Source organism: Ursus americanus, chromosome 6 (assembly GCF_024610735.1).
Source record: "Ursus americanus isolate L20-20 chromosome 6, mUrsAme1.1.p, whole genome shotgun sequence".
Taxonomy (NCBI): Eukaryota; Metazoa; Chordata; class Mammalia; order Carnivora; family Ursidae; genus Ursus; species Ursus americanus.
In genome coordinates, this window is record NC_142132.1 from 46215435 (window position 1) to 46357000 (window position 141566).

At 49.2% G+C, this 141566-nt stretch overlaps 4 protein-coding genes and 1 long non-coding RNA gene across 18 annotated transcripts in view; 2 read left to right on the forward strand and 3 right to left on the reverse strand.

Moving 5' to 3' along the window:
• Window positions 1–1728: 1728 nt before the first annotated feature.
• Window positions 1729–55383, reverse strand: TSPAN14 (tetraspanin 14). Its single transcript, XM_045783203.2, has 9 exons — window positions 55253–55383; window positions 28112–28209; window positions 13746–13796; window positions 11732–11878; window positions 10041–10211; window positions 7972–8097; window positions 6786–6830; window positions 4538–4657; window positions 1729–3535 (listed from the first exon to the last, which is right to left on the reverse strand). Exons 2-9 carry the CDS (start codon window positions 28190–28192, stop codon window positions 3464–3466), a joined length of 813 nt encoding a protein of 270 aa, XP_045639159.1. The 5' UTR covers window positions 28193–28209; window positions 55253–55383; the 3' UTR covers window positions 1729–3463.
• Window positions 55384–55786: 403 nt separating this feature from the next.
• On the forward strand, window positions 55787–66649 carry LOC123782993 (uncharacterized). Of its 9 annotated transcripts, none has more exons than XR_015724805.1 (3): window positions 55787–61479; window positions 62802–63034; window positions 63915–66649. It is a non-coding gene; the product is annotated as an uncharacterized LOC123782993 (long non-coding RNA). The 9 variants fall into 9 exon arrangements; XR_015724806.1 differs by lacking the exon at window positions 63915–66649 and having other exon boundaries at window positions 55787–60980; window positions 61436–61479; window positions 62802–63071; XR_015724809.1 differs by lacking the exon at window positions 63915–66649 and having other exon boundaries at window positions 55787–60070; window positions 60895–61479; window positions 62802–63071.
• A 10871-nt stretch (window positions 66650–77520) lies between these two features.
• On the reverse strand, window positions 77521–97753 carry PRXL2A (peroxiredoxin like 2A). 6 transcript variants are annotated; one of them, XM_087862988.1, is made up of 7 exons: window positions 97598–97753; window positions 94912–95013; window positions 87282–87444; window positions 85211–85302; window positions 82074–82214; window positions 81263–81427; window positions 77521–78271 (listed from the first exon to the last, which is right to left on the reverse strand). In XM_087862988.1, exons 3-7 carry the CDS (start codon window positions 87424–87426, stop codon window positions 78158–78160), a joined length of 657 nt encoding a protein of 218 aa, XP_087719114.1. In that variant the 5' UTR covers window positions 87427–87444; window positions 94912–95013; window positions 97598–97753; the 3' UTR covers window positions 77521–78157. The 6 variants fall into 6 exon arrangements, with proteins under 6 accessions (XP_087719114.1, XP_087719110.1, XP_087719113.1 ...); XM_087862984.1 differs by having other exon boundaries at window positions 87282–87461; XM_087862987.1 differs by having other exon boundaries at window positions 94904–95013.
• Window positions 97754–120402: 22649 nt separating this feature from the next.
• DYDC2 (DPY30 domain containing 2) lies at window positions 120403–129223 on the reverse strand. The gene is made up of 6 exons (XM_045783663.2): window positions 129022–129223; window positions 127709–127789; window positions 125269–125353; window positions 124405–124553; window positions 123947–124069; window positions 120403–120622 (listed from the first exon to the last, which is right to left on the reverse strand). The coding sequence occupies exons 3-6, from the start codon at window positions 125351–125353 to the stop codon at window positions 120488–120490; spliced, it is 492 nt and encodes a 163-aa protein (XP_045639619.1). The 5' UTR covers window positions 127709–127789; window positions 129022–129223; the 3' UTR covers window positions 120403–120487.
• Window positions 129164–141566, forward strand: part of DYDC1 (DPY30 domain containing 1) — a 12903-nt gene continuing 500 nt past the window's right edge. The window contains exons 1-5 of the mRNA XM_045783665.2: window positions 129164–129287; window positions 132135–132297; window positions 132754–132855; window positions 138046–138138; window positions 139983–140087. Coding sequence (XP_045639621.1) covers window positions 132151–132297; window positions 132754–132855; window positions 138046–138138; window positions 139983–140087 — 447 coding nt within the window. The 5' untranslated portion in view covers window positions 129164–129287; window positions 132135–132150. The remainder of the gene's footprint in view (window positions 129288–132134; window positions 132298–132753; window positions 132856–138045; window positions 138139–139982; window positions 140088–141566) is intronic.

Genomic DNA, 141566 nt, shown 5'->3' on the forward strand with positions numbered 1-141566 from the left:
AATCTTCAGAAAACTGCTTCTGCCCAGGCCTGCCCTTGATGTGGTTTTGTTCAGCAGAAGCCAGGCAGTCGGACGTCACGGCTGGCGGACACCAGACCTGTTTTAATAGGTACAGGTTCTGGGGCCAGCTTCCAGAGTTTGAGTCTAGATCTTCCAAATCCTCAACAGGAGTTCCCCTTTCTGCAAGTCTTATGTTGTGGGCACAACAATGGCTTCCTCCGAGCTGTTCTGATGACAGAGTTTAACTGCTAAGTACCTGGAGCACTTCCTATGTTCCAGGAGGTTCTGTAGCCAAGTCATTTTTATTGTTACTCATGTGGGGAAACCAAGCACAGGCTTCCCGTGCACCAGCACAGATAGTTTTCCTGCCCAGCTCACAGCCTTGCCCTTCAGGCAGGGGGCAGGAGCACGCCTGCAGACGGGTGAGCTGGGCAGTGGCAGGTGCAGCTAGAGGCGTGACAAAGATGGGCGGGCGAGGGCCAGGAACCTGGCAAGCCTGGGCCACGGAGGCAGAGGATGGTCCAGAGTGTTGGGAGCTACAGAGGCCAACGGGGCTTGGTGAGGGGGCTAGCAGCTTTCAGTGAGGGAGGAGAATGGTGGGCTGTGGCAGGGCGGGGTACAGAGAGAGAGCCCAGACAATGAGCCTCCCTGGGAAGGGAAGGAAAGTAGGCGAGGGGGCCAAGGGAAGCTTTTGGAGACAGGGAAACATGTAATGGTGTATACAGAGAGGACGTGGGAAAACAATGCAGCCAAGTCCTACAAGGAGGGGGGCAGGAGGGGCAAGGGAAGAGCCGGAAACATTACAGTGAGAGTATGTGGCAGCGAGGTGGGGACGTGCACAGGTTACACGGGCCTCCACCCGGTCTGGGAGGGCAGGGAGTGCGGGGGCTGCGCGGAGAAGGGCCGGGAGGGCTCCACCGTGGCTCCGTACAGAGGCGGGTTCACTGGAGACGGCCACATGTGCACCACTTCCGCTGGGCCTCCTCTCTATTCTCTCATCCAACCACTCAGAGTCAGAGGGGATGGCTCAAATGGCCAGAGTTTTGTAAACTAATTGAAAAAACCAACTGAACTTCGAAAAAGTCATAGTCTTTACCCGGAGCTGGGCTGTGACCTGTCAAGAGACTCACAAGGGGTCCAGCCACCAGGTTGACTTCGACAGATGGGCCAGCAGGAGCCATCCAGGAAGCTAAGCTGCTGGGTGTCCACGCACCAGCGGCGTGGGCCTGGTGCCACCATCTCCCCCAGGGCAGGATGGGTCAGAGGCACACGGCAAGGTGGGCAATGCACTAACCCTTCACAGACGGGCCAGCAGATCCAGGCACACTCCTGTAGCAGCAGTGCCCACATTCCAACCCCGGCGTTCCCAAGCTCTCTTGCCTGGATCCTACCGCCCGGGCTGGACAGAAGTAGCCTAATGCTTCTCCTCGAGGCCTACAGAGTCAAAGCCCGGCCTCGTGCTTCCAGCTGGGCATCATCAAGCCACAAGCCCGCTTGTTCCAGCTCTAACCTCCCTACAAAGGATAACAGAATCTAAAACAAAGCACCTGATGAAAGTTATTCCAGATTGTGCTGACCATGGACTGCCTTTACCCTCCACTGTCCTGTCGTGCCTGATCACACCCGGTCCCCCCAGTCCCCCTGGTTCCCCTGGCAGCCAAGTTTACCACTGCGATGCTTAATGCCATCTTGATGTCACTCAAAACAAAAACCACCAGGACAACAGCATTAATATAAAGATATATTCCATAAAAGAGTTTGGCAGTCAAAGAAAAGCATCACACTTCCTGAAAACACAAGCATTCTTCTTCCTCTAGTCTACAGAGAAAATTATAAAGAAAAAAACAACCAAAAAAACAAAATTCATAACAGCATCAACAAACACCCACCAGTATACACCACACTAGCATGTACACTTCGGCAAGTCAGTGAAGGTAGCACTCAATCCCTGAACGATGAGGACAGAACTGGTAAAGATCCAGAGAAGCATTAGAAAGGAGCCCAGCCAAAGACGTACAAACGCCCCAGCCATCCCCGGCAACGGGGGGGACAGTGGGGGAGGGAACCATTCAGTACATAAGACAAACTTCATTTCCAAGAGCAAGCCCCCTAGGATAGCCCTGCCAGGGAGGGTGGACATGGTCACCACAGATATCCTGATTGGGGACAGTGGAGGGGGGTCATCACAAAAGTCAGCAAAAAAAAAAAACCACCCCGAGCTTCTACACAGCTGCAGGCGGGGGTCTCCGGCTCGACACAGGGGCCCGGCCACAGGTCAGCTCTCCAGGGAGAGGCAAATGCCAGGCCGGCCAGCGGCCCTTAGCACGTGGCCTCGACAGGAGCCCTGGTCACAGGTTCCGGGCTGGCCATCTCTGGCTGAGGCTCCCTGGCCTTGCAGTGGGGGGGCGGGGGTCAGGATTCAAGTTCCGGGTGACGGTTTCAGTAGCACCAAGACCAGAAGACAGCGAGGCCAAGCTGGGGAGGGGAGTGGGTGCACGTGAACTGGGGGTACACAGAGGAAGGGGGAGCGTGTGTGTGCACCTGGTATGTGAGGGACGAAAAGGAGAAGTTGATGGAGTTGGTTCTTGAGACACTTGAGGGAACTGAGAGGTATGGCTTCAGTCCCAGACACGGTGTAAGGCTGCTTGGAGGGAATGCCAGAGGAAATGAAGAAATGGTGTGAGAACATTCTTATCCCTATAAATAAACTATTTACACACTTTCAGAGAGGGAGGGCCAACTCTCAGAGGAGAACCCTGCGCATGCCCCCTCCCCCCATGCCATCTGGGCACAATGCTGTTGAGACTGGAGGCAGATCTTGCCCTGGGAGGGGCAGCGGGGGAGGCACTCCGTGGCACCCGTCCACGCATGGCTCAGGCTTACTCGGACATGGCTGAGGACCCTGCAAACATCCCCCGACTTGTGCAGACACCACAGGCTCCGCTGGCATGGTCTGCTTGTGCCCCTTCCCCTCTCCCCAGTTCTAGGCAGCACCCTTCTGCTGCGGGGAGAAGCCTTGTCCGTGTCTGCCAGGCCCCCACCCAAGTCCCACTCGCAGCAGATGTGGCTGCCCTCCGGGCCCGCGCCGATGACACGAGTGCGGAGGCCAGGGTGGCCCTACAGACACCCCAAGTCTCCAGGAGAGCCAAGTCAGGCCCTTTTCACAGCCACGGGAGCCTTCTGTCCCTCAGAGTCACCACCCCCGCTTAAAGACATGTTCTCTGTCTCTGGGTAGACCCCGGGTGGCGGGGTCTCCGTCAAAAGTCTGTGCAGGTCAGAGGGGCCCCTCGGTCTTCAGCACCAGCAAACAGAAACAGAGAGGTCACGTCACGCTGATGCCGAAGACAGGGTGCGGGCTCTGGCTGGGTGTGTCCACTTCTCTCCCTCGGGATGTCGAGTTAACAACAGTGAAGGGCTCTGGCCTCCACGGTGTGGCTCAGCTCTGCTCGCTCACCTTTGTTCCTCAGAAGTGATGACCTGCCTTCACCGCCTCAATGTCCGAGATCAAGGTCTTTGCCAGGAAGATGCCAAAAATCTGAAACCGAAGCCAGGAGAGGCTGTCAGTGTTGGGGCCCGATAGGAGAGGGCAGGCGCAGAGGGCAAGGTGCACGGGGGGAGCCGCACTGCACACCAGCCCCGGGCCCGCTCTGCAGAGCCTTCGGATGCAGCGCAGAGAGAGAAACGAGACCCACCCACCAGTAAAAAGTGAGTCCTGGGGTCTGTTCACTATGTCCCTGGGGCCTAGAAGATTGGGGCAAATGGCAGGCAGCACAGAAGGCCTGCCTCCTACAGGACCATGCACGTCACATACCACGTGCTGGGACACCCTTTGTACCCAAATTAAACCAGAAATAACAGAGTCACCTGACTGGTTTCGACGCAAAATAATAAATCTTGATGTTTCCTATAAACCTGGATTCCACCATAAAAACCAGGGTCTCCCTGATTTTAGCTGTGCTGACCTTGGTGACCAGCATCGTCATGTGCGAAGACTGTTTTCCTACCAGGAACAGACTAATGTGAACGCGGAAATCTTGGAATTCTGCTTATCTCCGCTGTAAATGCCTGTTGTGGTTTCTATTCGATGAGCCAGTCCTTCTGAAGTCATTGCTTTGCCCGTTTGGCAAGTAGATTTGTTCTTTCCTTTTCTAGATGCTTCTGTGTCTAAACTGCCCTTTGAGATCACTCAACACACAACAGCGGGGTGAAGGAGGAAGGCGTGTGGATGGTCTGCAGCCCAGGGGCTGTGTCGGGCACCCTCTTCACCGCAACGTCGGAGCTGAATGATGCGCTTTCCACGCGGTGACGGCGGCCGTCCCAGAGGCTGCTTGGGCTGCCAGCTTCTCCTCCCAAGCCCTGGGCGCCCCGGAGAACTCCTGGTTTCTCTGATTCGCAGAGTTCTTGCCACCCCTCCCCCCACTGGCAGCCACCAGCCAGCCAGCTCAACGTGCGGCCACCAGTCTTCCCACGTGTGATATGGTTCAAATATGTGAGACCCGCGAGGACAAAGGAAGCCACAAAGGGCAGGGGAACGAACCTGTAGCAGGGAGATGGCGATGAAGACGCCGGCCACGATGTAAATATTGCGCGGAAGCCAGCCCTCCAGCGCCTGGATGCAGCCTTTGGTGAAGATGGACTCGTCCCACTTGCTCTTCAGCTGAAGGTAAAGAGCACAGCGGCCTGAGGCCAAGATGTGTGGGGCGTCCCCACCCCGGCTCCCCAGAGGGCTCCCGCAGCAGGCAAGGTGAAGCTCGGTGGGAGCCAGGGTGCTGGAAAGCAGGTGCCAAGGACGGACAGAACTCTCCGGGGAACCGCATCCACCTGCCTCGGTCTCTGCCCTCTTCCAGGCTGTCTGCACCTTACACTCTGCCCGCACGAAGGACCCCTGGCGGTGGTCTTTACCCACTCCCGGTAGGGCCTCCCTCCCCAGACTGAAGAGGGACTAATCTGGCACACCTCCAGAGGCCACATCTGAAGGACAGGGAGGGGCCCGGGGGGCTCTGAGAAGGAAGATGTGCCTTTAAGGAGAGAAACTAGAAGGGCCTTCAGCATCTTCTGAGTCAGAGAAGTTGGCTGGAGAAGGAGGGGACAGTGGCTTCCCAGAATGTGTCCCCCACCCAGTTAAGCTTGGCTCCAGGAGCCGGAGTCACAAGAACAGTCATAAGCCGACAGGCTCCTTCCAACCCTGACCCCTAGTGGAGGCTCAGTAGGCACACAGGAGGTGCCCTCAGCACACACAGCCCACCCTCACCCCCACCCACCCACCCGCATACAGCCTCACCCATGGCAACACTGATGAAACAGTAGTCCATTTTAGTGGGGTGAGGGGCTGAACTGTGTCCCCCTAAAATTCAGATATTGAAGTCCTAACCCTCAGTTCCTCAGAATGTGACTGCAGCTGGAGACAGGGTGTTTAATGAGGTAATATAACCCATAACCCTAACCCTAAACTGAACCCTCTGGAGAGTTCTCTGAACAGCAGGATACCAGGCACATACCCATACCCTCACCCTAGCCCCTAACCCCTAACCCTAACCCTAACTCTATAAAGTTATCCCTTCAGAGAGGTCTCTGAACTGTATGAAGGCACATACCTTCACACTGTCCCAACCCTAACCCTAACCATTATTCTGGCCCTAAACCAAACCCAAACTCTAGACCAGAGGAAAAAAAAGATGCGTTACATATATACAACAGAATATTATTCAGCCATAAAAAAAGAATAAAATCTTGCCATGTGCAACAACGTGGATGGAGCTAGAGAGTATTATGCTAAGTGAAGTAAGTCAGTCAGAGAAAGAGAAATACCGTATGAAAAAAAAAGGTAAATAAAGTAAAATGAGGTTATCAGCGTCAGCCCTAAGGCAGTATGACTGGTATCCTTATAAAGAGTGATCAGGACACTAAAGACAGAGAGGGAGGACCATGTGGGCACACACACAGGAGAAGGCAGCCACCTACAAGCCAAGGAGAGAGGCCTCAGACCAACCCTGTCAACACCCTGATGTCGGACTTCGAACCTCAAGGTCTGAGGAGAGAGGTTTCCGTTGTTTCAGCCCCAGTCTGTGGTATTTGGTTACGACAGCCCTAGAATCTAATGCAAGTAGCAATGAAAGGACAATGCTGGTACAGGCCCATCCCCGTGTAACGGGCGGAGGTCCCTGCGGAAGGGCTTTGAGTCTCCCAAACCGAAGGCACACGCCCCTGGTGTCCACAGCCAACAGGAGGGGTGCCTGTCGACTCCCCAAGATCCCTCCTTCAGAACAGCAGTTACTCAAACCACCAAAGGCCACCGAGCAGTGCCTGGAGGGCGGGGGGACACTTCTCTCCACCCCCACACCCCCCGCAGCCTGAAGAAAGCCCTGGAGGACTGAGCCTTGCTCCTGCCCCAAGACCATCTCCCTCCTTATTGTCACTCCCCCCAAGTGGCAGCTACACCAAGCCATGCACTCCTGCAGCTTCATCGTGAACTCCGACAGAACAGACACCTCCTCGGACTCCAAGGAGCCATTAAAAATAGAGCCTTTGTTCCCAAAACTTTCACCTGACCTCTTTCCGCTAATGCAGCAACTGCCAGGTTTTGTGACTGTGGTTCCCAGGGCTGGGGATCACCCCCATCACTGTTCCCGGAGTCTTGCCACCAGCAGCTCCTACCCAGCTCGCTCCCAGCTTAGATGGCACCTTCCTGAGTCTCACCCACTCCAGTCTGCACTTGTGCTAAATCAGGAAGCTGGACCATAGGGAATAAACCCGATGAACTCAAAGTTGCATGATCGCGCACTCACCTGGGTCCTGACATCATATCCACACTGTGTGTTCACAACTTTTTGCTGTAAGAAAAGTATAAAAAAATTGGTTATTTTTGTTCTCTTGGGAAGCCAGTGGTAGAAGGTTCTAGAAAAGTCCTAACCAAATGTCAGCAAGCACCTGTACAAATTCCATTAGAGCTCACATCCTTTAATCCCGATGCCAACTAATCTTTCATACTAGAACAAAAAGGTTGGCCAACCGTGTGTGTGAGGAAGACCTGTCTATGCAGCAACTATTCAACTCTGCTCTTGGAGCATGAAAGAAGACATGGGCGATATATAAACGAATGTGCATGGCCATATTTCAGTAAAACTTCATTTATGGGCACTGAAATTAAATTTCATATCATTTTCACCTATCACAGAATATTATCCCTCCTTTCACTTACTGTCAACCATTTAAAAATGGCTGAAACTATTCTTGGCTCGCAGATCATACGAAAACAGAGAGGAGGCTGGATCCGGCCCATGGGTCATAGTTTGCCAGTGCCTGCACTGGGAGATGAAAGTTCCGCTCGCTCAATATTTCAGGGTCACAGTGGGGATCTCAGGCGCTGGCTGTGTGGCCGCAGCAAACCCGAGCCTCTCCTGGGCTGGGGAGTGGGCCGTGTGACAGTGACCCTGCCCTGCCTGCTCGGAGCCCCGGGGCCCAGGACTAGGCACCCATGAGCACATCAAGAGGTGTAAAGGGCTCAGTTCTGGCAAACATGCAGTGCTCCTTCGCAGGTCACCCCAAGAGCCCCATTTCTGGAACCCGGGGAGCCGGGCCGTGGGCTGGGAACGAGAACAGGTGAAGAAGACAGGCGAGAATCCTAAACCGCCCCCAGATGGTGAGTACCTCCCCTCCCCTGAGGGCTTCTATGCACCGGGCATTTTCTCCAGAGAACAGTGAAGAGGACGGCCCAGGGCTCACCACATTTCTAGCATTTCGTCCAGGCACCCTGAGTGAGAACCCCTCAAGGAAGGGACATGACTGGCTTTTCACCTGCCTCCCTCAAAACACTAGAGCAAGGGGAGGTCATGCAAAAATATCCCTGGGATTTACACATAAAGGATTTCGGAGCTGCAGGAGCCCTACGGTGCTGGGCGGAGGGAGCGCAGCAGCAGCCCAGAGCCCTCAGAGCCAGGAACTGCTCCACGTCCTGGGGGCAGGCTGACTCACCGCGGGGTCCGGCACGCAGCAGGAGAAGGGCACCCCACACTTCTCACGGCTGTAGCTGGCACCACTGCAGTTGAAGTAGACGTTGAGGTCCCAGTCTTCAGGCCCATAGGCCCCGCAGCACTGGTTCTGGGATCACAAAAGCCGAGAGCGGTCAGGGGGTCTGGCTCTGAGCCAGGGCTGTGACCACCCACAGGGGATCGGGGACACGAGGGGAAGCGTTGCTCCATGTACACACAGAGAAATCAAGGCCCCCCACTGACCTCCTGCATGCACAGAGATGCTGAGCGTGGTGACCTAGGGAGCCTTTTAAGAAGGAAACCAGGAGACCTCGGCCATGACCCCTCTGGGTCCAACATGCAGGACTGGCTCTGCAGTGTCCCCTGGTTTCCGCTGGGACACGGCACTCGGGTCCAGACCCTCGTCCCCCTGGAGCTTCCCCTTCCTCCCCTCCCCTCAGCCCAGAGCAGATTCTTCACTCTCCTCTGAGGCCACTCAGTACCTCTGATACGGTTCTCTCGTGCCCCCCAAGAGAACCCCTTCTTGTGGGCAGTGACTGTGTCTTCCTCCCAGGGAAATTTCCAAGCTGGCCTTAGTTCCCTTAGGTGCCTCTTTGCAAAAAACAGCTGCTGGACGTCTACTCCCAAAGCCAGAATTGTGACTGGGGTGAACAGTAACACAATCGTAGCTCTGCCCCCCTAACCTGGGGTCTTTGCACCCCCCATTACCTGGTGTAGTTGCAAAGAGAATCGCCACTCATCTAAATACTTGTAAAACCAAACACTGAAAATAGCAAGGTGATGTCAAGGGCATCCCAGACCAGCAGCGACTCCGTTTTTACACTTGTCCTGACGCGGACACGGCTGTGGCCGTGATCATAGCAAATTCATGACCAGGATTCCTGGTTGTCTTTTTTTATTTCTAAGATAAAAGATGTCCCATGTCCCCCCCTTTACCCTGCCATGGTTCCAGCCACCTTCATGATTCCCGAATATTTCAGCGTGAGCAATCTCCATAATTTAATGCCTCTGGAGAATGTATTTTCAAGGGGAAAGGACGGCACTGGAGAAGAGCTCGCTGTCTTCAAGGCTAGTGCGGGGCAGGAGCGCCCGGGCACGCCCGAAGCTCTGGGACAACGGGAAACCACGGGAAGGTTCAATGAGGGGTGGGAGGAAATGGCTGCGATGGGATTTTCACAGAAGATGTCCATCACTATTAAGACACAGGAAGGGTCTCCGGTCACATAAGTGGGTTTTGCCAGATCCCGGGATACACAACATAAGGATAAACAAGTTTTAGTGAACATGAGAGTGGACCAGAGTTATTTTTACTGCTTGCTTGATGCTTGATTATTTTCTTCTCAGAACCCAAGTGTTCCACATGAAGTCCCTGAGGAAGCGAGGTTTTCCGGCAGCGCACAGACGAATCACAGACAGCCTTGCCCCAGCCGGTGGCGGGGAGTGGGCCCCCCCAGGGCGGGGACGGCTGTGGTCCAAGCCTCCAGGTGCAGCCACACACAGGGGAGACGGAGGCCAGATGGAGTCAAGGCCAAAGCCTGGGACAGCTTAGACAGTCCCCTGGGGACATATTCCGGGGAGGTCACATTCCTCCCCATCTGGGGAAACTTCCTCCAGGCAGCTCTGCCCTCTGGAACAGGAAGGGGAAAAGGTCCCAGGGAGGAAGGGGACAGGAATAGCCTCAGACGGTGAGTCACGCGCAGGGGGAGGAGACGCTCCGCCCCTGGGTACCCACAGTGCCTGGGGACCTGCGGCTGCCTGCGTGGCTGGGACTGGAGAGATCTGGGCCCCTGGGGGAGGGTGGCCACAGGGGCAGCTAGACTGCCTGCCCCATGCAAATAGGGGAGGACACACTGTGAACACGCCGACACAGCCAGGCAACCATGAGCGGGCAAAGCTAAACTGACCAGAGGCGGGAGCAGCACCTCCCGCGGCCCCCCGCTACTTGCTGTGCTGAGGAGGGACGCCCCAGATTCCCCGCTAGCCACGGCCCGAGCAGCATGCACGGCCAGGGAAGCCCATGCTCTACCCAGGAGGCCAGCAGGTGATGCTTACGGCTTTCTGAAGGGAGTCAATGAGGTTCTGCAGGTCGATGTCGTCCCGGTAGGATCTGATGTTGCTCTCGAAGAACTCCCGGAACCGGTCCCTCACCCAGTCCTGGAAGAGGAAGGCCAGCACGGCCACGGCCAGCTCCAGGAAGAAGATGAGCACGATGGTACCGCAGAACTGTGTGGGGACGAGAATGGGAGCGAGAGTCACCACACCTCTGGCCTCTGGCCAGGCGCAAAGCCCCGTCTGACCCAGGGTCAACGCCTGCCACAAAGAGTATGTGGGTGCCATACCCAAGAGATCGGCGCTGCAGCCGCCGGGGATCCCATGTTACTGGCTGGCAACCCTGCCCCATCTGTAAATGGAGATGTGCATCCCCACCCACATCACAGCATCACTGGGAAGAGAAGAGCGAAAGGACGAGAAAGCTCCAAGCCACTGTGTCACCCATTTCCTGTGAGGTAGCCTCCCTCCCCAACAAGGAAGCCCCATCCCGGGAATGAACGGCTAACCTACCCCACCAGGCCATCCGCTCCTTGAGAGCACAGCCTGTGCCCCAGACACCATATCTGACCACTCCCCTCACACACACACCCAGCCACGTTGCTAGAAATCTAATCTGTCGCCCCCACATTAGGGGTAAGGAAACGGAGGCTCACTCAGGCATGGTGCTTGCTTGAGGTCACACAGCTCATGCAGGACATCTGCGTCCCTCTGTGTGTCAAGACCTCACCAGAAGCACATCGCCCCTGGCCACCACAGCGGTGGCCTTCTGCAAGGGCCCCCCTTGCAGCCGCACCCCTCCCATCTGGCAGACTTCCGGCCAGCAGTGCGTGAGTTCTCCCGGCCATTACCACCCCTGGTCACCCTACGCTCTAAGCAGAGGCCACAGCAGGCAAAGGTCTCAGAATAAAACAAGGGGAAACACCCACATACACACACAAACACATATATATGCACAGGGCCCTTCAAAACGCAGCCTCCATTCACACAGAAGGAAGATACTATATACATTTTTAAGAGGGAAAAAAAATGAGAAAAAAAAAAAAACCCACATGTTTCGCTTTTTAAATTAAACCCAGGGAAGAGAAGGCTTGATCTAATAAATTCAATAAATAATATATTGCAAAACACGATTATGTGTTTTCCCCACCAGATGCTGTTTAATTTTAACTGAATGCATTTCAACGTGAATTTGTATCTAAATAGAAAGCCAAACTCTTCCTAACTGGCAGTTCTGCCAGGAAATTAAGGATTCTGCATTGCACACCCCGACAGATCCACACACCCTGGAGGAGGGAAATGGTTTCCTAACTTTACTGGCAACCTCTTTTGATCTTAGCCAAGAGGGGCAAAGGTGAGTAGCAAACAAACAATTCCTTTAGGACTTCTGAGGGAAATAAGAGGCAAAGAAGGGGGCGAGGGGCCAGCTGCTTTGCCAACCCGTCCCTCCAGGACCTGAAAACCAGAGGGGCCCAACTTCTCCAGGGATGAGTTGCTGGCCCAGCTGACTGTTTCCTGAAATCTTACCATTCGCTCGGTGGGCAGCCTTCTCCCCACATGGCTGGGGCCGGGGGGGGGGTCGTGGCCTGTAAGAGCCACGACCCTCTCCGGCCAGATAAGAGATAAGCCTGCACAGCTGAGCCCACACCCCTCCCTCCGTCTCCCCTCCCGCCCCCATATCTGAGGCTACTCACAAACTTGAGCAGGCAGATGTTCTCCCGCAGGGCCCCCACGCAGCCAGCGAACCCCAGCGTGAACATCACCACGCCCACCATCAAGACCAGCACCACAGGGTCGATTCCATGCAGCCGGGTCACTTTGGTGAGGTCAGACAGTACCCCCTGAAAACAGCAGAGACAGCATCAGCCTCAGGGAGTCAAGGGTGCGGGGGGTGAGGGGCTAGGTTGTGTCCAGAGCTAAAATAAGGACAGGGGCCTGCCTTCTGAGGCTCAGTCCTCTCATTAACAGCCAGGCCAGAGCACAGAGCATGGCCCCTGCCCACTTGCCCTCTTAGGGGCCCCTCTGCCCACAGATCCTTGCCCACCTCAGTGCCCAGGGCCCTCGCACGCAACAATCCTGGGCTGCACCTTGGCCGTGAATCCCTCGCAGACAGACCCCCCCTTGCTCTTTTTGGAGACTGCAGGGTGCCTAATGCCAGGCCTGGAATGGAGGGGGGCCCTGGGGGACCCAGTGGCCTCCAGTCCAGGCACCTTAGGGCCAGAGCCTCACCCTGGCCTCTGGCCATGTGGCGGCTTACTCGGCACTCAGTTCGTGGAGAACGCCACTATCCTGAGCCGACAAAGCTTCAGTATGCACCCTGTTGTAGAAAACAGCCATGCAGACGAAGGCAGCACCGTCCACAAAACCTTCTGTGATGATGGGAGGCGTTCTATATATGCACTGTCCCGAATGGTAGCCACGGGCCCCATGTTCTATTGAGCACCTGAGTGCAACTGAAGAACTGAATTTTAACTCACGTTTCATTTAATTAATTTAAATACATACAGTCACATGTGGCTAGTGAGAACCAAAACCGAATGAGCAGTTCTACAGGATTCAAACGAGCAAGGAGAAAGGAGCCACCGGCTGGTACCCGGCAGCACCCAGGCTCCCGGGTAGCCAGACGTCTGCTCAGGGCTCAACCGGAGCTGCTGCTGTTCAAGAGATGGCCACATGGTGGCGATATGAGTCACGGTTTGCGAGGGCTTGCAGGGGTTTGTCTGCAGGACAAAGTGACATTGCACTTCAGCTCCTGCCCTTTAGGGGTTCACAGGCCACCTTGAAGATGCTCAAACCCCAAGGTGGGACTTATTCAGCACCTAAGGCCATGGCAAGAAAGCCCACAGATCTAAAGAGCTCCTGCCTCCTCCTGGAACCAAAGGGAGGTTCCCCTGAAGGGGTAAGAGAGGGTCCGGGGCCTGAGGCTCAAGGGGATGCTTTAGTCCCCACTGTGACCTGCCCGGCCCAGTGCGCCTTGCTCCACCTTGCTCCTTCTCTCTCCCCTCTCCCGCCCTCCCTGTAGTGAGGGTCCTCTTCAGCTCCACCTCCCTGACAGGCACCCGCCAGCAGAGCAGAAGGTGGCACTACAGCTCTCGAGTCCAGTCCCTCCTCAGAGTTTCCACTGCCCCTTGTCCTTCTGGACAGGAAGAGCCCAGTCTCCCCATGCCTCCCCTCTCCTGCACAGGCTGGGCAAGGAGGTTCACAGGTGTGTAAGGACATGCGCCTCCCCACAGGGCACCCGGGGGGCATGTAACACAGCCCTGCTCCGGATCTCAAAAGGACAAGAACTTCAGGAATAAACACAACCCTGTTCAGAGAGCCGCTGGCTCCCAGAGGCACAGACAGGAGTGGAAGATGGCCCCAGGGCCACCCAGGACAAAGCCCCCAGGCCGTCTGAGGCTTCTGTGAACAGCAGAGAGGCCACCCCATGCTCATGGAGTTCAAAAACCCCACCAGCCCAGCCCAGCCCAGCCATGGCCTCTAGCTGTGACCCCACCACGGGCAAGCAGAGCCAGTCCCAAGGCCCCAGGAGTTCTCATGACAAGCTCTGTAACTATTTCCCAGAGCGGGCTCTGTGACGACCAACGGCTACATTATGGTGTGCAAGAATGCTTGCCGGGGAGGAGTCTGGAGGAAGGAGCAATTAAAGCTGAGCACACCTGGTCTGGGCTACCTGATGCTTTCTGTCCTAGTCACAGTGACACCTACCTTTTCGCTCCATGCCCACAGTCCGACTCCAAGGAAGACAACTCCAGCCAGCTAAGCAGGGGAGGGGTGGAGGGATGGGAAGAAGTGGGGAAGGAGGGAGAGAGGGAGAGAGTTAGTTATGTCTGAAACCAGCACCACAAATGTGCTTCTTAGAGGAGTGTCCACACTGCTAGGCAAGGGACACTCCTGGGCTCCTGTCCATGCAGGCGGACCAGGGGCAAGGCAAGGCCTTGGTCCCTGCAGATGACATGAACTCTACCCCAGAGCAAAGGGATGGCCAGGCGTTCAGGATAACTCACACCTACCTCCCTGAACATCGGGACAAACTCCTTCAACCCCAATGCCCTCCCCCCGCCATGCTCCAGACAGCAGAGAGGAAGACCTCAGAGCAGAGACTGCCCCCGACACTAAGGAGTCAGAGACATCATGATGGTGGCCCTGGCCTGTTTCTTCCACGTTCCCAAAGCCCCCGAACTCACTTCAGGGCAGGATCTGGTGGAAAGAAGACACGACCCTCTGTGACGGCCCCCCAGGTGCATTCACAGGCTCCCCGTGCCGGAGAGCCTCTCTCCGGAGCCCTGAGCACTGCTGCGGGGACGCAGAGCCGTGGCGCCTTTGCTCCGCGTGGGGCACACGAGTACACCACGTTATTAACTCCTGGGCTACTAGTTACTGAATTAAAATAGGCCTGTGCTAACAACACATTCACCCCAGAAAAGGAGCACCCCCAATCCCACTGGGACCAGGCTGCCTCACCTGTACCACAACGGAAAGCCCCCCCGCCCCAATACATCACACAGGTTTCTAAACCAGAGAAGACTTTTTCCATATAAAGCGAAACACTTGGTCTCTGAAAATTAAGCTGCCTGTTTTTCTGTGTCAGTGCTTTACACCATGCTGGCATCTGGCTTTCAATCATCAGCACCTCACGATAAATAAGGGGGCTAGGTTTGCCTAGGACTCACCTCTCCAAGGCGCATTTTCACACTTTCCTTTGTTCACTACTGGCCCCGGGGGGCTGGAGTGGGAAGGGAAGGCCCTTTAAAGAAAACCCCTGGAGATGGCAACCTCTTTGGAATCACAATCACGGACTACCTTCAGAGAGCTGCTTACAGGCCAATATCTGGGATGGAATTTCAGAGGGTTCACAGACCCCTCACAGCTGGTTCCCACAGAAGCACCCCCCCCCCCCAGGTCTGCACCTGATCCGTCCATTTTATAGAGCAGAACACGGGCCCCAGAGGGCCAAGGTCAAAATACCAAGCAGTGGAGGAGAAAGGCCTAGATCCCAAGTCACTCAACAAACACTGACTGAGGCCCTCCTAAGTGCCACGCACCATCTCCGGCCCTGAGGACCCAGCCAAAGCCCCAGATGCTGCTGGAGCTTCAACTCCAGGGAACGACACGCGGTCCGGTATACGCCACACTGGTTTCGCAACTCTTCCGTCCTCCCGCTGAATTAACTAGTGGCTAAAGGCCTTGGTTTTTCTTGATGGGGGCATGAGCACTTCCTTTCCCTCCCCAAGTGTCTTATGCTGCAGGGCAGGCAAGCCTGAAGGTGGCCAATCACTGCCCACTGAATCTGGCAGGCTTCCCTCCCTGTCATTCCTCAAGGTCCCCAAGGTCAAGTCTTTTTTCTGTTTATCTGACCTGACCAGACACAGCTGGTCATTCCCTCCTGTGCTGAGGTGCTCAGCTTGGGGGACAAGTAGCACTGGTCACTCTTCAGCCTCTCCTGATGGCTCGCCCTCCTCCACGCACCTTTATACGCTGGCGAGCCTCACTGTTCCGTCCAGGACCCCTCACCCTCTCCGGGGTTCTCTAGATGAGGCCAGAATTCACATGGCTTGAAACACCATCTCTACACAGCTGACCCACAAATCCGAATCTCCATACCCAATGTCCACATGACTTGTGCACAGAAGATAGCTGACAACATTTCAGTCTTCACATGCCCCCAAATGGAGCCTTGCTCTCCCAGCCCCAACCAGCCCCTGCCAACTCTTGCCCTTCTCATTAAATAGCATCACGGCCACCTCACTCTGTTGTTTAGATCAGAAAACCTATACCTCATGCCCTCCAAATGCATTCAGAGCAAATGGGGGCCAAGCAAAAGCCCGGCCTGGCCCAGGTCCATAGTTAAGCCCTACACAGAGGCATCGGATCAGGACAGGAGGTTGTCCTGGAGGTTGTCCCTCCCTGTGCCTCATCCACTGTCCCCAACAGCACTGCAGACCCTGCCTAACCGATTTCCGCGACAGATTATATCCCACCTGGCACCGCGGCAGACGGTGAGAGAAACCTGCCCCTCCGAGACCCCGGGCTGAGTCACAGCCAGCTCTCTCCCACTGGAGCCCAGATTTCCTTCTCTCGCAACAACTGGGCACTAAGAAAAGGGTTCATGGTTTTTTCCATTCTGTTTTAAAGAAAGAACTAACGTGAACTTGCACCAGAAAGACAGGAACCAGCAGGCTGGGGGTGGGAGGGGTCACATGTCAGATCATGGGCTCGGTGAACACTGGTCCGAGGCAGGAACTTTGAGGACCGATTCTAGAGATGAGGAGACTGAGGGAGCACCAGACAGGGGAAGTGGCCTGTCTGGGAGCTCACCCAGCAGCCCCGTGAATGAGCCAGGCTGGGACACTTGCCAGCTTCACCCAGCTTCCAGTGGGGCCCCGTCCCTGGATCTCTCTGGGGCAGATGGTCCGTGTGGCTGGGCTGTTGTCCCTGGCAGCCAACCATCTGGGAGCAACAGTTCAGCTGGGTGCTTTCCAGCCTCAGAGTAACCTCCTTTGTCTCTCTTTTATGACCTGATTAAATCCCTTCCCAAAGGATGGGGCCGGCCTCCCGCAAAGCCCAAAGGGAGGACAGCCTTGGGCCATTGGGTGTATATACCACTGTGGTCACCATGGCAAGTGGTACCACTCTTTCCTGGGTGCCGAGCCCAGCATTCAACACTTCCTACATGTAAAGGGTCCCTCTCTCACACCATCACGGGTGTGGTATTATTACCCCTTTTTCAAACAGGAAAGCTCAGATGTAGAATGACTTGGTTATTTGCCCAAAGTCACACGGCTAGCTGGTGGCAGAGTTCGAACCAAACCGGGGTGTCTCTGACCCTCCTGACAGCACGTTATCCCACCGCCCACCGGGGCCAGGAAGACAGGCAGCAGCCTGAGCCCCTCACCACAAGGGGCAGGCACAGGGGCCCCACGGCACGGGAGTTCCGCAGCAGGGGCTTTGGGCTGTGCAACTCGGAAGCCCACGACCCATATCTTCAGGTGGCAAGGACGACCACTCTGTGGCCCACTCTGTGGCCAGGAAGCAAGGCCTTCCTGGGGGTCACTGTAAAGATTACTGACCCCTCCACCCAAGGCAAAGGCCCCCTTTGGAAGGTGAGGGAGCATCCTCTGGGACACTCTGGGCTAGAAGCCACACGGAATCCATGTGCCATGTGAGCAACCCTGTGGTCCTTCACCCAAGCAGGTTCCAGTGACAGTGGAAGTGCAGACACCTGGCCAGGCCCTGCTGGACGGGAAGAGGGTTCCAACACCAAGCAGCTCCAAAGCAGCGCCTCATGACCCATAATTTCGTGGCCTTGGCGTCTTGCAAGATTGCATTTCGGTGTGTGTAGAAGTCCTTGGGCAACTCTTGCAGGCCTCAGAGGCCTTTCTGCAGGGAGCTCAAGGCAAAGCACCAGCAGCCATGCACCCTCTCAGCCTCCGCCCCACTGGCCTCTGGTTCTTGCAAATCCCCTGGCTGTCAGAGGCTGACGTTCACAGGGCTGTCAACTGGAGTCCCAGAGAAAAAATCAGAAGGAGACCCAAGAGTAAGCCAAACTCAAGGCCAGAGTAGTGCTGAACACACAGCACAAGTCATCTGGTCCTGGTTCCAGTCTCCACTCTGCAACTGCCTGGTGGCAGGACTTCGTGCCAAGTCCAGGAACTCCTCTGTGCCTACGATTTCCTCTGCAGAATGGGGATGACCTTTCCTGGGTCACAGGATGGTTGCAGGGATTGAAGGAAGTGTATCACCAGTGACATGCCTACCCCAGGGCATGGAGCCGGTCCAAGGGAGCCCTGCCCTCCTGCGAGGGAGGGGAGCAGAGCAGAGGCATCAAGGGGTGTTCCAGATGCCACCAGCGTTTGCTGGCCTGAAGACTCTCTGAGCCCCAACCCCAATAAACCCCAGCTCCAGCCTTTGTCCTAAGACAACGTCTTCCTTTCCAGAGGCATCTGTTTTATTGGGTCTCAGAGACAACAGTGAAGTAGAGTTCAGGGAAACAGGGCCTCGGAAGGCTTTTTAAGTAAGGTAAGAAAGGATGATGGAAAGAAAAACAGAACAGAGTGGAAGAAGCTAGAACAGAATCTCAGCTGTGTTTCTAATTCATCCTGTGGCTTTGAGCAAACATCCCTCTCTTGGACCTCAGTTTGCCAATCTGCAAAACTGAGCAGTTGGAGGCCAATAATCTCCAAGGGCCTGCGCACCTCCCAGGCCTAAGCTCTGCCATCATAAACCATGCCAGGTGGAAACCCCATGGTCCGGGCACTCTCCGGAACAGCAAACCCTGACTCTAGACCTGGTGAGTTCAGAAAACACCAGGGATGCTTATGGCCACTTGAAATGCCAACAACGCAAATTATTGGCCAGAAAGGACTCCAGAGGGCAGAGACTCTAGACCCAACCTGACCCTGAGAGCCCAGGGGGCTGAGAGTGAGTCTCAAGATATCTGTCGGGGTTAGGAAGCCTCGCCCTTCAAGACTGCAGCCGCTCTGAACCCTACAGAGTACAGGGAATGCCACTTTCAAATAGTCCCACGTTCAAAGAGTCGAAACTAAGCCACTTCTCAGCGGGAGTTTGGAAGGTCTGGGAGCCGGAAGGGACACTGGAGCCCAGCTTCCTCATTACAGAGGGAAGCGAAGCCCAGGGCAGGATGGTGCCTTGCACAGGGTCACACAGCTATCACACACCAGCTTTTCCTCCTGCCGGAAGGGTGGTTCTGAAAATAAGAAGCATGTGTGCCCTTTCCAGCACAGGCAGCAAACACGCTAGGGGCCCCAGTGAGGAAGGGTAAGGACTACTCACTCAGAGGACTCTAGGGGCAGTTTCCACAGATGTCTCTGAGTTTCCAGATAACAGGGAGCCCACCCCCACCAAGCCCCGCCCAGGAATGACTGTGTCAAGGCCTCTGAAAGGGAGGAAGGAGGAAGGGCAGAGTCATCCAAGGGAGGTTAGAGGCAGCTCTCCAGGCAACAGAGAGAAGGAACCCCAACCCAGCCTCAGCCCCACCTTCACCCCAGTCTCTACCACTGCCGGCACAGTTCAGTGAGGAACAGTGGGGGAGAAAAACCAAAATACCAAGCCAGCACTTGACATTTCTGTAGAGGGCCGATAGTAAACATATTCAGCTTTGTGCTGGAAGATCTCCGTTTCAAGCACTCAAATCTGCTTTTATAGCAGGAAAGCAGCCATAGATAATATGTAAACGAATGGGCAGGGCTGTGTTCCAATAAAGTTGTATGTGCAAAAAACCCGGCTGAGAGCCAGGCCTGGGAGCCGCCGTCTGCCAAGTCCTACACTGAACTTTCACACTGAAACCATCTGGACCTCGAGACCAAAGACAGGATTTCCTTCAGCTCGGCCACACGAACCCCTGGACATCCCTATAATTCAGGTCTCCAACCTGGTCTTGTCTTTATAGTACCTGAACAGGTCATCATAAATAGCCTAAAACTGTAAAAAATCCCAAATGATCCATCCCCACGATGGACTATTACACGACAGTGAGAATCAATGACCCACGACGACATACAACAGCAAGAATGAATCTCACACACAACAGTTAACACAAAATGCCAGATTCAGAAGACATCATACTGTTAAGGAGGTGTTATGGATGGATGTTGTGTCCCCCAAAATCTGTATGTTGATGCCCTGTCAATGTGATGGTGTTTGGAGGTGGGCCTTTGGGAGGTAAATAGGGATGGATGAGATCATGAGGGTGGGGACCCCATGATTAGTATCCTCATTAAGAGGAATAGAGACCAGAGCTCTGGCAGCCACCCACAAGCCAGGAAGAGAGCCTCCCCAGAACCCAACTGTGCCAGCACCCCAATCTCAGACTTTCAGCCTCCATAAATGTGAGAGATTAAATTTCTGTTGTTTAAGGCAATGAGTCGATGGCATTTTGTTACAGCAGCCTGAGCTGACCAAACAAGAAGACTGCTGTATCTGGCATAATCCAAAGTTACGAGACGGGGCGCCAGGCTGGCTCAGCAGGTAGAGTGTGGGACTCTTGATCTTGGGGCTGTGAGTTCAAGCCCCATGCTGGGCGTGGAGCCTACTTAAAATTAAAAAATTACAAAAAAATATAAAAATTTACTAGATAGGTAGGAAGGGAAATAAAGGTGATCTATAACAAGGAAAAATACTCAGTAACTAGAAAAAGACAGAAACATGACAGAGAAGGTAGAAATAGCTAAGACATGAAAACAGATATTATACACATCCTTGGGGATTTAAAAGGAAATATAAACATAATGAGGAAAGAAACAGAAAACAGAAGGTCTAAATGGAACTATTAGAAATAGAAAATACAACATCGGAAATGAAGAATTCACTAGATGGGTTTAACAGCAATTAGACACCATAGAAGAAAAGATGAGCCAACTTGAAGACAAAGCAATAGAAACTATTTGAACTAAAGGGTAGGGGTGGGGGAATTGAACAGAGCCTCAGTGACCCAGGAGACAGCAAGGAGTCTGAGAAGAAACAAGGGGAGAGGTGTATATTTGAAGAAATAATGGTCAAAGCAGTCCTAAATCTGATGAAAACTATAAACCCACAAATCCCAAAAGCCCAATGAACCCCAAACAGAATAAACAAAGAAAACCACACCAGCCCATATCATAATAAAACTGCTGAAATCCAGTAATAAAGAGAAACTGTTGAAGTGAGCCAGGAGGTGGAAGAAAGGACACATTACATACAGAGTACACGTACACAAGGTATTTTAACCCCATGAAATGAAAACGTATCAAAATGTGTGGGAGGCAGAAAACACGGAGCATCAAATACCCATACTAGGAAAGATCTAAAATCAATGATCTAATCTTCTGCCTTAAACAGCTAGAAAAAAAGCAAAGTAATCCCAAAGTAGAAGTGAGGAAATAAAAATAGGAGCAGGGGTGCCTGGGTGGTTCAGTGGGTTAAGCCTCGGACTCTTGATTTCATTTCTGGTCATGATCTCAGGGTCCTGAGATTAAGCCCTGTGTCAGGCTCTGTGCTCAGTGGGGAGTCTGCCTGAGATTCTCTCTCTCCCTCTGCCCCTCCCCCCTGCTCGCACATGCTCTCCTTCTCTAAAAAAATTTTAAAAGATAATAATAATTTTTTAAAAATAGGAGCAGAAATCAATGAAACAGACTGAAGACGTATGGTGGTGATAGCTGCAGGACAAAGTGAACAGACCTAATAGCACTGAACTGTGCATCAGAAAATGACTACAATTCTAAATCGTTCTGTATGCTTTACTGCAATTTTCAAAAATAAAATTTAAAAATATTTTTTAAAGTCTTTAAAGATATCAATGAAATTAAAAACAGAAGAACAGAGAAAACATCACCTAAACTAAAAGAAATCCGATCCGAGAGTGATAGGAGGCAGATGGATGGCTTGCCTGAGGACAGGGTGGAAGGGAATGACTGCAGAGGGGCACAGGACAGTTTCTGGAGTGACAGAAAGGTTTTATATCTTCACTGGAGTGACAGTGGTTACATGGGAGTATACAGCTGTCGACTCACATCGAAGTATACACTGGAAGTGGGTAAGTATTAGTCTATCAAATGTACACCTCAATACAAGTGATATAAAGTGTTTCTGGGGAAAGAAAGAAGAAGAAGAAGGTGGGAAGATGGGAACCAAGGTAAGAATAGGGCCTCCCTGCTCAGAAGGCAAATCATTAGACTGGGCCATGCCCGCTATCTACTGGAGAAGGATACACAGTTATCACATCACCAGTTACCTAGACTTGACACTCCCCCAGGAGCGTGTAACAGTCATATGCACCGGGCAAGGACCACAGTGCCCTGTGAACAGCCCCTCGTCAGAAATCCCTGCTGATGATCCCGGCCTCGCACGTGCCCCAGTGAGATCAGGAGCTGAAGCCCTACAGGGAGTAGCATCAAGGTGTTCTAGTGGAATCCCTGATTAAGCAATCCTTGCCCTCGGCCTTGGCAAGTGCAAATGTGTAAAAACACACACACACTCACCTAGGAGATAAGGCGGTCTATTTCCTATGAATTGGGGCAGCCCTTCTAGAGAAGTAATTTTAACTGTATAAATATGTCAGCCAGGTCAAAACAACGTACACACTCTCTGACCCATTTAATCTCACTCCTGGGAATCTATTCCAGCAAATAATTTCCCTCCCTTGCCCAAAGGGAGGAAACTATACTACACCAAACTAATCACTGTCCTTATCTAGGATAGTAAAAAAACTGGAAACAACCAAAATGTCCAATATGGGAATTTCCAAAAATACAATCAAGAAGACTATGTGGCAACCCAGAATGTTCTATGCTAGGGGATGCTGACGTGAAAACGCAGACCTCGTGACTGCAAGGATGCTCCCACAAAGATGGGAACCCGTGTGCAACTGCAGACAGGATGGAGCATGGGGAGGGAACGTGGTAAAGCTGGGGTGCCTTGTGTAACCTTCTAGAATTTCCATGAAATTACAAAAGTTTGTTAAATAAAACTTGAAGAGAAAAAGGTACCATTTCTCAGCACTGAAAGTGAAAATACACTACACACATTATTAAATTCCTAGACTTTCCTTTTTGATTGCACTAATTACCCAGAGATAGAAGCAGAGAAACTGCATTTGAGACCAGGGGGTCAGGCCTTGGGGTGTGGAGTTACATAGAGTTCAGCTCAAATAAGGGCAATTCTAGATCAGTCAGTGATCCAGAGACATGAGCTCACCACAGGATGTGGGGAGTCCCCTATCAAAGGAGGCGCACCATAAAGGCCAAAGAGAATTAGACTCTCTACCCACAAAGATGCTGGGGGCAGGGGGAGAGAGCTGACCGTTCACTCCTTCCACATCAGACTTGCTTTGCCTCTCCTGGGTAGGGTGACCACATGTCCTGGTGTGCCTGGGACAGTCCTAGGATACACCTGTTGTTCAGGCAGAATTCTTAATAACCTCTCTTTCACTCTTAAAAGTTTCCCGACTCGTCATCCTACTCATGGGTGGCCTTTGTGGCTTGGAAGGAAGGGACCTGAAGCCACACTGGGCACAGAGTACAAACGCCCATGGCTCTCCTCTCACCTACAAACAGGCTGCCCACGGGGCTCCGAAGCTAATTCCTGCACTCCCCGAGCAGGGAAGCTGCAGCTCGGCTCGGACCTGCCTGCATCTCAGAAAAAGCCAGGGGCAGGGGGCTCTCCTGTCCGCGGACACAGGCTCATTGTCTGTGCCACAAGGGGCCTCAGTTCTTCACTTTTAATCCATCTGTGAAATAGATCCAGGCAAGGGCTTTATCTGAACCTTTGCAGGTTAAACTCGATGCTGGTGGCAGGAAGCGATGCTGTACTGCAGACATCACTGGAATCCTCCCCTCCAGAGGTTCGCTAGGCCAGACCGGGAGGGCTCGAATTCCTTGTGGAACCCGGCGGGGTGAGAACAAAGAACCAGGCCCTACACAGCTCTTCCTCCAGGGTATACCTCTCCCAGCTGCCCCTCCTCTGCAAGTCAAAGGGGATGGCTTTTTAATCTGAATTGTGGGAAAGCAGCCACAATATAAAACCCAGCCGTCTGAACCATTTATACGAGAGTCCAGCTCAGTGGCACTCAGGGTGGCCACGGTGTTGAGCAACACAGCCACCAAAACTGGCACTCTGTACCCGCTCAACACTGACTTCCCCTTGTCCCCTCCCCCCGCCCCGGCAACCACCCTTCTCCTGCGTGTCTCTGTGAATCGGACTACTCTCGGTACTGCCTCTAAGTGGGACCATACAGTATTTGTCCTTCTGTGACGGGCTTATTTCACTTGGCGTGATATCCTCAAAGTTCACCCGTGTTGTAGCATATGCGTCATAATTTCCTTCCTTTTTAAGGCTGAAAAAGATCCCATCGCATGTACAGAGCACATTTTGTCTATTCATCTGTCGGTAGACACTTGGGTTGCTTCTATCTTTTGGCTGTTGTGAATAACGCTGCTGTGAACACAGGTGTGCAGACATCTCTCTGAGACCCTGCTTTTTCAATCTTTTGGGTCTATGCCCAGAGTGGAATTGCTGGATCATATGGTAATTCTATTTTTTGACATTTTGAGGAACCTCCATACTGTTTTCCAGAGTGCCTACACCATTTTACATTCTCACCAACAGTGCGCGGGGGTTCCAATTTCTCCACATCCTTGTCAACATCTGTTATTTTGGTGGGGGTGTGTGTGCTTGTGTGTTTTAATAATAGCCATCCTAATGGGTGCAAAATGATATCTTCCTGTCGTTTTGATTTGCATTTTCTTTTTTTTAAGGTTTATTTATTTATTTATTTGAGAGAGAGAGAGAAAGAGAGCACAAGCAGGGAGGAGGGACAGAGGGAGAGTGAGAAGCAGACCCCCCCCCCCCCCCCGCTAAGCAGGGAGCCAGATGCGGGGCTAGATCCCAGGACCCCAGGATCATGACCTGAGCTGAAGGCAGATGCTTAACTGACTGAGCCCCTTGATTTGCATTTTCTTAAGTCAAAGTGACATTCTGCACTGGAAACAGGTCTCACTAATACAACCAAAGAATGACTATGATTAAAAGAAAAAAAAAAAAATGGTAGGGGGCGCCCAGCTGGCTCAGTCGGCGGCGGAGCAACAACTCTTGATCTCAGGGTCATGAGTTTGAGCCCCAAGTTGGGCATAGAGCCTACATCCATACATAGATAAATACATTTTTTTGAAAAAGTAGAAAGTGCTAGTGCCCTCTCCACACTATGTCGTCTAGAAGCATTATTTCCCTGACGACCCTGTGATAAGAGCCGCATGAAGCCCCGCTCCATGCTCACTCTGCACGCAGACATCAACTGCATCCCCATTTGTCACCCCAAGCGAATATTAACAGTCTCTTGGAAAAAATCTCAGCCCCGAACTGGAGGGACAGAGCTTTAAAAACCCTGTTAAGAGTGTACAGGTAGGTGTTGGCTATAAAGTATGTCAGTGTGCAAATAATTCTGAATGGGGCAAAGTGCTTAATAATAAAGCCTTGTGTTTGTTCTAGCTCCTAGCACTGGTCAAAGGAACGACAGGTCGCCTTCTGGGTATCTGAACTAGCCTGCTGAGCCCAGGTCTGCCAGCAAAGCTGCAACCCTGTCCCTCTGTTCATTGTTCATTCGTCAAAACAAAACAAATACAAAAACTCTCTGTGCAAAACAATTATCTATGCTTTGCCTCAAAATAACGGGGGGGGGGGTGCGGGGGGGATGTAAATTAAACAGTGAAAAATGTTGAAGAGAGGTGATGGGAACGTCGGGGATTGTTAGATCGTTTGATTTTGGTTATTTCTTCCATTTCAGAAAGAAAACTTCTCTGACAAGGTGAGGCTTGGCATACGACTGTGTATGTTTCCAGCGACCCTGGGGGGCAGGCGGCAGGCCTGTGACATCAACATTTCACAATGAAAACACGAAGACTCCTCAGGATCACTCAGCGTAGTGGGGGAGTCCAGCCCTGGCCCTGGGTACATGCCTCCCACTGCACCCACAATGCGCTTCCTGGAGGGCTCTGCGCCCTGCTTCTCAGACCGCACCCCGCCCTTGAGCTCCTGTGCAGATGAAGAGAGCAGTCACTGCCAGGGACCCAGCAGGGAGGTGTCTGGGTCATTTTCCCAACCAAGCTCTCTTGTGCCTCGTTTTCCTGAGTGTTCCTTTTTCTCCCTTCCTTTTTGGCCCCAGAGCCCACAAACTGAGAAAGAGACTCTCGACCCCACACACTTGACAATCCTGCTGAATGCCGAGAACTCGGCAGCACCCATTAATCAAACAGACTTCTTATGATTCCGGGTTCGGGAACTCCACTATTCGAATCTGGTGCTGCCGAGGAGTTATTATTGGGCAAGTTGGTAGAGCTTCCCGAGAGCAAAGAATCTGTTCTGAAAAGAATGTGAAGAAATGGAGATTAGCGGGCCCACAGCCACAGCAGCGGGAAATTTGCTCTCGCTGCAAAATTCAGGGTGACCTTCAGAGGACAAGGCACAAGACCAAGCAAGCACAGCCTGGGGGTGGGAGAGAACAACGCGTCACCTGGGTGTCCAAGCGTCCAAAGTGTGAGACTGCCTGCCAAGGCCAGGGGGCCCTCCACCAGACACCTGGCCGGTGGGCGGGGCCTCCAGGTGAGGTCAGGGAGGGAGCAGGGCCGGTCCGGGAAGCCATAGGCTGCTGGATGAGACAGACGCAGGCCTCTCATTAGGAGAAGCCCATAGGAACCACACCGACTGTCCTGTATGGCCTTATTTCAAGGGAAATGATGAAGTTGCTGGTAACAGGTTGTCCGGGCACAGAAAAAGAGTGGGGTGAACGGCCAAGCCACTGAATCCCACCCTGTTTCTCCAGGACAGAAACCCCCCAAAACTTTGAGATAAATCATCAGGAGATGATGCTATAAAATCAAGGGTAAAAGCTAGAAGTCTTAGTAAATCTGCCTTGTTTGCAAGAGTTGTCCAAACAGGACATGCCAACACCCACAGGAGAAGCAAAATGTGGCATCATGGCCGACCACCCTGTCCCTCTTTCTCCAAGTGCCCCCCGAAGCAGAAGCTGACAAGCAACGCTTGCTGAAGGTGCACAATCACGTCCCCTCACCCACCTGCACGGACTCAGTGTCTGCTTCTCCCTGGACTGAGCCCACTGGTGACACACATGTGCTCTGCCACCTCCTCCAATGCCCTGACCATCTCCAGCCAAAGCCTGAGTTTTCTGATCATCTTTAAGGCAAGAGTCCTTGAAAAACTGTCGTGAGTCACAGTCTCCACTGTGTCACCTCCCATTGGCTCCTCAGCCAGCTCCAGGTGCATGCCCATCCCCCCCAGAGCACACAGCAGCTCTGGTCAGGGTCACCAACAACCTCCACCTTGTCAGAGCCAATGCCAATTTTCTGTCCTCCTCCTGTGTCACCCTCTGTGGCACAGCTGACTGTTCTCTCTACCTGGAAGGCTTCTATGATACAGAATCTCCTGGCCTCCCCTCATCCCACCTACTCACAGCCAGCTCTGGAGAGGACTTTCCTCTTCAAGGTCACCTCTAGTCCCACGACTCCACATTCACACCTCTCCTCTTTTCAGTCAACACCCTCCCTCCATGATATCATCCAGCCGCCCCTCCTTTCTCTGTTGTGGCCAAGACTTTCATCTCCAGGATGGTCACAGAGCCACGAAACGAACATTTCCATGTGGCCAAGAGACCATTCTAACACTTCTGTCCCCAAACTCTCTCTCAGAACATGGTACCACCACCCATCCTTTCACTCTGCAGAATCATTCCAAAATCAGACCCAACTTGTAACCTACACCAAGAGCTACTAGAAGAACTAGAAAATAATCCTACCTACTTACTGAGCATTGTAAGGTCCTACATGACCGGGTTCCTTCATGTCTCTGTCCTCACTTGTGTCCCCTCCCCCTGTACTCACTAAGCTCCAGCCACATGGCCTTCTCTTTGTCCCCTGCACATGCCAAGTGCATGCCTGCCTCAGGGCCTTTGCAAATGCCGCTCTTCCAGCCTGCAGCTTTCTTCCCAGACCCCCACTGGCTGGCCTCTTCACTGGTACTCTGGTCTCAGCCCTTAAGTGAACCTCCTTGGAATGCCCTTCCCCGACCTCCCTAGCCAAGGAGCTTCTCCCTCCCTGCTCTGTTGCTCAGGAGGCTAATGTCATTACTGGTTAAACACAAGCACTAGAAGGAACAGGTCTTTATTGCTCTTGTCCACTCTTAGCTCCCAGAGCGCAGAAGAGGGCCTGGCCCTCAGTCAAGAGCACACAAAGCACCCTGCTGCCGAGGTCTCGTTGGGAGCACCCCCAGGGCAGGGAAGGGAGAAAACAGAGGCGCACATGGGCCAGAGCTCCGAGCGTTCCCAAACCTCCAAGGCTGGGGTAGGGGCCCATTAACCTGGTGTGCGATCACCCAGGCCATCCCTGTCACAGTACTTAACAGCCTGTGTTATAATTAACTTGTCTTTGGTTCTGCCAGGTCGGGCTTTTAGCCCCGCCCACCTTCCCTTCCAGAGCCTCGTAGGGGGGCTGGCCAATCAACAGTTCGGAAAGAATCATGATCTACTGAATAAAGGACGAAGCGAGGGACGGAGGCCGCTCTCGGTGACTCACCCAGAAGACAATGTTGTAGCTGAACAGGAGGTACTTGTACCAGCAGCTGACCTCGGCGTTAGAGTATCTGTAATAGTGCATCTTCTGAGAAGCGGGACCTGTGGACAGACATGGCGGTAATGAGATGACAGGGTCAGTGGCAAAACATCTCCCCCAAACCTGCTCCCCAAGAAAGGGCAAAGGTGAGGTTCATATAGACTCCAGAAATCTCCAAACTGTTTCCGTGCTCCTGCACGAGTCCAGGCATTGCTTTACTATCAGTGCCAGCTACAGACTGGGCAAGAATCATGTTAACAACTCTCCAAAAGCCACCAAAAGAAGAAGAGAATTTTTGAAAGAATAGAGGATACCAATTTTTATTTATTTTTTTAAGATTTTATTTATTTGAGAGACAGAGAGAGAGGGACAGAGAGCCCGAGAGAAAGCAAGCAGAAGCAGGGGGAGTGGCAGTCAGAGGGAGGGGGAGAAGCAGGGAGCCCAATGCGGGGCTCGATCCCAGGACCCGGGGATCATGACCTGAGCCGAAGGCAGATGCTTAACCGACTGAGCCACCCAGGCGCCCCTACGACTTTCCTTTTTGAATCCGATAGCAATCCTGGTGGGCCCTTAACTCCTCCAGCACGCTCTGCTGCCAAAGCAGTGGCTCAGTGGCAGGGACAGAGGTTGGGGCCTCCAGCTGACCCTCGGGGGGTCAGGCAGGACCTAGGGCTCCCAGGGAGAGGCTCACCCCCGGCCCCCCGTTCACGTCCCGCTTCCGAGGGCTGAGGAGAGGGGCAAATCATCACAGGGCTGAGGCAAAAACAGACAAGGCTACTCAGGCAATGAGGAGACAACCCACAACTGCCAGGACGAAACCAGCGGTGGCCGCCTTGCCAAGGAGTGGCTACTGCAAAATCCCTTCCTGGGAGCGGCCTCCGTGGCCTGGCCACGGGCTTGTAATGTCCGGAGAAAGTGATGCCAAGCAGGGACAGGCAAACCACAGCCCTCTGGAAATGGGTGCTGTGACCGCTCAATGTCCCGGTCACGGGGTAGCATCAACAGGCACAGCAGCCTGGATGCTGCCATTTGCTCACCTCCTCCCTCTGAGAGGGATGGGACAGTCCGGCCCGTCGTTTGGCCTCAAAACCCAGCCAGGAAGGGGACAGCGACCCAGCAGCCTCCGGCCCCACCATCAGCACAGCGCTTCCACAAAAGTCCCCTCCGAGAAGGGAGTGTGAATGCAATCCCAGGTCCCGAGGGACCCCACTGGACACGGGACACCCAGGAGGCCTGAACACAGCCTGGGCCATGCTGGCTGGCTGCGGGGAGCAGAGCTCCTTCCTTCGGCAACATGACCTGCTCCTGGGCCAGTTCCTGCCCTCTCCAGGCCTCAGCATCCTCAACTGAAACTGAGCCCTCGCATCACTGGTGTGGAGGGACCCAGCTGGCAGCACCCAACGACCCATTCCAAATACAGATAGACCTCAGGCTTCTCCCCTCTGCAGGTTCTGAGGAGTAGGTGTGGGTTGAGGCCCAGAATCTGCATTTTTGACAAATTCCCAAGTGACTCTGACGTGCCTAACGTACCAGGTATCAGCCTACGAACCACAGGCTGTGGCCCCGCTGGGGCTCCTGCAAAGGTAGAAGGACCCTGCGAGCTGCAGCCCAGCACACAGACCAGGGCTACGGTCGGGATGGCTACGGTCGGGATGGCTCGCAGTAGGCAACCAAGGGAACCAACATTCACCCATTTGTGTTCCACACATGCCAAGAACCCCAAAGCACTGGGTTTTTCTTCAACTACAGGTGACTGGCTTCACGCATACAGAAAAAAACGTTTTTTAACCTAAAACTCAGGTAAGTTTATCACAGAGAACCGTCAACTTGGCCAGAAATGCCCTAGAAGGTGGGAGTATGTTCTAAATGGTAGAAACCCTGTTCCTTTTTATGGACAAGACACTCCTGCTCCTTAGAATCGTCAAATACAGCCTCCTCTTCTTCACGGTTCCTAGAGGAGCCTGGAAGGTGGATGGCCACACCCTCTGTGGAACTGGACCCCAGAGACTGGGGAAGGCTGCACAGTACCCCAAAAGTTTAGGAGTCCTAGAGAGTACTCCTTGGGCATCATTTAACCTAACCATGGTAAAGCTCTCTCTCAAAGGCTTTGAAGCGGTAAACACAGCCAGACTCCCTTCTTCTTCCACAAAGAAACCAGCTAATTAGCACATGTCTGTCTGTTTTCCATAGTACTGGCAACCTCGTCCCTGCCCCCCTGCTTGGGGCCTTTGGGAAATGATTACCCTGAGGTGATGGGGGGACTCTCAACCTGGAGATCCCTGTTCCTCAGCTCTGGCCAGTTAACCGTGGGGAACACAGAAAGGCCACAGGAACTCCATGGGCACACAGGCTCTGGAGGGAGGATTCTCTGCAGGACACCTGGCCTCCCTCACCACAGGTTGCACCCTCTTTCAGGTGGCCCTGAAGGCCTCACCCCACAAAGACCACCCATGTAAAACTGCTTTCACAGACGTCAGCGTCCAAACCCACACCCAGAGAATCTCAACAACCAGGACAGACGCTCCCAGCCCTTACTTCCTGGAAACTCAGACATTTGGAACTACACTAGCCAGGTCCACACCGGGGAAGGGCCAGAAACACCCTAAGCATCCATGACATTGTGTACCACACTCAGACGTGTCCCCGACACACCTGCCATGCACAACCCAGGGCATTCGCACCGGGCATCACACCATTTCTGTTGAACCAAGATAACCCTCTGCGGCCTAGGGACGGGGATGTCCTAATGACCCCATTTCCCCATCCAGCTCACAAATGAGGAAACTGTTGAGGGGAAACAGTTCAGTCTTTCTTCACCCACCTGTTTATTCCTCCCCATGGGAAGACAAGGCACTCAACTAATCATGAGGTGGGGTGAGCTGGCCCACTCCCCCCCCCATCCGTGAGCCTGAGGAGCAGGGAGGAAAAACTGCCTCTCACTCTTGCACTGCTCTCTACACTGCTGGCCTGCGGGTGCAGAAGCAGACCTTGAACTTCAATGTCGCCAAAGAGCCTGTCTCCACATGGGCGCATCCCAGGTATAAACAAAAGAGGTTAACAAGGTAAGGAAGTAACCAAAGGTTTGTCTGGACCCCAGCCCAAGCCACACCCCCAACACAGGGTCCTTGGGCCCTCCGTCTGGAGGAGAACAAGGCCAGCACCGAGCTCCTGAGACTGCCTCAGGGAAGGCAAAGGGACGGATGAGCACACCTGAGCCGCCAACCTGACAGTCACCCACACTGGCAAAGAACCCCAAGAAGTGGACACAGGCACTGGTGCTGAAACTAGAACCCCGATCTGACTCAACATTCAGCCGAAACGACTCCAAAGTGACCGGGGTCCCTGACAGCTCACCTTATTTGCTAAACCCAGTCACATCAGAGGAAGGCAGAACTTGGCCCTCCGCCAACGAATGAATTCAACGAAAACCAAGGCCATTCAGGGCCGCCTGCCAGCTCAGTCGGTATGGCAGGCAAGTCTTGATCTTGGGGTTGTAGGTTCGAGCCCCATGCTGGGTGTAGAAATTACTTGAAAATAAAATCTTTTAGGGGCGCCTGGGTGGCTTAGTCTTTAAGCGTTTACCTTCAGCCCAGGGCGTGATCCCAGAGCCCTGGGCTCCAGCCCCGCATCAGGCTCCCTGCTCCCCTCCCACTCTCCCTGCTTGTGTTCCCTCTCTCGCTGGCTGTGTCTCTCTGTCAAATAAATAAATAATCTTTAAAAAAATAAAATCTTTTAAAAAAGTGAAAAAAAAACCCAACCAAGACCATCTACCTTAAAATATTCACACAAAGAATCTTATTTTAACAAAATAATAAAATATCCTAAAAGACGGCTGAACTTTTCACAAATACTAATTATCACTGCAACAGAGAAGGATCTCCAAAAGCTATTCTGTAGCTTTCGTATTCTGTAGAAATACATAGAAAACAATCATGAGGAAAATTTAATTCCAAGTCCTCAAACTGTCTCAGTTTCGGAACTTATTAAAACAGAAGAAAGCATTTACACGGCAAATAGGAGGCATGTTGTCTGTCAAAACATCAGCTTCTCAAAACAAGGGGGAAGGTTAGAATCATGTCATAGTGTTGAGAGGGCCGGCTAGCAGTCTGAGAGCTAACTAATAAGGCAAAATAAATCTAAATATTTCAGGTTGCAAGCACACACACAACACAACAGAGCATTTAGGGACATCTCCTTCGCTTTTGAGCCAACAGGAAAAAAATACAAAGTATAAAAATATCAATATGAAACTGATAGTTTTCAAATTCCCACACAATCAAAAGTAACATGAACATAAAAAGAAACACAAATGATGTTTTCCGCAGCTGCAGCAGTTCTGACAAAAGGTAAAAATCTACAATATATAAAAATCCATACTTGAAACAAGACTCCAGTGTTAGACACAAGGACAAAGGATATGGACATTATGTGACATGGAAGGACGATATAACGAACAGATGGCAAAATGTTCAACATCACTGGACGTGAAACGTAAAGACCATCCAGAGACACGATTTTATGTTACGCTTTTTAACGAAATCACCAGCACTACTGCTGGGAAGCCCATGGTGAGGGCAGCAAGTTTATACCCGGTTGCTGGCAGCAGAGTAACACTGTGACTACCCCTGGGTAAGCAATATGGTTACAGATATTCAAACCCCTCCCCCCCAAAAAAGTCATACCCTTAATCCAATAAAGTCATGACTAAGAACTTGCCTCCAGAAAATAAACCAACAGAGGAAAAAGAATACGCATTAGGTATGAAATCTGAACATCATGGTTTGCAATTACGGAACAATTTGTAAGCATGTGGTTGAAGGCCAAAATGGAATATAAAAGTATGGAACCGGCTGCATGGGGCGGTGGACTTCTAAGTGATTCTCTGAAAACATTTCCACTGTTGTGCTTACCATTACCACCTCTGCATTAGAGATGCAAAATGGCCATTGCTGGGGGGAAGGGGGTGCCCACCTCAGAGGTTACTGGCCCCCCAGTGTGATGACCTCTATCCGCATTGTAGACAGGGCTTGTCTACTTTGGGATTATTTCAACCTATAAGAGTCCGTCCTTCTCCCTCTCCCTGTGTGTGTGTGTGTTTAAAGATTTTATTGGTTTATTTGAGAGAGAGAGAAAAAATGTGGGGGCGAGGGCAGAGGGAGAGAATCCTCAAGCAGACTCCCCGCTGAGCACAGAGCCCAACAGGGGGCTGGATCCCACAACCCTGGGATCATGACCTGAGCCGAAACCAAGAGTTGGACCCTTAACTGACTGAGCCACCCAGGCGCCCCAGCTCCCTGTTTATTTTTAATTAAAAAAAAAGAAGCAGCACATGCTCAGCCGTAAAATATTTAAACAATTCAGAAGTATGAGAAGTGAAATGGCAATGAGAAACCACTAAACACTGGTCTTCACATTTTCACCATAATCCACAGTAAGAAACACACTAACAAAATCAAGCCAGCGCCCACATACTCACACAATATCTCCCCTTATTGTGTGCCATGCTTCTGGATTGGCTGTTTCCATTTTTCCCCCCCAAATCACGCCTGCACATTATCTAAGGAGCAACTACTGTAAAACTTGTGTTGAGAAAAAGAGCAGATCCTGGGCCACAGCTCCCCTCTCCAGGGGACCCTGTCAACTTCTAGCTGATCTTGGTATTTATACCCCATACAATAGCTCTTAGAAATTTCTGTATACAATATACTTGCATTACTATTCCCTAGCCTTTCAGTTCTAGGTATTACCTACCTACTTCCCACCCTAGAAGGCAAGGATGTAACTCTCTTTACTCCCATAGAAACCTCTTGTTCCCCCTGCCCCCAAGCCCCTTTCTCTTCTCCTTTCCTCTATCTCCACCCCAATTACAGTTAAGCTCTGGCAATGGCTGGACTGATTTTCAGAGTTTACATTATTAGGACCACTTCAGCCATCAGAGTGAGCCATGTAACACCACCATTACTGTTCCTACTTTTTGTTCTCTGGAATTAATCATTCTCTTATTTTTCTGTTTAATTTCCTATAAATTCATCAACATTCAACCCCGGATTCAATGCCAGTTGTCCATTTCTTCTTCCAGAAGAAAACTCTCCTGGAGCTTACGGAGTTCAATCTGGACTGGTGTGCCGAATTCCCTTTACCTCAGTTTGGGAAATAGCCCATGAGAGTCTATGGTCTCCCTGGTAGAGAAACCCTTCTGTGCAAAAGGCAAAGGTTTTGGACCCTGAACGTCTGAAAACATCTTTATACTACCCTCATTCTTGAACCAAAGTTTGTCTACAGAATTGGGACTCAATTTCACAGAGAACCACAAAGGCGCCGCTCTACCATCTTCTAGCTTCCGGCGTACCGAGAAGCCATGACACCACTCAGGCTCCTGATCTGTGTTTGATGCGTTTCTCTCAGCACAGCTGTAGGATCATCCCTTTCTCTCAGGCATACCGACATTTCAGGGTATTGGTCTGGGTTCATTTTCATCCACTTGGCTCCACATCTGATGAGCCTTTCCAATATGGAAACCAATATCCTTCTAGGAAATTTTTTTTCTTGATCATTTTTCCCACTTGAATGGCTCTCTGTTCTCTCTTTCTGCAACTCCTATTAGTGGATATGGGAACCCCGCCTGATCCTTCTGCTCTATTATCCATCTCTTGATCTTTTTTTTTATCTGTTTCCTGGAAGACTCCCTCAACTTCACCTTCTAATCACTCTGATACTTTCGTCCTGCCCTTAGTTTTTAAACTTTCAATCATTTTGTTTTCAAAATATTCTTTTTTTATAGTATCCTATTCTTACTTCACAGATATATTTCTCTTATCTCTGAGAAAATGTTTACATTTTTTTCAAAATGTTCTCCTTTCTAAATAGGATGTTTCTCTCAAGTTGCTTTATTTTTTTCTATTTATTTTGCTTCCTTTCACATTAGGCACCTTCTTCAGGTGTTAGTAATCCTTGATCATCCTCATAATTAAATAATCCTCATAAGGAAGGGTAAATGCCTAAAAACTAGCTGGAAGCGCTGAGTCCTGGGGCAGGTGAGTTTCTGTGTAGGCTGATCTGACTGCCACTTGCTAGGAAATCCTAGTTGTCGGCATCATTAACGCTTTCCTCTTTGGTCAGTCAGGTTCCCCCAGTGAAGTCTCTTTTAATCTCCTCCCTGGAAGGGAAGGGGCTGGCTGTCAGTGTTCTCAAGCCAAATGCAAGTAGAAGGCTGGGGAATGAATGTGATCTCCATATTTACCTCCAGGAATACCTGGAGTCTCCCCTTCTGGAGAAGGTTTTTCCTTCTGCAGAATAAATCTCCAATGCCCAGCTAAAGGGGAGAGGGTGTCACCAAGCAACACAGAGGAAGGAAAGTAATCTAGGTATCTAACCACATCAGCTACTCTCCAATAATTCTTATATTTAGCCACCTCGGATGCTCCCCTGCCCCTCAGCCCCAAAGTAACAATGTAGTGACACCAACTTCTCCATTTTAAACTGGGTCACTCACCCATCTACTCCAAGCTGGCAGATTTTTTCTTGTTGTTGCTTCTTCTCCCATTCCCCCCGTCCTTGGAGACTGAGTCCTTTTTAAAAATTCCCTTTTATCTTGGGGCGCCTGGGTGGCTCAGTTGGTTAAGCAGCCGACTCTTGGTTTCAGCTCAGGTCACGATCTCAGGGTCCTGGGACTGAGCCCCATGTCGGGCTCTATGCTCAGTGGGGAGTCTGCTTGAGGATTCTCCCTCTCCCTCTGCCCCTCACCCCACGCACTCGCACTGCTCTCTCCCTCTCTCAAGTAAACAAATAAATCTTAAAAAAATAAATAAAAATACAAATTCCCTCTATCTGAACTTCTGTGGGGTTCTATAATAAAGTAAAATGAGGTGTGTCCACTCGATCCACCAAATTACCCAGATCTCTAGGAAGACTTCAAAATATTTTTAGCTGTCATCTTTTTACTGGACAAAGTGAAAAACCAGGAAGCATAATGTAGCACCATATAAAAGAAAGGGCAAAAGAAACCTTGCAGACGTAATCAAGGTGACTGATCCATTGACCTTAAAATCATGAAATTATCAGAGTGAGTCCAATGTAATTTTGTGAGCCCTTACAAGCAGAGCTTTCTACCAGCTGAGGGCAGAAGCAGTCAGGTTCCCAGCATCAGAAGGACGTGGTACATCAGTGCTGGATCTGAGCTATGGGAGCCACGTGCACGGAGCAGGAGCTACGGGTGGCCCTGGCTGACAGTCAGCAAGGAAGCAGGGCCTCAGTCCTACAACAGTCAGGAATTGAATTCTGCCAACAACCGGCATGAGCTTGAAAGCAGTCCCCAGAGCATCCAGAAAGCAATGCAACCCTACCAACACCTAGATGTGGGCCCTGTGAAACCCTAGGCACAGATCCCAGCTCAACTGTGCTGTATCTGGACACCACCATCCACCCATAAGCTGGGCTAGAACCCCAACCCCCCAAGTTACCCTTGCCGTCTCCTCTCCCACTTACTCTCCAGTCAGCCATTCACCAAGACTCAACCTTTCCACGTGGCTTTCAAGGCTCCCAGCACGGGCACCTGGCCCAGTCACAGGCCCATCCCAGGGAAGGGCAGCCATACTCCCAAGGGAGCCGGGGGCCCTGCTGCCCTTCCAGGTAGCACATCTTAAGCCCTGGACATCCCTACCACCCAAGAAGGGAGTCCTCAGAGCCTACTGGGGGCTGGGGAACATTCTCAGGCCAAAGAAACAGGCAGGCCTAAGGTGACGAGTCCAGGAAGGGAGAGGTGAATATGGAAGGGAAGAGGTTCCAATGAGAGAGGGGGGTCACAAAGGCAGGCCACAGTAGAAATGAGGTAGCCTCAGCCCCAAGACACAGCCACCCACTGAGAGGGGAAGGGCTCAGATCCACAGGCTCTCAACTGCTCTCTGAGTCACGCTTAGCATCAGAAGTGTCTACGTCCCATTCTAGCCCTTTCCCCTTAGGACCCAACTCCTCCCATCCAGGGTCTGCCAGAAACAGTGCGATCTGGACATGGTGGCAGCAGCCACTCATAGGTATCCAGAAGTCTGACTCTTCCTCAGGGGAAGACACCATAAGCCACACAAGGCTGAGGGTGGGCCATCCTCCCTTATCATGGGGTCACAAGCACTGTGCCCCTGGCACACAGGTGTGGGAAGAGGGAGGTTCCCAGTGTTCAGAGACTGGAGGCGCAAGGGATGGCCTCCATGTGGAGGTTCAGGGAAGCCTAGGCTACCAGCTCTGAGCCCCAGCAGGCTCCCCAGTGGGCCTGGCGTTCTAAGTGCTTGTTTCCTGTATGAAACCCTGAACTTAGCAAACATAGCTTTAGGAGTTTCCACCACCAAAACCCACAACCCAAAACCTGCTGAGTCTAAGGCGCGCCGAGGGGCCTCCTTGTTGATCTGGTAAGAGGAGAGACCTTTGTCTACCTCAGTGCTGTCACCGGGAAAGACACAGAGGGAGGGACAGAAGTGGGTCAGAGGAGGGAAGCGGAGAGGCAAGGGCTCAGTGGGAGCAATGCCAGGCCTGGAATGGAGGTCACCTAATCCAGTGATTTTCAAACTTACTATTTTTATTACTTTGTAAGCTACAGGAGTTTTTGTTCAAAGAAACTCTGACCCAGAAACCCAGCATGAAGACAGGCAGAGCAGGGCCCTCATCTCAAGTAGGTGTCTGGGAGGAAAGGGGAGGCTCCGTGAGGTGCACACCGGAAAATGGTGGGCCTGGTCCAAAGGATCCCAAATTCCAAAGAACATCAGAATCACTCAAGGAGGCTTTTCCAAACTGCCCATGGAGACTAGTTCAACAGGACTGAGACAGACCTGGAAATTCACATTTTTAAGAGCTGTCCTTCACAGCAGTCAGCTTGAAGGGACCCTCGCTGGCCAAATCTGGAAGAATCTGAGCATCAGACTAAACAATTATAGTAATGGATTTTAACTCACTAAATAAAATAAGAGTCCGTGAGTCCACTCACATATATACAAATACATGCATACGTAAACAAATGGAGAAGAGAAAGCTCTTCTCTACCGCAGAATGCCAAATGATAAACGTAGAAGGAATTAATGGAATCAAAATATCACTGTTCAGCAACCATGACAGAAAGAACGATCAAGAATCTTCTGTCAGGAATCATCAGTGGGCTCTGTTTTGGTCCGTTACAGCTGCTACAGCAAAGCAGCACAGACTGCGTGGCTTATAAAGAACGGAAATTTATTTCGCACAATTCTGGAGGCCCAAGATCAAGGCACCTGCATGCTGGAGTCAGGGCCCTGTTCCCTGTTCAAAGCTGGTACCTTTCTGCTGTGTCCCCCCACGTGGTGGGAGGAGCAAGGGAGCTCTGTGGTGTCTCTTTTAAGGGGGCTAATCCTATTCAGGAGGTCTCCACCCTTAAGACCTAAGTACCTTCCAAAGGCTGGTGCAATCGGGCATTGGATTTCAATACGGGAATCTGGGGGACACAAACATTCAGACAGTAACAGGCTCTAAAATTAGTTGATGAAAGTTTGACGAGAAACAGCATGTTTACAACATCTCAAAGTATCTCCCCATAGGACACTTATTAATTACAGAGAACATAATAGTAACTCAGCAGTGGAGAAACCTCGCAGATACCACCTTATTAACTAAGTCATCGCTGTTTCCATCATCAGTAATGAGTCAGGCCAACGCGGGTGCCTCCTGAGGGGATGTACTGAGGACACCTCATTTCTGTGGTATTCCTGATGAAAACGCAGGACCTGAATCTAATCATAAGGAAAAAATCCAAGAAATTCAAATTCAGGGAGAATCTACAAAATAACTGGCCTCCAGTCAAAACGTAGAGCTTGTGGCCATTTTTCTTAAACAAACAAACAAACAACAACAAATGGAAATACAACATCAGGACAAAAAGCCAGCCTGGGGCCCAGAGAGAGCCCTGAGGATGATTCATGAGACAGCTCATCGACCAGCACCAGCAGCATCGACAAGGTACAGGCCCACCCAGGTGAGACAGGGCTTAGTCACCCCCAACTACTGGCCCCCAACTTCTCAGAAAGCTGGGTGAAAAGAGGCCTGGCACCTTCCTGTCTTCCCAGCTGCTATTCCCTCTGCCGTGGAAGGTGAAGTCGCTCAGGCCTGCAGGAGGACGGGGAGCCCCCTGCTGCCACGGTGCACGGAGCCCGACCATCAGGGCAGGCCCGTCTCTGACACCCTATATGCACATGAAATGTCTACACCCAGAAGCCCAGTTCACCATGACACCTTCAACCACCTTCGACGGGGACAAGATCCCAGGAGGCCAACATGCTGCAATGTCCAGACCTCAGGAGGATCTAACTGGGCCCTCGATCCAGTCCGAAATTCTCAACTAAGGGCCTGGGGTACGGGCTCCCTGGACTGAAGAAGACGTGAGGAGCAATCCATCAGTGCGCAAACTCGCTAGGCCAGTCCCTCCCAGCGAAAAGGCTTTTGTTGTGGGAGACAAACGCCTCTGACTTGACGCTACATGTCCGGACACCTGCTGCATGCAAGGCACCCAGAACGAGGCTGTGGAGGCCAAGAACTCATGGTGAGACCGGCGCCTGACACAGGGGACGAGGGACACCCTTCCTTCTACGGCATGCGGAGTCAGGAAGGTGCTGGAGGGCAGGATCTCGCACAGGAAGGAAGGAGGAGGCGGGAAGCCCGTCAGGAAACGCTCTACGAAGATGATGCTTTAAATGTGAACGAGACGAGCGCTCCACATCGAGACAGTCACCAGCTTGCCCTGAGATGGCGACAGCACACTGCAGCGCAACAGAGGCCACCAACCGTCTCCCCAAGACTCTCCGAGGCGATTATCGGCACAGCCCCCCGCGTGTCCCCCGCTCTGGGCCAGGCCTGTCGACAGAACACGACACACCAGCAAAGGCTGCCCCGGCAGAGCAGCCACAGCTGGGGTCCTACACACCACAGATGTTCCAGGTGATGAGAGGGCCCACTCGTGGGGAGCAATCAACTGCTCCAGTAACTGAGGCTTCGCCACGGGGGGGGGGGGGGCACTCCAGTAGGTGCAAGGATTTGACCTGCACATCTCACGTAGACCTGAAACGTTCTCTTTGTAGGAGTTTGCCCTGCCCCCCGCCCTACTCACCCCAACACACACACACACACACACACACACACACACACACACCCCATTGACTCTTTTTCCTCCAATTTTCCATGCCTGAAATGCATAAAGATTATGGTTCTAAAATGTTAAAAAATCTCTGTACCCAACATTGCACAGTCGGCTACAATATACTGTGTTTTAAGACAACCAACCCACTTCACTCCAAGGACAGCATTGGGAGCACCCGGGAATCCTGCTCAGGGGCGGGAGGTCTCCAAGGCCAGGGCAGAGCCTGGCTTCTGGCCTCCTGCCAGCAATGCGAACAGCCCTGGGCGGGGGGCGGGGGGGGGTGTCACAGAGCAAAGAAAACAAAACAAACTTCCCAAACAAGCTAAGAAAAATGAAGCCTGCTCGGAAAAAAATAAATAAAACTTTGTGCGCTGAAAAGAAAGAGAAAAGGAAGGGGGGGAGTAGGTTTTTTAAAATGCAAATCAATGGTGGGCCACTGCTGAAAAAGGCTGAGAGGGGTCTGTCAGGAGAGTAGCCGCTCAGCCCCTAAACAGAGTCCCAGCAGGCCACTCCCCCCACCCCCCCCCCGCAGCTGTGCAGGGAGCCAGGTCTCCTCCAGCCTGCAGACTCACACCCACAACCCCCCCCCATCAGAACACAGGAGGTAGGTAGGTGATCCCACAGATATCAGGGGAGCCATATCAAAATTTTTTCTGCTACACAAATATACAGTCCCCTTTCTGAACGACTTGTTTGAACTTCAACATACATCATAACATCTTTCTATAGAATGGTTTGTGTTTCTACAAGAAAACATTTACAACCTGATTCTGATCCTGTCGTCCAGCTGGGACAGATGGGGCGGGGCAAGTGGCACCAGATGGCTGAGGGAGGCTCCCTGCCACCCTTTCACAAAGGAGGGCTCCGATTACCCCCTGGGCTCCGCGCCCCGAAGATGACCTCGCCAGCAGGCTTGGGGGAGGTGCCCACAGCTGCCAGGCCGAGGGGGCTTGCTCGGTCCCTAAGCCCCACCTCCCAGATGCCCCCAGCACCCAGGGAGGGCTGCTGGCAACTGCACACCCGAGGGGACAGGGGCTGGCAGAGCTGCCAAACCTGTTTGATCGACAGCTTTCAAGGAGGGCAAGAGGGCGAAGTCTGCAAAACCACAAAACAGACTAAGGAAGGTGCTAGAGCAACAGGCGGGCGGAACAAAGGTGTCTGAGCCAAGGCTTCTCCAACTTGAAAGTGTATGCAAATCACCTGGGAATTTTGTGAAAATGTCAATGCCGCATCGCAAGCTCCCAGGTGTTGCCAATGCCGCCCTGCGACAGGCCTGTGGGCAGTGCTTTGAAAGGAGAGGACCTGAGACGCCTAACAGAAAAGCCACAACCATTAGGGCAAGTCCTGGGAGGAAAGGCCACCCACCTTGATTGTGACTAGGTTGACGGGGATCCAATCTGCTTTCCGGGAGCTGTAGTTTCGGACTGCGTTCAGTATTTCAGTGGATCCCACTGCATCCTTACAGGTTATTTTTATTCCCATTTCATGGCTGTGGAAGCTACTCTAACCCAGTGACTGGAGAAGCTGGACTCCCTGCCTCTTGGGCATCGTCCAAGAAGCCTTGCTGTGACGTCTGGCAGAAACGCACGGCCTAGAGCAGTGACATGGAGGCAGCGAGGAGGACAATGGGAGGAAAGCCACTGGGCCAGTAGGCACAGGAGGCCCAGGGGATGGCGGTTGGGTGGGGAAAGGCAGATAAAGGGCCAGAAACCAACCCTAAAGGGCACCAGCGAAAGGATGGTTTTGCCTTCTGGAATCTACAACAACATGGAGACAAAATTTAAACCAACCCCTACCCCTGCAGGAAGAGGAGAGGGATATTTAGGTACAGAGGGTGTCTCCTTGTCAATGTTTTTGTTTTTACTTTTAATAGCCTGGCCTCACTTTAAGGGGACTTTAATGCAGAGTTTTACTTTCCTCCCCTGACCCCACAATTCGAGGAGGGAATGCGGCTTGCGGCTTGCAGAGAGAAGAGTTACTCACGCACCACACCCAGCCCGTAAGAACTGATAGTACAGGTTAGGCCTGGGGTGGGTGAGTTTCCAGGTGAAAACCGACAGACATCTGTGGAAGTGACCGATCATCATCACCACCTCTGAAGAACCTAAGGAAGAAATGCCTTCTGCTAATCCCATATGATAACATTTCTTCCCCCAAAGATCCTGAGTTAGCAACAGGGGCTTTCAAGGTAGTGACCAACCATTTTGGAATTAGAGTCAAAGAGCTCAGAGTCACAGCTAAAATGCTTCTGAAGTTCATCTTTGCAACCCTTCCATTTTCCAGAGACCGGCACCCACGGAAATGAATTGCCATGGTCACCCGGAAAGAGCCAGTGGCAGAGCTGGGACTCAACCTCAGCCTTCTACCTCCATCTGCTTTTTCCGTGCTGCCCCAATCATGACCTTTCCCGGCCCTGTCTGGGTCCAACTACTGTAAAAGCAGCACCTGTGTTTCAATGTATTTGAAAGTAAACTTAGCTCTTTTTGCTGCGTCTTGTACACTTGCTGAAATGACGACACTCCAGAGCACAATCCCGTCCAGGGCTGGAGCTCACTTCCTAATTTGAGACCTGGCTAATGAGGAGGGGAGCGAATCTGCCACCCCAAAATCTGCCTCTCTGGCATAAGGATTATCTTGATCTGGTTATTTTTTAAAAACTGCAGGTAGGGGAGAAGCTCTGAAAACCAAGGAGAAGTTACTGAAGGGAAATTTACATTGACAAGGGAAGTCTCCACTTGGAAGGGTGTCTCCTCCCAGTACCAGGAAGACTAGGGTGACACTAAATCACAAGAAACACTTATCAGTGGAGACAGAGCCCAGCTTACATCTGTATTACAACCTTACCCTGCTTCCTGGTCTTCCCCTGCACCCCAGTCACCTTTTTTGTGTCTTTAGCTAAAGAACGTTTCTAAGGTGATAGCTTGGGCCATTTTAGGGAGTTCCTCAAGTTCTCCTGGATCCCTCTCATCTATGCAGGAGGTGTACCTGTTACTAAACTTCTGTTTGTTTTTCTCCTTGTTAATCTGTCTTTTATTACAGGAGCTCTCAGCCAAGAACCAAGAAGGGCAGAGGGAAAATTCTTTTTCCTCCCCTACAATGAGCCAGGCTGATCTCAAAGAAGGATGGGTTTTGGAAGGGTAACATAAAAGGCTAAACACAACAAAAATAGTGAAAGTAACTAGTCTTCATGCAAAACAACTCTACTTCAAAGACAGGTGCCAATTACAAATTCTGGCTGCAGTTTAGAAACCGAAGCAAGAGACTTCTGGTTGGGGGCAGGCTGAACTCCAGAAAAAGGTACCTGAGAGAGCCCTCAGCTCTGCCCACACATGACTGAAACCAGTCCCCCAGGAGGAAGCTCATTAGGCCCACCAAAAACTGGGGGAGGTGAGACACAGGGGCAGGGGCAGCGTCCCCTCAGTTGGGAGAAGAATTCCCACAACAATGAAGAGACCAAAATAAGAAGAAACTTTATCAACCACCCCTGACACTAAATGCCAAGAGACCCTCCACAGGCTTCATCATGGGCTTCATGGAGGAGAGCCGGGAGGTAAAGGAGGACCACGCGTGGTGCCTGGGAGTAGATTTTTCTGTCAAAGACCAGGAGGCTAGCGCTCCCAAGGGGCTGTGTGTTCTCTCCCCCTCCCCTCTCTCTCACGCCCTCTCAAACAGGTGGGACCTCTCCAGGTCCTCACTGTACAAGTCACCACGATTCTGATCCAGTAAGAGGGGGTGACCTTCTCTAATCAAAGAGCAGTCTCAGCACCGCTGGGGAGATGAGGGGACAGCTGGGAGAACTGAGTGCAGCCGGGGGACTGCCTGCCTCCGGCTCAGTGAGCAGATCCATGTCCTAAGGGCTTCCGCTGGTGCTGTGTACCCGCCGCCTGCTGCCTGCTGCCTGCCCAGCCTGCTGCCCGCCTGAGATTCAAGAGTCCGGACACGGCAGAACAAAGGAAAATGGCCGTGGCTCAGGCAGCGTGGAGGCTGCAGGCCAGCCCGCCAGCAAGCAGGCTGTTCTGCAGCTGAGCGCTCCAGGCAGGAACAGGGGACACTGGGCTGAGCAACGAGGTACAAAGGAAAGCAGAGCCTGCGAGACTGACAGCATCCCAGGCACACACCTGGCCGCCACGCAAGGGCATAGCTGGCCCAGGAGAGCTCAGGCAGAACCGCTCCCAGGGGCGGCAGGCAGGTGGCTGATGGCTGACCGGACAGGCACCACTCCTTGCCCGGCTGCTCTGAACTCTTCGGGGGAAGGGGGCGGTTCCAGGCACAGCATGGAGACTTGAGAGGGGGGAAGGGAAATCCTGATAGAGGTAACGACAAAAAGCAGGGCCCACCTAGACCTCCAGAGATGGGGGGGCGAGCGTACTGGGAGAGGGCAGAGTCCAGGCTGGGCAGTTCGCCCAGCATCACAAAACACAGGGACGGTCCCGAGGGGCTAAGACCGGTCTACCAAAAGACTTCTAGGAGCATAAAGGGCTCCTGCCGCCAGCAACAATAGCAGCACTGGCCACCCCCTCTCCTCTTCCCCTCCCCCTGCTCAAAAAATCCACAATGGGAGGCAGCAGGAAACCAGGGCAGAGCCTGTGAATAGCTCCACTGTAGTCCCCAGGCCCCACCTCCTCAGTCCTACAGGTCAGCCCTAGCGGCCACCCGGCCACAATAGGAACCTCTGTGCTGCCTAGGCCCCAAGCCCCATACAACAGAGCTGTGGGCATGGGAAGCTCTGGACTTCTCACAGGGGCAGCAAGAGATGGCAGCAGTGGGACATGGGACAGGGGCACAGGCACCAAACTCAGCAGTTCAGGGTCGTGTCGGCCCCCTTTCATCCGCCAGCCGGCCCTAGTCTCCCTGCTCTGGCCTTACCCAGGCCAGTGGCAGCCAGAGCCACAAAGGGAAAGACTGTGGTCACTTGAGAGGCACACAGTGGCCACGGGGATGGGGAAACAGGGCTCCCAGAGCTCCCAGGAAGATGCTGGGCGATGGCTCCCACATGCACCAACTCTCACATTCCTCCCACCCTCCCCCCAGCCCAACCCAGGAGGAAAAACTCAGCTGCCCTCATCCCCCCACCCCCAGCTTCTTCTCCAAAAGGAAGCCGCCTGAAAAAAACCCATCTATTATTTACACCAGGTGCCTTCCACCCAGGCTTTTAAAATCACAGGGTGGCAGTCAGACCCAAACTGGCCTGAAGCAGCTGGGGCTGCAGAGCAGGCAGGAGACGGGGATCCTAGAGCAACAAAAGGTCCAGCGAGGCCAAGGCAGGAGGCCTGACCCTCACACCAACCCCTGAAACTGAGGGAGAAAGTGGATGCCCACCCCTGCTGGTGTTTCAGCCAAGACTCCCAGGTCACACCCCTACCCAAGTCCTGCACACTCCTGGGCCTGCTCAAACCCCCACCTGCAAAGCCTCTCCTCCCTCCTCAGACCTCATCTGGCCCCGGCCGCCTCCTCTTATATCACACTTTTGGGTATGCACAGGGCACAGCCAAGGGCTGCAAACAACAGCTGATCTGCGGAGACAGGCTAACCTGAGCTGAACCAAAACAAGACTGCAACGGGAACCAGGACACCAGCACCCCTCGCTGTGTTCCCTCCAGCTCCAGGCTCTGCCTGCGGAGATAAAGACAAGATGCCTCCGAAAGGAAAGCTTGGAAACTTTCCTTCTCCCCCTTGGAATCAAAACAACGTGCTTCTTTTCTCGTTAAGCACTCAATGCCTAGACTCCTCTCCCAGCCTTCTATTACAGACCTACGAGCCTGCGCAAGGCATTCCTGCAGCTCGGCTTCTAGAAACAAAATTGGTACTGAAAGCCACCTCAATGTCCATCAATAGGAGGCTGACAAAGTGAATCACGGTTTACCACACAGCAGAAGAACGTGTCGCTGTTAAAAAGAATGGACTCATCTGTGAGCTGAAATGGAGCAATCCCAAGATAAGCTTTAGAGTAAAAATCACTAAGTACAGAACAGAGTAATTAGGGTACTAGCAAGGAGAGAAACAGGAGGAGCACGGAGAGGAGATGACGCTTGACTAGGCACCCAGCATCTGGTGACAGAGGCCTCAGGGGAGCAGCCCTGAAGGGGTCAGGCATAGAAATGCTAATTTCCACGGTGTTTCTTCATGCGTTTTTTAAAAATCATGTATACATTTTTTAATTAAAAGTTACACCTAAATTGACATTTAAAATCCCTCGAGCTTAAAAATAAATAAAATAAAATAAAATCCCTCAAGTTTGCAACTGCAGGCACACACACACACACACACACAAAAGAATCACACCTATAACTCTCCACATGCAGCTTGTGGTAACTCCCTAGACCAGGGGGGCCAAGGGAGAAATGGGGGGGGGGGGGCTGCCAGCCTCTGTCATCAAGAAAGAGTACCAACTCAGAGAGCTCCCTACTCACAACTCCTCCCCAGGTCCCAAAATAGAAGTTTTCCCAGGAAGAATAAGAGAAGATTCTGCCAAAGGCAGAAAGGAAACTTGAAGTGATCCCAACAAGGAGGACCCCCTGGGGGCAGGTCTACTCGGCGGTGAGACTGGAAGACCCCAAGCTCCAGGCAATGTGCGCAGGTGTGGGGAAGGCTCAGCCTCGGGCATCCCAGGCCTCCAGCAGGGACCCTTCTCAAGGCCCTCCCCAGCCACTGGTAAGGCTAAGCTCCTAGTGGTATGAACCCATCCCAATTTCAGCTGCTAAAGAAAGCTATTTCAACAGATTTCTAGGCCTGGCCCAACTCCAAGTACAGGCTAAAAACAGTTTCTCCAAAATCCCAGCTCAAAAACCCCAATCCCTTCGCCACTAAACCCCATGTATATACCTTTCGGGAAACGGGAACTGCAAAATGGAGTCGGTGAGATGGGTCTGTATATTTATTCCTTACTAAAGGGATACATACATGTTGTTTAAAAGCCTCTCTTAACTGCATGTCAATAAACACTCTGCACTCAGAAGCACTGATGTATTTCCTCCAAGTGATCTGCTCCCTGAGGAGCAATAGAAGAACCATCCCAGTCTCTCCTGCTTCTGAGGGGTATGACACAATGCCTACTACAACCAGGACTGGCCAGACCTTTTGGGTGAGACCATTCGGAAAGCAGGGAGTGGCTCATGAATGGAGATCTTCCTCCCTCCCAGAACTAGGCCCCCACTCAGTGCCACCACTCCCAGGCCACCGCAGCAAAGATCTCCTACTGACCTCTAGCTCACAGACTGCCCAGGCCACTGAGAGAGAAGGCTGGGAAGAGGGGGAGTGGATGTTTGGCTCCCCTACACCATAAGATGCTCTCTGATGATTGCTCAACATTCAACTAGTAGCCCCCCAATTAAAGAGCACAAATGACATTTCACAACAAGCAGAATCAGGCTGGCACGTGGAGCCCTCAAACCTCAGCTGCTGGGAAGCAAGTCCCTGCCCCCCAGCGAGCCCGGCGCAACCCCTCGGCGGCTCTTGCCCAGAATCCTAGAACCCTCCGTCAGACCAAGACCAGCTCTTCTCCAACTATCTTCTTCCTGCTTGAGTGGGCAAGGCCCCCACCCCCAAGTAAGCACTAATCCTCAACACACCAAATGCTGTGGCACCTCAGCTGGCACCTGCCCCACGACCTCATCTGTCTTCCCCCCAGAGAACAGTTCAGGGCTACCCCAACCCAGAGGGGCCCTGAGCCACCCCTGTACCTGGGTACACACCACTCCCTCCTCCTTGCTCCCTGGGGAATGAAAACCCCACCACTACCAGCACCCGACTCCCTTGTCAACATGCCCCCTCAAAACGTATCTGTGTTTACACCATGACTTGTATTTCACAGGAAGCACCTAGGAGACGGGAGACAGCGACTGTGGCAGGCAGGATGAGGGCACAGAGCCAGCTTCTGGCCTGGAGCCTTCAGGAGTGAGGAAGGCCCCCAACCCACAGCCAACAGGTTTTCTTCACACACCCTTCTTTCTCCCAACAGTGGGTGGCCTCCTTCCTAAAAAGTTGGCTGTTGAGACGAGAGCTGCCCCAGGAGTAGAAGATACACCAAACAAGGTCATCAGTGGAGACTGACCAAGTAGAGAGGAGGGGCAGAGAGGAAACAAGGAGCGTCACGCGTGGTTGGCTGGATGCGGGGATGGGAAGGCCTTAAACACGGGAAGGAGGCTAGGGGGCTCCCACCAGAAGGTCCCGTTGTACAGTCCAGGCAGGGGGAGGAGAGCCCCCACAGCACCTCCCTGGGCCCAGTTCAGACAAATGAGGCAGTCCAGTCCCCAGGAGGAGGGTGATCCACAAAGTTGTCGGACTGGTTTGCCCAGGATGGAGAGAACAAGAAATGCAAGGTACAGAAGCCAAGGAACAAGGGTCAAACAGGGAGGGTCGTCCAGCGTCAAGGGGCTGTGGTCTGGCACCCAACAGATCTGGCAACAGGAGCCACTGGTGGGGGGCTGCAGGGAACCCAGGCCTCCAGTCTATTCCTGGGTGCTGAGGGGCAGTCCAACAGGCCGAGAATAAGAAGCCAGGAGATGCTGAAAAGACGAGGACACAGGTTTCTGGAAAAGGGGAGAGCTACCACTCCTGAGAAACAAGTGTGAACAGTGATGAGCTCAGGCCGGTGCGAGAACCAGGAGCAAGGCTGAACGCAGGCTGCTGTAAGCCTCGGAACCCTGACGGACCATCTCTCCTTGACCAGACTTAGGCTCTTCAGAGCCCTCTGCTCAGCCAGGTCTGACCTTGGGCTTCCATATCCGTCCTTGCAGAGTCCAGTTTCGGCAAGAATACTGCTGAGTCCGTTTGGCCAGAATCCCTTACCCTCCATGTCTGACCAGCTCCTCATCTTCCAACAACCCTCGGGTAACAGCAGATCACCCTAGCCTGCCTTCAACAGAACCCTGAGGTCCGTCAGCGAAGGATTACCCTACCCTCTGAGAGATTTTCCAGCCACCAACCCCCTCCATTCTGCTCCTTGCCTATTAATCTCCACTTTTCCAGGCTGTATTTGAGGTTAAGCCCAATCTCTCTTCCCTGCTGCAAAAGCCCAGAGCAGAAGTCCTTCTACCTATTGCAAGAGCCCCGCATAAAGTCCGCTTTCCTGTTTAAACAAGTGTCCGAATAAGTATTTCTTTAACAACACGGAGCTCCAAGTCTTCCTGGACCGAAAATGTGGGAACCACTTGGTCTGGGGCTGGAGCTGGCCTCCCCACCAAGGCCCAGGGACAGAGTCATCTGCTTGGCCCAGGGGTAAAGGGCTGAAATAAGACAGAAAATCTGCAGGCTGGCCACACATCACGACAACGGCCACTCAGTGGGCACCCAGAGCCTCTCCCTAGAGCAGCTGGTAACAGCAGCCAGAGAAACAGAATGAGCAGAGTCCTGAGCACGGGGAGGGCATCACAGATGGGGGATCACGACGACGTCACTGCTGCTGAAAGTCACACGGTGGTGTGAACTGCGGCAATGGGTGTGTGGGGCCCAGTCACCCCTCCTCAGGAGGCCCAAATCTGAATGTGAGGCGGCTCTTTTCCTTAAGGCCATTTTCTGATAAGCCTGGCTTTCCTCAGGCACCCGAAGGGCCTCAGGCTGTGAGCCCAAGACCTACCTTGGGACTGTGCGTGCTGGGAGAGGCTGTGGCCCTCAGCCCTTCCCAGCTCAGGGCTCAGACCTCCAGGTGTAGATGAAAGAGATTCAGGGGACACTCACTTAATTCCAGCAGCTGCTGGGGACTCTCTCCTAGGTGTCAGGACTAGGAATTCCTCAAAGCCTCTTTTTAAAAAGCTCTCTGGGCCCTGCAGAGTAGCTTGGCACGGGTCCCAGCAGCTGGTACACGTCGTCAGGGAAAACCCAGAGAGGTCATCAAACCTCTCCTCAGGCTCAAGCCCTGCCCAGCCCCTTGTCCTGGCCTGCCTCTTCCCAAACCTTAGCGCTGCAGGAAAGCCCAGCCTCAGCTCTCCCAAATTCCAGGGAACACACAGTCTCAGGCAGCACCAAGGGCTAACCTCTTACCCAGGATCCCAGACTGCCACTTTAGAGCCAACTGCCATGGCTCTGGGTCACAAAGCGCAGGCTGACGGTGTCTAGCGTGAGAGGAGCCAGTCCCTCCAGTCCAGCTGATGGACACCAGGACTCGAAGCCTTCCCCCCGCTGCTCAGCAAGGGAGGCAGAACAGACCTCGAGAAGTGAAGGGTTTAACCCCACCCTGCCCAGGCCCACTGAAGCTCAGCTGACCAGGCCTCCAAAAGAAAAACCACAGCACAGCAGAGCCTGGCCCAGCCCCGCCCCACCCCACCCCACCAAGCCCAAGAGTAGAGGAAGTGGGGTTCCCAGAATCAGCTGCTGGTGAACACTTTGCTGAGGGCTGTCAATGTGATGGCAGCGGTCCCAAACCAGAGTGTCAGGCCTAACTCCGGGGCTCAGGTCCTGCTTCTCAGACCTGAAGTGTGTACTTGAGCTTTACGGTAACCCCAGGAGAGACAGGAAGGGCAGATTCTTCTCTCATTACAGATGAGAAAATCAAGTCGGGGTGGGGGGTTGCGGGAAGAACCAAAGCCTTGTCCAGGTCACTCGGGCTAGAAAGCAGACACAACCTGAAAGCTGGCCTTCCCGCTGTCTACCCTACAAGCCAGACAATGTTATTTGTCTTCATGCTTGATTGGCAGAGGCGCTGAACACTTCCCACCACAGCCCGGGCCTGTGCTGTTCCAACACACACACCTGCCCTTGTCCGAACCAAAAAATATGCTGTTAGGTAGAAAATGGACGTGGAGACATTATGAATATCCCACACTGATTCAGAGAGGACACTGCTATAAGGGAAGGTAAGACAAACCAGGAACACTGGCATCCACCTAGGCCAAAGATTCCCAAAGCACTAGTCTATATAGTACCCTGGGAACTCTGGTGACCAGCCAAGAGTGAGGCCACTGCTGTAAACCCCCATACTCCAGATGGGAAAGCAGAGAGGCCCCGAAAAAGGAGGAATTAGGACTAAGGATAGTAAGTTAACCCAGTACAGAAGCACCTGGGGTCTCACGACCTCGACCGGGGTTTCCTGGCCCTGCTGGAAGTCACCAGAGACCAAGCAGGTGACAAATCACAAAAGCCAAGTTTCCATAGCGTGGAATGCCCCGCAAGGGGGGGCTCAAGTGGAAAGCTACAATTAACAGAGGGGTTCTACCCCCTTCTACAGGCCAGACAACCATCCCAGCCCCACACTCAATCAAGCTTGCTCTCCGTGTGTTTCCAGCTTGTAGTGACCTCACTACCTTTCCTAGAGGCCGACAACCTCAGCCCCAGAGCGTCCAAAATGGAAGAGGAAGGGCAAGGCCTCATAGGGGTGCCTCTACCTGCTCCCACTTCTAGAAAAGTGGCTGCCCCTACCAGCCACATACAGGTAAAGCATGGGAAGTCCAAGAACTTCAGGGCTGATGAGCCAGGGCAGTGATGGGGAGCAGGAGCCCACTTTCCTCCCCACCGGCATTAGCATCCCTCTTGAAAGGTCAGCAGGATCCCACAACAGAAAACAGGGATCATTATGCCAGTGCACAGCCCTCAGCACTGGGCCGGGAGCTGAACATGTGCTCAGTTGGAATCCACGGCCTGGGACTCACCATGAGTCCTTGGGCCCATGAATGAATGAATGAATGAATGAGCAAAAGAAGACCCAAGGAACTCAAGTAACTTGCCCAGGGTCAGACAGCAGGCTGCCCACCCTAACCTGCAGGCTTGTTCACCCTCCCTCTGCCCTTCAAATGTGGCACCCCAATTCATCTTTAGTCTCACCAGTGTTTCTTTAATTCATGATCAATGTTTCTGGTGACACAGAAATGTGACATTCAGACCTAGGCCTTGGGAAGAAGTCACAGAGCAGGACACAGTGGTAGGCAGATGGGAGGCATTCCGTGCTACTGACCAAATGTCCCCAGTCCTCCTCCTCACCCCACACTCTAGGTATCAGTAGGGCCACGTGGCTGCTTTGGCCAGTGAAATGCCGCTTTTGGGTGGGAGCTTAAGAGCCAGGGTGAGACTGATCCCGCTCTCTGTCCCTCTGTCCAAGTGTCTGGAAATGTTCCAATTAATCAGCATGGGTTCACAGTGAGAACAGAAAGCAGATACGCAATGGATATGGCGTGAGCAATAAACTGCTGGTTCTTTACACCGCTGACATTCGGGGACGGTTACCACAGCAAACCCTGATCTATCTAGACAGATAGAGGCCATGACTCATTCCCCAATCTTCTCTGCATGGCAGTGCTGGGCTTCCCATTCCCTGGCCCAAGGGAGACAAAAGCTACACCGCCAGTACCTCAACAGGGGGTCGGGGATGCCGGCTGTGTGCCCAGACAGATGAGATGCTTTCAGAAGCAGGGATCAAAGGACCCTGCGCAGAAGGACCTACCAGCTCCACTGTAGGCCAGCCTGTGCAGCATCCTAAACACCTTTCATACGAAGACTGTCTAAATGAGAAATGACGAGAGTGGCTCACATTGAGACCTGGAGCGAGTTACTCTGTGACCTCTCTAGAACAGTGTCCTCTTCTGTCATACGGGATGGATACATTATCTATCATACTATGTTGGTTCAAGGGTTAAATGAGTTAATATGAGTAAAGCTTCTAGGATAGCGCTTGGTGTACGCGTCCATAAAGCGTATGTCTCAATAAACTCACCGTTACGACACTCTTAAACCTTCCACAGAATTGCTGTAAACTTGTCCGTAACCTCCACTGGGTTTTAACTCCAGCACAGGTTGCCCAGGACTGGCACAACGATAATCGGCAGGGTCTGCCAAACTGAAAACCCGTCAAATCCTTGAGTACACGGTGACCCAAGGGAGGCCTCAGGAAACGTCTCCAGAATCCAGGGCTTCCAGAACGTCCTGGCCTCCACCATCACCATGACCTGCAGGGCAGGTCCCCCTCCCCTCCTACACGGGGCATGAGTTTGTTCTCCCATTCTCAAACATGGGAAGGGAGGCACCCTCCCCTGTCCTCAGAGATTAGCACAGCTGCCCAGCTGGTAAAGGAGGGGAACCTCCCTGGGCAGCCAAACCTCTGCAGGCCCTTCTCCTTCCTGCCTTTTCTTCCTCGAGGCACCCACCTCCAGAAGCACCAGTGGGTCTGGACTCCTGCTTGCCTGAATAATGCTACTTAAGCTGAGATCAAGCGCAGATCAATAAAACACCAGAGAGCACCTACTACCTACGTCCAGCCTGGGCTCTAAGACCACACAGGGCACACGGGCCAGTCAGGGAGTCGTGAGCCTAGAACAGTGCCTGCAAACAGCGCCTGGCATCTCTGGCATCCCACTGACTCTCAATCACGCTTTGTTAAATGACCTGAAGGTCACATTTGATGGTCCAAGCAGTGCAGTTCGAAAATGCAGAGATGGAGAGATCGAGAAATTCTCCAGCTGAAGGTAGGGATGCAACAAAGGATGATGCAGTGGGAGGGGAGGGGAAAATCCCTCTGGTGGCCTGTCTCCCAGGCAATAGGGACCTCCAGACTGGGACAAAGTTTGGAGACTGCTGAGAGAGGAGCAAGAAAGGCCTATGGGGCCAAGAGGACGCCTTCTGAGCGTGCCAGGGCCCAGGAGGATCCCTGGAAGGAAGGGCGCCTCTGCCAACCGCAGGGCTAGCTGAAAGTAGAAGGGATATGGGGGTGCTGGGGGTGCTCTGATGGCCTAGACTCCAGGTTTCCTCTCACAAATAGGGAAGGGTGGCCCAAGCACTCAGCAGGCATTAACTTCCCCTACTTTGAGGTCAAAGGGTAGGAGGAAGGCTACTTTTGAGGATTTGGCAGACAGCTACATCCACTCTTATCAGCCCAAACAACCCCCATCCCGGAAGGAAGACCTCTAGAGAGCAGACCACTGGAGAGCACACCAGCAGAGGCTCCCATGTAACGCCCTACACTCACGACTCAAAACGCCTTGATGCCCGCAGTCACCAGCACCGAGGGACAACCCCTGAGCTCGCACACATCTCGGCACTCATCACAGCTGGCAGCCATTGGCCAGGCCAGTACCAGGGCCCGTGCCTTCCCCGAGAATCCCCACAGCAAGGACCGCTTCTAGCAGGAGAGCAACTCCACACGGGTCCCAGAGGTCCCAGGACTGAAGTCCCTACACACACACACACACACACACACACACACACACACTTCTCACCCGCCGGCACCACCACCCCTCCACGCACGCACACTTCCTACCCACTCGCACCACCACCCCTCCCCAGCAGGAGGAGCGGCGCGAGACCAGCCAACTCTGTAACCACAGACCCAACTCCACCGAAGATCCAGTTAGGTCAGGAGTCGGGCTTTGCTCCCAAGCACAACCTCAAACGACCAACACGAAGCAGCTGGGTCACCACCCACTCAAACTTGGGCCACCCCAAACCCGTGCTGGGCAGAGTGGGGCGCACCGCTGAGGTGAGCCACTCGGTGCACACCCACCGCGGGGCGGGGGGAGGGGACGTCCCTCCCAGGTCTGCGCCACCCTCTGCCCCTGGCCGGAGCTCTGGGGGACCGAGGGTTCTCCGACTAGCCGAAAGGAGTGCCCCTCCCTGGCTTCGCTGCCAGGGACAGGGGACAGAGCCCCTACAGGCGGCGGCGGCGGTCCGGCCCCTCTCTCCCCGAGCTCTCCCACCCCCGCGCCGCCCCGGCACGCACCCGTCCGGGGACGCGGGCAGGGCGAGGGCGACAGAACCCCCAGCGCCAGGCTGGTCGCCCGGTGCGGCTCCCACTCTGCCCGGCTCCGGAGTTCGGCTCAGCGGGGTCCGGCCAAGGCCTCCAGCCCCTCGCGAGCTATCTGGACAGACAAAGCCAGCGCCGCCCGCGGGGCCGCCTCTGGGGCAGAGGCGAGGCAGCCGGAGGGGCCGAGCCCGAACCTGGGGAGCAGTCCTAGTCCCCAGAGGGCGCCCGGGGGGGGGGTCAGCCTCAGACAATGAGAGGGGCAGGGCCCGACGCTCCAGCGAGGACTCCGCGCTCCACTCACCCGGGCGCGGCAGCGGCGGCGACGACGGCGACGGCGGCGGCAGCGGCTCGGCCCGGCTCGGCCGAGGAAGTTAGAGCAAGTTCGGAGGCGCGGGGTGGGAGGGCGCGACTCGGGCCGGCCGAGCGATGGGGGCGGGGCGCGGAGGGGCGGGGCCGGGGGCGCGGCGCCGGGCGGCAGCGGAGAGAAAAGCGCCGCTTCCCTGCGCCGTGCAGTGCCGCCCCGCGCGCCTTGGGCCCGCCCCCGCCCCCGCCCCGCCCCCGGAAGGCCACGCCCCCGGCCCGCCCCTGTCGCCCCCGGCTCGCCCCTCCCCCAGCCCGCCCGGCCTTTCCGCCCGCGCTGCCGCCGCTACGGCGGCGGCGGGGCCTGATCGCCGGTCCGTCCCTTTGTCTCGCTCTGGGGCCCCCGCTATCGCTCGACGAAGGTGCGCCGCGCGGGCGCCGACGGCCTTGCCAACGACTCGGCGGGCCCCCCAGCCTGCGAGAAATCCGAGTTGTGGGGCCCGAGGGGAGGCCACATCTCAAGGGGTACGGGGGTGACCGGTAGGGGTGAGCGCAGGATTAGAAAAATGGCCGTATTGAAAATAGGAGGCGGGGCTCCTGGCTGGCTCAGCCGGTAGAGCAAGCGACTATTGATCTTGGGGGTCTTCAGTTCAATCCCCCGTTGTGCATAGAGCTTATTTAAAAAAGAGAGAGAGAGAAGTAGGCGCTCCTGTCCGGCCTGGGAGGGTGGGGGTGGGTGCTTCAAGAGAAGGTAGTTAATATTTGCCTTTCTTTGCACACTGGGCGGCAAAGACCTGCTCCTTCTTGTCTTGGTGCTAAAAATACCAAGCTTTCTTTGGACCGCCTGCCGAGATTTGTTCCTAAGATCTGTCCTGGGGACGTGGCTGAGAGCACTCTTGAGGAAGGAGGGAGACTGGCCCTATCACTTGCAGAGGGGTGGTCACACTGCTGGCTGGGTACTGGTATTAGAAAGGCTGACCTCAGTGGTCTCCTCCCACCTCTCTGAAATGAGGCACAGGCACTTCTGACTCTTAAACTCATCCAAGTGGAGGAGGGCTAGGTGGGCAACAGGAAAGTGGCACCTATCAAAACTGGGCCACGTTCTAGTACAAGCAACCAACAGGTTGAGTCCTATGAAAGGAGAAGATCTTGCAATGCAGACTGTTCAGACCATTCCCAGTTATTTTTATTAAGGGAGAGGCAGCCTGCTTGTGGCATCCCAGGCAGCTTAGGGACCTCCGTGGGGAACCTGTCCATTTAGTCACCCTTAGGCAGACAGTGAGTGCTTGACTGAGTGCCTCATCTGTGCCAGGCCCTATTCTGATGCTGAGGATACAACACTAAACAAGACTGCTGAAGCCTCTTGCTCCATAAAGCTTACTTTTAGTGGGGGAGACAATTACAAGTTGAGATAAATGCTGGAACAAAAGCAAGGGGCTGGGATAGAGAGTAGGAGCCACTTTCCATGGAGCTGGCAGGGAGAGTGTCTTTGAGAAGGAGATGTTAAAGTCAAATGGATGAGGCAACAGCCTGGGGAAAAGCCAGGCAGATACCTTCCAGGTTGAGAGCAGTTTGTGCCGAGGCCCTGGAAAAAGGTAAGCTCTGGATGTGGACATGTGAAGGAGCTGAAAGAAAACAGTGTGGCTTGAGTAGCGAGCCTGTGAAGGAGGATCAGGATGAAGTGGGGAGGTGGGCAGGGCATGCGAGACTATCTACGGTTGGAGGCTTTTTATTAAACCATCGAAGGGTTTTATGCAAAAGACTAACATGTTCTGATTTACTGCTGTGTGAAGAATGCACTGGGTGGGTGGCAGGCAGAAATAAAAGCAAGAAGACAATTAGACTGTTGTGGCAGCCCAGGCCAAAGATAATGGTGGTTTGGACCAAATTGTGGCCGCACTAAGATGAGTAGTTGAGAGAAGCTATTTTGGACTTGAACTCAACAGGACACATTGGTAGGATGGATGTCGGGAGGAAAGGGAGAAAGCAAAGATAACTTTCAAATTTCTGGCTGGAGTAAGCTGGTGGATGGGGCCTCGTTGATTGGATGAGGTAACCTAGAGGAAAGGGACTATAGCTCAGGGAGAAGCATCAGGAATTCTGCTTTAGCCATGTGGACTTTGAGATGCCCATCAGAGACCCAACTCAACTGTTGAGACTAGGAGCTCAGAAAGGAGGCCTGGTCTGGGAATGGGACTTTGGGAGGCATCGTCTTAAAGACGGTAAAGGCTGTGGTATCTGAGGAAGTCACCTAGGGTGAGCTAATAGTTGCAGAAGAGAGGGTTCAAGAGGACCCCAGAGGAGTCAGAGGAGTCAGGGTAGGAAAGAAGACTAAGCAAGAGAGGCTGAGGAGGCAAGAAGAGAACCAGGAGACTGCTATATCCCAGAGACAGAGAGAGGAAAGAGCTTCTAGAACCAAGTGGTCAGCTGCGTCAGATGCTGCTTGGAGCTCAGATAAGCTGAAGACAGTCAGGGATCCATCGACTCTGGCAACATGAAAGACATTAGTGACTGTGATAAGGGCCGTGTTCCTGGAGTAGTGGGACGGGAGCCAGACCATGGTGGAGCTGTCATGTTTGGACAGCTTGTCTAACAGGAACAAGAGCACTAGGAGGGGTCTTGAAACGAATGTGGAATCACAGGAGACTTTGGCAGAGATTGCTAGATGACCCTAATAGCCATTTTCCCCTGGCTACATGGCTCCCCAGAATAAAAGCAAGTTGTCAGACTCCCTTGCAGCTAGGTGTGGTCATGTGACTTAGTTCCAGCTAACCAGCAGCAAGGAAGGGGCGTCCACGTACAACTTGAGAGCTAGCTTTAAAGGGCCGTGGTGCTCTCTCATCAGCTTGGCTCTCCCGCTCACTGGAATACTGCAATACACGAATGTATAACTTAAGCTCAAGCAACCATATTAGACTTTGAAGTGGGAGGCATGTGTTGAGAATGTTAGTGCCCCAAGTTAGAATACATCTGGGTTCCTAATGTTGGGGGAGCCACCATACCTGCTCGGGAATACCTACCTCTTGACTTTGTCTGTGAGAGAAAGAAATTTCCGTCTCGTTTAATCCCCCGTTTTCTGATGCTGGTAACCATATCTAGGTTTAACTTTTGTTAGAATACAGAGGGGTTTGTTGAAATATGGAAGTTACTAGAGCAAGTTTATGGAGTGATAGGAATGATCCAGGACAGAAGGCAGGAGTGAGGATTCTGAAGAAAGGGAGATGGGAGATGGGATATGGGCCCTAATGGAGAGGACACCTCTGATGGAGGGACACCACCACCATTATTGAGGGGGGTATGGAGGCAGAGATGTTTCCAGTGAAGTTGGCCTCGGAAAGGCAGTCATTCACACCTGATATCTGCTGAATTCTGGGTGTGAAGGAGGAGCTTAGAGCAAGGAGGAAGGAGAGAGTGAATCACCATGGACTAGATGGTGGAGGTCTGCCAGCCTAAGCAGCCTCTGAGAGACCGCTCCCTCGCGGACCAGTTGGCCACACTGTGGCAGAGTACGAAGAAGGTGAAGGAAATGCCCACAGAGCCACCATGGCCTCCACCCGCCCCCACCAGGCCTCGCCTGACAGTTACTTACGCCATTCCCAGCTGCCATATGAGACCCACTAAGCTTTACCTGACCCATATTTTTCTAGCAATATGGGTGGCTTCAGAGCATCAAGGATACTCAAAGCAGAGCAGGCCCATTTTATTTTCCTGGTTTAAAAAAAATAAAAAGAATCCAGAGACAGACAGCCCCAGTTCCTAAAAGGGCCGGCTGTATTATAACCAGTGACTTAGTTTCCAAGCCAGCCCCTGGAACTGTAATTACCAAGAATATAGCTGAATTATATAGTGCAGACTGCAAGCCTGAGGTATGGATTATGGGAACAAAAGCCAGAACAGGAAGGAAGAAAAAGACGCTGAGAGTTTCTTCTCCTTTTCCTGAACCTGTAGTTGGCTGTAAATAAAATGCTAACTGGCAAAGCTCGGTCTTAATTGTGCTCTGACTTCCTCCTTACCCCTCCGTCTTGGTCCAGTTCCGATTTTGGTCCCCGTGCTGCCTTTTTTCTTCCTGGGCTCCATGCTGCAACGTTTCTCTGTGGACAGGCCAGGAGCAGGGGAAGAGGGAGGAAGGAGCTTGAGCCGAAGTGGGACTTGGTGTTGGAGAAGTCTAAAGGTAAGCAGGGCGAGGCCGGTCAGAGCTCCACAACGCAGTACTGGAAACTGGGGATCAGTCCTTCCTTCCTGAAACGTTCATCGCCCTTGACTGGTACACACACCACGCTTCTGGCTCTGCTCCTACCTCCCTGGCCGCTCTTTCGGTCTCCTTGGTCCTTGTCTTCTTTCTCTTCCTGATCTTCTCCAAGTCTGCGTTCATCAGAATGCTGCCTTGGTCTTTTTCCTTTCACATCTCCCAGTCCCAGGGCGATTCCCTGTACCTCCGTGGTTTTAACTACCATTCATGTGCTGCTTTCTCAATATCCATTGTCCTCTCCTTTCTTTCAAACAGGCTTGGGAACCTATTTTTTTCAAAATTACATTTCCCAGCCTCCCTTGGAGCTAAGGCTTGCCATGTGACCCGTCTTGGCCAAGGAGACATCGGCAGGTGTCTGTGGGGATTTCTGGGAAAGTTTCACTTTCCTAACGCAGGTGCTGCGGCTCTGTCCTTTGTGCTCTTCTGCCTGTCTGGAATGTGGGAAGTGGACCTGGAGCAGCCTCCGAATGACCACACTCTGGCTCTGAGGAGGACAGCTTCCTCAGTAAGGAGAGCCAGAGCAGACCTACAGGGTGGACCTGGGACCTGAATGGGAAGCTTGTTCAGAAGGTAACCTCCCCATGCCCTTCCAGCCCTGCCCATCTGTGAGTCACCCGTACCGTAATCACTTCAAATGAGAGAAGATGGTTTTGCCAAGAGGAACCCCCCAAATGTGGCCAGATGAGACATGAGAGGGAGGTGCAGATCAGAGAGGTTAAGACACGGACCCGTGAGACTGCCTGCACTCAACCCCCAGCTCTGTCCCTGAAAGCTTGGAAATAAGGGACAGACACCTGTCTATGAAAGTGAAAGTGAAAGTTACCTGGCGGTATAAAAAGTGTTCCTTCTGGAATAATCTCACATGAACTGACCTTCACAAAGCTATACATTTATAAAACAAATGTAGAAAGAAGTCTTAGGGAGACATGCAGCCCATAAGTGATAGAACCAGAGCCATCAGCTTGATGTCCAATCTTCCACCCAAGACTGTACCCCTGGGGAATCATGAACACAGGGATTTGGGGGGCTGCTGTGTCCCTGAGACCTCTATGCTCAGGCCCTGCCAGCAGGAATCCTGATAGGACCCCTACCCCCCCAAAAGGGGGAGAGAGAGGCACACCCCACACACCCCTGAAGCAGAGCGGAGCATAGGTGGATGCCGTGGGCATCGTGGGTGCCTCCCAGCCCCTCTCACAGCTTGCTGCTGGTCCCATGGAGAGCCTTGCTGTCTCTGGGGAGTTTTTTTGGGCAGTTCCTGCCCTGTGCACACACTGCCATCTAGGGGCAGTTGGCTGTAACGAAATTGTACAGCCACTGAGGGCTGTGTATGTTGGAGGAGGCGAGGAGGGCTTCTCAGTCCTCTGACACTGTGGATGTCGCCTTCCTTCCTGCAGCTTTCGTTCTCTTGGCTCTCCTATTTACCCAGCCAGGAAAGACCACGTGTTGCACACCCAACTCCTTGGAGTCTCCTGATCTCCCCGTGAGTGTTGCTGCTCTTCCCAGACTCTGCACTGAGCCCTTTCCCCCTGCCCCCCTCACCTCCACAGGCTCTGTGCAGTCTAAGCCATTCCCATGCCTTTTGATCTCTTCTGTACACTGGCCACACCTCACATTTCTTGCCAGTCTTGTTCTCTCTCCGGAGCTGCTGCCCCAGTCTAGAATGAAAATCTGATCCTGCCAGCCCCCTCCCCTAAACCATTAGAAGTTCTTTTCACTGAATGTTCTACAGTGACCACATCTCTGACCACAGGCCACCCTCACACTCACTGAGCCGGCCCTCGGTCTCTAGTGTGATGGTGGCCGCACACACCACCCTTCGGGATCAGGTGTCAAAATCTGATCACTCAGGAGGGAACTGCCTCTGGCATAGGGAAGCTGCCTTCCCCAAGGCTCTAGGGCCTGATGCTCACCAAAGCCCCCTTTCCTCATTTCCAGACAACTGATGAGTGACCCCAGCCCCTGCCTCCCCACGGGGTCAGGTGAGGCTTCCCTTGGCATGGCCTCACAGTTCCTCCCCCCCCCCCCCACATACCCCATCCTGCTTCCCCTCACTTCCTGCACACAAGTCCCTGGATCCATTTCTGTTTCCTGTGTGCCTGGCCTCCACACATGCCATCACCTCAGCTCAGAACACCTTTCGTCCATTCCCTTTGACTGTGTGAAGATTCGGGTAAGTAGAAAACCCCTCAGGCTAGTCCCTTAGCCAGGCTCTTCACACTTGGCCTCCAGTCACCAACTCCCAGAGCATTATTCCAACTCTGACACTGGTGTCTCGCTTTGTTCCTGCTGCTCCGGCTGCTGCTGGCCAGCTGGTCCCCAACTTCCCCAGGGCTCCCGCCTGGCTTCTGCCCACTGCCTCCTCTGTGAGTCTTTGGCTTTTGCCCCCTTCCTTTCCCTGAGAGACTTCAGGGGCCCCAAGTGAGTTGCTGGTTGCTTTGGTCAGCCGTCACCACCCACATCCTTTCTTGGGCAGAACTTCAGTGCCAGTCTTGTAGGTGCCTGGCCAGCCCATGAGGTCCTGGCTTAGAATCTAGGACCCACCCCAGGTCTGGTCACTGTGCCCAGGATGGCTGGTTTGTGACCCAGGGATCTGCTGAGGGGCCTCCCACAGGAGGTGTGGCATGTCAGCTCTCTGAGATGCCCAGGAGAGGGCAGTGATGCGTGGCGTATGGGCACATGTCTACCCTGTCTGCTGTTAGGCCTGCTGACGACAGATAATAAATTTAGACGCATGCTATCGCATTTTGTAACCAGTCTTAGTATGAGTATGCGGATCCGGTTTTGTGATGACTGTATTCTTACTAGTCGATTTTTAAAGGCAGTTGAAACATTTATGAGACTCTGCATCATTAGAATTAGGAAGAGCGTAATTGATTACATGTAACGTTTAAGTATTCAGGGAAATCTACTTTGTTAAAATCATAAAAATTCAATGTATTAGTTGTGGAAAGGCTACAGGCATACCTCGTCTTGTGTTTGCTTTGTGAGGCCTTGCAGATACTGCGTTTTTTTTACAAATGGAAGGTTTGTGGCCACCCTGCAGCGAGCGAGGCTACTGGTGCCATTTTCCAACAGCATTTGTGAGCTTGTATCTCCGTGTTACATTTGGTGATTCTCATAATATTTCAAAGTTTTTCGTTATTATTGTATGTGTTATGCTGATCTGTGATCAGGGATCTTTGATGTTTGATCTTTGGTTTGGGCGCCATGAAACACGCCCATACAAGACAGAGCACTCTACTGATGAATGTTGTGTGCTGCTCCGCTCATTGGCCGTTCCCCCGTCTCTCCCTCTCCTCAGGTCTCCCTATTCCCTGAGACACAACAATCTTGAAATTAAGCCAATTAATAACCCTACAAGGGCCTTCAAGTGTTCAAAGGAAAGGAAAAGTCGATCAATGTAACAAACTTCATTGTCGTCTTATTTTAAGAAATTGCCACAGCCGCCCCGCTCTGATCAGTCTCAGGCATTAACACCGAGGCAACAGCCTCCACCGGCAAGAAGATTACAACTCACTGAAAACTCAAATGGTGGTTAGTGTTCTTTAGCAATAAAGTATTTTTTGATTAAGGTATGTACACGGGTGTGTTTAGACATAACACTGTAGCGCCCTTCATAGACGTAACAGACTGTAGCGTAAACATAACTGTCACATGCACCAGGAAACCAAAAAATTCATTTGACTTGCTTTATTGTGCTGTTCGCTTTGCTGCGGCAGTCTGGAACCCAACCAACAGTGCCTCTGAGGTATGCCCAAATGTGAATATGTGAAGAAATGCTGTTTCCATTTTCCTCCACTGCACATCAGACAAGGCGGAGAGCTCGATGTGTTTCTCTTTGTGCACGGAGCCCCTTGGGCATTAAACAACAGCTGTGGGGAGCCCCATGGGGTGCTGGGAGCCAGTCAAGGGAGCAGGACCTGCACTGTGGGTGCGCCGGGGGATGGGAGGGTGTCCGTCTTGTGCTGCGCCACCTGGCCCCTGGTTGAGGGGTTCATTGCTGGTGGCGCCCCCAGACATCACCCCACACAGGGCTAAAGTTTGTTCCACAGTTCTCTTGAGTCATGAAGCCTGAGGAGGAGGTGAGAGCCGGATAAAGGCAGCTGAGACATCTGGCCGGCAGAAGGTTCAGAAGCTCCTTGCTTCAGAGGGCAAGCAGCACCGCCTACGCCAGGAGCTGGCCGTGTTGCCAGGCCCAGCTTCCCAACCCCTCCAGCCCAGAGGGCACTGGTCTGCTCCTGCCTCTGTGCATGAGCAGTGCTGGGGAAAGGGCTTGGCGGCAGAATCGGCCTCTCCCCCAAGCAAGCTTAGCACAGTCAGGAAGGGTACAAGGAAGGCTTGGTGCCAGCTAGGTCTACTAGCTCCGGAAGAGCAGCTCTCCCACACGTTTATCTGAATTTGCATTTCTTTTCAGGCCTCTGCCCATGCTGGCCAGCGGGGCTTCCCCAGCCCCTCAAGCCATATGAATTGTGTACAGTTTGCTGTGGCCTGAGTTTCACACCGCATCTATAACCCTCTCTGCGGGGGTGAGGGCGAGGGCACAGAAACTTCTGGTTAGTGAACCAGGTGTTGAGGTTTACTAAGCACATAGGGTAGTGTGTGCTTTTTCAGTATTTTGTTAAATTTTTTCAGTACTTTGTTAAAAATGTCTAATTAGGGGCGCCTGGGTGGCACAGCGGTTAAGCATCTGCCTTCGGCTCAGGGCGTGATCCCGGTGTTATGGGATCGAGCCCCACATCAGGCTCCTCCGCTGTGAGCCTGCTTCTTCCTCTCCTACTCCCCCTGCTTGTGTTCCCTCTCTCACTGGCTGTCTCTACCTCTGTCAAATAAATAAGATCTTTAAAAAAAAATGTTTAATTAGTCAGTGCATTCACATGGCACAAATTACAGAGTTTAAAGAGAACATTTTTCTCGCATCTGTATCCCCAGCCACCAGTACCCTGTTCGTAGAGACAAATACTCTTACCAGTTTTTCAAGTATTTTCCCATCAATATGTTAGGGCAGACACTGCTGTTGAACCCTCAAATCCATTCCATTTTCTTTTTTTTAGGGATAGAGTCACCAATGTTTAACAAATATAGAGCCATCCTTTAGAAAGACTACATTTCCCAGCCACCCTTGCAGTAGAGTGCAGCCCTGAGTCCTGCCTGGCCAATGGGATAGAATCAAAAGTGATGTGCACCTCTTCCAGGTTATATCTTTTTTTTTTTTTAAGTTTTATGTATTTCAGTAATCTCTGTACCCAACATGGGGCTTGAACTCATGACCCCAAGATCAAGAATTGCATGCTCCTTTGACTGAGCCAGCCAAGCGCTCCCTTCCAGGTTATATCTTAATGGAAAGAAGTATGTTTACCATTTGTCAAAATTCAACATCCTTTCATGATAAAAGCTCTCAACAAATTAGGTATAGAAGGACCATTCCTCAACATAATAAAGGCCGTATATGACAAGCTCACTGCTCACATCATACTCAGTGGTATAAAGTTAAAGGCCTTTCCTCTAAGATCAGGAACAAGACAAGACTCACTCTCACCATTTCTATTCAACTGAGTCCTGGAAGTCCTAGCCATAGCAATTAGGCAAGAAAAAGAAATAAAAGACATCCAGATCAGAAAGGAAGTAGTCAAATTATCACTGCAGATGAACATGATATAAGAAACAAAGACTTCGGCAAAAACTACTAGGACTAATAAATGAATTCAGTAATGTCACAGGATACAATATTAAGCAGAAAAGGGGGGGAAAGGCTCATATTATTAAAATCATAAATAAGAAGAAGACATTGTGAACTTTTCGGAAATAAAATGGTGATAATAGAAAAAAGAAAGCAATCCCATTTACCGTAGCATCAAAAAACAACAAAACATTTAGGAATAAATTTAACCAAGGAGGCAAAAGCCCTGTACACTGAAAACTGTACGACACTGATAACAGATTGAAGAAGATACAAATGAATGGAAAGATATGCCGTGAATTAATATTGTGAAGACGTCCATGCTAACCAATTCAGTCTACAGGCCCAGTGCAATCCCTGTCAAAACCAATGGCATTTGTTACAGATACAGATAAAACTGTTCTAAAATTTGTATGGAACCACAAAAGACCCCGAATAGCCAAAGCAATCCTAAGGAAAAAGAACAAAGCTGGAGGATCACACTTCCTGATTTCAAGCTATATTACAAAGTTATAATAATCAAAATAGGATAGTACTGGCATAAAAAACAGGCACACAGATGAGTGGAACAGACTGTAGAGCAGATGACATGATTGTCTATGTGGGGTTTTTTTAATAGTTTTTTTTTTTTATCAAGTTGAGGAAGTTCCCCTTTTATGCCTATTTACTGAGGGTTTCCTTTCTTTCTTTCTTTCTTTCTTTCTTTCTTTCTTTCTTTCTTTCTTTCTTTCTTTCTTTCTTTCAGGGTTTCTGAGGGTTTGGATTTCATCAAATGCTTTTTCTCTATCTATTGATATGATCATGTAATTTTTTTCTTTAGCCTATTGTGATGGATTACATGAATTGATTTTTGAATGTTGAACCGCTTTATATACCCATGATAAATCCCACTTGTTCGTGGTGTGTAATTCTTCGTATACACTGTTGTATTTAATTTGCTATTTTTTTAAGCATTTTTGCATTTATGTTTATGAGAGATATTCGACTGTACTTTTCTTGTATTTGTCTGGTTTTGGTATTAGGAGAATTCTGGCCTCGTAGAATGAATTAGGAAGCATTGACTCTACTTCTGTCTTCTGAAAGAGATTGTAGAGAATTAGTATAATTTCTTCTTTAAATGTTTGGTAGAAATTCATGAATGAACCCATATGAAACTTGTGCTTTCCATTTTGGAGGGTTATTAATTATCAGCTCACTTTCTGCAATAGATGTAGGCCTATTCAAATTGTCTATTTCTTCTTGTGTGAGTGTTGGCAGATTATGTCTTAGGTGGAAATTGTTCATTTCATGTAGGTCATCACATTTGTGGGTATAGAGATATTCATAGTATTCCTTTATTATTCTTTTAATGTCCCCGGGGAAATAAAATAAAATATAATTTTTAAAAAAATGCCCAAGGGGACTATATTGATGTCCATTCTTTCATTTCTTTTTTTTTTTTTTAGCTTTTTTTATTTATTTGACAGAGAGAGACAGCCAGAGAGAGAGGGAACACAAGCAGGGGGAGTGGGAGAGGAAGAAGCAGGCTCCTAGCGGAGGAGCCTGATGTGGGGCTCGGTCCCAGAACGCTGGGATCACGCCCTGAGCCAAAAGCAGACGCTTAACGACTGGGCCACCCAGGCGCCCCATCATTTCTGATGATAGTAATTTGTGTCCTCCCTCTTTTCTTCTTAGTCTGGCTACAGGCTTACCAATTTGAGTGATTTTTTTCAAAGAATCAGCTTGTTGGTTTAATTTTCTCTTTTTATTTTTTGTTTTCAATTTCCTTGATTTCTACTCTAATTTTTCTTTCTTTTCTTCTGTTTACTTTGGGTTTAGTTTGCTCTTCTTTTTCTAGTTTCCTAAGGTAGAAGCTTAGATTAATTGATTTTACATCTTTCTTCTTTTCTATTATATGCATTCAATGCTATAAATTTCCTCTAATCACTGCCTTTGCTGCATCTCACAAATTTTGATTAGTTGCATTTCACTTTCACTTAACTAAAAATATTTTCATATTTCCCTTGAGATTTCTTCATTGGCCCATGTGTTATTTAGAAGTGTGTTGTTTAATCTCCAAGTATTGTGGAGTTTCCAGCTATTTTTGTGTTATTGATTTCTAGTTTAATTCCACTGTGGTCTGAGAGCAGACATTGTATAATTTCTATTCTTTTAGATGGTGAAGTTGTGTTTTATGCCCCAGACTGTGCTGTATCTTGGGGAACGCTCCATGTGAGCTGGGGGACAATGTGTATTTACTACTGTACGAAGCAGTCTACAGATGCTCATTATATCCAGTTGATTGATGATTACTGTTGAGTTCAATTATGTCCTTACTGGTTTTCTGCCTCTGGTTCTATTTCTGATACACAGGTGTTGAAGTCTCCAGCTCTAATAGTGGATTCATCTATTCCTCCTGTGGTTCTATCAGTGTTTGCCTCATGTATTTTGATGCTCTCCTGTTAGACATATACACATTAGGATTGTTTTGTCTTCTTGCAGAAGAATGCCTGTATCGTATGTAATACCCGTCTTTATCTCTGATAACGTTCCTTGCTCTGAAGTCTGCTTGATCTGAAATTAATACAGCTACTTTTCTTTTGTTTGGATTCATGTTAGCATGGTATGTCTTTCTCCATCTATTTAGTTTTAATGTATATGTGTCTTTATGTTTAAAGTGGGTCTCGTGTAGATAACACGGTTGGGTCTTGTCTTTTCATCCACTGTGACAATCTCTTTTCTTGGTGTATTTTGACCATTGCATTTAAAGTGGTTATTGATAGGAGCGCCTGGGTGGCTCAGTCAGTTGGGCATCCACCTCTTCATTTTGGCTCAGATCATGATCTCAGTGTGGTGGGATCGAGTCCACATTGGGCTCCACACTCAGTGCAGTCTGCTGGAGATTTTCACCCTCTTCTTTCCCCTCTGCTCTGCCCCCTGCTCGTGTGCACATGTGCTCTCGCTGTCTCTCTCTCAAATGAATGAATGAATGAATGAATGAATAAAATTTTTAACAAAGAAAGTGGTTATTGATATAGTTGGATTAATATCTATCATATTCGTTGCTTTTTTGTTATTGTTGCTATTTTTGTCTTCCACTTTTTTTGTCTTTTGTGGCTTTAACTGATCATTTTATGATTCCATTTTCTCTTTCCCAGTGTATCAGTTATTCTTCCTTTTTGACTTTTTTCAGTGATTGCCCTAGAGTTTGAAGTATACATTTATAACTAATACAAGTCCCATTTCAAATAACTCTACACTACTTCATGAGCCCTGGGAGTACCTTATAAGAGCAAAATAATCCTAAGTCCTCCCTCCCATCCATTGCATCATTGCTGTCATTCATTTGACTTATATAAGCATAAATATAAGCATATGTAATTGAATGTACTGTTACTATTATTTTGAACAAACCTAGCTGTTATATCAATTAAGAATAAGAAAAATGTTTTTATTTTACCTTCACTTATTCCTTTGATGCTCTTTTTTTCCTTTATGCAGATCTGAGTTTCTGGTCTATATCATTTTCCTTCTCTCTAAAGCAGATAGACTTGCAAAAAGTCCCTCAATTTGTGTTTGTCTTAGAAAGTCTTTATTTGGGGCGCCTGGGTAGCGCAGTCGTTAAAGCGTCTGCCTTCGGCTCAGGGCGTGATCCCGGCTTACCGGGATCGAGTCCCACATCGGGCTCCTCCGCTATGAGCCTGCTTCTTCCTCTCCCACTCCCCCTGCTGTGTTCCCTCTCTCGATGGCTGTCTCTCTGTCACATAAATAAATAAAATCTTTAAAAAAAAAAAAAAAAGAAAGTCTTTATTTCTCCTTCATTTTCAAAGGATAATTTCACAGGATACAGAGTTGTAGGTTGGTGGTATTTTTCCACCCCAACACTTGAAAAATTACACTCCACTCTCTTCTTGCTTGCAAGGTTTCTAAAGAGAAGTCAGGTGCAATTCTTAATTTTGTTCTTTGATAGGTAAGGTATTTTTCCTCTGATTTTTCAAGGTTTTATCTCACTTTTGATGTTCTGCAATTTTAATAGGATATACATAGATGTAGGGTTTTTGTTGTTATTGTTTGTGTGTTTTTTGTTTTTGTTTTTGTTTGCCATTCATCCTGCTTGGTGTTCCTTGGGTTTCTTGATTCTGCGGTTTGTTGTCTGACATTAATTTGGGAGAAATTCTCAGTCATCATAGTTTGAAATAGTTATCTTATTTCTCTCTTCTCCTCCTTGTATACATTCTCATTATGCCTGCATTATGCCTCATTTTTAATTGTCCCACAGTTCTTGGATATTCTATTCCATTATTTTCAGTCTCCTTTCTTTGCTTTTCAGTTTGGAAAGTTTCCCTTGAGGGATCCTCAAGCTCAGAGATTCTTTCCTCAGCTGTGTCCAGTCTGCTAGTAAGCTCATCAGAGACATTCTTGTTGCTATTACAGTGGTTTTTTTATCTCTAGTTTCTCTTTTTTATACTTTCATAAATTTCCATTTCTCTGCTTGCGTAGTCGGTCTGTCCTTGCGTGCTGTCTGCTTTATCTATTAGGGCCCTTAGTATATTCATCATAATGGTTCTAAATTCTCAACCTGATGATTCCAACATTCCTACCGTATCTGAGTCTGATCCTGATGCTCATTTTGTCTCTTCAAACTTGGACTTGCCATTTAGTATACCTTGTAATTTTGTCTTGTTGGCTGGACAGGATGTAGTGGGTAAAAGGAATTGCTGTAACAGTCCTTTAGGAATATGGTGGTAAAATTTAGTAGTGTGTGTGTGTAGGCAGGGGACAGTGTTCTCTAGTCCTATGATGAAGTGTGAGCCTTTTATCGAGCCTGTGCCTCTGGACTGTGAGCTTCACACGTGCTTCTTAGTGCACCCCAGCCCTCACCAACCCCCATAAATGGAACAGGACGGCCACAGTGGGTTGTGGTTAGGCATTTCCCTTCTCCCACGTGGAAAGCGAGAGCCTGCTGGAGCTAGATATGGTACTCCCTCCTTATTTGCGGGAGGTATGTTCCAAGACCTCCAGTGGGTATCTGAAACCATGGATAGTTCTGAACTGTATATATGCTATGTTTTTTCCTGTACATACATATTTATGATAAAGTTCAATTTATAAATTAGGCATAGTAAGAGATTAACAATAACTAATAATAAAATAGAATGATTATAACACCATACTGTAACAAAAGTTATATGAATGTGGTCTCTTTCTTTCAAAATATCTGATTGCACTGTACTCACCCTTCTTCTTGTGATGATGTGAGATGATAAAATGCCTACACGATGAGATGAACTTAGGTCACTGACATAGGCATATAACGTAGCGTTGGGTTACTGTTGACCATCTGGCGATAAGTCACAAGGAGGATCGTCTGCTTCCGGATTGTGGTTGACCATGGGTAAATGAAACTACAGAAAGCAAAACCACAGATACGGAGGACCACTGTATTTCTCTTCCGCTGGGTCAGTTAGGCTCTGATGAAACTGTATCAGGTTAGGCTCCAGTTAAATGGTTTTTCCCCAATAGTTTGTTAGTTTTTTGACTTTGCTTATGGTTGTCGTGCCATCCCACCTTTATTATTTATTGAGCGCCAGGCTCTGTCCTGGCTGCGGAGAAACCAGAGTGAACAAGACCACATCTCCCTGCTATGTCCAATCCATTGATCCAACAGAAGACAGAACAACAACACAGAGGGGCGCCTGGGTGGCGCAGTAGTTGGGCGTCTGCCTTTGGCTCAGGGCGTGATCCCGGCAATCTGGGATCGGGCCCCACATCAGGCTCCTCTGCTGGGAGCCTGCTTCTTCCTCTCCCACTCCCCCTGCCTGTGTTCCCTCTCTCCCTGGCTGTCTCTCTCTGTCAAATAAATAAATAAAATCTTAAAAAAAAAAAAAAAAAGAACAACAACACAGAGATACGGGCTATAGGTTTGGTCCTGAGGAAGAAACCACAGGGCTGTGGCTACATGGTACAGATGGGAAACAGGCCTAGAGAAGGAAGAGCCCAGGCCAAGGTTTCACTGCAAATTGGTGGTCCAATTCTGGAGGTTTAGTTAGGGCTCTTTTCTCTCTATCATAAAGCTGCTCCCGACCAGCACTGGGTCTTGTAATATTGTCTCCACAGAACTGTCTTCCTCCCATAAAGTGCGGCGTGGGATCAAGATTTTAGTTGATTTGATCTGTGTTAGGGAACGTTTAGAGTAGGAAGCAGACCAGCACATCTTACTGAGTGCTGGCAGAGGCCTCATCTGCCTGGGGGGAAAGCTCTGTAGGCAGCTGCCCTACAGACAGAGCCAGCAAGGCACTTCCAGGGGCTTGGCCTCTCCCACACACCATTGCTAATTATGGCCAGCCCAGCCCTGAGGGAGTACTTCTCTAAGGAGAAATTTTCTCATCAAATCTTTGGTTACTTTGAAGCAACAAAGGTAGGTTAAATGCTTACCTCTTTTTTTCCCCCCAGGTTTTAAAATGAACTGATTTCTTTTTTTTTTTTTAAGATTTTATTTATTTAGTTGACAGAGAGAGAGACAGCCAGCGAGAGAGGGAACACAAGCAGGGGGAGTGGGAGAGGAAGAAGCAGGCTCATAGCGGAGGAGCCTGATGTGGGGCTCGATCCCATAACGCCGGGATCATGCCCTAAAGGCAGATGCTTAACTGCTGTGCCACCCAGGCGCCCCTAAAATGAACTGATTTCTTATCATCATCCAAAAATTTTCTTTTTTTTTTTTAAGGATCATTCTGAACTTACAGTTTTAAACATATCAGACATGTTTTAATCCATCACAATTACGATACTCAAACTGCCCCATATTCAGCAAGAAAGAACCTCCTCCCAGTGGATCCTGAGTCTGTCCTTTCTACAAGCCTTCAGTCGTCTTCAGGAGCCTGATTCACATTTGGTACAACAAGATGTTCCAGGCTTCTCTTGTACACTTTCCGCCCCAAGCCTGCAATCAGCCATTGGAGTCCACTGGATATCAGAAGACCACAGGCTGAGCTTGGCTGCCTCGTGGGAGAGTTTCTTCATGTTTCCCGGCTGAAAAACATGGAAATCAGGGCATGGGTGTCTCTTGCCTAACTCTAAAACTGATACTCTGTGCAGGGGTGCCTGGCTGGCTCAGCTGGAAGAGCATGTGTGACTCTTGATCTCAGGGTCGTGAGTTTGAGCCCCACGTTGAGTGTAGAAATTACTTAAATAAACAAACTTTAAAACAAAACAAAATAAAATAAATAAAACATACTCTGTCCAAGGCTTAAACATAAAAAGGGAAAATTCCGTGTGCTTCTCAGATTTCACGGTCATTTCTCAATGTAAGGCAGTGGTTTTCCACGTTGCCGCCATAGTGGAATCCCCGGGAAGCTTAAAAAAAAAAAAAAAAAAAGATGCCTGGGTCCATCCCCAAACGTTCTAGGATCTGTCCTGAGCAATAGGATTTTTTAAAGTGTAAAGCAACCAGATGGTGCTCAACCCTGTCTGCACATCATTTATCATCCCATATGTGTTTTTAGCCTTCACTACGTGTATAGGGAGCTCTAAACAGTACTGTCGTACATGTCTTAAAAATTTATGAAAATTGCATCCTATCAGCGTAGCATTTGGAAGCTTGTTTTTCACCCTCGCGCTGTCTGGATGCATCCCGTGTGGTACACCTCTGGTTCGTTCGCTGTAACCGTTGTAGCACACGAAAGCCTTTGCTCCGGCTCATCGTGTTCTGTCCCCTCTGTTGCAACATTCATGTTGCTCAGGCCCCAAATCGTGGAGTCATCCTTGACCTTCTCTTTCATCCCACATCCAGTTGTTCAGGAAATGCTCTTAGCTCTGCCTTCAAACATACCTGGCATCTGGCAGTTTCTCACCCCTCTGCTAGTACCATCTGGTTGCACCCACCACTATCTCGCTTGGATTTGTGCAGTAACGTCCTAAGTGATCTCCCGGGTGGCACCTTTGATCCCCTACAATCATGATCTCAGAGCAGACAGGGTAATAGAAATCCGATCATGTTACTCATCTTCTCAAAACCCGCCAGTGGATTCTTATCTCTCTCTGTAAAATTCGGAAGTTCTCACTGTGACTTGCCAGAACGATATAGTATGCGTTTCTACCATCTCCCCCTCCCCCGCCGCTTTCTTTCTTTCTTTTTTTTTTTTTTAAGATTTTATTTATTTATTTGACAGAGAGAGACAGCCAGCGAGAGAGGGAACCCAAGCAGGAGGAGTGGGAGAGGAAGAAGCGGGCTTCCTGCTGAGCAGGGAGCCCAATGCGGGGCTCGATGCGGAGCTCGATTCCAGGACCCTGGGATCATGACCTGAGCCGAAGGCAGATACTTAACGACTGAGCCACCCAGGTGCCCTCGCCCCCTTTCTGATCTCATCTCCTACATTTCCTCCCTTACTCATGTTACTCTTGCTTTCTTATTGTCCCTTGAACATAACAATCCTATTCCCACCGCTGGGCCTTTGTATGTGGTTGCTGTTTCCTCTGCCTGGAATGCTCTTGCGCCAATATTCATAAGACTGTGAAATTAATAAGAAGAAACCTCATTAAGGTAGAGTCAGCAAGCTAGAAGGGGGAGCCATACCATACTCAATGTCAATTATAGGAAAAATGGTCAATAACGAAATCCACAACAGGAAAGAATCATCAATTTCAGGCCCCAACGGGGAAAATATGTATATTGTGTCTCCTATAAGAAACTGACAACTCCTTGCAACTCAGCCAATAAGAAACATGGTCGCCCAGAAACCTTGCTTTTCCCTGATGGACTTTGGTTCAGAACAACCCCTTCCAACTTCCACCTTGTTCTCCATAAAATAACATTCCTCTCCTTTGTTCCTTTGGCTCGCCTATGGGTTTTGCCGCAGTTTGTGTGTCCTAAGTTGCAATTTTCTGCTACTCCTGAATAAACCCATTTTTGCTGATTAAAAAGCACTTATTTTTGAAGTTAACAAGTCTTGCTTTCTTACTTCTCCTAGGTGTCTGCCTAAATATTTTATGAACAAGGCCCCCTCTGGCCAACTGTCTGCAGTGGTACATACAACCCTTTACTCCCCGTGCTCTCACTAAATTATGCGAAGAACTGACTCCTACTTTCAACTAGTTTATTGGGTTGACGTGGACCATCATTACATAACACAGAAGAGTGACCAGGTATACCCGGGAAAGAGCATATCCTTGAATGGATTCCCCCCCACACACACAAATCCAGGGATCCCTTCCACAATCATACTTAAGTAATCGCTTTAAAAACAAACTAACCTCAAAAGAGACCCTTCTTCTTTAAACTAGAAAAGAATTTAAGGGTTAAACCACAACAAGACAACTTATCCTTCCCCTTCCCTCCCAAACATAAATGCACAAATACATACCTGCCTACTTGCCCCATGGGACATACGCAACTGAGAATAGAAGAAAGGTAGCCAGGCCTGAGGGCTAGTGTTCGGTCTGGACCCTCTGATCCAATCTACCCTCCACACTCAACCCCCTACAGGCTCTTCCCCACAGCTTCCCTCACCTTCTCTACCAGCCCCCCAGCCCTCCATCACCCCAAATATGCCTGGCTCTGGGAAAACAGGCACTACTTTCCAGGTGCCCCACCCCCACCCCCAGTAAAATAGTTTTATTTTAAAATGGTCATCCATGTGAAAAGGGCACTCCTTTTGAGAAATCTCTGTATTGGGCAAGAGGACGTTGAATCAGTTAAGTAAACAGATCAGACTCCTCCCTGTCCTCCCATACCTACTACTTACCTTTCCTCTGGCCACATCTTGGTTCAGGAACTTCATCCTGCCTGAAATGACGTCTTTATCCGAATCTCCACCTTGAAAATTCAGTTCCGGCCCGACCAAACCATCCTTGACCCTTGCCACCTGAAGACTGTTTTCCAAACTCATCAGAGATTATCAGGAGCCCCCTGGTTCTGGGTGAATTACAAAGATGTGGGTGCTGGTCTTCCTAGCGTCACACCAAACTCTTTGGGGATGGTTCTCAACCTTGAGATATTGGAATCATCCTGTAGCTTTAAGAAATATTGGTGCCTGGGTCCTAGCCCACAGATTCTGATTTAACGGACCTGGGGGTGTGAACAGGCATCAGGATTTGTTTAAATCTTCCCAGGTGGTCTTACTGTGTATCCAAATTAAGAACCACCAGCTTTTGGGGCGCCTGGGTGGCTCAGTCGTTAAGGGTCTGCCTTTGGCTCAAGTCATGATCTTAGGGTCCTGGGATCGAGCCCGGCGTTGGGCTCCTTGCTCAGCGGGAAGCCTGCTTCTCCCTCTCCCACTCCCCTTGCTTGTGTTCCCTCTCGCTGTCTGTCTGTCAAATAAAAAAATAAAATCTTTTAAAAAAAAAAAGAACCATCAGCTTTCTAGCGAGGACTCTTTCTTGGATTCTCTTGGTAGTTTGCATTATTCCGGATTGTCAATTCCTTCTCAAACAAAGAAAAGGGAGCCTGCTGATTGACGCCTGTGAGAGCCCGCTGGGGCTGCAGCGTCCAGAGCCCACAGATGGTAAGGTCTTTGGTTTGTAGGGCGTTTTGGATTCTTGCTTCTCAGAGTGTGAGCCATGGACCAAGAGAACGCCAAGACCCTCAGGAACTTGCGGGAAATGGCCCCGGCCGAGTCTGAGAACTGCAAAACTTTGAGCGCGAACAATTTTGTCCCCACCCCCACCCACCCACCCCCGACTAGGAGACTTGAACAAACGCTAGCATAGTTTCTAGCAGCTCAAGACTGTTTCTCTGGGACAACCCAGCACCCCATGTGTCCCTGCCTAGGAAAACTCAAGGCTGCCAAAAGAACTTACCCTTTGTTTCAGCCAAACACCTGACCACAGCCCTCTGACCTCCCTTTTCTTAGAGCATTTACTTAAAAAAAATTAACGATTGTAAACCCTTTCTCTGTCCCTTTGAGATGTTTGTGCATCTCCTGAAACCCAGGAGTGTCTGTCCCAAGGACCTGAGAGTCATCCCTTTGAAGCATAACCATCAAGACAGATAGGGCTCCATCTCCCGGTCTCTGTGGGAGGGGAGAAGCCTAGCTTAATAAGCGAGCCGGTCGGCAGACAGGCTCATCACCTTGACCGATCCCCACCACCCCCTTTCGGTGATTTTCCACTTCTCTGACTCTGCTCAAGGCCTGGCTTGCCTCCCGCCCTCCTCCTCCATCACCCTTTAAAATTCCAGTTAGCTCCGCACAGGGCCCAGTCGAGCTCAGTCCCATATGGAGGCCTCTCCCCTACTGCAGTGGTCACCGAATAAATCTCTTTCCTGCCTTTAACGAGCGTCCGGCTTTTCTTCGTCTCCATTTTAACAAGATTCTTAGGCATCTGCAAGTACATTAAAGTTGGAGGAGCGCTGTTTTATATTCATCATTCCCTCAAATGACATCTAATAAACAGCCCTAAATGGTAGACAGGAATTATGATGCCCATTTGACTAGTGAAGGAGCTGAAGGCTGGAGCTCCGCTCAGTCACACGGTTAACCCGGGCACTGGAACCCACTTCACGACTCAGTCACAATACCAGGCTAATGGGAGAGAAGAGCGCGCTGCACACGAGGGCCCAGCAGGGAAATGGGGGGGGGGGGAGTACGGCCTGTCTTCACGCACCCTCCCCGCCATGTCCTTGCAGGCTCTACTCTTCTGTAGTTGCAAGAGAACCGTTCTGGAAGCAAGCGTCGTCCAGGCACTGGGGAATTCTGATCCGAGTTCTCCTACCTGTGGCTGCAGTCCCCGGGAACGCAGCTCCTGGGGCCCGAGTCACTATCCCGACCCTGCTCAAGGACTGGAGAGGGTTGTTCAAAGCCCGCAGAAGCCTAGCCCTTCACAGGCCTGTGCGCGCACGGCGCGGCCCCTGCGTGGAGTCAGAGCCACGTAGTCGTGCACCCGCGGCCCTGCGCTCGTTGCCAATGCTCTTCGGCTTCTAGCCCCAGCTCTGACGGTCCCCATTCTTGCTCTCCTGGATACACACGGCCTCCTCTCCTCCTGGCCCTTCTCACTGGACTCCCATTCCCAGGGCAGTGCCCCCCCTTCGGGCTTTGGCTGATCTCATACTTAACACATATGCTAAAAATTCAAATGTAACAAATTAATGAATTAAATTATATTTCATCTTCTCTGTCCCTTCTCCTCATTCACCTCAAATCAGGCTGACAGACTACCGGTAGGAAAGCAGCTTCCAATTTTAAATGCCCGTCATTCCCCTAGGGCAGACAGCAAAATCACTCACACAAATGACGGGATGAAGGTGCACATCTCTCAGAGCGTGAGCGCTAGAGGAGCTCTCCCCCACCACTACCCCCACCGCGTACGCGTGGGGAACACTGACTTTTCACGCGCAACGTCTTCGGCACCAATGATTTAAATTCAACCATCATTATGGTAAATATTTTTATTGTTAGTTTTATCAGAAAAACTTGTATTATAGGCAATTTCTGATAATTTTATTAGAGCCAGAGATGATCACTTCTTCTAGAAAATCAAACCTCTGAGGTTAGAATGGAAGACGATGAAAAAATAGATTTCATTTGATAATTTACTTTTAGTAAGCCATCTGGAACCCGCCAATTCCTTTGCGTTTTACCTTAGCATTGTACTAATAGGTCATTAATGGAGAACACACAAGCCCCAAACCTTCATATCCTGACTCTTCAAGTCAATCATCAACTTTTCTTAGATTTTTGAAGACATGAAATTGAAAGCCATTTCCAGTAACGGCACTCACACCACGTACGCTGTAAGGGGGTGCAGCAGTCAAGGCTAAGCCTCATATTTTCCAGGTTTTAGCTGAAATTACCCTCACTGGTTTCTTAGATTCTTATCAGTCTTATCTGGGGGCTATTTTGCCTTATTGGGCCTAAAGAGAGCATGGTATTAAAATACATTAATGATCTCTACTGACAATATGGCATGAGTGGGCTTCTAACTCTCTGGGGACATGAGCGGAGACACAACACGTCCCAGGACACCGGCGAGTGCCCCCAGTTATCCCTGAGCGGGGCAGTTTCACACAATCACTTTGTCTCTGCGGCCGAAGTCTGGGGTTGGATCTTCCTAGCGGCTTCCAGAACAGAAACTGGGTTCACTTTGTCTCCAAATTCTTTTTCCCGATGCTCGAGAAGAATGCCCTAAAAGGAAACGAGAGGGAACATCAGTCCGCACTCTGAGTCACTCATTCATGGGACACTGAGCGGCAGCTTGGGCAGCAGGGGCCAGAGATCCGGGTCAGGCCTGGCTCCGCTCCTGACGGGTTCAGTTTGGGTGGCAAAGCGGGGTCAGGGAAGGTTACATCACAACGGGTGGGCCGGACCCGCAGCACTGTGGGAGCGGGAAGTCAGGAGTGACATCTGCGTGGGGCGATATGATGGGGTGGTCAGGCAAGGCTTCACAGACAGTAAAGCAGGAAGGCGGCCGCATGCCTACAGGTGGAGGTAAAAGAACACCCCAGGCAGAGAGAGCCGACACAGGTCGAGCTTCCAGAGAAGAGCTGCAGGGTGTGCAAGTGGAGCTCCGAGGGCAGACTCCCGCCATCGGAAAAGGGAGACACGCCCTCTCTTGACCTTAGTTTTCCTAAGAAAACGGAGGCCACTCCTGATACTGTGAAGCAAAATGCTCTAAGACAGAGGATATGCCAAAGCATCGGAAAGCGGTAAAACACATGAAATAGCGCGTGTGAGATCAGTATCAAGGAATCCTCTGAAAGAGTCTTTGCCCCAGGACATCAGGGAACTCATCTTAACAGAACAAATAAATAAACAAACATCTGTAAATATATTTGCTGTACCATTATTTATAAAGACTTTAAAAAACCCAAAACGTCCCACCACACGGAGGTGACTACAGGGAAGCAGATGAGGAAACCATCTCCATGTCTAACGAAGCAGTATGCGGCCATGAAAGATACTGAGGAAGAATATATGATGACGTAGGAGATGTTCATGATACGCTGTTAAATGAAAAAAAGAATATCTAGTAAGATATCATTTTCTAAACAAAACAAAACAAAAGGCTTCTCGGCTCAGCGTGGTTCTAATGGGTTGTGCACGGTGGCTGAGCTCACAGGATGGCCCTCCTCACCTGCTGCTGCTTTCTCAAATCTTCTATGTTGAAAACACATTACTTCTTTAAAGAAACTGTGCTTTTTTAAAATTCTTTTTTAAGATTTTATTTATTTGTTTGAGACAGAGAGAGAACATGAGCAGGGGGAGGAGCAGAGGGAGAGGGAGAAACAGACTCCTGGCTGAGCACAGAGCCAGACGTGGATCCCAGGACCCTGGGATCATGACCTGAGCCGAAGGCAGATGCTCAACCGAGCCACCCAGGCGCCCTAAAGTAAGCGTGCTTTGAAGATTATTATTACAAAGGAAATCCCCACTGAGTGGCAGCTGGCTCAGGGGGACTGCAAAAACTCTGCTCTCAAGAAACCCAGAGGCTCAGCCAGCCCAGTCCACGTTCCACCAGAAAGGAAGAGGGCCGTGCGCCAGGGAGCATGGACAAAGACCAATGACACACCTAAAAACACTAGGAATGTGCCAGCCCGGCTTGGGGAGCCTGTGAGCACCAGGTGAGTCACTGGCAGGCAAGAGAAGGCTGCCAGGTGAGCTAGGCCCTGCCCTGGAGGCTGAGGGAAGGCAGAGGCAGGAGAAGGAAGGAACCCCAGGGCACCTGAGCCAGGAGAGGCTGAGTGGTTGATCCTGTCGGGAACTGGCCTGCCCAAGTGCAAGGGCATCTGGAAGGGGTCTTTGGGAACCACCGCTGAGGAGCGGCTCTGGGCAGGGGAAGGGCGGGGTCTCTGGAGCAGGGCGTGCCTGCGTTCCTGATTTCCATTTCCATTGTACCACTCAGCAGCTGTTTATCTCTTGGCAGAATTACTTCATATCATTCATAATTCATTTCCTTACATGTAGATGGGACTAAAACTCCCTAACATCCCAGACTGGTTGTGCGGACGCTAGGAGATGGTGTACATGAGGACTCGGAACAAGGCAGGCACTCGCGGGCAGCCATGATCACTACGACATTTTGATGTATTTGCCAGAAAGGAAGCAAATAGGTTTGCATTCTATCAGACACCAATCCATGCTAGAGTGTAATACAGACAAGCGACAGCAGTTACCAAGGTTTCAAAGGAAGAGATTAGAGGTAGAGCTTCAAACTGAAAGATTTCTATTCCTACTAGCTTTTATTCTTCCCAGACTGAGAAAAAGTATGCAATTATTAAGATTAGCGGTGAGGTCCACCAAGGCAAACAATACCATCTTTTTACAGAGGCGGCCAAGCGTTAATGCGATCCCTGAAGTTGGCAGAGACAGGACTAGAGGTCGGGCCACCAGTCTCGACGTCCTCCTGTCGGGCCCTTGAAACTGCATCCGCTTCACCCTCCCCCTGCTCTGCGTCCACCTGGCGTCTGCTGGCGCTGCGTTCCAGCACAGGGGAGCCCCCCCAGCTCGAGGCTGCCCGCAGTCTGACATGGAGCAGCCACCCACCTGCCTCCTGGGCCCACAGGGTCCCTGTGCTCACTCTGGAGCCTCAGAGGCAGGGCCCGGAGCAGCCTGTCTGCAGAGAAGTCTGTTGCCTCTCTGGGGCGGCACCCCACAGAAACCCCACAGAAACGTGCTGTCTCCCCCCAATCTCCTTGATACTCCCCCTAATCAGGCCTGTTTTTCTTCCTTCTCTCCTCTTCCTTTTCTCTACTGTCCATCCCTGATGACCTGGGAAAACCGCAGGGGAGTTCTTGACAGAATAGAAATGCTTTTGTTCAAGCACGGAAGACAGAACTTGACATCAGGAGACCCAGATGCAGGCCCCAGGAGTGCCACTGACGAGCTGCGCTCCTGCGTGCGCTCACCCACACCTCTCAGTTCCAAGTCACTGGCCTGCGGAATGCCCAAACCATCTCAGGACATTACTGTGATGAGTGAGGAGACTCGAGTGTGAGGTGGCCTGTGAGCAGATGCGTGATAAACGGTCAATTCTCCACCTTCCCCTTCCTCACGTTCCCTGGCTTTCTGGAAGGAAGGCTGCAAGACTCCAAGTAGGGAAGGTCACCCCCCACATTGGGACCTTGTGCCCACAGACACACACACCCACAGATCCATATGTGAACATGAGGAATTTACCTGCTTTCCTGATCCCACCACAAAAACTCCCCCAAGGATGAAGCCTTCGCCTTCCAGGTTTCCAGAAAAGCCTCCATTCCGGGCCCGGAAGAAGTTGTACCAAACACCCAGACGGACAAATCCCATAAACATCATCTTCCGCCTTTGGGGACCGTAGAACTTTTTCTGCAGGAACAAGAAAGACAGAGCCCCTTTGAGCAGCCTGTATGCCTGCCTTCCCCCGGGAGGAAAGGTTCCCAACAGGGCATTCGTTCTCAAAGACCCAAAGCCTGCTTCCTGTCCTCCCCCCAACCTAACCCCCACACAGCTCCCATTCAGGAGCACTCTCAACTGCCCCGGGGAAAGAGAACCCTGCCAGGCCAGCTTCTGACCTCAGGGCAGGCCCATGCTTAGGACACAGATATGCAGCTTTCCACTCTGCCTCTGGCCCCTTGCTAGAGACACACAGGGCTCTTGTGCCCAGTAGGGTGCTAACAGTCTGACATCCGCACAGGTGAGAGTAGAGGGGAAAGGAATGTGGCTGCAGTGAAGTAAGGGCCAGGGGCTCGTGCTGGTCCCCGCCTGCATGGTGTGAGAACCCAGTGGGGCTTCAGCAATTTCCCAGGCTCCTGTGCCCAGGTCACAGTTCAGGAAGGGTGAGAGGACACCTGTCAAGTGTCCCATCACGCTCTGCCCAGAGGGGAGCCAAAATTCAGGGCAGCCGAAAGGGAGGGCAGCCTCCAGCTCCAGGCCAGACATACCCTGGGTCATCGAACTCTCCACACCCGAGCACAACCCCCACCAGTCTGTGTCCACGGGCTCACAGATGCACCTTTTCATCCAGGAAGATTTCTCCTTTGAAATAAGGCTGGAAGTCCTGCACTTCGGTCCTGATTTGTTCCTTCACCACCGCATACAGGGGGACTCCCAGCTCGTCCAGCTTGGGCTTCAGGGAGGACAGGTCCGCAGCCTCCTGCAGGAGACAGGGAACGTCAGGGGCACAAACTCCTGTGGTTCTGCAGCTGGCCAATTGCCTGCTGCCCTGCAGGCCCAGAGAGGGGCTGGCACTGAGTGCAGAACAGAAGCAATGAGATGCCCGGAACAATGAAGGCCTGTGTAGCCCAGCAGAAGCCTGGCCCCGCTGGGCCCGAGGCCTCCTCAGTCCAGGCTTCTTGTTCTCTCCAGGGTGGGAAGGAGAGGCAAGGCGCCTCTTATGGATGTCCTAACCATGGCCTGGGGAGCATCAGGTAACTGCGAGACTACCCCCAAACACGGCCCTCCATGTGTAGCCACGATGCCCCTCTCCCACCTCATCGCCTCTCCCCTGCACTCAACCAAACCAGCTCACCCCAGGAGACAAACTCCATTGGGGCCAGGCAAATAGCTGCCCCAGCGCCCTTGCTCAGTTGGCTCCCCACCCCAAAACAACCTCCCTTTTTCTCCCGCTCAAATCCCACCCTCCAGAAAGGGGTCCCTGTTTTGAAAGTTCTCCCTGGCTCATCCAGCCTGGAGTAAAGCCCCAATTCTCTGTGCATATCCAATCTTTCTGCTTGGAGACTTTTTCAGAACCGGGTCTGTGTGTGACCACCAAGGTGACCACGGTCACTTAAGTTCCCAGGTGTGAAATGCCGTGTCTTCCATTTCTTGTATCCCTCCATGCCCAACACATGGCTGGATACATGGAAGGTACTAGATGCCGGGTGGAAAGATTTGAAGGTGAAGGTGTAGAGTGGGGAGAATGCAGCTGAACTGATAAATACAGACATCCTTGACTCTCACGAACTACATGCTGGATAAAGAAAGGAAACTACACGTGTCTTGGTAAAGCTTCGCTGTTCAGAGCAAATTCTTCACTTCTGGTGTCGGAATTAAAGAAACAGCAGCCCACCCGCCTCCAATACAAATATGTTGCTGTATGGTAGAAACTACATTTAATTTTTTGTTTATTTTCTAGAACACACACAAAAAGGACAGCTAACAAAGCAGAATCCATTGCGATGCACTCATCAAGAGCTTCAGGGAGCGGCCGACTTGGCCCTACAGCACAGAGGACTACAGGTCTGCTGCGGCCACAGACCACCTATGTGTGAGATGAAACGATTTCCTCCCTTTTCCTGGGCTCTGTACTGCCCAAAGCCATGAAGTGGGAACTCAGCCCTACACCTCTGGTCTGGGCCACTAAAAGAACACAGACTGCCGTCCAACACACGTTTTTCACAAAATGCTCTGCCAAGCAGAGAGCAGGGCACAGGCAAGCAGGGTGTATTTAGGGAAGGCAGCTGCTCTTGGGATCTTGCAGGTTTAACTGGCCTTGGGAAATCCGGTCACAACAGGCTTCCATGTTGATATCTGAAGGCATCACAGACGTTGAACCAAAAGCCCTGAGTTTTTAGGCTTCGCTTCCCATGGTAGGTAGAAATACCCTCTCGGGATATCCACATGCTAACCCCAGGAAGCTGTGAACACGCTTTGCTACAGGGCCAGGGGGAATCAAGGCAGCAGGTGGTTGCTAACCCGCTGATCTTAAAGGAGATAATCCTGCATCATCTGGGTGGCCCCAATCCCAGGGGTCCTTCCCGTGACATGGTGACGCACTGTGAGAAAGACTGGACCCGCCCACACTGGCTGTAAGAGTGGAGCAAGGGGCCATGAGCCAAGGAAGGCAGACGGCCGCTAGCAGCGAAGAAGAAAGGAAATCACTCCCCTCCTGCAGCCTCCAGAAGGAATGCAGCCCTGCTGACACCTTGATTTTAGCCCAATGAGACCAATTTCAGAATTTTGACCCTTAGAAGTGCAAGCTCATAAATCCGTGTTGTTGAGAGCCACCCAGTCTGTGATAATTTGTAACAGCAGCAACAGGAAAGTACTACACCTCCCCACAGCAGTGTGACTTTGTCACCACCGCTGTCCCTCTGCCTCTTCCACTGTATTTTCCAGGGATATGTGGGGGAGACAACAGGCATTGAAGTACCCTGAATGTGAGCACATTCTCTGTCGGCCCAGCCACACAAGGAGAGAGAGCTCAAGGCTGAAAGGAATGCCCTGGGCTCAGGAAGGACAATGAGAGGACGAAGGACGACCATGTGGACAGGGCCCACGCCACCATGTGAGAAGCAGTGCTGTCTCGTTCCCAGTTCTCCCTCAGGCAAGGCAGATCTCAGAATCTAGGTCTTCTGCCACTGACTGTGTGACCAGGACAGGTCACCGAAGCCCTCTTCACCTATCTGTAAAGTGACAAGGCTGGACCCTGCTTTCTCTTGAAGCTTCCTCACTTACGGAACAGGTGAGCATGGCCTCCCTTTGAGGGGCCAACCTGGGAGACCACCCGGTCAGCGAGCCCCAAACTTCACCAAGCTCGTGCCAACTGCACCCACACCACTGGCATCACTGAGACCCCACTGAGCCGCGCAGGCCGAGAGCACACAGTGAGGCAGCCGAGGAGCACATGCAGATCTGTGGCTCTCAGCAGTCCCCCAGGCACTCCAGGTGGGCTCCCCAAGAAGAGGGAGACAGGAGACAGGTAGGTCCACTCCACAAGTATGACCTTGTGCTCCCCACCCCCCACCCTGTGTGTGCGGCACCCCAGGTGAGGGCTGCCCGTGGCTCTACCGGTAACCACCCAGACGCTGCATTTCGATAAGCAGGTGCCTGTGTCGTGCACCAGGAATACGGAATTCAACCTGGTCGCCACCCCTGATTAAATCGGGAAGATGGCCCTGGACACAGACAGTCCCTGAGAGCGCAAGGGCCTGTGAGCGCCAAATGAGAGTCAAGTATGTTTGCTAACCCCAGGATATGGTGAGTTGTTAAATGAATACACACAGGGAAAAAATCAAAAGAAATACCTAGAGCAAATAACAGTGCTGATCGAAGGTCAAAGTGGGCCTACAGGCCCTTGGTCCTGGCTGCAAACACGTTGGCCCCGCTTGCTGGACTCCTTTTCTCTGAACAGATCCTTGATGTACTCACCTCTCGGCAGAGGAAACAGCCGGGCCTGCGCACAGCCATAATCACAGCTCCATTCTTTTCCCAGAGCTCCTTTGCTTTGAAAGTCCTTGGTTCTGGGGAGAAAAGACAAATTAGTATTCTCTCCTCCCAGCCCAGCCCGGCCCCAACCATGGAGGCAGTCCATAAACGGCACTGGCCTAGCAGACGACTTGGAAACAGCAAACAGGAAACACAGACAGGAACTAATCATCCTTCAGAGGGAAATCAATATAGTGTAAAGACCCCGCTGTTTACCCAAAAGGGCCCCCCCCCCCTTAAAATCTATTGGCAAAATTGAACATCCCAAACTGGAACATTTCTGGAAAAATGGCAAATTCCTGTGCTGGTACCAGTGGACACTGTAATGATTCTTTAGGGCAGATACATGGCCAAAACCTGAAAGAGATCTTGCACTTTGATCAAAACAAAACAAAACAAAACCTCTAATTTAAAAGAAAAATGTATTCAACGAGAATAAGTCAACAGAAATTTTTATGAAAAAAAACTTTTTAAAAATTTTATTTTTAAGTAATCTCTACACCCAGCACAGGGCTTGAACTCACAACCCCAAGATCAAGAGTCATACCCTCCACCAACTGAGCCAGTCAGGTGTCCCAAACTGATTTTTTTTTTTTTTAAGTAGGCTCCATGGCCAGCATGGAGCCCAACAAGGGCTTGAACTCACAACCCTGAAATCAAGACCTGAGCTGAGATCAAGAGTCAAATGCTTAGCCGACTGAGCCACCCTAGGTGCCCCCCTACAGAAAAAAAAAAATTTAACCTAAATATGTTAACCGCACAATTATTCACAGGAGAGGGCAGAAGATGCCCAGCCAGGAAATGGCTCAGGGCAGTACGGTTCTGCGGCTCAAGCCGGCTGTGGTCCGACAGGGCCTGCAGCTAGTAGGGTGGCCTCGGGCACACGCCGGCTCCTCCCCAGACCTCGGTCTCCTCGCTCATAAGTGTAAGCACCCAGCAGCTCCACTGCGGCTACGGGGGCATCTAAAGATGGGTAGAAAAGTGCCCGCCGCAGTGTCTGGGAACACAGTTAGCGAGGGCTCAGCAAGTAGCAACTCTCACTGTCTTAGTATTTCTCAGAGGAATCCGCGCCCCTGTGGCATGTTATACGGAGAAAAAGGAGCAGGCTGGGGTCTGTAATCGAAAGATGGGAAAACCCCGGGCTGAACACAGCCAAACAGGGCTCTCTCCACAGGACTTCCTAGTCCTCCACGAAGACCTATGCCTAAGTCTGTAGTCACAGTGCCTGCCTGCCCCCGACAAGCTTCCTCACTTACGGAACAGGTGAGCATGGCCTCCCTTTGAGGGGCCAACCTGGAGACCACCCAGTCAGCGAGCCCCAAACTTCACCAAGCTCGTGCCAACTGCACCCACACCACTGGCATCACTGAGACCCCACTGAGCCGCGCAGGCCGAGAGCACACAGTGAGGCAGCCGAGGAGCACGTGCAGATCTGTGGCTCTCAGCAGTCCCCAGGCGCTCCAGGTGGGCTCCCCAAGAAGAGGGAGACAGGTAGGTCCACTCTACAAGTGTGACCCTGCGCTCCCCACCCCCCGCCCTGTGTGTGCGGCACCCCAGGTGAGGGCTGCCCACGGCTGTACTGGTAACCACCCAGACGCTGCATTTCGATAAGCAAGTGCCTGTGTTGTGCACCGGGAACATGGAATGGGTACACAGTGGTTCTCAAATGCATTTGACCCAGGAGCTCTTTTCTGTAAAGGCCCAGGAGACAAGAGCAGAAAGTGAAAAATGCTTTTGACAAGAAGAAGCTAAAATGTAAAACATGGTGTCCAATAAGATCACAACTACATACTATGTACACATGGAAAGGAACGTGCAAAAATAATAGTGAGTGCTGTGTCAGGGTAATGGGCTTATCAGTAATTTAAAAAGTGTTATTATATTTTTCCTAATGTTGTTACAGTGGCTTTTCAATTAAGAAAAAGAGAGACAGCCCTTTTATAAGGAAAAAAATGAATAAGTCTGCATCCCAGCACCTTGGAAAAGTACTGAGGCCGGTGGGGTCACTGCTTACCCTTCTCCAGGGTTTTCAGGTCTATGTCCTCCAGATACTCCAGCGTCGCTTTCTGGGACTTGGACAGAAACACGTCTGTGTTGGCCAGGAGCAGGGCCAAGGCAGCTGCCCCCAGGGCCCCCGCACCAATGGACCACATCCCCATGGTGAAGAAACTCGGATCCTGGAGGAAAGACATTTCTGGAGATTGAGAGGAAGGAAGAAGATGTTACTGCTCCCACTTTGAGACAGCTGGAATCTGGTCTCCATGCAAGCCTCTGGCTGGGCAGCCAACCAGGAGGCCAGAGGCAGGGGAGGGGAGCAGCGGCGTCAGAGTAGCAGCAGCGTCAGAGACGGGAGTGGAGGACAGGACCGGACGAGGGCCGCTGAGCACCTGCTGCCACAAGAGCTTGGGGAAATAACAGACACGCGGAGGTTCCCGCCCCAGGGAGCTCACTCATGGGTCAGGAGCGAGAACAGAGAAGTGACAGCCCTCTGAGACGCCTCTCTTGCCATTCTTCTCCCGTGCCCAAAGCCGCGGCCTCCCAGCTCTGTGGTGTGTCCATGCTGGGCCCCCTGGAGGCAGCCTCCTACCCCTTCCCCTCCCTGTCAGCGGCTGCTTCTCCTTCATAGTCTGGGGGTCTCTGCTATCACCTCCCTGGGGTGGGGCAGCCTTCTCTTCTTTGATCAAAAAATACTCAGAACACCAATCGCACTGTTTTGTTACCTTCTCCTTCTTCCTCTTCAGTCTGTGAATCCCTCTGTGAAACAGAGACCATAGCATTCATGCAGCGCCCAGCAGGGCCTCACCCACGGTGGGCAGGCAATCTCAGTACTTTCTCTCAACTGAGAACAGCTTTATATTTCATTCATTATACCAACAAAACAGGCTCCGAGTGAAAATAAAACCAAAATCAAAAAAGAAGCAATACAGAAAACCGGAGTCGATGAGAGAGTAAACATCTCCTCAAGATCTAGCAGCTACTGAACGGCACAGTCGAACAGACGTGGCCACTGGTAAACACCAGCGTCTAATCCAATGTTCTGCCCTGCTCGACTCGCACCGCACAGGTGTCTGCGGAATGAAGGGAGTGGATTGAGAGAGCACGCATTATGTAAGAAAAGAGCACGGTGCTGGGTGTGTGTCTGCCTCAGAGGGGCTGGCAAAAGAGGTCTGCGTGGGTCACGGGGCTCTGCAATGGCAATGGAGCCCCACGCAGGTCCTGCAGAATCCAGCCTTGTTCCCAGCTCATTCCTGGGGGCCTCCCTAAGGCTTCCTCCAGTTAGGTCCCCGGGACTGCAGCAGGTACCCCACCCAGCCTTCCTTCTCCTGACAACTACTTAAAATACTTCTGTTCCCATGGCCCTCTGGCCATCCTACGGTCTTATACTGGGGGGCCTCCCTCCCTAAGAACCAGCATGACTCTGTGCAGAGATCACCAGATACAGACCCAGGGCATATGTGTGTGGCCCACCTAACCGAAGACTTCTGTCTCCCCTCCAGCACTTGGCTGGAGAGGGGATTTCTCCAAACGATTAAGCAAAAGCCCAGAAAGCCACATGCCACTGCCAGAGGATGGGCTTTGAGGGACCCACAGCCGTAAGGTGGGGTTGGGGGTAATGTGGTGGTAAGGACTTTGGGAAGAAAGCGTAGGCCAGGCTTGTGTTAGGCCAGCGTGAAAAGTTCAGATTTAAGAAAAGGGGTCTTCCAGACAGGGGGGTGGGAAGGAGGAATGACCAAATGAAAAGAGCACTGCAGAAAGAGGAATCTGGCATCTGCTAGTAAGGAAGGGGGAAAGGAAGGGGAGGCCAGGTGTGTGTGTGGTGGGGGAGGGGTGCTGCTGGGGCACCTCTGACGGGAGGGCCTGGAGCTGGGAGAGAGGAGTTTCTTACAGCTCCACTTCTCACTGCGGCCTCCTGGCCTGGCAGCACAGGCATCACACCGAAGTGAAGATCTCAAGCCTCATCTCAGGACTACTGGAATCATCAGCTGCATTTGAATCAGACCAGGCAGGCAGTTCACATGCACACGGAAGTCTGAGAAGCACTGCCTCAGAGCAGAACCCAGGATTTTGTGCTTGGTTAGCCATAAGCCTCAGAATAAAGTCCAGTGACGCGGGCAGCCTGGCCTGGGAGAGCTGCGCCCTCCAGCTTCCCTTCTCTCAGCTCACTGTGGGGGGCAGCCGGGCTCGCAGTGAGCCCATCTCCATGCTGCTTCCTGGAATGTGCTACCCCATCTGTTCTGTTCTTCTCGACTTGGACACCTCCTCAAGAAGGCTTCCCGGCTGCTCTGCCTACCGTCACTCCCACTCCCAAGAGACGCTTCGTACGCATGACACTTCCTGTGTGCTCCACGCAAGATGTGGACCTATCTACCTTTGACTCTGTTCCCTTTGACTCTGTCCCTCAGTTCATCTCTGAATTGCCATGCCCAGCACGGTGCCTGCTTGGCACACAGTGAGCTCTCCAAAATTGTGCACGCAAGTGAATTCAATAGATCTGAATGATGAGGATGATGACTCATGGAGAACCCAAGTTCTTGGGCCAAGAAGGAAAGAACCTTCCAGCCCACGGGCCGGCTTCCAGTTCCTTTATGAGGCAAAGTTACACATTACTCAATTATAACTCACAGAACAATTAAGGGCATTCACAGAACAACCACAGCTCTCACCTGTGTGCTATAAACAGAAGATTCCCCAGAGCCTGGAACAATTTCTGCACCTCGACACATACCCCAAACACCCCTGGATTTCTGACATGTGTGTATGATTCAGGAGAATATGGCGTGGTCTCTGATCACAGGACTGATAACATTTCTGCGGCAGCACAGAAAAACCAGCTTACGTCTACCCTACAAAAGGACTCGCTTCAACTCCTTGAACACCTAGACGCATTGCAGGAAGCCCAGAGAGCCTTACACTCAGCTCCACACTCTCCTAACACAACACGGCCGCTCTTAGAGACCGACAGGCTCCATCTTCACACCAACGGCCAGTTAGCCTGTTTGCTCACGACTGCAAGGGGAACAGAACTCAATCAGACTCAACATTTATTTCCAATCATTTATTCAGCACTGGCCTGTTCAATAAATGGCGACTTGGGAGGACATACAACTAAGTGAAACCCCATCCTCAAGGACACACAGGCCTAGCACACAGATAACAGAAATTTGAGTGGAAAGGGGAGGCATCTTGGGCCAGGTATGAACATGAAGCTAGGGGGATGAGAGCCAGCTCCATCTGATCTGGGAAGCCACAGAAGCACCCAGAAGGAAGTGGCTGTGGGGCTGGCGTGGGACTCAGAGGGCAGAGTGGAAGGGCTAGGCCCTGCCTGGGCCGAATAAGCCTGGGAAAGCCTGGCTGGGGGCGGATGTCAGGGCTCAAGACACTGGGAGAATGCAAACTTCTATGTCCCAAAGGCCCCCCACCCCCCTACCTCAAGTTCAAGAGCCAGAATACAAGATACGGGTGTTGTGTACCACCCCATGCCCACCTCAAGCTGTGACCCAGAAAGTGTGAGCAGAGAATCACCCCTTTGAGAAGCGTGGACCTTGCTCTCAGGCCCAGCAGCACTAAGATGGGAGAGCAGTATTAGCTCCAGAGATGAGTCAGGCCTCTCCGTGAACAGACGCCAGGGGGCCTCCAGCAGCTGGCTCTTCTGCTGGGGTTAGCGGTGAAAATTCACCCCTAGAAACACCTAGAGAATGTGCAGGTCCAGCCCCGCAGCCAAGCCTCCCTGAGCTACAAAGCATTCCCATCCCGGCACGTCTTGGAGCATGTATCACAGCAGCTCCCTGCATAGTGAGAGTGACTCGGGCTCCTGGATCACAGCTATTCCCAGGACAAAGGGGGGGAGGGGAGGGGGACCCTACTCTCTCAACAGAACAAAGCATTTTCACACGGGCCTCTAAGGCTAACAGGAGAGATAGGGAAGCCAGTAAACCAGCATTTATTTAGTGTCACTTGACGCTCAGGGCCTAATTTCATTCACCCAACAGTCTTTGATGCAGATAATACTCTTACAGTGACAACACTGAATTCGGAGAAGTTCAGGACCTTCTCCAGTGTCACAGAGCCCACAGGCAGCAGTACTGTAACCTGGACCCAGATCACTGGGCTAAAGCTGCAATCCTTCTACCATCATACCTAGCCTCCCCACACATTCATTTGTAGGTTTCTGGGGGTCAAGGGGTATGATCCCCCTTTGTCTCAAGGAGCATTAAAAAAAGATTGACTTGTTTTTTCAGTCATCAAATACAGCCAAGCCATTATAGGAAATTTACCATATGACCGATGTCCCCTCTCTGTCCTCCCCTTTCTATCCTCATCCGTTAAGGAAAAGGTCAGTTTCTCAGAGGTAACAGCAAGGTCTTTCACAGAAGTCCGCCCCCACCTCACACAGCTACAGTCCTGGGTTCTCGCTGTGCGACTTATCGGGTCTCATCCTCTCCCACGGAAGAAGGTGAAGCATGCTTAGAGCACAGACCAACAACAGCTGTGGCCGCTCAGAGTGGCAGCTCTGGTGAGGAGAGAGCGTGCTGGTGGGGTGGGGGACAAGACCCAGCTGGGCTCCCTAGGCGAAGCTGGGGTCATCCCCTCTCCCAGCCTCATTTTCCTCCACTCCAAAATCATGGGGCTGGACAAGGTGAATGTAAAAGCTCCTTAAAGCACCCCAGTGCCATCATGCGGGGTCTGTCAAAAGCAGCTCACTTTGGAATCTGCACATTCTTGGGTCCCCATCAGAACCCTCCCCCCTCCATTTCAGATTCCAGAGTGTTTCTTCTTCCCTGAAGCCCAGAGCGCCACAAGCCACTCCCCACCCTGTCCCTGATCCCCAACCTCCGTAGTTCAAACCTGGGAGCAGGGCACTCACCATTCACAGCGGCCACACTCCCGCTTCTGCTGACAAAGAGGCCGACCCAGCAGGAGCAGGCGGGAATCAGGCTGCAGGGGAGGGCTGGAGGCGGGGCTCTGGAGTCCCGCCTATGGCCCCAAGCTCACTCTCTCACACGATGGGCAGGACCAGGCCACCCAGAAACCCTGGGGCTCCTTCAGCTGTTAATACTCAATCTCCAGAAAACATCAAAATGGAGAGCTGCCAAGGCCCCCAGCCCTTCAAATAGCTGAACAAAGTTTGAGTCATTTGCAGTCATGCAGATTGTAACATTGATCAAGCGCCAGCAGACCTTCCCTGCTATGCGGTGCTGACGGTGCTGACGAATGAAGCAAAGGCCTTAACACCGCCCACGTGTCACACTGAGATCAAAGAGAGATGTCCCTTTCTCTATGGCTCCTTCTGCAGCCTGCTCCTTGCCCCATTCATCACCCCACACCCAAGAAGTCGGCGAGCACCACTGAGGCCCCTTACTTGCTATCTGTTTTTACCCCCTTTGCCTTCCCTTCTGGTTCTTCCACTTAAGTGGCTCCTCTCACCCCACCCCTTCCTGGGCGACCTCACCTACTTCCAGCCCTTCACTCCACCCCTTGGTATTGACGTCCAGGTTCCGATTGCTGTTCCTGACTCAAAGTTTGCACCTAGAGGTTCGGGAGGTCATCTCTGTGGCACCATGTCCAACACTGACCTCCACTTAGCATCAGTGTTTCTTCTGGAGTTCCCCAGCCAACACAGGCATCTGGCCGACTGCTCGAGCCAGAAGCTGAGAGTCGCAGCCCACTCCTTCTCCCCTGTTGCCCGCCTCTAATCAGTCAGGAGGTTCGGTCCATCCTGTGAAACGTGTTTGCCCCCTGTTCTAACCTCAGCCTCACTGCGCCGTCCAGAACAGGCTTGGCCAGAGCCAGGTCCTCTCCAGCTTTCTCTCCAGGCTGCAGCCAGAGTAACGGGAGAACACCCCAACCTGCCCGCATCCTTGCCTGCTCCTGGGCTCTCCAAAGTCCTCAGCATGGCCGACAGGGCCCATCCCAGAGGAGCTGCAGGCCGCCATTCCGGCCACGCCACACGCAAGGACCGTAACATGTCTTGTTAGGCCTCCAGACTGTTGCTGTGCTGTTTCCTTTGCCCGGGATGCCCCACCCCGCCATGTAAACGACATAAAGGCCCGGACAAATAACCCTCTGTCTCCCAAGTGTGTCTTCCTGAAAGCCCCAACTATCAACTGTTCCCACACCTCTGATGATAGAGAGCGTGCAGGTGTGTGGAGACGTACACATACCTTTGCCACCGCACAAGCAAACGGACCGAGTATTTCAGTTACTGGCGTGTCTGTGTGCACACTATGGTAGAGCGGCTGCTGTCTTATTCATTCCTCCTTCCCCAGCACTTAACACAAATCCTGCTCATCAATAGGCCATCAATGTCCAACGAAATTACCTGAATATAATTTAAACTCCATGTTGAAACTAATTTGGAGGCACCCAATTTCAGCTCAGTACCAGAGAGTTATTTTGGACAGGGCTGGCTTGACCTTGAATCAAACACTCAAGCCTGGGGTTTAGGTGACCTTGGGTTGGGTCCTAGCTCCACTGCTCAACGGCAAGGCAATCTGACATAAGCTATGAAGACATTCTGTACCGACAGAGGAAGGAACTAGCAAATCTCAGGCTGTCCCATTTCTGACATCCACAGACTGTAAAGTACCGCCTGGCCGCAAGTGCAGGGTTCCGACGTCCAGAAAGTCATGGGGGCACCCGCGGCCAGCGCTCTCCTGCGGGATGTGCACACGCTCATTCCCGGTTTCCCCAGGCCCAATTCCTGCCTGTTCAAGGAGCTGCCTCTGGGCAGGAACTGATAAAGTCTTCATAAAACAAAGTATCAGCACTGGGTGGGATAATTCATGCCTGAAACAAGTAGAGACAACATCGTAGTCTCTACACAGAGGGTACACCTGCCCAGCCCAGCCCCACCCAGGGAAGCCTCCCTCCCCAGAATGAGCTGGCTTGAGACAGGCCGAAAGGAAGAGAGGGGTGCTGAGGAAGGCAAAGGAAATGAAGAATGCACATGGGCCTCCTTGCCTCCAGCCGTCAGTGAAGGAGGCTGGAAGGCACGTTTCATCTTCCTTCTTTGCTCTCCTGTTCCCTCTCCTTCCCTCAGAGCTCTGGTCAGCCCCTCCTTCACTGAGTAAATGAGGAAACCAAGGCCCAGAGAAGGGGCTAGCTAGTCCAAGGTCACATCGGGGTAGGGCTGGTCAGTGGCTGTGCTGGGACTCAGGTCTGGGTCTCCCAACCCCCAATCCATGGCTATTTATCCTGCACTGGACATTCCTGCAGAAGCTGGAATGGTGGGGGTGGGGGATCAGGGTTCAGGAAGGCCAGGGGTGGGGGCTGGTTCCTGAAGTCTTCTCACAAGCCTGAAGAAGGCTAAAAGCAAAACTGCTCCTGAACAGGGCCTGGGAAATCTGTGGCTAGAGAGGGTACCAGTCTTTCCCAGGCCCAGAGCTTTGCAAGCAGCTTACAACGCAAAAGCAAATGTTTTTCTAAGGGTCACATTGCCCATTCTCAGCTGGGAGGCCATTCTGCACCTCTCCTGCCCACAGTAACAAGGTCCTGTCAATCCTGGATGATAAAAGGACAGGCTTAAAAATGCCAGGGCATGGGCACCCGAGGGCCCATGGGCAGTAGGGGATACGTTCCCACCCTTGTCATCAAGGACAACAGACCTAGCCAGTTAACCTAGCTGTGAGCTCTCACCTACTTGCCTCAGTCTCCAACTTCCTGTTCTGCGCCTTAGGGTGACCGTCTGCCCAGCTCTGGCCCAGCCGTCCTCTCAGATGGCAGAGGTAGGAAGTTCTGAACAGATGCTGAAAGCAGAACAAGAGGACATAATCAAGCTACTGGGAAACTCGGAGACAAAGACAAATCCTCTGATCTGGGATTGAAGCTACAGAGCCCCCATCCCCACCCCCACCGCATACACGGCCATTCTGCCCCTTGCTTGCACCTGCCTCCTGACTGGGCTCAGAACACCAGCTCTGTCAGGTTATATGGGTGTGGATGGGAGGGCAAGGGCGATACTACAAAGACCCTGGGCTTTGGGATAATAATCCTGGGTTTCCACTCTTTGAGAGGTCACCTTTTCCTTATCTCCTTCCCAAAAAGAAGGGAACTTTGAGGGGTTGTCTGGATATATATAAGAATATATAAGAGCAACATACAACACAATAAAATACTGCAGAATACTTTTATTTTTTGAGTACTGCATAATTTTAAGGCATGATCCTTCCCTACTTTACGGGACTCAGATTCACTCATTCTTTGAGGGCAGGTCATTTGAAGAACATAAAACACTGAACAAGTTCTCCAGCTGTACCACCCCCACTGCGTTACTACAGGCCTGCCTCGTGGGTATGACTCTGGGTCTGGAGGGAACCCTGGCTGGTCTCAGGCCCCTCTGGCCTAGCTGTCCACTCTACAATGCATCCTCCACGCAGTGCCTGTCACCACCGCCTTCCACCCTAACAGCACCAGGGAAGGCAAAGGGCACTGTTCAGTTGAAACCTCCCTGTGCCAAAGGCCACTGAGCTCAGAGGTGAGGCTGGTTCCCCCAGCCTCTAGACAGTTGTTGCCACACAAGCCTCAGGAGAGGGAGACTTGGGAGTCTCTCAGCTCAACATTTCACAGAGGCAAGCATTTGGCTGGCAGGAGAGCTGCCTTATTTCTGAGATACGGACAGAGCCTGGGGTTTCAAGCCCCAGAATTCTAGTCCTCATCAAATTTTCTGAGAACCAATTAAGTGACACAAGCTGATATGACAATCATCAGAAATGTCTTCTGTACCCCTAGGGAACAATGCATTAGATCTCAACCAATGGCATGCCCTTTTAAAGGAGGGGGATGTGGGAAGAGCCACACCAAGAATAACTAAAATCTACATCAAATTCCTACAGGTCGTAGAACCTGGACAAGGCACTATTTTTGCAACAAAACAATGTGAATGATTCCAGAATTACCTTCTACAGAGTTGTAACAATCAAAAGATTAAATGTACAGATGGCGTAGGGCACGTGGGTGGTGCAGACAGTTAAGCCACCAACCCTTGGTTTCAGCTCAGGCCCTCATCTCAGGGTCGTGGGATAGCCCTGTGTGGGGTTCCCGGCAGAGTCTGCTTGGACCTTCTCTCCCTCTGCCCCTCCCCCTTCAAAAAAATAAGTAAATCTTTTTAAAAAATGTACAGATGGTGCTTTGTAAGCTACCTTACAAAGAGTGACATAAATATGAGGTATAATGCTTACTCATTTCTAGATTAGTCAATAATTGCCCCTAAAATGTAGTTCGTACACAAAATGGAGGGTTTCTGATGACTGGGTATGTTCCAAGGAGTCGAGGTTTGCATTCTGAATCCCAGTTCTTGGGCTACAGGGCGGGGCCAGAATAGGAACATCCAAGCAGTTTCTTGGACAATGCTTTTTAAAATAAATTCTAAGTGATTCTTTTTTTTTTTTAATCATCTACCAAATTCAAAGGAAAATACATTGAAATAAAAAAAAAAAAAACACTAACTTGAAGTCTAAGTAATTGAGCTGCAGAAACAGCATGGTCTGGAAGGAAAAAAGGCCGAGAGTCAGCTGAATCTGAACCCCAGTCCAGCTTCTGGACTCCCTGGGTGTGCTCCCTCCCCAGAGCCCTTGTCAGGCCGGGCCTTAACCATTTTTTCTCCCTCTCCTTCACCTCCCCACCCATGCAACAACCTCGAGCCCGACTGGTCAGATCGGTGCCTTGTTCGTCTTCTCGCTCCCAGACTTCAGCACAGGGATTTAAATATACACTTGGACTCTTTCCAGTTGTCAGGCGTGTGTAACGTTGAGGGGAAGGAGGGAGCAGGTGCCTGAGATTCCGAGGAAACCGTGGCCCCATAAAACACGCGGCCCTATGGAAGCACAGAGCCTATGCGAGTGCAGAGCCGGGGAGCCAGGTCCCTCAACCTCTGTGGGTTCACCTGCGGCTGTGCCGCCCGCTACCCCCGGGCAGCTCCCGGGCCCGCCCCAGGCTCGGCCCGGCGGAAAGGGCGCGCCGGGACAGAGTCCTTTTCTCAGTTCTCTGTCCCAACAATTCAGGCAGGCCGGTGTCATCCGCCTCACTCAAAGCCCGGGGACTGGGAAGGAGAAGGGGAAGGGGAACGGGGGGTGGTTCTCCGCCAGTCAGATAGATCGGCGCCGCCCCTGGTCTTCGGACCTCCAACGCCGGGTTCTCCCGCAGACCGCGGCGCGCCGGGCTGGGACGACGCCGTCCGCCGCGGCGGTGGGGAGGGCTGCCTGGGGCCTGGCAGGTGCTGCCGTACCCCGCCGACTCGGAGGGAGCTTCCAGCCGGCTCTAAAGCCGCCGGAGGGGCCACCCGCGCGCCGCGGACCGGGCCTCGCTCACCCGGCCCTGCCTCAGTTTCCTCACCTGCGCCGCGGCGGAACCCACCCCCGCGGACGTCACGTGCGCGCGTGCAGCTAGCACCGCTTGCCCCCGCCCGCCTGCTCCGGGGTCGAGCGCCTGGAGGCTAAGGGGCCAGGCCCTCCCCCAGCCCCAGGGGTCCGAGAGGTGGTCCCCGCGCCTGCGCTCCTTGGCGCCTGCGCCGCCGTGCCTCTCCCACGTGACCGGCCCCGCTCCTCCCGTAGGAGCTCGGACTCCACCGCCCCCTCTCCCCCGGCAGGGCCCCGCCCCCTGTGGGAGGAGCCCCAGCTCTGAGGCCGTCCCACTTGTTCGGCACTGCGCTGCGGAGGCCAGCTTACCTTAGATCCTCGGGCAGCTCCATCCATGTGCCGTTCCTCGTTCTCACAGCGCTAGCTTAGTTCAGTCAGTCCCGAGTGGTGACCCTAGACCCCTGACTCATTCGTTAGGGGCACTGCCGGGAGCAAAAGGAGATTCTGGACTGCCTTAGTTGGCTCTGAAAACACCTGCCCTGTAGCCGTGGGCAGAAAACACACCTTTCAGCTTAGCGATTTTTTGAGTTTTTTTATGGACTTTTTTTTTCTTTTTGGCATAGGGATGAGGAATCTTTACGACCGACGCATTCCGATGACTGTTCTTTCAGGCTTTAGGGGCAAATTCAGAATTGCTAGCCGCTGACCCCATCTCACATTCTCTTTTACCCCCAAATCCTAGCCATTCGGCAGAGGATAGTGCCTGGTGGCCTGGAGCATCGGCTCCTGGGATGTTGCCAGACTTCTCTTGGAGTCTGAGTAACATGGTCTAGTTACACTTACTCATCTATCCATTGATTCTTTTACTCCTCATATATTAAGTGTCCACACTGTTTTATGAAAGTAGGTGGTTGGGAGAACACCTTTTCTGAGACAGGAAGAACTGACTCACCATAGAACACTTAAAATATCACTAGGACAATGGGGTGATCAGTCACAGTGTTGAACGGTGTAACAGAGCAGGGCTGACATGCCTACTTGTCAGGGATGGCCATCTGCCTGCAATGCCTTCCCCCCACTTCACCTGGGAACCACCTCCTGGTGTACAAAGTCCAAAGGCTTCCCTGATTTACCTCCCTGACCTCCCATTCAGTCTCCAGGTTCTTTGTAAGTTTATGGACCTAAAGGATCTATTCAGGAGGTCTCTCCTTGACCCAGACTGTGAGTTCTTTTGTTCATCTATGGACCCCAGAGTCTGGCCCAGGGCCAGCACCAGGACATACTTGGGAAGTGTTATAAAAAGAGGGTGTTTCTAGATTGAGGCTGAGAAGGATCAGTTTAGGTGAGCATGCAGACTTCTTGCAGGAGTAGGTAAGTATTTGATTTGAAGGCCCAGAAATATTTGGTATAATTTGGTACAAAGTAGATATGGTCATAAGAAGGCAATTTACCCCCAGAAGAACTTTCTCACTCTTGCCTCATTCCTCCTCACTCTATGAGGGGAAGGGGAAGAAGGTTCATTTTCTCCATCCTGAAATAGGATGTTTGGTCAACAGTGAGGAAGGTTGCAAGGAAGAAGGGCCACTCAGAACAAAACAGGAAGCTATTTCCTTTGGGTATGGGTCCCCAGAGACTGACCATTAATGGCAGAACCATTCAGGGGTCAGCAGTAGCAAAATTCCGAGGTGAGAAGCTCCCTGAGGTTTCAGCTGAGATATAATTACCAAATGCAAAAGCCGTGATTATATTTACACTTCTGTAGCATTCCAAAGCTCTGAACTTCAAAAGCCAGGCTAGATCTGATAGCTAATTAACACGCTCCTCACACTCCTGATTTGTCCAAGAAGGTACAGGCTGAACTCATTAAAAAGCAGTCATCAGACCAGAAGAATAAGTTATGGGCAAGTAGGCACACGAAAGAAAACTTACAAAGCTCAAGGATTAAAAACAAAAACACCAATCTGCCAAGTTTTAGAGAAAAGTAATTCTAGCATTGTAAAGACCGTAAAATAACCTAGATTTGAATTTAAAGGAATGGACATTCAGATTGACTGGCTTCGTGACAACTTCTGTAACTTCGGTATGTGATCCTTTTGACAGGGGCTAGGAAAGTGTTTTGTCCTTCACAAACCCCATAGCGCAGGCAGAAAGCATTGCTAGCAGGAGGCAGATATGGGTAAAGACTTGTGATTCTTACAGCATCGCAGCTACTTCCAGATTCAGCTAGCTTCGTCTGCTCACTCAGCAGTGATCCATGCCAGCAGTATAACACAATTTTTTAAGCTGATGGGTCCTGCAGTATGTCTGGGCTCAGTGAGAACAGTTTATGAAGCAGCTAGCATTAAAGTGAAAATAAAGTAAAAATGGGTGCTTGACTTCATCGACTTCATGAGGCCCAGATTCTCATTTTGTGGATACATGAAAGTCTCATCAAGATCTAGAAATGTATGAACCACAACAATGTGCACACATCAGCTGCAAATACCTTTTTACTTGCCAATAGCCCTGATTCCTACTCTTCCTAATTTTTAAAAAGTATATAAAGATGCCCTACTTCCACAGTGTGCCTCACACCCAAGCCTTTAGGGTCTTCTATGGGGAGTCCTCAGTAGACATAACCAATGGCTTACCAGGTGAATCAGTGACTGGGGGCTGGATGGTGGGATCACTGTGTCCCCAGGTTGGGGAAGTAAGGCTGTCTTGAGTGTCCCCACTCATCATCATTTGCTCTATTTCTTTGACATTTACTGAGCTTTCATTTGGATAGGCAACTTTGATTTGCAGGAAACAGAAAACCCAACTCAAAATATCTTGAAGTGAACCATAATGTCACCAATGATCTAGATTCTTCTACTTCTCTGCTTTATGTTATCCGTCTGTTGGTTTCATGTTAGGGATGGTTCCTCTTGTGGTCATCAGATGGCTTTCAAGATCCAGTAAGGGGAGGGGCAGTTAGACCCAGAAAGGAACAAAGCCCAGAGCCTCATTCTGATTGGCCAGTCGCTGTGGCTGGGGTACTGCCGCAACCTGATTGGTCTAATCTGGGTGAGTTTCCATCTCATGCATCACTGCATGCACGCTTAACAGGGAAAGTAGAAGTGAAATAAAGGTGTTCAGGTGTTCCAAAGCAGTCTCACAGGCAAAGTCTAACTCTTATCTATATTTTTGGACTCAGAGCCACTGATGTTGGGATTTGTCACACAGTATTATCCTTTGGCTGTTAGGAACACTGGTGATGGAACATTTCTTAACGAGTGCTCCGCTATTGTCTTCTGCTCAAAGTTGGCAAGAAGTTTTGATAAATAGATGTTTGACATCTTAATGATAGTCTTTAAAAACACATGAATTGATGACACTATCTCTCATTGCTTTGGAATTTATTTTATCTAGTTCAAGAGATTTGGTAATTTTCCCATTGCATTACAATCCTTTCGCATACATCTTAGTAGCAAAACATAATAGATTTTATTTGTGTGGGGGGTTGGGGGTGGGGGTGGGGATAGCTTTCTTTCTTAGTTTTATAAACCTCTTGATTGTTGCTTTGCAAGAAAATAGAAAAATGAAGTCACTTCTCTGATGACAAATTTCCTTTACTATTATCAAACTTATGTTCCACTGCTGTCTGTATGAATTTCTTCATCCACAGTAACTTTTTCATTTGAGTGCCAAATCATAATGTAATCTTTTGGAAGATTTTTATACAGCAATTAAACTTAACTCATGGAGCATAAACAATGCACACTTGTAACTGAATGCAACTTAACTAATACAGAATTCAGATTTTATAAGGAAACATAAATGTCTGAGAGGAGTTATGAAAGATACATGAAAGAATAATGAGGCAAAATCTGCCTTAGCGAATATCAAAATATACCATAAAGTCATTGTAATTCAAATGAATATGGCTATTGTCTAAAAACTCTGCTTTATCTGTAGTTTCTCAGTCATGGTATGAATTTACTCCCCCCCCCCTTTTTTTTTTTTGTGGCTTGAATTTAGAAATTGGTAGAGCCAGAGAGTAACAGTGGAATTTACAGTAAGGAGACTGAGGTTGGTCACATGGGCAACCAATCAGGTTCACATGATTGAGTCTCAACGAAAACCGTGGACACCAAGGCCTGGGTGAGCTTTTCCAGTTGCCAATGCTCTGTGTGCGTTTGTCACATGTCACTGCTGGAAAAGTAACACTGGGGGCGCCTGGGTGGCTCAGTTGTTAAGTGTCTGCCTTCAGCTCAGGTCATGATCCCAGGGTCTCGGATCGAGCCCAGTATAAGGCACCCTGCTTGGCAGGGAGCCTGCTTCTCCCTTTCCCACTGCCCCTGCTTGTGTTCCCTCTCTCACCGTCTCTCTCTCTCTCTGTCAAATAAATAAAATCTTTTTTAAAAAAAAGAAAAAAAAGAGAAAAGAAAAGTAACACTGTTCATGACTCCACAGAGGACAGCTGGAAGCTCTGAGTTTGCTACTTTCTTTCTTTTTTTTTTTTTTTAAGATTTTATTTATTTATTTGACAGAGAGAGAGACAGCCAGCGAGAGAGGGAACACAAGCAGGGGGAGTGGGAGAGGAAGAAGCAGGCTCCCAGCGGAGGAGCCTGATGCGGGGCTCGCTCCCAGAAAGCCAGGATCACGCCCTGAGCCGAAGGCAGACGCTTACCTACTGAGCCACCCAGGCGCCCCTGAGTTTGCTACTTTCTTAAACTCTGCTCTCTAAGTCTCTTTCTTAGGCTAATTTTGATCTGTATCCTTTCCCTATGAAAAAAACTATAACCGGGAACATAACAGCTTCCAGTGAATTCATGAGTTTCTCTAGTGAATTGCCAACCCCAAGTGTGGTCTCGGGGTCTCTGAACTTGCAGTCGGGGTCAGAAGTCAGGGAAGTTTATGGATCATGCTCCCTCAAACTCACCGACCTTGATACGTTTGAGGGCATCTGGGTTATGCTAGCATGGTAAAACAAGTTAAGAACTTTTCTACTGATTCAGCTTATTAAATTCTATTTTTCTGAAGAAATACTCATTGTAACTAAGTTTTAAGATATATTTATTTCAAGTTGTTCCCTACTAATTTTCTGAAAGCTCTGCTTTATATAGTTATATCCCATTTCTCAATCCATGTCTCAATTTCCTTGTCACTTTTTTTCCTTGAATTAAAAAATTACCTTCAGTTTTAGTAAAATATAAATTTTTATTAAGCTATGGTTGAGGTAAACCCATTTTAAGTGTTCAATTTAAAGAGTTGTGACAAACGTATACAGTCATGTACCAGCAGCACCACAACCATCATAGAGAATATTTCTATTTCCCACTAGAGTTCCCTCATACCCATTGGTGGCCAATCCCCTTCCCTAGGCCCCTGGCCCCAGGAAACCACTGATCTGCTTTCTATCCCCTCAGTTTTGCTTTTTTTTGGGGGGGCGGGGTAGAATCTCATATAAATGGAATCATGCAGTATGTCGTATTTTACTTCTGGCTTCTTTCACTTAGAATAATGGTTTTGAGACTCGGCCATGTTGCAGCATGTATCCATATGCCATTCTTTTTTGTTGCTGACAAGTATTCCATTGTATAGATGTGCCAAATTTTATTTATCTGTTCACCAGTTGATGGATATATTTGGGTTGTTTTTAGTGTTTTTTGGCAGTTGTGAATAAAGGCCCTATGAACATTTGTATGCAACTTTTGTTTGGACATATGCTGTCATTTCTCTTGGATCAATATCTAGGAGCGGTCGTATGGTAAGTGTATGTTCAACTTTATAAGACACTCACACTGTGCTTCAAAGTCTCTGTATGATTTTCATTCCCACCAGCAACATATAAGAGTTTCAATGCTGCACATTGTCACTAATATTTGGTATTGTCAGTTGCCTACTGTGATTTCCTCCACTGCTAGCACAATTGCCATTAGACCTTGAAGCCACTCTCTGTGTTTTCGTGCATATGGTCCAGCCTCTACAAAGATCTTGCAGGAATCCAGAGACTGAGAGGACTCAGACCCTCCATTATGTTGGGTGTCTCTAATCCCATCTCTTCTGTGAGTCTTAGAAATTTCAACATCCCCATGCACCTGGCTTCTCCATCCTTCCCTCCCTTCCACATACTGGCTTCTTCCTTCTTTCCAAGGGGACGAGCCAATAGGTGAGGCTCCTCCCCTCCACTGGCCGGAAACAAAAACTCTTACTCCTCCTTCTCTGTTCCCAAGATGCTACTCCTCAGATCACTGCCATCAGAGGGGTCTCTATCCCTATCTCTATCTCAGTTCTGTTTCTGTCTCTCTACGTCTGCACCAGGCAATGTCGGTCTATATCAACCTGCTAACATTGTATGTGCCTAGAACCAGGTGTAGAAGGAAATATTGCAAATTGGTACTAATGGTTATATTTTGGTAAAGGATAAAACACGAGAGAGAGAGAGATTTACTTTTTAATGTATAAACTTGTGGTTGGCAACGATGTGTTGGCACTTTAAAGCAATGTCATTACAGAGAAAATAACTACAATGTTAAGAAATAAAAGTGTCTTCACACTCCACATCTTGGGCACATCTGTTCTAGATCTCTATAGTTCTTCCCAGCTCGGCCTCCTTCTCATCTAATTATTAGTTATTATTTTAAACTATCTCCATTTTCACTGCTGTGGAGGATGCCCTCAGAGCTCCCAGACAAAGAGAGCCCTGCCTAGTGAGACAGGTGGCTCCATTCATTAGGGAGCTTCCCAAGACGCTCTTGGTTTCATTCTAAAAATGTTTAGAGGGAAAAGCATCCCCGAGAGGGTCTAGGAGCGCCTGACACAGTCCATAGTGTCTTTTTCCCAGTGCCACCTTCAGTATAGCATGTGTCACAGACAGAACCCTATGTGGGATGAAAAAAAAAAGCATTGTGTCCCAAACCACAGACACCCTGCTTTGGACAATAATACACTGCCACCAGCCGGTCCTTCCGAGAGAAGATGGAAGTCTCCTCCCCTCTCCAGTCACCTGGCTGTATGGACTCTTGCCGGTCTCTCAAGGTATCAAGAGCATGCCCTCGTTGGCACACTGTCAGGACACCCAGAGACCTGTTTGGATGCTCTATCAGCATCCCAGGGGTTTTGGTGAGCTTCTGGTCAGTGACAGGGGTGGCCAGGACTACTTTCTAAAAAAGCAAAGGGGTGGGTATTCCCCACACTCTCCTCAGCCTCACCAGGGGAAACATCAGCTCAAAGCCTTTGCTTGGCAAGGTCTCCTCTTTGGTAACTCAGGGTCTCCTCCCAGCAGGTTGCCGTCAGAGTGGCTTCTGTGCCACGTGTGAGGCAATACCTAGTCTCCGTCCTTGGCCCTAGGCACGCAGGCACGCAGGGAAAGCTGGGGCTTGTCTGTGCTCAGATCCTGTGGACACCCAGGGAGACTAGGAACTGGACTGGCTTTGCAGCAGGCTCCTGGGTGGGGGTGGGGGGGTCCCCGCGGGTCCCGTGGCCCTGTTCTGAAGTGCCCACACTTCATGAAGAGGTCTTCACACATCTTATCTCACATGCCATCTGTTATTCAGCCATACTGGGGTTCCTACATGTTTCCAAACATAAGAGATCTTCGCACACAAGCTGTTTGCCCAGCCTCGACTGCCCTTCCTGCTACTTTTCTGCTGTCATACTCCTCTTCATCCTTCAATGCCCAGGGCAGGTATCATCTGCGTTATGCTGCTCTTACAGTCTGCCTGAGTTAGTGCCCCTCTTCTTCTTATTTTTTTTTTATTTTTTAAAGATTTTATTTATTTATTTATTAGAGAGAGAGAGTGAGCGAGAGAGTACAAGAGGGGGGAGGGTCAGAGGGAGAAACAGGCTCCCACTGAGCAGGGAGAGCTGGACACAGGACTCAATCCTGGGACTCTGGGATCATGACCTGAGCCGAAGGCAGTTGCTTCACCGACTGAGCCACCCAGGCGTCCTAGTTCCCCTCTTCTGAGCTCCCACGGTTAGTTCCTTCTTCTGCTACCGCAGCCCCTCCCTCTCTCTGCCTCCGCCACTGGACTACCATATGCTCTTCATACCCACACTTCCAGACTGGGGCTTGGGACGGTTATTAAGAATGGCTTGACTCTCCCCCTACCACTCCGAGACAGGAATCCTGATTATGGAAATGAACCCAGAGAGGAAAGGTTCAATGGATCAGCCAGGGTTCATTACAGTTTTCTCTAAAGAGGACTCTGTGATTAGTGATTTAAATTACTTCGGCACCACAACCAGCAGGCACACCTTTGCTAAAGAATTAATCATCTAACAAACACCCACCATCCCACTGAGTCATTGTGCTGGAGGGGCAGGTTCCAATACTTAGGAACATTCCTGCAAGCCTGATCCTTGGCCAGACCTTTCAACCATGCTGCTCAGGAGAGAGAAGCAAACCTTTCTTTCAAAGGAAAATATATGGATTTGAAGTGTTTTTCCCTGGGGGTACAGAATACATGACTGAATTTGAAGGATGTTTTTCTGCACAACTAGCATAAAATCTTCCATATTTTCCAACAAGTCAATGCATGGCTCATCCAGCAAATGATTTATATTAACAGATACCCATTATCTGCTGAAAGGGTTTCCCGGTGCCAGGACTCTCTCGGCAAGGCCCAGATCTAGGACTGTTCTCGATCCTTCGCGTGGTGCGGCGTTAGGAATTTGCTGAATGTCAGAATATGAGTTTCGAGTGTCCAAATTTCCTAAAATAAACGTGCCCTGCGGCATCTGAAGGATTCATTTCAGTTTGTTCACCCTTCAAGAGGTTCCGTGTTTTGGGTTTTGTTTTTTGCTTTAAATAAAGCAGTAATTAAACATGCAACCCAACTCATTGCGTCTTAAACCTGGGAGCCAAGCAGGGTCTCAAAAAGACATTTGCACACCCCCATTTATAGCAACACTATTCACAATAGCCTAGAGGGGGAAGTAACCCAAATGTCCACCGCTGGGTGACTGGATGAACAAAACGTCATATGTATACGCACTGGAATATTATTCGGTCTTAAAATAGGAGGAAATCCTGTCACATGCTGCAACATGGATGAACCTTGAGGACATTGTACGAAGTGAAGTAATCAGTCACAGAAAGACAGATATCGTATGATTCCACTTATATGAGGTATGCAAAGCAGTCAGACTTCTAGAAACAGAAAGTAAAGTGGGGAGCAGGGGAGGGGTGGGCGTGGGGAGTTGTTTAATGGGCATGGAGTTTCAGTTCTACAAGATGAAAACGTTCTGAAGATCAGTTGTGGAATGAATGATGTAAGTATCCTCAGCGTATTGAACTGTACCCTTAAAGATGGTGAAGTTGGTAAATATCATGCTTTGCAATTTTTTTTAACACGATAAAAAATGGAACAATGACAACAACGAAACAAACTCTGAAGGCTACTCAGGATCACCTGGTCTGTCCTACTATTTTGCCGATGACACAGAGATCTGCCCAAAATCTTCGTCCATTTATTCAAGGTGACTTGACTCGCAGCTGGCTACTCGTCGTGCTCCAGTAGCCCTTTTCCCAGCAGCTCTGTTGAGTTTCCTTCCTCCTCCAGCAGAGAAAGGAGGGACCCCAGGTCCTGTGGTGCTCCCAGGGCAGTGGGGAGACGGCCTGCGAGACACTAAATTCTCATAGCGACCACCCTGTTTTTTCTCATACCACTATCAGCCTCGTGGGTGGCTCATTTTTACTGGATACAAGTAGAGATAACTATGGAAACAAGTCACGTGCTCCTCTGGGTCCTGAAGATGACAGAAGCCCAGACTGTTGCCAAAGAATGGCAGAGTGAGCATACCCAGTACCTGGGAAGCCTTTTCCTGGGTCCCGGGCCTGGAGCCACATGCCCAAGAGACACCATCTTATCTCAAACATGGGGTGGTTTGTTGGCTGGAGTCTGCATGCACCTTTCTACTCAGGCTCAGGGAGACTCCCCTCATCCTTGCAGACCTCCAAAATGTTCTCGCTACAGAGCTTTAGCGTCACTGAATGTGACCCTCTGCTAGGTATTCAAGGCCATCCCTGACCTGACCCCAATGTACTTTTCCAGTCGTATCTCACTGGAAGCTGACATTGCATAATGACTTTAGCTAGGGACTGGGGGCAGGGTGGAATTCCAGTTTTAACAGCCTTTCTCTCTGAGACCTTAATCACTTATCTCACTAAACCTCTCTTGCATCCATGCAGACGATAGGATGAGATAATGCATTCCAAACCTGAGCCCAGAACCCTCACAATGCAAGTAGTCTTTGAAGCCCCTGCAACTAGAGCTCTTCTCGGTGGCACAGGTGTCCTGTGCTCCACCAGATCAGGTTTATTTAGGAGATCTAGACACGATCTGTGCATTCCGACCTATGCCTCTGTCTCATTTGCTCTTCGTCCTTTCTAGAACATCTCACCCAAATCCCACGAAGGCCCAGATGAATGTCACCCCCTTCTTGAAGCCTTCACTGACCTTCCCAGGAGGAAAGTATCTGTACTAGTGGTTGACTTGCATGGCTCTGGGCTATAATTAGCCACAAGGAAACTGTGTTACCCTGTGTTACAAGGTCTCGCTAAATGCGTCTGCAGGAGTGGTGGAGTACAAGAAGTTCCAATATCTGAGATAAGCGCTTAGTCTTTCTCAAGGCACTATGGAAAGTTCTCCAAGCAAATTCCACAGTTCCTCTCTTCACAGGGATACTGTGAGACCTCAGGGAGGCACCTTTCTGACCTAGCTTGTCAGCTACCGCAAGCCTTAGGGGAGAATGAGGCTTTCTTGAGTATATTGCATGGAATCTTCTAGCAGGCTGCGGGCCGTGTTCTGATTTATTCAGCAAATGGAACCCTGGGTGGTGGGGTTGCCTCCCTCTGCACCACCTTGGGTACATGGGGTTGACCTCTGCCCCTCTATTCCCTACCATGTTTAGATCCAAAGATCTAGGCCAACTTTCCTTTCCTACCTTCATAGCAGCTTCTCCGGCTTTGGATTCTCTTGGGACTTGGGGTTCCTCTCTTGGGACGTGATTCCAGCCAGCTTTGAGTAATTATTACTTGGCCTGTGATTTGCTCCTTGATGGGATTAGAAGCTCCTTGGGGACAGGGATTATGTTGGACCAATTTCTCTATGTGTGCAAAGTCAAGCATGGTACCGGCTGGTGCTTGGTACCTAATGGCCTCGTGTTAACTGTTACCACAGTGAAGACAGTAGCTACTAATTGCCATACTCTCATGACCTGTCTGACCGCGTTCTGCATTTCACATCCATGACCTCAGGAATCCTCACATCGGTTCTGTAAAGAAAGCATTGCTATTCTCTTAGAGATGAGGATTAGGGGTGCCTGGGTGGCTTAGTCAGTTAAGTGTCTGCCTTTGCCTCAGGTCATGATCTCAGGGTCCTGGGATCAAGCCCCACAGAGGGCTCTGTGCTCAGTGGGGGGGTCTGCTTCTCCCTCTCCCTCTGCCACCCTCCCTGCTTGTGCTCTCTCTCTTAAATAAATAAAACTTTTTTTTTTTTTTTTTAAGACGAGGATTAGAAAGTTTCAGTGACTTGGTTAAGGTCATAGTGCAAGGAAAATGTAGAGATAGGGTTATAACTCATCTCCACATGAATGGATAGATGAGTGGGTGGCCACACATACAGACACATCACTGCATTTGCAAAATTCCTACTTCACCCCTGAAACCATCTATGCAAGCCTGAGGACAGCTGGCTTCCCCCAGACAACGTGGCCCAGCACGGTGACATGATCTGCCTGTTTGGGGGCTGCGGTTCGTCCAGACCCAGGCTGGGACGGCCACGTTCATAAGCTGCCACACTGAACAAGAGCATTTGCACAGTGGCTTCCGTGGCTTCGCTAGCTTCATCTTCGCGGTTGGCCTCAGTTTACTCTGTAAACTCCAGCAGGGCAGGAGGTTCCTCTCCTAGCACAGTGCCTGCCCTGGGGAGGTGCTCAACAAACAGCCATTATTATTTGCAAGTTGCCCCTTTTATAAGGTCTACATATATTTTCTTAATGAAAAATATGGAGGCTGAAGCAGGGATATTTTACACCAAATTAACTGGTAAGTCAATTTCTATGCAAACAAATACAAAAAGGAAACCTGTGTGCCGTCTGGCACAGGTCTGTCCGTCTGTGCCTGGTTCTTTGCATAAGCAGACACGTGGGCCTCATCAGCCTCCCTGCGGAAAGGCCTTCTCAGAGGACAGTCTGTGAAGTGCTGCTGACACCATACGGCTGTGAGAGGAAACACAGTCTGGGGCTTTCTTCCCGGCCGAGGGGAGAGCGGTGCAGGTGGTGGGGGAGGGGTGGGGTGGGAACGCACAGTGAGTTGAGCGCCGCACCAGCAGGAAGGGCGGCAGCAGGTGCTGTGGGGGATTCCCCACGTGCAGGGCATACCACTCTGCGTGCTGTCTGGGAACTAGCTCATTTCAGTGCCGCCGGGGCTCGGGGAAGCCAGAGGTGAGTGTTCACAGGTGGATAACCAGAGACTGACTCCCAGACAAGGAGGCCCCTGAAGGACCACGCCTTGTAGGAGAGAGTTAGAAGCTTTAGCTAATGGTGGTTATATCCGTGATCTTAATACTGGCCGTGAGCCATGGAGAATGGCCATTGCAAAGGCCGTTATAATAATTCGAGTCTGAAGGGCAGCGTTATGCCAAGAGACCCGTGTCAGTGGGTCCTCCTTCTCGTATTTCAGTGGAGTCATGGTGTACCTCAATTAGGTCCCCGGCGAAGCTGAAGAATGTGGTCATATCTCCCAGCTCCCTCCACGGGACTGACTTCCCCCCAAAGCTGCAGGTAGAGAAGCTGAAACCCAAAAGAAGAAGACGTGCGGAGCCTCTGACAAGGACCAACAGGTTCTGGACACCATACGGGAGGAGGAGACCGAACAGTGTGACGTTGATTGCACTTAGTCTGCTTGGCAGAGAAATAGGACTCCACGACGAGCAAGCGCACGACAATCTCAACCATCAGAGAGGTCAGTTGTCCTCCCAGGGGAAGGACCGGTGGGGAAAGTAGCCAGAGGAATTGCTGTCCCATTGTGGAGGCTGGTGCAGAAGAGCCCTTTTGAACCACGAAGACTGGGGAATGAAGCATCTCCTCTAACAATCACGGAGGAGGCTGAGGCTCTAAATGTGTATTTCAGACTTTTTAAAGTAAAGAAATTGAGGTGCTTTGACTCGTAAGGATAAATTTTACTTTTTTTTTTTTTTAAGATTTTTCATTTATTTATTTTGACAGAGAGAGAAACAGCCAGCAAGAGAGGGAACACAAGCAGGGAGAGTGGGAGAGGAAGAAGCAGGCTCCCAGCAGAGGAGCCTGATGTGGGGCTCGATCCCAGAACGCCAGGATCACGCCCTGAGTTGAAGGCAGACGCTTAACGACTGAGCCACCCAGGCACCCCTAAATTTTACTTTTTAAAAAAAATAAATTTTGTTTCCCCAGTGGAAAAATTGCTTTATTTCTTTTTAATTTTACAGCATTCGTGATCATTATAAAGAAGTTAAAGTGATACAGGAAAGTATTAACGACATAAAAATTCGGCAGCGATCCTATCACTCAGGTGAGCGTCTTTCCATATAGTTCTCTGTGCACAGATGCGTGCACACGTTCATAAACATATGTCCCGAGATAATTCATTTGCTATGTCCTCACATATCTCTCTACATCATTGCTTTTAATGGCAACGTTATAGTCATAGCAAAATGTTTTCGGCATCAATTCCAGTAATGTCGCTTGTTCTTTCTACCTACCTATCTGAAAGACACAAGACATTAAATACCAAATCAAAGTTATTTTTTTGTAATCCGCTCTTAAAATTGTCAGTCTATGGTTATATGTTCTTGCTTTTGTTCTGTGAAGTTACCAGGAATTGCTCCTATCTTTGTTTCAAGAAAAGGTTAGATGCTAGGCATAGTGGAACCTGGGATACAATACCGAAAGATTATGGAGTTCGTTCTGCCAGTTATGTAAAACAAAACCCTGAGAAGGGAACGTGGGCAGGCAGGGCTTGGAAAAGTTCCCTAAACCTGGAGCCCCTCCCCTGCACCTCTGTCGGCGCTCCTCCACTCTCTGATACTGCCCCCTGGTGGTGGTGCTGGGCAGTCAAGCTAGGGCCTGGCAACCTCAGTCATGTCTTTTCCACCTTTTTCCCTTCGCTGGGATACTGGAAGGGCACTACTTAAGCAGAAGGAAGAAACACTACAAGACTAAAAAGCTTTATTTTTAGTTACGTGGAATCTGAATCTTATAAAATAGTTTTGGAATAAGGTCAAAGAACCCAATCCCCTTTTATAGCATCTTTGCAAACCCCTCATCTTTCTCACACCTCCCTCCCTCCCTTTCTCTCTCTCTCTCTCTTTCTCTCTTTCTCTCTCTCTCACATACACACACTCATATGCATATACATACCAAAATCACATGCTCACTCAGACATACTACCACATTCCCCCTATTTGTGGGCATTCTAATTGTTTTGGGTTTTTCACTACTAGAAACATATTTTGCTGTACAACTTTGTACATACATCTTTACACGTCTTGATGAATTAACAAATGCTTTCTCGTGTCTCGCTTCCTTTGCTGGAGCAGAGGGGCTGTGGGAGGCACAAAGTGGCAAGAGTTTCTTTTCCCTGCTTGTACCAGAGTGTCCCAAAGGCTCAGAGCTCTGCCTGGGGACTACGGTGAAGCTTCAGCCCTTGGAGGCAGCCATGCAGGTGCAAAGGAGCAGTGACGGTTGGCACTTTCAAACTGCTCTTCAGAGAGCAGAGGGAGCAGATTCACTGAGCCGGAGAGACACTACATGGTATTGGACGTGTGCTCACATGACATATCACTAGGGATGACAGATAAGCTAGGGAGGAATCTAAACTAATAAGCAGAATAAGATCACTGAAATATGGGTAATCACTCTTAATGAATAGTTTTCAGAGGACATATTGACCTGGGAACACATGGCAAATAGCTTCTGTTTATTGAGCACTTATATGTGTTACCTCATGGAAAGCCCGGAACAACCTTACATGGGAAATCCTACAAGAGCACTAATTTTAGGGGAAGCAGGCATCTGGGGTACAGAGAGGTAAGTAACTTGCTTACAGCCATGTGGCTGATAAATGCCAGGGCTTGGAATTGTTTGCAGGTCTTGCTGAGCCCAAAATTCTTGTTCTAAATCATTTTGTTATGCTTCTTTCCAATTAAAAAACAAATTACTTGAAGGGAAAATCAAGTAGAAATTGACCAATCTCATTATCAATTCTTTTGTTTTGTTTTGTCTCCAATCTCCATTGAGCTAAGGGGCTACATGCCTCTCATTTCTTCATTAAATACCCATATAGTCATTTACTTTTTCTTCTAGAGTTTCCAAAGTATTTGATGTGCCCTTAGGCCTGATATTTTGTTACGCTTCTTATTGATAATCTTTTAAGAAACAGTTTCTTAGATGATTTCACCGTTATTCTTTTTGTCTTCTCTCTCTCTCTCTCTCTTTTTTAAGTAGGCTCCACACCCAATGTGAGGCTTGAACTCATGATCTTGGGCTCAAGTGTCAGATCCTGTACCAACTGAGCCAGCCAGGTGCCCTTCACCATTATTCTTCATGTCTAAGGAATATCACTTACGCACAGTGGAGAAGGTATAGTTACCTACAAACTAACCATTTCTGAGAAGGAATTTGAATCAGAGTGGGGGGATATGAGGAGCAATTCAGTCTTGATTAACAGACTCCAGGGAGCTTATCTCTCGTGGTGAAACTTCCTGGCGAAGTGAGGCTGGGTTCTTCCATCTCTTCTCAGTGGTGTCTCTCTCCTGGCCTTACCTCAAACGTCTGTCTCTGCTGGAGAAGCCATTTGGTAACATCCCCTCTCAGCTGCTGACCTCTTTCTTTCTTTCTTTCTTTCTTTCTTTCTTTCTTTCTTTCTTTCTTTCTTTCTTTCTTTCTCTTTCTTTCAAGATTTATTTATTTATTTATTTATTTATTTATTTATTTATTTATTTGACAGCGACAGCCAGCGAGAGAGGGAATACAAGCAGGGGGAGTGGGAGAGGAAGAAGCAGGCTCCTAGCGGAGGAGCCTGATTGCTGACCTGTTTCTGAAGGCTGAAACACTTGGAAACTTCATCTCTTTCTAAAGGGAAGTCTTTGGGAGTCATTCTTTGGGTACTTCCTCCTGACTGACCTCGTTCTATAGCGCCATGACTTTCGTTTTTGTTTGCTGAGATGTACTGTCTTTGTTAACCTTAGTCTGGAGTTCTCTCTTGAGAAAACTTTTTTTTTTTTAGTTTTTGTTTAAGTTCCAGTTAGTTAACATACAGTGTAATATTAGTTTTGGGTGTACAATGGAGTGATTCGGTCTTTCCATACATTACCCAGCACTCATCACAGCAACTGCCCCCTGCCCCCCCAACACCACCTTCTGGTAACCATCAGTGTGTTCTCTATTCTTAAGAATGTTTCTTGGTTTCTCTCTCTCCCTTTCTCTCTCTCTCTTTTTCCCCTTTGCATGTTTGGGTTGTTTCTTAAATTCTACATATCAGTGAAATCATACGGTATTTGTTTTTCTCTGACTTATTTTGCTTAGCATAATATTTTCTAGTTCCATCCATGTTGCTGCAAATGGCAAGATTTCATTCTTTTTTTATGGCTGAGTAATATTCCATTGTGTGTACGTATCACATCTTCTTTAGCCTCTCCTCAGTCAGACAATTGGGCTGTTTCCATAATTTGGTAATTGTAGATCTTGTGGAAACTTTTGAAAAGATTGAAGTACAAAAGGTAAGCAAATTAAACTTGAAGTGGGGAAAAACTTCATGCTTTCCTGGCCGTCTAGAAAGGGTCATAGAAAACCGGGGAAGACCTCCATCTAAAGCTTTAGCTTGAGTAACACTGACTACAGAGTTTGCACTGCAAGATGACAGCTGTGGGAATACATGGCATGGAACTGTGTTCAGGAGAGGTGATTTCCCCAGGAGAGACAATGCTGAGCACTTCGTCCTGATGGGCTACGGGCAGATGGCATTGTGAGCTCAGCGGCAGCTCAGCCTTACTCCAAACTACTCCCGAATCCTAAGACATTTGTCTTGGTTATTTTTCTCTAAAGATTCTTTTTCCCTTTGGTTAATGTTTGCTAGGGAACTTCACTGAGTTGGCTCCTCTCCATAGATTTGCTGACAGCATATGCTGGGAACAATTGCCCTGCCTCAAACTATGCATTACTTGTTCCTCTTCTAAAGAATTGCTTGGAAGATTTTTATCCTGACTAATCTTATACTTGAAGTTTTAATCTCCAGATGGCATTATTTGACCAGACGTATATACTACTATTGCGGTGACATTTGCTGAGAAAGTTGCTCTTTATTTAGGGTTTTTTACTTAGTAGCTTTACCCATGACAATGATAACTTCTTTTGATATCTTGTTTTGCAGGGATCTGGAGATGGACACTAATTTGTCAGAAGTCATGTTCTCAGGAATGTTGTCCTGAAGAACCTCTTCGATAAACCTGTTACTCCTGAACAGTGATCCCAAGAAGCTCTGCCCGGGGCTTGCCCTTATGCATCGGTTTAATTCCTCCTGATTTCAAGATTTACTTAGTTTTATCATTTCTCAGTGATTCAACAAACCATCATCCTTCACAGCCGGCCTTCTTTGAGGTTTTATTCTGAGCATTTCGATCTTTGGACATTATTTTTCTGTACGAATTTTCCGAATATCTTCTTTTCTGGCCAATCCTATTGGTGGGAGCTTCTCTCTCTAATGCCATTTTCTCTGTAATTATGTCCTAAATGGAACACTTCTTTCAGACCAGAATTTGGGGGGGGAATTTCCTTCTGGATTTCTGTTCATTGGATTTAGTTGCTCCTGAATAGACTTGTGAGAGATCATATCTTTGGCATCATCTTTTCTATCTGAGAGCTACCCAAGGGAGCAGCTTGGGGAACTGGTTCCGGTCACATTTGCCCACTGACAAGGTATCCATGGATGTCACTTGAAGAATGTGCCCCAATCATGTCTCTTTTTAAAAAAGAAAAAAAGAACTACACACACACACACACACACACACACACACACACACACACTACTTAAAAACAATTTTTTTAAGTAGGCTCCACGTCCAACATGGGGCTTGAACTCATGACCCCGAGATCAAGAGTCACATGCTCTAACAACGGGGCCAACAAGGTGCCCCCACATACACTACTTTCTGAAGAGCCTTGTCTTGACTATGTTTATCCAAGGATCTCAGGCCTCCAAGGGACCCTCCTGGGCTAGTTATTTTGTGGCTAATTTTACTCATGGAATCTCTTTATTCAGCAACTGATTTTTGAGGAATCTCATAAATGCCGATTTTATGTACTGATTATGACAGTGATAAATATTGAGGGATTTTTCCTGGGCTAACTTTTCTCATAAAATTGCTTTCTATTGGTCATTACTCATGAAGATTTTTCCTTGGTCAGGCTCATCTGTAGAATTTATCTCCCCTGGTGATAATTCTTGCAAAGTCTCTTCTCAGCTATTTGCATCCACATAGTTAGTTTCTCCAGAGAAATGATCTGGAGCGATTTCATTCTGGCCCATTCTGGTTCTGGAATATGTCCCCAGAAGTGACTTTTTGAGGGGAGGGGTGGGGAATGATTGCAGTCTGCAGTCTGTAGTCTGGCTGAAATAGCCATGGGTTTCATCATTAGGGGCAATGATTTCTCATGAATTTCTCCCTTCTTGGCATTATATGTGGATTTTTCTTTCCTGGTGCCTCTTATGGAGCATTTTTGCCCCAACAACCCCTGTCTATGATGTGTACGTCTCTTGATAGTTTTGAGCATTCCATTTCACTTTGCCTAAAATTATCTATACGAGTGATATTTTCAGACAATGATACCTTTGGATCCTGTCATTTTATTCCAGAAAGTTGTCCTTTTGGACAATGGCAACCAAAGAATTGTTTCCTGTTCTAATCATTTCTTTGGGATGGGTATCTCTTGACCATGACTCTAGAGGACAGCAGACCCAAGAAACCCCATCTGGTGTCCACATGACTTCTGACCATGGCTTCCAAAGGCCTGTTGTCTGGGAACACTAACTGAAATTCTCTTCTTTCTGTGACATTTGGACTTGCCTTTTGCTGAAAGACATCAGAAGAAGTTTCTTCTTGACAAACAGAACTCAAACATGAAAGTAGAAAGACCCAGAGGACTTTCCCTTTACTAATATGAGACATACACTATGACTTACCTATAAGCCTCCTTGAGGAATTGTTGGCTCAAGTATTGAACTATCTTCACACCAATCATAAATTTTAATCCAGCCATGAAAATCACTCACCAGTTTTTCTTTGTTGACAAGATCTTCTTAAAGCCATATTGTTGGTTAATACAAGCTATTTCATTTTCATATTCTGAACATATCTGGTTGTGAGAGCATAGCTTTTGTATTTGTTCCCCAAAAGTCATCCTTTTTTCTTTCCCAAGACAGAAAAGGGGTATTTATTTCCCATGGATATTATTCTGCCTTTTGAAAAATATTTACAGTCTATATAGAAATATAAGAATGACATCAATCAGTACTAATTACTCAAAAGAATGTTTTTACTGGAAGATATTATTCTATCAAATCAGTAGTAATTACTCAAAAGAATGTTTCTACTGGAAGATCTTATTCTATCACTGGGAAAAACTTTAATTTATGGACTTTATGACTTTCATGGGTTATTAACAGCATCTCAAAAGGATCTAAGATGAAATTTTGAAGTATCTTGTTTGGGATTGCAAATGCTTAGAGCATCGGTTAATTTTGGCTGATAATCAAGACAATAAAATATGCATGAGTGGGCTTAAATGCTTCTGGATAACACTGATCATTTGAAAGCTCTTTGAAGATTTCATTTCATCTAAGAGGTAAGAAAAAGACTGTAATTTGACTTGGAGCAAAATGTCCATGGACAGGGTAGTTAGACTTCTTTTATCAGCAAGTGTGAGGCAATGCAGCCTAGCAGTCAAGTGTGTGAGCTCCTGATAGACCCAAATACCACCTGCCGGCTGTCTGACCTTGGGCCAACCATTCATCTCTGAGCCTTAGCTGTTTCCTTAGCCATAACACAGGGACTATTAAAGTGCCCAACTCGGGGAGTGCTCAGAGAGCTGAATGCGATAATGTAGTCAAGCACTTAGCGTAGTGCCTGGGACAACAGAAGTCAGATAGTGGTCTTGAAAACTAAGATAATGCATTTTAAACTGTATGTTTCTTTAAACACGTGTGGAAGAATAAACTTGAGGGGTAAGTGGGAATTTGCATATTCCCTTTAGAAAGTATAGAAAGTCTGAGTGAAATCATATGGTATTTGTCTTTCTCTAACTGACTTATTTTGCTTAGCATAATACACTCTCGGGCCATTCATATTGTTGCGAATGACAAGATTTCATTCTTTTTATGTCTGTGTAATATTCCATTGTGTGTATGTATATGTGTGTGTGTGTGTGTGTGTGTGTATACCATATCTTCTTTTTTCATTCATCTATCATATGTGGAATTTAAGAAACAAAACAAATGAGCCAAGGGTTGGGGGGAGAGAGACAAATCAAGAAACAGACTCTTAACTATGGAGAACAAACTGATGGTGACCAGAAGGGAGGTGGGTGTGGGGGACGGGTGTAATAGGTGATGGGGATTAAGGAGTGCCCTTGTGGTGATGAGCATGGGGTGATGCATGGAAATGCTGAATCACTCTATTATACACCTGAAACTAATACTACCCTGTATGTTCACTACACTAGAATTAAAATAAAAACTTAAAAAAAGAGAAAGTATTGAAAGTCTGACTGAACACATATCCTTTGGGGGCAGAAGCACTCCATCCTAAACTTTTGCTCTTTGGGAACAGTCCTGATTTTAAAGTCACTTCAAAATTAGGCACTATTTTGGATCAAATTTACTCAGGCTCTTCATTTCTCCCTAAACAAATAAAAGCTGGTATCCATTCTAGACTTCTCCTTCCCACTCACTGTGGATTCCTCCTCCTCAGCATCTCCCAGATCCGACCCTTTTCCTGCACCCTGGGCTTCTCCAGCAGTTTCTCCACGCACACCCCGCTGACTCTCTAGTGAGTACTCGCTGCTGCCTCTGGGCCTTTGCACGTGCCCTTCTCCTGGTCTCAAATGCTCCTCATGGTGTCTTTCGCCCACTGTCATCTCCGCTGCCGTCTCTCCCTGCAGTGGATGTACTGTGGTCAGTGAGCTCCTCCCCTGCACTCAGCGCTGAATCTCTTACTTCTCCTGCCCATCACAGCTGTTCTTAAGGGAGAGACCAGTGAGGAGAGCTGCCAACCGCAAGAGCTAGGTGGTGAGGAAAACGTGATTGTCCGCCCTCAGGTTAGCCTTCAGTTGCTCACTGAAAGCAAAGCCAGCTTGGCCAGACGTGGGATACATGATGTCACCTCAGCGAGAGAGGCGAGAAAGACCATACACTGAGTGAAGGCATCGCGCTTCCTCTAGACAGTATGTCCATCAAAAGGGGCAGCCCAAGCACTGGCAGTGACCTCCAGGCACTGCCCTGGGGGGCGGGGGGCAGGACTTGGCCATTTTACTTTGCCGTTCAGTCCCTGGGCAAACGTAGCTTTTGGTAAAGCCTGTGAGACTTTGGTCACCACTCATGACTTGGTTTGTCCTGGGCTGTGGAGTAGGGCCATCTCTGTTGGGAGAGGGATGAGTCAGGCTGCGAGCCCATGCCCGTAACCAGCTGATTTCTGAGGTCGCTGTTCTGAAGGCAGTGCCAATGAGTGAGTTCAGGAGCCAAACTGTTGGGAGTTGGAACACTGGCTCTCCCGCTTCTAGCCATGCGGGCTCAGACAGGCTAGCTAATGCCTTTGTGCTTCAGACTGTTCATCGGTAAAATGGGGATAATAATAGTATGTATTTGCAAAGCATATATCTGAGAAGGGTTCAGTATCCAGAACATATACAAAGAACTTTAGTATTTTTCACATATTAGACTGGCAGAAAATAAAAGTAAGATGACTAGCTCAGTGTGGCAAGAGTATAAAGAAATGGGTCCTTTCAAATGGGAGTGTAAATTAGCCTAGCTTTCCAGGTGACAACTTTTGGTGTCTGACTGCTGACAGCTTGTAGACGTCAACTCTCCCTCTTCCCCACATCTGGGCAAGCTGATAAACTCAGATGCTCCCAACTTGGTCACAGCGAGAGTTTCAAACCAGACAAGCCTCTCCTCAAGGACGGGAACTCCCACCTGGGCCCACCCCTGACGGCAGTACAAACCCCACGCCGGTCTCCTTTCCTTGCTACCTCGAGCCCATCCTCTTCTTCCCCAAAAGCCTCGTTGTGGAAGTAATAACCATTTCATACCTTCTTGGTGCGTGGCCAAAACACCCTCCCTTTGAGCTTTACTGTCACTGGAGCTGTTTTAAATACCTGCTGTCAGTGACACAGGTACACTCTAGGACGTGTGGAAACACTCTAGGCCTGACTGGAAAGTTCACCTAAAGTCAAGACTTGAACACATGAGATGGATGTGTTTTCACTGTCTAATCTAAAAGAAAAAAAGAAAAAAAAAGATAAATCAAGAGGGAATAGCCTTTTGGTTACTTATTTGAAATCCTTATGAGTTTATTTTATCCTGTCAGTAGTTCAAATGTTTACATGATTAAAGGGTTTTCACAGCTACTAGAACAGAACTTCGGCTGGGGAGTCTGTCCGCGCAAGACATCTCCTTCCACAGCCCCTCCACTCTTGGTTTAATCCACATAGTTACTATCTTCAGGTCAGAGGCCTAGATGGCCATTTTCTCAGTTTGCAGCTTTGAGAGAAGCGTCATAAAAATCACCCACCTCTTGACCACTTAAGAAGGAGATTTGGAGCCGGGATGCATTTGAGGAGCAATTGAATGCTGAAAAGCCTAGGAATTTATTTCTCGGGGAGTTTCAACACAGCAGTCAGTCTGGTCAGATGACTCTGGAGAGCGAATCTATTGAGGCGTTCCTGGAATCGTATTGGAAGTACCTGGCAGAGACTCCTGCTTCAAGGCATCCTTCTCAAGGGGTTTTGTGTTCTCTTGTATGAATGCAGTCTTCTTTGTGGAACTAGCTACAGATACCAGTGGCTACACGAAAAAAAAAGCGAAAGAGTCATTAGCAGAGACTAAAACACACTTGGTATGCCAAGAACACAGCACTGCCATTTTCATGCCCAAGACTAATAACAAAATTGAAACAGATCTGCTCTAGCAAAGCATAAAACAAGTCAAGGATCAAGGATCAAGATGACTCACCAATCATTTCACTGCCTGTCAGAGCAAAACTCAACACCAGTGAAAGGAAAACTACACAATCTAGACTCCCTACAAAGTGTCACCTACAATGTTCAGCACACAAGCAATAATTACTAGACATGTGAACCATAGTCTAGAAAAAAACTATTTAATAGAAAGAGACCCCAAAATGACAAAGATCATGGAATTGGCAGACAGGGACTTACACCAGCTATGACAAACATTTGCAAGCATTTAAAGGAGAAAAAATGAGCAAAACGAGTGAATAGTTAGGGTAGATAAGCAGAGAAAATGGAAATTACAGAGAGGAACCTGATAGAAATTCTAGAATTGAAAAGTACAATATCCAAAATGAAAAAATTCACTGAATTCCTAAATAGGATACTGGGCACTGCAGAGAAGAGGTCAGTGAACTTGAAGGCAGATCAATAGAAAGGATCCAAACTGAAACAGAAAAAAAGATTGAAAAAATAAATTCAGTCTCTGTGAGCTATGAAAGAATATCCTGCAGTCTAGCATTTATGTGACTTCAGTCCCTGGTGAGGGAGGAATCTTTGGAGCTTAAGCTCCCCCAGCCACCTCTACCTCCATCTTTGTGACCTGTCCAATGGAGCCTGTGTCCCATGGAGCCTGTGGGGCACTACAGACAGGTCTGTGAAGTATTTGCCCAGGTGATATGTAAGACCCTTCTAACTATATGCAATAAATCTCTGTATTCACTTCATAAAAATGTACTTATAAAACATTTGTATGGCTACATCTTTATAAACAAAGGGATGGTTTTCAAACTCAGAATTATGGCTTACTTACTCAAAACTGCCTCAGCTTAATAAAGAGAAACCAATGCAAGGGCAACTTTTTCTAGCTTTCTTTTAGGTCGGACTCAAACGCCACCTCTGCTGAACATCTCTTCTCGAGTGCTATAAGTGGATGTGATTTCTACCACACATAGTGCTGTTTCTACTCCTCTTTTTGACACACTCACTGGGGTACTCAAAAGCTTTCTAAGGTATATGCGAGCAATGATGGTTTTAAGACATTAAGGGAAATTTTGCAAAACTTTGAGTATGTGCATAAAAACCCATCAGCAAGCCGGCTGAAATCTTAGGCAACCCATCCTGGGCCTACTGGAGACCAGGTTTTATAGCACTAGTGACTCAAAATCTGAAAATGACCAGGAGCAAGGAATAGTTTGCAATTGGCCTTGAGCCAAGGAGAAATGAGAACTTAGAATCTCATCTTATTTGAAGGACCTTCACTTCTTTGCCCTCTGCCCGGTTCTTTCAATTTTTACCATGAGAGTAGCTCTCCCTGGCCAGGTAAGTTTGTTTTAAGATCCCTGTTGGGCCTCTCTGCTTCCTTCTAACAAAGGGCACCAATTGTCATCATCATAATTTGTGCGTGGATTCTTTCTCAAAAGTGAGAACTTGCCCTTAGTCCAGGCATCCTGCTGGATCTCATTCCCGTCTTCCCTGACAATTGCCTTTGTCTCACGCTTGGCAAAAGAACAGCATAGTTTTTACTCATCTAATCTTGCAAAGGAATATTGCTACAGGGTGTAAAACCTCCTGGGTGTAACTCAATGGGACAATTCAAAACATTAATGTGAGCAAAGTTGTCTTTAATAAAGGCATCATGAAACCAGGGTGGAGTTTTGGAAGTCTTTCCCTGCCTTATATACATTGATATTTTCGTTAACAGGGAAGCATGGTGCCAGGAAGGGATGAGGGGGGGCAGCAAGGGGATGACAACTTCCGAGTCATGACCTCCCCTCTACCGTTTCCCCGCAACTGTTCAAAGAATGAATTATTCCTGAGTGAGAGTTCCTTTAGACTAGACTAGTGTCGAACAGTAGTATGAAACTACCTTTCTTTTTTTTTTTTTTAAAGATTTATTTATTTATTTATTTGACATAGAGACAGCCAGCGAGAGAGGGAACACAAGCAGGGGGAGTGGGAGAGGAAGAAGCAGGCTCATAGCGGAGGAGCCTGATGAGGGGCTCGATCCCAGAACGCCGGGATCACGCCCTGAGCCGAAGGCAGACGCTTAACCGCTGTGCCACCCAGGCGCCCCAACTACCTTTCTTTTGACTTAATTTACCTACAAAACATCCAGACTTAAAAAACAAATCTGTGAATTATGAGGAGAGCTGAGCGTATCCGTGTGAGTGTACATGAGCTAAATAGTTTCATGTCTCTTCGTTGAAGGCGGCTTTGGAAACTAGCAAGAGCTAAGTGAATTGAACGAAACTGCACTGAAGGTTTTAATGCACAGGATATAGTGATAGTTGGAAAGATGTCAGATATCTAGCCCCGCGAATCGATTCCCTGTCCAGGTATCACGCAAGCGGCTTTGTGGAAAGCACGAAAGTGGCACAAGGTGCTTTTCAGAAGATGGTGGCAAAAGTCGTGGGAGATAAAAGATATGCTTGTCAGGCTAGTGAACACACAACTGTTTCCAACTACGAGAAGGTAATAATTTATGACCAGTATTACAGCATCACAGAGAAGGCATCTGTGGCTTGATACATACATAAATAGCACATAGTAACTAAAACACTTAAGTAAACAGTATATAATAAATAAAATAATATACCTGAATTATATACTGACAAACGTATTTGGTTTCTCAAATACGGACTAAGTTTTGAAAAGGGTTCAAAGGATCTTGTAAGGAAATATATGAGTTCCAAGTGACTTATGAGGTTTTATTTTATTTTTTTAAAGATTTTATTTATTTATTTATTTGACAGAGAGAGACAGCCAGCGAGAGAGGGAACACAAGCAGGGGGAGAGGAAGAAGCAGGCTCCTAGAGGAGAAGCCTGATGTGGGGCTCGATCCCAGAATGCTGGGATCATGCCCTGAGCCAGATGCTTAACGATTGCACCACCCAGGCGCCCCATAATCTGATTTTTTAAAACCAGTAACATCTAAGGTATTTCCTGAAATCTAAAATGGGATTGCCGTTCAACATTTCCTTTTTTCATTGCCAGGATTGTCAGTAAGATCGGTTTACATATAAACATAAGAAGATGGAGAGAAGCAAGCTCTGGGAGCCTCAGGGCACTGTGTGCTGTGGCCTCGCTGGCCTGTGGATTTCCCAGTGTCCAGCTCTGGGGTGTGCACCTGCCCGCTGCTGGGTTCCTCCCTCCCTACCTTGTGATACTTTTCATACCGCTGTTCAATCTGACGTTCTTCTTGCTTCAGCATTTCTGTCATTCCGGTTTCTTTGAGGCTATTATCATGTTCTTCCTCCAGCTGGATCTTCTGTTGGCTCTCCTGGGGTGAGAGGAGGGTGGAGTTTCAGGTCAGCCCCTGGGAAGCCTGTATGAAGGGGACAGACCACAGGCCCAGGTCTTGGGGGCCCCCTGAGTTTGCTCCTGTGACTAGCTTTTGCCTCCTCGGAGCTTCAAGCCTACCAACTCCACAACTCCTCTGGTTTGGATTCCCTCTTTAGCCCTCCCCATGCTTCAGGAATCTCTGGGCCTAAGCGATCTCAAAAGTGAAAAAACCAAGAAACTTCCTGGGCTAGCTCTGGAATCCTGCTTTGGACTTCAGATTACCGTGAGAAAGCTGGAAAGCCCTCCCCAAGATGATCCCGAGCACATACGCACCTCTTCTTTGGCTTTAGCGGTTTTCCTGTAATGATAAAGCCAGTGAGCCAGGTACTCTATGGGGTCACTGGGCCGAACCTTCGCCACCTCTGCAAGCGCCTGGCTCAGGCAATTTCCGAAGCACCTCTTCAGGTAGTCAGTTTCCATCCCTGCGGGCCGGGAGAACAGCATAGCGGAGTCACACTACTTTATAAATCAAACCTGATTTTTAAAATACACACATTCTAGTCAAATCAGATTCATTTCAGGATAAATACGAGATACTTCTGGGTGTCACCCTTCCCAAAAGAAACAATAAATACATACTTGCCAATTGCTCTTACATTCAAATGGACTTTTTAAAAAAAGCTCCCCTGCTGTCTTAGATCAGATAATAGGTCCTGGATGTCATGAGGCCCCAAAGGAGCTTGATATAGTGGTGGTTAAGGGTGGCTAAGGTCTCCACTTACACACGCATCTCTACCCTTGAGTAGGAAGAAAATAATTGCTCAGGCAGGAGGTTCCGAGAGGGGCTCTGAAGACCCAGCAAGCTGTGCTATTGTGAGGTTGGAAGCTACAGTCATCTGTGACGTAGATAAGAGGGGCTTACTGATTTCAGAAGGGACCACAGAGAAGCCCTGGGGAGGAGAGGGAGGGAGAAGGGCAGGCACTGTAGCTACCCGTGGTCATGGGCTCTGCCAGCACGTAACACACTATTCTACTCTAGTGCTCAAGCAAGAAGCTAGTGGAGGTTGAGCTGATGGCCCGGTATTTACTAGTAATCGGATTTCAGGAGCTATGGGCAATGTAGCCTGAGTCAGATCATAAGTTAGGTGTGGCCGTGTAGAGCCGCAGTCTGAACACAGACTCCGGGAACAGACACACCCAAGTTCCGGTCCTGGTGCTGTTGCTTATTAGCTGTGTGATCTTCAACAAGCCACCCAGTCTCTCTGAGCCTTGGTGTTCTCATCTGTAGAACAAAATAATAAAGGTATGGGCCTCGTAATTGTGGGGATTAGAAGAGATAACAAATACATGTAAAGCACTTAGCCTGGCACATGGTGTTTAATAAATAAATAGATACATACATACATACATACATATATAGATAGATAGATTTTTTTTTTAGATTTTTTATTTATTTGAGAGAGAGAGAGAGAGAGAGTGAGACAGAGCACGAGCAGAGGGGAGGGGCAGAGGGAGAGGGAGAAGCAGACTCCCCGCTGAGCAGGGTCTTGATCCCAGGACCCTGAGATCTCAACCTGAGCCGAAGGCAGACACTTAACTGACTGAGCCACCCGGGAGCCCTCATAAGTGTTTAATAAATATTAGCCATCACAGTGGAAGACTGTGACATACAATGAACTAACACCTGGCCTATTTCTGACCACCTCCATATTTCGGAAGTTTACACATTTTAGGTCCAAAAGAGCTAATAATGAAGTGAATAATAAAGGCTCAGTTCCAGTCTTAACATTTTCTGGGAGGCAGTTTTCAGTTTAAAGAAGGAAAGATACATAGATATGCCTATAGAAAAAATATATATAATCCCTAGCTCTTTCCATTGCAAAAGCCTAGAAGCAAAAACACTTAAGTAGCAACGAGCACACTGAGCATAGGGAATTTGCTTTGAAATAGCCTTCGCCATTAAGAACAATCAGGACTCCTTAGAGAAATGGTGAATTCCAAGGTTGGGGCAGGAAAGGCCCAAGAAGCTGGGAGCATTTTCTTGTCCCAGAAAGGAGAAAAATGCTAGAAAATAAATGGTTAAGGACACAGGAGCCAGGAGATTGGGCTGCTACTAGCCCAACCTGGGGCAATTAGACCATCGAAATAAATAATGACTATAATGGGTTATAACTAATTGGGTAAAATAAAAAATCTGTGAATCAATATAAGAACAGATTGGTAAGTGAGTGAATGGGAGAGAAGGCAGGTTCTTAAGGTAGAATGTCAACTAATAAATAGGGAAAGAATAACTGAGTTTTAAAAAAATCAACATTTTGTAACCATCATAGTTTAACTGCAGCAAGCCAGAATCATCAGTGAGTACTAAAACTCAATGAATATTTGATGAAGAGTAGGATATTCATATAGTCTCAAATTTTCTCCCCATAAATTATGTATTAATTCCAAAAGGAAACGTAGGAACTTTAGCGGTGAGGCCTGCCCGATACAACCTTAATCAAGTGATCTAAGGAAATATCACTAATCAAGGGACAAAGGGACATCACGTGTCTCTTGATGGGATGCACTTCTTAGGGGGATGAAATATATTTCTGAGGATTCCTGCCCAAAATGCAAAACTTGAATCTAATTGAGGAACTATGAACAAAGCCAAATCAAGAGACAGCCTGCAACTGGCCCATACTCTTACAAATGTCAAGATCGTGAAAGATAAAAAAAGGAGGGGAAACATTCCAGATCAAAGGATCTTCAACAGGCCTAATAAATGCATGGAACACATGTTTCTGGATTGAGTCTGAACCAGAAAAAAGACTTTCATAAAGTGTTGTTGGGGAAACTGAACGCGAATTGTACATTACATAACAGAAGTGTATCAAGGTTGGGGCGCCTGGTGGCTCCGTCAGTTAAGTGTCTGACTCTTGATTCTGGGTCAGTTCATGATCTCAGGGTCGTGAGATCAAGGCCCACATTGGGCTCTGTGCTGGGCATGGAGTCTGCTTAATATTCTCTCTTCCTCTGCCCCTCCCCCTGCTTGCACTCACGTTCTCCCCGCCCCCAAAAAGAAGTATATCAAGGTTAAATATCCTGGTTTTGGTCATTGAAATGTGAATAAGTTAGAAAATGTAATCTTTCTTTGGAAATACAGTGTGGTAGGGCTGAGTAATGGCTTTCCAAAGTGTCTATGTCCTAATTCCTGGAACCTATGAAATCTGTCACTTTGTTTGGCAAAAGGGACTTTGCAGATGTGATGAAGGGTTTTGATTTAGGAAGAGGATACTGGATTATCCAGGGAAGCTCACTGTAATCCCAAGGGAACAGGAGATATGATGGTAGAAGTTGAGAGAGAAGATCTGATGTGATTCATTCAGGGCCATGAGCCAAGGACTGTGGGTAGCCTGTGAAGCTGGAAAAGACAAGGACATGGATTGTTCCCTAGAGCCCAGTTCGGGCTTTCTCCTCAGAGGGGAGCCTGCTTCTCCCTTTCCCTCTGCTGATCCTCCTGCTTGTGCTCTTTCTGTCAAATAAATAAATAAAATCTTTAAAAAAAAAAACAAAATAAAGCCACTAAGTTTGGGATAATGGTGGAAGGTAGGGATGGGGGCACGTGGTGTTCCGCTTGTGCTAATCTGTGGCCCACCTGAACCAATGCATCTGGACGAACAATCTTCTACACCCCTTTCACTCCAAGTGTGGTCCATGATCAGCAGCATTGCATCACCTGAAGGTTTGTTGAAATGCAGATTCTCAGGTCCTACCCCACACCTACATATTGATTCTGCATTTTAACAAAATCCCCAGGTGATTCAGTTACAGATCTACTTTGCCTGCGTCGCGGGAGAACTGCCCTTCCCAGAGGGCGGAATCACCAACTCCGCATTCCCCAAAAAGCCTCTCCACTTCCCAGCCCTTGCATGCCTGCTTCTCTGTTTAGGTGTGGCAAACCCTTTCTGGAGTAAGCCTCTGCTCTAAATTGCCATTCGACAATGGTCTCAATGAAATAATGGGACGTGAGAGTTACTAAAACTTGATGCAAAGACAGCAGAGGCGGAATAACAGAGCCTGCAAGTGTCCGCCAGGAAAGGGAGGGGCCAAGGGGATGCCTTTTACAGCCCTCTCTCCACAAACGCAGGGTACACATACCAAGGGGCGGGGGAGACTATTTTTCCCGGTGCCCCTCCTTGTTCACCGACTTGCAACTCAGTAGGCAGGGCAAATAGCACAAGATGGTCTTTGTTCACACTATATTCCCAGTACTAGGCACACCGTAGGTGCTCAGGAAATATTTTTTGACTTAATCCAGTGAAGGCTTGCTATCTGTCAGCGCCCACTCTGGTACTTATTGCCTCAACCAACGTTTAGGGAGGCTTCTCCTGCCCAGCACTGCCCAACATAAATTAAAACAGAACGTGGGAAGTGGCTAGCAGAGTGCTGTACACGAAACACTAGGTCAGGGAAGACTCCAATGGCTCTGGCTGGGCGGAGGTTGGACGGCTTCCCGGGGGTTGGGGCCGCCTAAGCTGGTTCTGAAAGGAACCAAGCAGAGGTGACCATTAATCTCAAAGGTGCGAAGCCGTGAAAATACCCGGCCCCCGAACTCCGTGGATTGTCTCCTCTGGCCGAGGGGCCGTGTAGCCCGCCGCCCCTCCGTCTCCCCCAGTGCGCACCGGCCAACCCGCCGGCTCGACTCCTCTTCTCGGCCCCCCCTCCTCCCAGACTCCAGGTGGCAAGTCTCTGCTCACCCACCCCCGCGCTCCCTCCTCTGTGGGGCGCCCCCGCCACACCCCGCGCTCGCCTTTTGCCCACGACCTTCACACCGCCTCCTCTCCGCCGCGCGCTCGCTACCCTGCCTTCATCGCGCTGGCGCCCCGACTCCCCCACCCGCGAGCCTCGGGCTCGCCGCCGCGCGTTCTCCACCCCTCACCCTCTACCCGCGCCGCATCCCGCGCTCACCCCTCCACGCGCCCCTGCCGCTCTGCAGAGCGCCCTCTCCGATTCTGAGGCGCGCGCGCGCTCGTTGCCTAGCGACGGGACGCGACTCGTGGGGAGGGCGGAGGCGCACGCGTCAGGTGCGCGCGCGCGTCGAGAGCGCGGGCGCCTTTCCAGCAGATGGGTTGCTAGCGCTCGGCGGGAATCCCTCGGGGCGGCAGTTTGAGCCGTTGGACCTTGTGAGTGGTGTGGGGCTCAGGCGACGCCCGGGCTTCTCTAGGCGGAGAGAGGTTAGTGCAGCGGCTGGGGAGCGCCGCCTCCTTCCTCCTCCTTCTCCTCCTCCCCCCACCCCCACCGGCTCTCTTCCGCTGGCCTGGCCACGCCGGGTGGAGGAGTCCGGGAAGGCGGGAGACGAACCCAAGCGCCCCGAATTGAGGGTTGCCGGATAAAACACGGGACACCCGGTTCATTGTGAATTTTAGATAAACAACGAAAGATTTTGTATTATGCTACACTGTACTAACACGTTATTCCTTATTTCTCCGAAATTCATGTTGAACTGGGCATCCTGTATTTTTGTGTGCTGCGGTTGGCAACTCTACCCGAATCCCCTCCTTTCCCACTAGACTGGCCGGCTTTCTCCTGGATATGCGCAAAGGACCTCTTTCTATTTCTTGTGACAACAACTTCAGGCTTGAGGTAGCCGTTTCTCTGGGAAATGACTTTCTTATATTGAGCCGAGATGGCTTTTGGTGTATATGAAGAATAACATTCCTTACATCAACCTGTGAGATGGGTATTATCGCCATGTCACGGACAGGAAACCTGTGAAGCCAAGTAATGGGCTTACCTGGGTTCTGCTAATCTATGCCCGTAGATGTGACACCTACCCTCGATCGGCTACTCTTAGGCCAGAGGTTTCTCCCTTGGGGACATGGTCCCTTTCCCATGTATTATTATCTTTCTGAAACAGCAGCAGGAACCTGTTCCTTGTTTTTCGTTTCAAACGACATTGAGATGTTACTGTAGTTAATTTTGTCTTTAGAGTATATCCCATTGAAGAAGCACAGTGAAGATACTCTGTCTCAAACTCCTTTGTAATACTGTAATTCTTCTCTCTGTGTGGTTAAGAAGACACCAATGCCAGACTGAAAGGAAATTCTGTTCATTCATGTCAGTTTGTAGAGTTTAAGTTTTTATGGTTACATTTCTGTACCCACCTACACATTCCTTTCCCCACTGCTGTAATACAAAAGGTGACATACTATCTACAATTTCTGCACCTTGTTTTTTTTTCACTTCACACTATGTCCTAGAGATCACTCCCTATTTTAGAGATCTTCCTCATGACTTTTACATAATATATATGCACAGTGATCCATTGTGTTGCTGTATCTCATTGGTCCCTTAAGAATGAATTTTTGGATGGGGTTCCAGTTTGACTATTCTAAGTCACGGCGCAAAATAACTATGTGCATATATCATCACTCCATATTTTTGCAAGTTAAGATCTAAGAAGTGAGATCCACGTTTCAAAGGGTAAATACCTATGTAATTTGCTAGATATTGCCAAATTCCTCTCCATGGGGGCTATACTATTTTATACCTTCACCACCATCAAATGAGAGCACTGTTGGGGTTTATGAACCTCAAGAGGTTGTTGTTTCTGAAATTTTATGCAGAATGTTCAGTGCTTTTGTCCAGGGACAGGACTAGGCATGCTGGCATTCTTTTCTCTCATATTCAGCTCATGCCTGACCTGTAGTAGGTACTCAGAATATGTTTGTTGAATAATGAATACATTTCATTAGATTCTTAGAAGTGACTGGATTCCATAAGGGTAATTTGAGGGTGATCAGTTTTTTCGAAACACCTGAAGTACAGTGATTGCTTCATCTTCCTTCCTTCCTTCCTTCCTTCCTTCCTTCCTTCCTTCCTTCCTTCCTTCCTTCCTTCCTTCCTATCTGGTCTAAGATTATTCCTGTCCATCTTCATAACAGAATGGCCTGGAACATTACTGGGAGAGTGGAGAAACTCATTCACTTGCCTCCATGGGAAGCCAGCATGCACTCCTTGAGGAGTTGAAGGAGCTTGTCTTGGGAGGACAGTTGTGTGTGTACACAGATGATTCTCAGGTTGCATGACAGGTGCTGTGCGAGTCGCTTGGAGAAGGAGAATCTCCTTTGCATTGCTTGGGAAGGCTCAGAGAATGAGAGATGACCTACATCTTGCAGGTGAGGAGAAAAATCTTCTAAGCTGGGAGATAGAGAGGAATCATTATGGGCAAAAGTCTTGGAGATGGAAGTGTGCAAGGTGTGACTGGCAGAATGGCAGAATGTTCCGCGTAGAGCCTGGGATATGCTGGAGGCAGAAGAGATGTCTGGAGGTGAGGCTGAGAAGAAATTGGGACCAAAGTGTGAGGAGCTTCACATGCTATTCTGCGATGTTGTTTTTTTTTTTTTTTTTTTTTTTTTTTTTTTTTAATTCTTTGGCCTTGGAGATTTGTGGACTTTTGTGTTTTTTGGGGGTGCAGTGTTGTGATGTTTTCTAAAACTGACCCTTGTGGGTTGGGAGTAACATCTGAATCATTAAGACAATGACTCTGGAGTCAAGAGTTGGGTATGAAGCCCACGCTCACCATGTTGACTTAGTGCTCTTTGTGCCGGGGCTTCCTCACCTGCAGAGCAGGGGTCATGACCCTGATTACCCGCATTGTGCTGATTGAGTGCACTGCTTGGCATGTAGCCACCTCACAATCATGACGGGATCCCTTTTTCTGACTCTTTTCTTTTTCATTGTTGTTTGTTTGTTTGTTTAGTTCCTGGATCATTTATTTCTGCTCTAATCTATTATTTCCTTCCCTTTGCTGGTTGGGGGTTTTCTTTGTTGTTCTTTTCTGACTCTTGGCCTTGAGCGCCCTTCGCGATTTTGAAAGTGCATCTTAGTGGTCGCCGTTGTGACATCTGTGGAGTCTTTTTGGAAACTGGTAGAAGCTTCATGGAGCCAGCTTGCTTGTGTCAACCCTGATGGGAGGTGCCCATGACAGGACGTAATGCCTTGTTGGCCTCACTGGACTCTAATTTTATTGTGCTTTATTAAACACTCCCTGAATTAATGCAAAAACATTTACCTTTTAGAAGTCAGAGGTGAGACATGGAGTCACTATATCTTCAAAAGTGCCTTGGGACTTGTCTAACTCAAGGTCTTGCAGAAGTGGCAAGAGTTCGGCCAGTGGACCCAATAGAATATTTAGCATTGTGGATTTACAAATATAAGGAAAATGTGACCATGGAGCAACTGGTAAGTAGGGATCTTCTTTCAGAAAATTAGAAGAGTAAAACAATTGTTCCCATTTGTCTGATTTTTTAAAAAGTTCAATGTTATTTCTATTATAAAAATAGCATGTTTATTCTGAAAACCTTGGACAATATGAAAAAACAGAAAACAAATATCCCATAGAAGACTTCTCTTTAGATTTTTAGGTATTTTCTTCTGATCTTTTTTCTATAGATTTCCAATACATTTGTAGACTTTTTTTTTCTTACACAATTGTGATTATACCCAAGGTATAATTTTAATTTTATGCTCTTTATTCAAATAAAACATTTCCCCAAATTATTACTCATTTTCTAAATGAGTAGAATAAAATTTGCTTTCCCTTTCCCTATTGTTGGTGATTAACATGCTTTCAAGATTGTTTTTATAAATTGTTCTATCTCAAATTAGTCACATGGCATTGTTTTTAAACACTGCTAGAGACAGAAGGAAATGGCCGACTTGGAGCGTGAGAGAGAACTAGCTGTGATAGAGCAGGAGATGATGGAGAGGCTCAAAGCAGAGGAGCTCCTGTTCCAGCAGGTGAGACAAGTGTGGCGGTTCAGGGGTGACTGGAGTTAGCGGTGTCAGCCTCAGTGTGAAAACCCCCCCATCTCTAGTGAGTTAGGAATGGCTCTCTTATATCTTCATGTTTCTGTATTTCTGTATCTGTGTCTTTGCTGGAGAAATAGCAGCAGTGGGGTGGGAGGAAGACCCAAAGAGTGTGCTTTTGTGGAGGCCAAGGGGAGAGACCCAAAGGGTCAACCATGCCTACTGCTGGTTGAGTGAGAGCAAGACTGCAAAGTGCTCATTGAAGACCACTGGTGACCTTGGAGGGAGCAGTATGCATGGATGGAGTGTAATGGGAGATGGTGAGTATAGGTAATGCATTCAGGGAGATTTTCAGGGAAGGAGGTTGGGTGTTTGTTTGTTTGTTTGTTTAGGAGCAGAGGGGAGGAGGTGGTTGATGTTAAGAGATAGGGAGAGGATGGTTGAGGTACATGTGAATATATAGGTTTTGTGGCACAAGATGTAAAGCAGTTTCTGTATGACTCTTTCTTCTTTATGAAGTAGGGCCATGATCATCTTCCAAGAATGAGGTGATAAAGTGGGAGGTCTAGGGAGAGCAGGGAGGGTTTGAAATGGTAGCTTTGGAGAATGGTGGAGTTGCCCAGGAAACTTAGCATTACTTGATAACATTGAGCACCCTGTCAGAGTTAGAGACCAGGCATTTATAATGTTGCCATTTGGTTTGGTTTTATGATTCTGTGATTTTCTCCACTTAGGCCTAGAGATTTGAGGGATGATGTGGAAAGGGCAAACCCTTTGATTGAAGTAGGTTTGGGGTAGCAGGATTGGGGAGCTGAAAATGTTGGTAAGAGAATGGTTTCAGGGATGAGTCATGGATTGTAAACTAGATAGGGAAAGTTCCAGAGTGGCTTTTGGACTAATTTAATTTATGGAGAGCTTCTGAACTAAATTTAAGTTATCCCCATTGTTCTACCACATAGTGCTTAACCCTAGAGTCTCGACTCAAGTCTACACACATGTAAAAGGGAAAGAAGCCTGTTATTTGGGTGTGTGGATAAAAAGAAAAATATAGTAATGGCAAATAGCTTCTCTGCCTAAGCTCTCATCTCTGACACTGGGGCAGAACATTCTAGGCACCTGAGACAGATACGGCTGTTGAGAACTTTACTGCTCCTGAATCTTCATTTTTCAATCGTTTGGTTTATTCTTATGGGGAGGTTGCAGAGTGTTGAGTCGGATGTCAAACAATCATCCAAATGGGCAAGCGTCTGGCACAGAATTCTCCCAACTTTGAGTGTGAATCTGCCCTCCGTCTTACAGCTTCTACAGCTAGTGTCTTCCCCTGTCTCTCAGAATGAGGAGAGCTTCGCAGCAGTTGTCCTTCTCCAAGACAATCCCATTACAAACGTGGGATTACTTAACTTTCTTTGGCTCATCTACTTTATCTTACTTCGATAAAATTTGGTGATAGTAGAAATCAAGCACTTCTCTAGCTGTATCCTATTGGCCAGTATGAAGGGATCCACTGTACACTGAACCCTGAGCATTCGGTCCACAGTGGAAAATTCAATAACATTCTGCAGAAGATTTTATGACCTGTTAAAGAAACAGCGTGGTAGCCAGAAATAGAGGAGAGAAGGGAAAAGGGGCCTGTGGAGAGATGGTTCACTGGAGAAGAGCTTAAGAGAGAGTGAGCCAGAGATGCAAAGAGACAGGTGCTGTGAGCTCACCATTGAGTCAAGTGAGCTGGGGCGTCAGGACACTGGTCCCCTCCCTGTTGTTCTCACCGCCTGTGCCACTGACTTGAAATTCCTTGAAATTTTAGGCACTCTTCAGTAAGCCCAGGGCCCTGTGAACAGGAAAGTACTTTGACTGCCATTTTCTACCTAAGAGCTCACTGAGGAAGTAAGAGCTTATTGGTTTGTTTGTTTGATTTGAGTTTTGAAATTTTCCTGAAAATGTTAAGAAACTGGTTCTGTTGACCAATGTGGTTGGTATTTAACAACTACATTTTGCATTGTTGTTGAGAGATTAGTCATTTCACTTTCTCTACCAATATCTGAAAGTGGATGGAATGCTATGTTCTTACACTTCAATGACCCACCCCATCACTTTTATCCCAGTGTGGATAATACAGGGTTACCAGGAAATTCCCTTTAACAACCCTCTGTAAATAAATAGAAATGACTGTTTATTATCTCTTTATTTATAAAAATGTATTATTTTTTAAAAATGCATTTGAAAGACATAATGGGACATGTATGTATTATGATATAATGTGTAGATATAGCAAGAGAGAAAAATTTTCACAAATTATATCGATGAAATAAAAATTTTTAAAAATCATAATTTAATACAATTTTCCTTTTGGAATACAGGCTTACTCCTTAGGAGAATTAGATTATTTTTTAAGAGATAACATTTCATTTAGTTGGAGTTCAGAGTTAATGTTCCCTATCATCAAAATCGATTGAAAACATTTATCTGCTAATGCTGATCTGGAATGAGATTTTAATATTTCATCTTTGAAAATAACTGAGAGATTGGTCCTGCCAAATGCTGATATCTGTCCGTGTGCATATAATTTTGACCATATTTTTCTCTTGGAGTGCATTTATAGAATTCTATTCGATTTTTATCTTCTTTTGTCTTTTAGCATGTCATTACCCTATAGATTAATCACTTCCAATTGAAGGTTGGTAAAAGCTTCTCAATTACCCAGTTAACTGGATTTGGGGATATGGAAATTTCATTTGCACTGAAATCAGACCTATAGTCTGAGCTTGGGAAATACACCTGCTGCATATTTGTGTGGGAATGGGGGGCATCTAGTTTCTTGTTTTAGGTTTTGATCTCATGGGAAGTGTATTAAGCACCTTGACCTTGTGATCCAAACATTAGTTGTTGAAATGGCTTTCCCCAGGTGTTAAGTTTTACATATAAGTGCTGTTTTGCCTTGTAAGTTTAGTTTGAGTTGACTTAAAAACATTATTAAGTCTGTAGCAAAACTTATTTCCAAAGCCATTTAGAGTTTGGTAATAGTGATTGAGAATGATTCTTCTCATTCCAAAAAATTTCAGTCTTGGTCCTGAGCCGCACAAGGCACAGTAACACGTCACCACTGTGAAGCCATATGCACCTGCTGTGTGCTGGGGCAAGCCAAGATTTATTCCGTTTCTGTTTCTGACAAAAATCCACAGAACTGATGATGGTTGCATTCATAAGAGTGAATGAAGGACACTGTTGGCACTGCTGGCTCAATAGCACATGACAGATTCGAGCATTTTCTGCTGAGTACCTGCTGTTGAATAACACAATGAATACTCTTAGGCTTTCAACACTGCATTTTCACAAGCTTTGTAAATTTGTTCAACTAAGCCTCCTTCTGGTTCCACCCACATTTTTATCAACATGGGTTGTAACACGTCTTAGCAGATTTCACAGCTGGTTGTACTGAATTAACGTTTCTTAACTACTTTGGAAATATTTCTTGGGGCACCTGGGTGGTTCAGTCGGTTAAGCGTCCTACTCTTGATTCCAGCTCAGGTCCTGATCTCAGGTTGTGGGATGGAGCCCCCCCACCCCCAGTCAGGCTCTGAGCTCAAATGGAGCCAGCTTTAGAGTCTCCCTTTCCTTCCTCCTTCTCCATTATGCATGCACGCACTCCCTCTCTTACAAAAAAAAAAAAAGCGAGAGGGACAGAAAGAAAGAAAGATAAAGAAAATGTCTCTTGCCTGTAGTTGTCCCATGAAGACTGTTCATAGAGGCTGATCTTTCAGTCACTTCAAACCCAGCACTGATACCAGTAAACGACGACAGCTGAGCAGCGTTGGGAACATTTGTCTACCCATCAAGAGCCAAGAAAAATCGCTCAAAATAATTTGTCTTGTTTTTAATTGACTGTTAATGTTGCTCCCAGTGTCATCAACTCTTTGAGCAACTGTTTTTGCCAAAAGGCTAATAATCCTAACTTCAGTTTATTTTTTTTCCCGGGACACTGAGATCAAACACGTTTTAATTAAATCACCATTGGGAAATGAACTTTTTTGCTTGGCTAACAAATGAGCCACTTGGACGCTTGCTTTCGTTGCAGGCTCTTTTGTGTAGAAATTTTACGATGATGAGATAATTCCGTTTAAAATATTCTAATATTTCTGACCTTTGTTTTCATGCGAGTCGAGAATACTGTGATGATAAGTGTTTATTCTGGTCATACTGATGTTTATTGCAGTTGTTTAGTAAAGAATCCTTGCTTAATGAACACCATACTTTGCCATTGAATTTTGTAATAAAATACTCTCCATTGTATCTTAAAGGGGCAACATTCACAGTCCACTTCTTTTCTTGTTATGACGTGATGCGTACACACTGATTTAAACAATGTCATGGTGTGGGGGACCGTGGCACTCCAGGAACTACTGAGATAAACCCATGTCACTGTGATTTGGAGTGTGCTGAGCAGCAATGCAAAGTGATGAGAGCACCGTCTGCGGTCCCTGTTGCAACCGCTCAACTGTGCTAGTGTGAAAAAATAGTCACAGACAATAAGTAAGCAAATGAACATAATAGTGTTTCAATAAAACTTTATTTATAGGCACCGAAATTGGAATTTTACAGAATTCCTATATATTAGAAAATATTATTATTCTTTCAATATTTTTCAACCATTTAAAAATGTAAAAGCTAGCTCATGGGCTGTACAAATACAGGACTGGGTCAGATTTGGCCCACAGAACTTAGTTTTCTGACCCTTACTCTAGTGTGGAATGTGTGTTGAGTTGGGACCAATATATTTTTGATTATCTATAGTTTCGGATAATATACTTTAGATTTTCTCATCCACTCTTCTGAAACCAAGGTTTGGCTCTTTGAACACCCATCTATGCTTGAAAGGATTTTATCTAAAAAAAAGTACTGCAATCTCATTCGTTGCTTCAAGAAGAACAGAGAAAATAACTTGATTTTGTACCAATTGTGCTTTTCTACAAATTAGCAGTTAAGGAAGCTTCCATTTTTATGTTAGACTTCAGGAAATATTTGTAAAAGCTGAAGTATTAGGCGGCTGTGATCACTTATTCTTGTAAGCTTCTGAAATTAAGGTAGGTATAAACTTAATTATCCCGGGACATTTCAGAGTGATTACAGTTAATTCCTTGCAATTGATCTGACGCTAATATGACTTATTTATTTCTGAATATTCAGCAACAGCTGGCATTCCAGCTGGAGTTGGAAATGCAGGAAAAAGAGAGACAAAGAATAGAAGAACTACAGAGAGCTCAAGAACAATTAGAGAAGGTAATTTGAAGTTTCATATTTAAAAAAGTCTGTTTTACTTAAAACCTCGTAGAATCCTCAAACTGTTTCTTGCAGCTCTTACCACATGAAATTCAGAGACATGCCACACATTAGCTGTCTGACTGAGACAAGTGTTACAACCTTTTCAATCGCAGTTTGCCCTTTTGAAAAATAGGGATAAGGGCATAATATGACTAGCAGTGACTCGCTGGTTTGCTGTGGGGTCAGCTATGATCGTATGGGTGAGACTGCTTTGTGAGCCGCAGAGCTCTGGCCTGGTGATAAAAGCCACCCTCCAGTCCAGGCACAGTTGTTCCTAACCGCGGTGGCTGATGCTCAAGGTTAAGTTCTTTGTAATATGGAGGCTATTTCGCTTAACCGACTGAGCCACCTAGGTGCCCCCAGCTGGTCTCTCTCATTCACATGTGACTCTTCTATTTATTCCATAATTAAAATTAAAAACAGAAGTAGGTTTTATAGAATATGTGTATTCATGGCTTAGATGAGAGCATCATTATTTAAAGCACTTTTTTAAAAGCTGGAAGGACGGATTGAATTAAAAAAAATGAAATTCTTAAAAAGAGAAAGTCAAAGCCCTATACACAGTTAAAAAAAAACACATAGTGAACGAAACCACAGAGGCCGAGCTTATCTTAGTCTGAGTGCCGTAGAGTGCAAAGATAGACGCACTTGCACACGTGCCCTTAAATACACAGACATATAGACCCCTTTCTCTTCAGTGAAGATTCAGTGATGTAAAGTGACAGAAGAGAGGTTTCTGTTTTGTCATTTGTCACATTGGCTAATAATTTGGCTTCAGGTTTAACGTTTTAGATCATTTCATTTTTTAAAAGAGTTCTGTTTAATTGTAAGTAGAACATGGTTTTCTGGGGCGCCTGGGTGGCACAGCGGTTAAGCGTCTGCCTTCGGCTCAGGGCGTGATCCCGGCGTTCTGGGATCGAGCCCCACATCAGGCTCCTCCGCTATGAGCCTGCTTCTTCCTCTCCCACTCCCCCTGCTTGTGTTCCCTCTCTCGCTGGCTGTCTCTATCTCTGTCGAATAAATAAATAAAATAAAAAAATCTTTAAAAAAAAAAAAGAACATGGTTTTCTATTAGTAGCGAGTGTTAAATGAGACTGCGAGCTGTAGTTTTATACTACATGTATTCAGATCACCCCTTTAAGAGTGATGACCTGTTTGCTGTTAGATTGATCATAGCATTATGTAAAAATAAAACGTCTTGAAAATTAAACATGGAATCAAAATGAAAAGTATGTTCAAATATTTTTCTTCATTTTTATATATTATAGGAGATGAGAGTGAATATAGAAAATATAGCTAAGAGTGAAGATAGTTCACATTCGGAGGTGAGAAGGAAAAGTTATTCTATGTTAAGTGAAATGCATGAGTGTCCTGGAAGGCAAAGCTTAATGTTGATGCATTAGTAGCTAAACTTTTTAATAAGGAAACTATCAAAATTGATAGTCCAAGTATGTGTTCTAGTAACAACAATTCACAAGCACCGATGTGCTTTAAAGCAAAATCTCAAAGTGGATAAAAATGGGACATTCGTTTTCTGTTTGTATTTTTAAAAACCAGAATGTCGTGAATTATTTATTGACCATATGTTTACGTACAATGATATATCTTAAATTTCTGAAATGTACTTTTTAATTAAGTTTTAGCATCTATTTCTAGAATTCTCTCTCTATTAACAGGTATTGGTTCATTCTGTTAAGGTTGAAGTTTGATGTTATAATTCAGACATTTCTTATTGAAATAAAAAAATTAGTGTCTTAATTTTGAACTCGTTTAAAATTAAAAATGAATTTTAACGATTGTAGGATGTAACATCAGACTCAGGCAAAACACTAGCTGAAATTAGCGATCGCTATGGGGCACCTAACCTGAGCAGAGTGGAAGAACTTGATGAACCGATGCTATCTGATGTAAGTATCTTTAAGAAAGTGGTTGGTGAAAACAGATTTTTTTTTTTTTTTTTTCACTTTGGGAAAGCTCAGTGCATAGGAGGCCAGGGTTGGTTGGCAAATGGGCGCCCTCCGTGTCAGAGAAGGAAAATCAGTTGCCTGGGTGCTGACGATCTATTCCTAATGGGCCTTCTGCCTTTTTGTGAACGTGTGCTGCCGGCCACAAGGGTCGGGGTGGGCACACGTCTGGCTCCTTGCAGATGTGTCAGCACTGATGGGAAGGTAGCTGGACGCTAGTGTTGGGGTCATAGTGTGCCGTTGTTCAGAGAGTGATTTATATATTTTGGACTTAGGCTTTGAAAATCTCAAAATCTTTTCAAAGTATATATTTAAAATCCTTTGGTGAAATACATAATCTTTAAGTTAAATTTGGGGGGGGGGGCAAATACCAGCACCAGATAAATATCCTAAAGAAAGTGCATGCTTTTATCGTATATAAGTACATTCCTGTTTAATAAACATACAGTGTTTTCTATGTACCAGGCAATGTGCCTGGTGCTGTTGTGCATAAAACACACAGTTATTTACCTTACCTGGGGGGGGAACAGACAATTGGACAAGCAGTTAATAGTCATTGCTAGAGTGATGAAGTAATTTATTGGCCAGAGCAGTAGGTTTTGAGAGTGGACAGGGAGCTGTTAATAACTAAGCCAGATCTGCGGGTATAGACCAGGACTCTCCGGGCAGAGGGTATAGTCAGTGACCTAACCATGTGCACTGACAAAGTGCAGCAGCCAGCCCAGTGGAGGAGCCCTATCAGGGAAGGCTTCCTGAAGGAAGTTGGTGACTGGTTGCTAGGGGTGGGAGGGGGAGGGTCTGAGAGCACAGCCAGTATGAGACACCCCCCCCCAGGGGAGAGTAGGGGGTATGAGGCAGGGAGGGAGGAGAGACCAGGCAGGGGAGGGAGCAGGAGCAGGCCATGAAAGGCTTGGTACTGTGTGCCCAGACTAGTATGAAGATTTTATCCTAAAGGCAGTGGAGGCTGAAGCAATCAGCAATCAGCATTTTAAGTAACTTTTTTTTTTTTTTTTTAAAGATTTTATTTATTTATTTAACAGAGATAGAGACAGCCAGCGAGAGAGGGAACACAGCAGGGAGAGTGGGAGAGGAAGAAGCAGGCTCACAGCGGAGGAGCCTGATGTGGGGCTCGATCCCACAACGCCGGGATCACGCCCTGAGCCGAAGGCAGACGCCCAACCGCTGTGCCACCCAGGCGCCCCAGCAATCAGCATTTTAGAAAGGCCAGAAGTAGCAGCATAGAGGGGAGGGTGGAGAGAGAGGTGTGAGGACACCCGTCAGGAGGCCAGTGCAGTAATTCAGATTGAGATGCCGCTGGCAGCCTGTTCAGAAGGGGGACCTGAAAGGGCTTGGTGCTAATCAGTCAGTAGTGACATTTTTATTAGATGTCTGTGTTTTGGTACCATGCAGGGAGCTAGCGAA

Bases quoted from the DNA above. Each gene is read 5' to 3' on its own strand.
- TSPAN14 (XM_045783203.2), bottom strand. From the start codon at position 28,192: ATGCACTATTACAGATACTCTAACGCCGAGGTCAGCTGCTGGTACAAG. The intron at 13,797-28,111 runs GTGAGTCACCGA...TCCCCTGCTTAG, and splicing joins GCTACAACATTGTCTTCTGG to CTGGCTGGAGTTGTCTTCCT. The intron at 4,658-6,785 runs GTGAGTGCGCGA...CTTTACCTTCAG, and splicing joins GATATGATGTCAGGACCCAG to CTGAAGAGCAAGTGGGACGA.
- DYDC2 (XM_045783663.2), bottom strand. From the start codon at position 125,353: ATGAGAACACCAAGGCTCAGAGAGACTGGGTGGCTTGTTGAAGATCAC. The intron at 124,554-125,268 runs GTGTGTCTGTTC...CCCGGCCCGCAG, and splicing joins GCACCAGGACCGGAACTTGG to GGATGGAAACTGACTACCTG. The intron at 124,070-124,404 runs GTGCGTATGTGC...CTCTCACCCCAG, and splicing joins CCGCTAAAGCCAAAGAAGAG to GAGAGCCAACAGAAGATCCA.
- PRXL2A (XM_087862984.1), bottom strand. From the start codon at position 87,459: ATGTCTTTCCTCCAGGATCCGAGTTTCTTCACCATGGGGATGTGGTCC. The intron at 82,215-85,210 runs GTGAGTACATCA...TGTCTCCTGCAG, and splicing joins GCTGTTTCCTCTGCCGAGAG to GAGGCTGCGGACCTGTCCTC. The intron at 78,272-81,262 runs GTAAATTCCTCA...GTTTCCTTTTAG, and splicing joins TGGTGGGATCAGGAAAGCAG to GGCATTCTTCTCGAGCATCG.